This window comes from Panthera onca, chromosome X (assembly GCF_046562875.1).
Source record: "Panthera onca isolate mPanOnc1 chromosome X, mPanOnc1 haplotype 2, whole genome shotgun sequence".
In the NCBI taxonomy this organism is placed as follows: Eukaryota; Metazoa; Chordata; class Mammalia; order Carnivora; family Felidae; genus Panthera; species Panthera onca.
The window spans coordinates 86,251,579-86,381,793 of record NC_138357.1 but is presented as its reverse complement, the minus strand read 5'-3'; the positions used below and the strand labels follow the sequence as shown (position 1 = coordinate 86,381,793).

Genomic DNA, 130,215 nt, shown 5'->3' with positions numbered 1-130,215 from the left:
GGTTTTATCAGTCCTTTATATATTTTGGATAATAGCCCTTTATCAGACATGTCATTTGAAAATATCTTCTCTCATTCAGTAGGTTGTCTTTTAGTTTTGTTAGTTGTTTTCTTTGCTATGCAGAAGCTTTTTATTTTGATGTAGTCCCAATAGTTTATTCTAGCTTTTGTTTCCCTTGCCTCAGGAAACCTATTTAGAAAGATATTGTTATGACTGATGTCATAGAAATTAATGCCTATGCTCCCTTCTAGTATTTTTATGGCTTCACTTCTTACATTTAGGTTTTTAATCCATTTTGAGTTTATTTCTGTGTATGGAGAAAAGAAATGGTCCACTTTCATTGTTTTCCATGTAGCTGTATAGTTTTCCCAACACCTTTGGAAGAAGAGACTGTCTTTTTCCCATTGGATATTCTTTCCTGCTTTGTCAAAGATTTATTGACCACATAATTGTGGACTCATTTCTGGGTTTTCTATTTTGTTCAGTTGATCTCTGTGTCTTTTTTTTTTTTTTTTATGCCAATACCATACGGTTTTGATTACTATAGCTTTGTAATATAAATTGAAGTCCAGAATTGTGATACCTCCAGGTTTTCTTTCTTTAGTATTTTATTATTTTTAAAAGTTTTTTAATGTATTTATTTGTTTTTTTTAATTAAGTTTTTATTTAAATTCCAGATAGTTAACATAGAGTGTAATAATAGCATCAGGTGTAGAATGTGTGATTCTACACTTACATACAATACCTGGTGCTCATCACAATAAATGCCCTCCTTTATACCCAACAACTATTTAACCCATCTCCCCCACTTCCCCTCTGGTAACCATCAGTTTGTTCTCTATACTTAAGAGTCTGTTCCTTGGCTTGCCTCTCTTTTTCACCCACTATGTTCATTTGTTTTGTTTCTTAAATTCCACATATGAGTAAAACCATATGGTATTTTTCTTTCTCTGTTTGACCTATTTCACTTAGCATAATATCTTCTTAGCTCCATCCATGTCATTGCAAATGGCAATATTTCATTCTTTTTATGGCTGAGTAATATTCCATTGTGTATATATATATATATACCACTACTTCTTTATCCATACATCAGTTGATGGACATTTGTAGTCTTTCCATAATTTGGGTATTGTTGATAATGCTGCTGTAAACATCGGGGCGCATGCATCCCTTTGAATTTGTATTTTTGCATCTTTCAGGTAAATGCCTAGTAGGCAATTGCTGGATCATAGTGTAGGTTTAGTTTTAACTTTGTGAGGAACCTCCATAGTGTTTTCCAGAGTGGCTGCACTAGTTTGCATTGCTACTAACAATGTAAGAGTGTTTCCCTTTCTTTGCATCCTTGCTGACACCTGTTATTTTCTGTGTTGTTAATTTTAGACATTCTGATTGGTGTGAGGTGGTAAATCATTGTAGTTTTGATTTGTATTTCTCTGATGCTCAGTGATGTTGAGCATCTTTTCATGTGTCTATTGGCCATCTGTATGTCTTCTTTGGAAAAATGTCTATTATGTCTTTTGCCCATTTTTTTTAGCTGTATTAATTGTTTTTCAGGTGTTGAGGATTATTTGGTTTTTGGGTGTTGAGTTCTTTATATATTTTGTACACTAACCCTTTATCAGATATGTCATTTGGAAATTTATCTTCTCCCATTCCATAGGTTGCCTTTCAGTTTTGTTGATTGTTTCTTTCAGTGTGCAGAAGCTTATTATTTTGATGTAGTTCCAATAGTTTACTTTTGCTTTTGTTTCCCTTGCCTCAGGAGACATATATAGTAAGAAGTTGCTATCCCTGATGTCAAAGAGGTAGGATGTTAGCTTCGGATTTTTCATATAAGACCTTTATTATGTTAAGGCACGTTCCCTGTAAACCTGCTTTATTGAGTGTTTTTATCATGAATGGATGTTGTACTTTGTCACATGCTTTTTCTGCATATTTAAATGATCATATGGTTTTTATACTTTTTTATTGATGTGATGTATCACTTTGATTGATTTGCAAATATTGAACTACACTTGCATCCCAAGAATAAATCCCACTTGATCATGGTGAATGATTTTTTTAAATGAGTTGTTGGATTCTGTTTACTAACATTTTGTTGGGAATTTTTACATCTATGTTTCAGAGATTATTACCTGTAGTCCTCTTTTTTTGCAGTGTGTTTATCTGGTTTTGGTATTAGTATGATGCTGGCTTCATAGAATGAGTTAGGAAGTTTTCCATCCTCTTCTATTTTTGGGGAAATGTTGACAAGAATAGGTATTATATCTTCTTTTAATGCTTGGTAGAATACACTTGTGAAGACTTTTGGTCCTGGACTTTTGTTTCTTGGGTGTTTTTTGATTGCTGATTCAATATCATTGGTGCTAATCTGTTCAAATATTCTATTTCTTCCTGCTTCAGTTTTGGTAGGTTCCATGTTTCTAGGAATGTATCCATTTCTTCTAGGTTGTCCAATTTGTTGGCATATAATTTTCACTAATATTCTCTTACAATCATTTGTATTTCTGTGTTGTCAGTGGTTATTTCTCCTCTTTAATTTCTGATTTTGTTTATTTGAGTCCTCTCTCTTTTTTATAAGTCTGGCTAGAGATTTATCAATTTTGTTGATCTTTTCAAAGAACCAGCTCCTGGTTTCATTGATCTGTTATATTGTTTTTATAGTTTCTATACCTTTTATTTCTGCTCTAATATTTAGTATTTTCTTTCTTCTGCTGGTTTGGGGTTTTATTGGTTCTTCTTCAAAGCAGCTATTTTAAAGATGTTCAAGGAGCTAGTAGAAACCATATTTAAAGAATTACAGAAAAGTATGATGACAATGTATCATCAAATAAAGAATATCAATGAACAGGTAGAAATTATATACATATATGTGTATGAACCAATGGAAATTCTGGAGTTGAAAAGTAAAAAATTTGAAATGGAAGGTTCACTAGAGGGCCTCAAGGGTAGATGTGAGCTAGCAGAAAAAAGCATCAATGAATTTGAAGATAGACTGATAGAGATTATGCAATCTGAAGAACAAAGAAGATAACCCCCCAATATTCCCACTTCTGATGCAAACCTCTTTTATAGTCCTCTTTCCTTGAATACAAGCAGAACATGTGAACATGATAGGATATTACTCATATAATTAGGTTAGTTTATATGGCAAAGAATGAGAATTTTGCCACTGTAATTAAGGTCCCTATTAAGTTGACATTGGATTAATAAAAATGGAGTTTGTCTTGGGTTGGCCTGGTCTGATTAGATGAGTTATAAAAAAGATAATCCACTGTTGGCCTTGAAGAAGTAACCTGCTATTTTTGTGAGAGGGCCTGTGGAGGGGGCCACATGGCAAGAGAGCCTATTAAAGACGGCTCCTAAGAACTGAGAATAGTCCTTGGCAGACAGCTAGCAAGAAAACAGGAACATCAGCCCTACAATGGTGAGGAAGTATATTCTGCCAACAACCAGTGTCCTTGGAAGAAGATCCTGAACCTTAGATGAGATCATAGCTCCAACCCATGCATTGATTTCAGCTTGGTGGGACCCTGAGCAGAGACCCAGTTAACCTGTACTCAGAATCTTGACCCACAGAAATCATGACACAATATATAGGTGTTGTTTTGACCTGCTAAGTTTGTGGAAATTTGTTATAAAGGAATAGAAAATATAGCCTTGAACTTAGTTCTTTCTTATACTTGGTCCACACACTTGACCACTGCACTATACAGCAAAGTTCAGAACTAGCTATTCATGCGCCATGAAGGCCTATAGACATGCTTTTTGTTTGGCTCAGAAAGTATTTTAAAATATTTTCTAAAATTAGTTGCCAATGTTTAAGAATCAGAAGATTTCACATATAAGTTCACATTTCTGCCTTCCCTTGAAACGTTGGAAGACATGACATTATTGGGCCCATATTGCCACTTAGCAAGAAGTAGTTTGGAGGTGAAGAGCTCTTGCCTTGTTAAGTAAGGCAGGGCCTGAACCCGGAAGCTCAGCACAGGAGAGCTCTACCTAATTGGCATCATTCATTTAGGTAACCCACGTGGCCCCAAGTAGGTATTTGAGTATGTTAAGTCCTGATATACTACTTGAGAGTTGATAACTGTCTCAGTTTTGTTTCTAGTGTAGTCACTTTTTCCATTTGCTCTCTATCTGAAACAGCGCTACAAGAGTTTGGATTATGAATTCTTTAGGAATGAATGCCCAGATCAATACTATGTACATTTTATGGATTAAATTAAGTTTGGTAGAGACTGGGAAACTCATCTTTTCATCAAACTTATTAGTGTAAGATTTCAATTAAAAAAAATACATTCTTTTGGCCTTTTGGGGAATATAGTGTAAAATGAAGCAGTATATTTTGTTTTGTTTTTCTTGTCTACTGTGGGGCATGGGAGGGAAAAAAGTTCAGGGCCAGTAGGTAGAAAGGAAAGCTCCATTGAGATAGTGACATACAGGGAATAAATGTTTTAAGTTTTTGAGATTGTTGTAAATTAACACAAAATATAAAGCATATTTTGGATGATGGCATAAATCATGCCAATTGTGGCAACTCGTGATTTTATTTTTGCTTTATTTAGATTTCTATTAAAAATTTTTTTCTGGATTCTTTTTTTAAAATTTAATTTTTAATTTTTTTTAAATTTACATCCAAATTAGTTAGCATATAGTGAAACAATGATTTCAGGAGTAGATTCCTTAATGCCCCTTACCCATTTAGCCCATCCTTCCTCCCACAACTTCTCCAGCAACCCTCAGTTTGTTCTCCATATTTATGAGTCTCTTCTGTTTTGTCCCCCACCCCGTTTTTATATTATTGTTGTTTCCCTTCCCTTATGTTCATCTGTTTTAACACAGGGGTGCTTGGGTGGCTCAGTTGGTTAAGTGTCTGACTTTGGCTCAGGTCTTGATCTCACAGTTCATGGGTTTGAGCCCCACGTTGGGCTCTGGGCTGTCAGTGCAGAGCCTGCTTCAGATCCTCTATCTCTCTCTCTGCCCCTCCCCTGCTCACATGCTGTCTTTCTCAAAAATAAATAAACATTAAAAAATTAATACAAATGTCTTGCATTAAGTTTAACACATGATCTCTGGACCTAGTTGTAAGTAAGTTTTCCAGGAAAAAAAACATGTAAGTGATACAAAATATTTGTATGTGTATATAAAAACCATAGTTAAATTAGAATGGAATTCTATATATGTATTCTAAAACAAGTTTTAGAACTTTTTTTGAGTTTTAGAATTTATAAAATGTTGAAAATATTTTACTGCTTATATTAAATGTTTTACTGTGCTAGAAGTGATTCCTATAAATCAATAATAAAATACCAATATTCTAATGAAAAAAATGAACAGAAAATATGAATAAGAAATTCATGAAGTAGGAAATAAAAAATAACCAAAGGGGATATGAAAACATGTTCAGTTTTAATAGTGATTAGCAAAGTCAAAATAAAAACAATGATATTCCCCATTATATTTTCAATAAGACTGCTAATATCAAGTACTGCTGCTAAAGAGAAGTGGATATTATACATCGCTGGTGGATATGTAAATTGGAGCCACCCTGAAGTGCAACTTGGCAGAAACTACTAAATTTTATGAGAATGTATTTATGCATTACTTGTAGAAATAAGAACTTTTAAAATAAAGAACTGATTCTTCTCTGTTTCTTCAAACATTCCCTCTGGCCATACTGGTAGGCTCAGAAATATGATCTTAGCCCTGGTCTAAGTTAATTAACACCACACACTTGGCCAAAGTGATTGATTCAGGAATGGGGGTAGGACATGAACTGGTCCAAAATAGAACTTCTGCTAGGGATCCTGGGTGGGGCACAAACTCTCTCTTCTAGCCATGAAGAAGAAAACACAGATTTGGGAGCTGCAAACAGCTATCTTAGGACTATTAAGGAACAGCCTGCTTGAGAATGGGGCCAACGTTAAGGAAGAACTGACTTACCTAAGCTTATCTGAAACCAGCTCTATGCCTGTTACCATGAGCCATAGTTTCCTATTTTGTTTAAGCCAGTTTGAGTTTTGCTGTTACTTGCAATTGGAAGTATCTTGACTGATACAATAATCATTGACCAATTTCAGTTATGAGGGTCTGTGACAGACCCTGTGGATTGATTCACTCAACATCCATTTCAACCCCCTCATCATGTACTTTCCTATATTTCAGAGGCTTGGAAGCTCAAACCTTTATTTCTCACACTTCCTAGCAGCTGGGGTTCTGGATATGACTTCTATTGTGGATCTGCTAATCAGAGCTAGCTCAAGACTTGAATTTGGATGTGAGTTAAGTGGGGAGATAGGCAGGACTCCAGGTCAAACATTTACTGGTGCAGATCATAGCAGAGATGGTGCAATCTGGGAACAAGCTGCTATGGTGGTGGCTCCCCAGTTTGACAGGCAGCTTCCTGATCATAGCAGGAGTAATGGCCACATAGATGACCCAGTTCTGTGGTGTGCATTTGTGAGCATTCCTGGAAGCTCTACCTAGATTCTTTTTCTTCACCCCACCAATGATTCTATAAGCCATCACTTATAAAAAAATCTTTTTCTGTTGAAATTAGCTAGAAGGGATTCTGTTCTTTGAAAACAAACTCTAATCATATAGGACCCAGGGTTGTGAGAGTTGGCCTATGTAGCAGAAATAAACCAAAAAGCTAAAAAAAAAAAAAAAAAGTGTGCGTATTTCTAGATATTTGGTGTTATCTCTACTCAGCACTTTTTTTTTTTTTTTTTTTTTTTTACTCAGGACTTTTTATATCCTGTCTGAGGAAGTCCTAACTGGTCTGGCATCTTAGGAATAACCTCTGTATAGTTCCAATATCCCCCTCCCTTTGCTTGTACTTTTCTTTCAACCTCCACCCTCAATGGTATAACAGGCTCCTTGGTTGAGGAATATCCATCATAGTTATCAGCAAAGAGAATTATAGAGGAAGAGGGACACAGGAGGATGCCTCTGGAATCTGAATCTTCTCAAACATTGATCAGACTCAACAAATGTCAGCTCTGCTTGGCTAGAAAAGATGATGCTAAACAGTTATTTACAGGAAGCATCAGTGTAGAAGATTTAGTAAATGACTCACACAGACCAATTTTCCCTGCCAGAAACTCAGCATTTGATTATGCTTTCAATTTAGATTTTGTTTCTTTGTACTCCAGGTCAGACAACGCAGTGGGCAGTCAATACAACATATCTTAGATAAATGAATTTTATACCAGCTCTACATTCTAGGTTGGTGGGGCTGCTCAAAACATATGATTTCAGTCGGACAGAGCCAGCCCATGGATTTAGCCAATATAGTTAGTCTTATAAGGCAGTTGCAAGAACAAGGACATGAGGGAGGGATGACTTTGATAGCCCCAATAAAAGCCCATCATTCATTCAACAAATGTTTACCAAATGTCAACCACAAAGTACTGATGATGCAGAAACGCACAAGGCACTATTCTTTTCACAAGGAGTTCAATCCAATGTTGGGAGACACACAGTGAACACATAATTCCAATTCATTGTGATAAGCACTGAGACTCACAAAGTGCAGTGGAAAAGAACCATTAACTCTACCTGAAGGAGGGATAAAAGTCAAAAGACATGGGTTTGAGCCAGAAGGCCTGCCAATCTAGTAATGTGATGTCATTCACCTAGGGCAATAATGGGTTATCCATATAAACAGGTGCTTAGGACAACAGCAAAGCACAGGCATCACAAAAATTGAAATCAATTTTACATTGTATATAAAACATAGAAAAACCAGAAATTGTTTATATTTTATTCCATTTATTTAATGATTTAGTATCATTTTACTTTGAATTATATATAGGATGGGAAGTGAGGGGCATAACTTTTTCTAAAATATATGTATTAGGGCACCTGGATGGCTCAGTTGGTTAAGCATCTGACTCTTGATTTCAGCTCAGGTCATGATCTCACATGCTCCATGCTGGGCATGGAGTCTGCTTAAGAGTCCCTCTTCTTCTCTCTCTGCCCCTTCCCCACTCATGCATTCTCTCTCTCCCTCAAAAAAAATAAATTAAATAAATGTATCATAAAAACTAATAGATGCATATAAAAATCCATAAAACATACGTGTATAGCTAAAAGTCATTATAAAGTAAACATTATGGGACCACCATTCAGACAGGGAATAGAACATTGCCAGCAACATACCAGGAACACGACTTGGGATAGCCAACTGCCTGGTCTGCCTTGGAGTGTTCCATTTTTAGCACTGAAAATCCTGAATCCCAGAAAACCCCTCCCTCGATGTAAAAAGTCTCAGTTTTCAGTGATGGATGCAGAAGATTGGAGGGGGAGAGTACAAAATCCATATGATAACCCCCCCAAATAGGAGATGAAAACAACACAGTTTTTAGTGTGAGATGGATATATAATGGTGCAGATTATCTGCCTTCTGTAGTTGTGGCTGTTTTTTCTCCTGACTGCTGATGTGGACAAGCATGCTTTTTGGTTCACAGTAATGGATCATTCATTGTTGTATCACTTGGAATGATGCCACTTGATTATGTAATTTAAGTGTGTTGTAATTGTGAGCATCAACAGTCTTTGACTTTGCCTGTGTATCTATTGTGATTTGTATCAAAATAGCATTGGTTTTACTTTTAACATCATGAATATTGCCACCATATAGCTCAATCTGCTTGGGCTACCATAACAAAATACTACAGACTGAATGGCTTAAACAACAGAAATTTATTTTCTCACAGTTCTGGAGGCTGGAAAGTTGTAAGCATGTTTGGTCTCTTCTGAGGGTTTTCTCCTTGGCTTGTAAATGGCAGCCTTCTTGCTGTGTCCTCAAATGGCCTTTTCTTTGTGTGCACACATTCATGGTGTTCCCCTGGGTGTCCAAATGTCCTCTTCTTATAAGGACATAGTCATATTGGATTAGGCCCATCCTAACAGCCTCATTTTAACTTAATCACCTCTTTAAAGGCCCTATCTCCAAATACAGTCACATTCTGAGTTACTGGGAGTTAGGGCTTTGACATAGGAATTTTTGAGGGACACAGGTTGTCCGTAACACCATGTTTTGTGAGAATGCAGATACAGAAAATGAGAACCATTACAATACCAAGGCTAGAGTCACTGAAAAAGAAGGCTGAAGTACTGTGTTATTTTAATTACAGGTGAAGACGATGTACTACTAGATTAGGGAAGTAAATAACCCAAACAGAACCTACTGAATACCACAGAGAAAAGAATTTGTGATTAGGCATGGTAGAAAAGGATATGTGAAAACACATACAGAAACTGAATCTTGTAAACCTGGAATGACACTGGCAAGTTCTTCTAAATCAATCAAAAGTCTCCTCAAAGATGCCAACACTCAGTTGAAAATAGTGGCTGCTCATTTAGCTTGGGCATACCACCAATGAAGATACATTACCATGTTATTCCCCTTAACTACATCAAGAAACTGACTAAAGTTATATTTCTGATTGAGTGGTTGCAACTAAAATGTCCTGTAGGTGAACAAAAGGGGGAAATTTTGAAAACAGATGCTGGTCCCTTATAGCATATAGCTGATTCTGTCAGATGTTACCAATGATCATGCTTTCTACCGTATACCAGGTCATATGTCCGATTGCAGTGTGAAAAAAAAAATGTTCCCACTAGCTATTATGTACTTTGATTTTTTATAAAATGCAGTTTTATATTGTCTTCTTGATTTCATGAATGTATTAATGAAATTACAGAAAACATGAAACATGCATATTCAGCAGACAGTACAAATGTAATTTTGAAAATTCCAGTCAGTCTATAAACTTCACACTAATGAAAAGTAACAGCTCTTACCTGTGAAATGTCCTGCACACCTTGTACACAACACTGATTAAGAGGAGTGCATTTCAGGGGCACTTGGGTGGCTCAGTCGGTTAAGCATCTGACTCGATTTTGGCTCAGGTCATGATCTCACGGTTTGTGAAATTGAGTCCCGTATTGGGCTCTGTGCTGACAGCCTGGAGTCTGCCTAGGATTCCTCACGCATGTGCTCTCTCTCACACACACACCCAAAATAAATAATCATTTAAAAAAAAAGGTGTGTGTTTTGCTTGCCTGTAAAACTAAAGCTTTTATAATTAAAATTTTGGGTCATTTTCAATTTCTTTAAAACTTACAGATGCACAGGGGCACCTGGGTGGCTCAGTCGGTAAGCATCGGGTCAGATCATGATCTCATGGTTCGTGAGTTTGAGCCCGGCATCGGGCTCTGTGCTGACAGCTGGGAGCCTGGAGCCTGCTTCAGATTCTGTGTCTCCCTCTCTGCCCCTCCCCTGCTTGTGTGCACTCCCTCTCTCCTTCAAAAATAAATAAACCTTGAATTTTTTTAAACTTACAGCAGCAAATAATGAGATTTTTACTTCATAAGAATGGAAGTAGATCACCTCCTTAGATATGTGCCTACAAGATGCCTATCATTGTTGCTGGCCATGGAGAAAATGTTAAAATGTCACCCTGTTATAAAATCATAATTTCAAAGTACAGGACAAGAAGAATGTCCTTTCCTAACTTGGAAATACATGGAGAATGTGAATGGAGAAAAGGATTATAATGACACAGAGATGTATCTGCTGTTTCTCTGAAACTGTTTGAAGACCTTTGAACAGGTCATATGAAGCCTAGAAAAGGATGAACTGACTGCACCTTCACTGTTGGATGTTAAATGTACATTGTAACAAAATTTTACATGGCAAAATTGCCTCATTTTTTTGAAAGAAGACTACTTCAGAACTTAAAAAAAATGTTACCAGGAAAGCACAGCCACATTAAACAGGACTTTCTCCATTTCTTTTTTTGGCTGTTGGTTTTTGTTTTTGTTTAAAGAGAGAGAGAGTAGGGGAGAGCGGCAGAGGGAGAGAAAAAGAGAGAATCCCAAGCAGGCTTCATGCTCAGCATGGTGCCCAATGCGGGGTTTGATTCCACACCCTGGGATCATGACCTAAGCCGAAATCAGGGAGTTGGATGCTCAACCAACTGAGCTACCCAGGTGCCCCTCCATTTCTTTTTTTCAAATTGAAGTGTAATTAACATACAATGTTATATTAATTTCAGGTGTACGATATAGTGATTCAACAATTCTATACATTACTCAGTGCTCATCATGATAAGTGTAGTCACCATCTCTCACCATATAACATTATTACAATATTATTGACTGCATTTCCTATGCTGTCCATTTCATCTCCATGACTTAATTATTTTATAACTGGAAGTTTGTGCCTCTTAACTCCCTTCACCCTCTCTACTTCTTAAATGAAACTAACTTTTTTTGGAATCCAACTTCAATTTCACAAGTTCAAATTACCTTGTGCTTTAGAACCATTTTTCCTGTGAGAAAGAGGTTTAACTTATGACATCTAATCTGCCTCAGAGCTTTTAAAAATGATTGGCATGTTAAGACATGGATAGCTTATATATGAATTTAAAGATGGCAGAGACCCGATTGGCAAATAGCTGGTTTATCAAAACAAATGTTTTAGTCCTTATACTCTAGAAGTCTTAATTTGGTTTTGACCTAGAGTGTGACAGGTGGAGGGTGAAGTGTGTGTTGAAATTTTTCTGACTGGTAATCTCAGGAGGCAAGTTTATTCCTCTTTCTAGGGAAAGTCCTAGTTACAAGGGGAAAAACTTGGATCTGGGAATCAATATTCATAGCCTTGGCTTCTGCTACTCTTCTTCTGAGCTAACCTCTGAACTTCTGTGGATTCCATTCCTATATATTAGTCAAAGGCATATCCTTACTTCTGTCTGAGAGTAGTAGCAAGGGCTCAGAAATGTAGAAAAATATGGGGATGCAGTAACAGGGTCACCACTCTCCACTGATCTTGACCTCTTCCTCCTGGAATAATAATTCTTCTGCTTTGAGAATAACTGGACGTTTATTCAACAAGTCTGGAGTGGGGTGAGAGATTTTTTCCTCCTTAAAAATCAAAGTTCTCATTGGGCAAGGGGCCAAGTGTTTGTGTGTGTTTGCCTGCAAGTGGTGGGAAGGGTGAAGTGGTTGGAGTTGGTCATTAATGAGGACCTAGTTTATTTCTTCAATGAGTACTCAGGTTAAGCTAATAGGAGAGTAGGATAGTTTCCTGGGTTCTTCCCATAGGGCAGAAATAAATTCCAACATCAGGGGAAGCCCACAACTCTTTGGAACCAGGGGTCAAAACACAGCTCTGGATCCATGCAGGCCCTTCCTTGCCAACAGTTCTTTCCTCCAAGCTGTTGTACTTTGACTCCATAGAAAGGGGCAAATAGAATACTTTTGATATTCTGCTGCTCAGGAATTGTTCTTTCTTCAGCTCTCTGTTGCAGACTATGAAGTAGAGAGGGGCACTAGCTAAGAAATCAGGAGACTGGGCATTTTATTCACTGACTCCTCACCTAACCCCAACTCTTTTCCCTGCCTTGCTAAGAGATCTATCTGCAAAATGGGGCTGATGATACCTACTTCACTGGGTTGTCGGGAAGATTGCAAGTGTAAGTGAAGCGCCTCCACACCAGATGCCTGATGCCTGTTGGCTCTATGCGAATCAACAGTTGCCAGGCTCAGGTTCTTAAAACCAAGATGTTTGCTTCCCTTTTCATCCACAGTGTAAACAACAGTAAGCCTCGCTTTACTTATAGCAACACATTTTAACCCTTACAATGACTTCATGAATTAGGAACTATTATCCCCCTTTGTGAGGTACCTGTAATATGGAACCCAAGACACAGAGAGGTAAAGTAACTTTCCTAGAGTCACACAGCTAGTAAGTGATGGAGTCGCTATTTGTTTTTTTTTCAGTATATGAAGTTTCTTGTCAAATTGGTTTCCATACAACACCCAGTGCTCATCCCAAAAGGTGCCCTCCTCAATACCCATCACCCACCCTGCCCTCCCTCCCACCCCCCATCAACCCTCAGTTTGTTCTCAGTTTTTAAGAGTCTCTTATGCTTTGGCTCTCTCCCACTCTAACCTCCTTTTTTTTTTTTCCTTCCCCTCCCCCATGGGTTTCTGTTACGTTTCTCAGGATCCACATAAGAGTGAAACCATATGGTATCTGTCTTTCTCTGTATGGCTTATTTCACTTAGCATCACACACTTCAGTTCCATCCATGTTGCTACAAAGGGCCATATTTCATTCTATCTCATTGCCACGTAGTACTCCATTGTGTATATAAACCACAATTTTTTTACCCATTCATCAGTTGATGGACTTTTAGGCTCGTTCCATAATTTGGCTATTGTTGAGAGTGCTGCTATAAACATTGGGGTACAAGTGCCCCTATGCATCGGTACTCCTGTATCCCTTGGGTAAATTCCTAGCAGTGCTACTGCTGGGTCATAGGGTAGGTCTATTTTTAATTTTTTGAGGAACCTACACACTGTTTTCCAGAGTGGCAGCACCAATTTGCATTCCCACCAACAGTGCAAGAGGGTTCCCGTTTCTCCACATCCTCTCCAGCATCTATAGTCTCCTGATTTCTTCATTTTGGCCACTCTGACTGGCGTGAGGTGATATCTGAGTGTGGTTTTGATTTGTATTTCCCTGATGAGGAGTGACGTTGAGCATCTTTTCATGTGTCTGTTGGCCATCTGGATGTCTTCTTTAGAGAAGTGTCTATTCATGTTTTCTGCTCATTTCTTCACTGGGTTATTTGTTTTTCGGGTGTGGAGTTTGGTGAGCTCTTTATAGATTTTGGATACTAGCCCTTTGTCTGATATGTCACTTGCAAATATCTTTTCCCATTCCGTTGGTTGCCTTTTAGTTTTGTTGGTTGTTTCCTTTGCTGTGCAGAAGCTTTTTATCTTCATAAGGTCCCAGTAATTCATTTTTGCTTTTAATTCCCTTGCCTTTGGGGATGTGTCGAGTAAGAGATTGCTACGGCTGAGGTCAGAGAGGTCTTTTCCTGCTTTCTCCTCTAGGGTTTTGATGGTTTCCTGTCTCACATTCAGGTCCTGCATCCATTTTGAGTTTATTTTTGTGAATGGTGTGAGAAAGTGGTCCAGTTTCAACCTTCTGCATGTTGCTGTCCAGTTCTCCCAGCACCATTTGTTAAAGAGACTATCTTTTTTCCATTGGATATTCTTTCCTGCTTTGTCACAGATTAGTTGGCCATACGTTTGTGGGTCTAGTTTTGGGGTTTCTGTTCTATTCCATTGGTCTATGTGTCTGTTTTTGTGCCAATACCATGCTGTCTTGAGGATTCCAGCTTTGTAGTAGAGGCTAAAGTCTGGGATTGTGATGCCTCCTGCTTTGGTCTTCTTCAAAATTACTTTGGCTATTCGGGGCCTTTTGTGGTTCCATATGAATTTTAGGATGGCTTGTTCTAGTTTCGAGAAGAATGCTGGTGCAATTTTGATTGGGATTGCATTCAATGTGTAGATAGCTTTGGGTAGTATTGACATTTTAACAATATTTATTCTTCCAATCCATGAGCATGGAATGTTTTTCCATTACTTTATATCTTCTTCAATTTCCTTCATAAGCTTTCTATAGTTTTCAGCATACAGATCTTTTACATCTTTGGTTAGATTTATCCCTAGGTATTTTATGCTTCTTGGTGCAATTGTGAATGGGATCAGTTTCTTTATTTGTCTTTCTGTTGCTTCATTATTAGTGTATAAGAATGCAACTGATTTCTGTACATTGATTTTGTATCCTGCGACTTTGCTAAATTCATGTATCAGTTCCAGCAGACTTCTGGTGGAGTCTATTGGATTTTCCATGTATAATATCATGTCATCTGCAAAAAGTGAAAGCTTAACTTCATCTTTGCCAATTTTGATGCCTTTGATTTCCTTTTGTTGTCTGATTGCTGATGCTAGAACTTCCAACACTATGTGAAACAACAGCGGTGAGAGTGGACATCCCTGTCGTGTTCCTGATCTCAGGGAGAAAGCTCTCAGTTTTTCCCCATTGAGGATGATGTTAGCATTGGGCTTTTCATAAATGGCTTTTATGATGTTTAAGTATGTTCCTTCTATCCCGACTTTCTCAAGGGTTTTTATTAAGAAAGGGTGCTGGATTTTGTCAAAGGCCTTTTCTGCATCGATTGACAGGATCATATGGTTCTTATCTTTTCTTTTATTAATGTGATGAACCATGTTGATTGATTTGTGAATATTGAACCAGCCCTGCATCCCAGGAATGAATCCCACTTGATCATGGTGAATAATTCTTTTTATATGCCGTTGAATTCGATTTGCTAGTATCTTATTGAGAATTTTTGCATCCATATTCATCAGGGATATTGGCCTGTAGTTCTCTTTTTTTACTGGGTCTCTGTCTGGTTTAGGAATCAAAGGAATACTGGCTTCATAGAATGAGTCTGGAAGTTTTCCTTCCCTTTCTATTTCTTGGAATAGCTTGAGAAGGATAGGTATTATCTCTGCTTTAAACGTCTGGTAGAACTCCCCTGGGAAGCCATCTGGTCCTGGACTCTTATTGGTTGGGAGATTTTTGATAACCGATTCAATTTCTTCGCTGGTTATGGGTCTGTTCAAGCTTTCTATTTCCTCCTGATTGAGTTTTGGAAGAGTGTGGGTGTTTAGGAATTTGTCCATTTCTTCCAGGTTGTCCAATTTGTTGGCATATAATTTTTCATAGTATTCCCTGATAATTGTTTGTATCTCTGAGGGATTGGTTGTAATAATTCCATTTTCATTCATGATTTTATCGATTTGGGTCATCTCCCTTTTCTTTTTGAGAAGCCTGGCTAGAGGTTTGTCAATTTTGTTTATTTTTTCAAAAAACCAACTCTTGGTTTCGTTGATCTGCTCTACAGTTTTTTTAGATTCTATATTGTTTATTTCTGTTCTGATCTTTATTATTTCTCTTCTTCTGCTGGGTTTAGGCTGCCTTTGCTGTTCTGCTTCTATTTCCTTTAGGTATGCTGTTAGATTTTGTATTTGGAATTTTTCTTGTCTCTTGAGATAGGCCTGGATTGCAATGTATTTTCCTCTCAGGACTGCCTTCGCTGCATCCCAGAGCATTTGGATTGTTGTATTTTCATTTTCGTTTGTTTCCATATATTTTTTAATTTCTTCTCTAATTGCCTGGTTGACCCACTCATTCGTTAGTAAGGTGTTCTTTAACCTCCATGCTTTTGGAGGTTTTCCACACTTTTTCCTGTGGTTGATTTCAAGCTTCATAGCGTTGTGGTCTGAAAGTATGCATGGTATGATTTCAATTCTTGTATACTTATGAAGGGCTGTTTTGTGACCCAGTATGTGATCTATCTTGGAGAATGTTCCAATGGCACTCGAGAAGAAAGTATATTCTGTTGCTTTGGGATACAGAGTTCTAAATATATCTGTCAAGTCCATCTGATCCAATGTATCATTCAGGGCCCTTGTTTCTTTATTGACCGTGTGTCTAGATGATCTATCCATTTCTGTAAGTGGGGTGTTAAAGTCCCCTGCAATGACCACATTCTTATCAATAAGGTTGCTTATGTTTGTAATTGTTTTATATATTTGGGGGTCCGGTATTCGGCGCATAGACATTTATAATTGTTAGCTCTTCCTGATGGAGAGACCCTGTGATTATTATATAATGCCCTTCTTCATCCCTTGTTACAGCCTTTAATTTAAAGTCTAGTTTGTCTGATAGAAGTATGGCTACTCCAGCTTTCTTTTGACTTCCAGTGGCATGATAAATAGTTCTCCATCCCCTCACTCTCAATCTGAAGGTGTCCTCAGGTCTAAAATGAGTCTCTTGTAGACTGCAAATAGATGGGTCTTGTTTTTTTTTCCATTCTGATACCTTATGCCTTTTGGTTGGCGCATTTAGTCCATTTACATTCAGTGTTATTATAGAAAGATATGGGTTTAGAGTCATTGTAATGTCCGTAGGTTTCATGCTTGTATCGATGTCTCTGGTACTTTGTCTCACAGGATCCCCCTTAGGATCTCTTGTAGGGCTGGTTTAGTGGTGACGAATTCTTTCAGTTTTTGTTTGTTTGGGAAGACCTTTATCTCTCCTTCTATTCTAAATGACAGACTTGCTGGATAAAGGATTCTCGGCTGCATATTTTTTTCTGTTCTTCACATTGAAGATCTCCTGCCAATCCTTTCTGGCCTGCCAAGTTTCAGTAGAGAGATCAGTCACAAGTCTTATAGGTCTCCCTTTATATGTTAGAGCACGTTTATCTCTAGCTGCTTTTAGAATTTTCTCTTTATCCTTGTATTTTGCCAGTGTCACTATATGTCGTGCAGAAGATCGATTCAAATTACATCTGAAGGGAGTTCTCTGTGCCTCTTGGATTTCAATGCTTTTTTCCTTCCCCAGATCTGGGAAGTTCCCCGCTATTATTTCTTCAAGCACACCTTCAGCACCTTTCCCTCTCTCTTCCTCCTCTGGAATACCAATTATGCGTAGATTATTTCTCTTTAGTGCATCACTTAGTTCTCTAATTTTCCCCTCATACTCCTGGATTTTTTTCTCTTTTTCTCAGCTGCTTCTTTTTCCATAATTTTATCTTCTATTTCACCTATTCTCTCCTCTGCCTCTTCAATCCGAGGCGTAGTTGTCTCCATTTTATTTTGCAGTTCATTGATAGCATTTTTTAGCTCCCCCTGGCTGTTCCTTAGTCCCTTGATCTCTGGAGCAAGAGATTCTCTGCTGTCCTTTATACTGTTTTCAAGCCCAGCGATTAATTTTATGACTATTATTCTAAATTCACTTTCTGTTATATTGTTTAAGTCATTTTTGATCAGTTCGTTAGCTGTTGTTATTTCCTGGACGTTTTTCTGAGGGGAATTCTTCCGTTTCGTCATTTTGGATAGTCCCTGGAGTGGTGCGCGACTGCGGGGCACTTCCCCTGTGCTATCTTGAATAACTTGCGTTGGTGGGTGGGGCCGCAGTCAGACCTGATGTCTGCCTCCAGCCCACTGGTGGGGCCACAGTCAGACTGGTGTGTGCCTTCTCTTCCCCTCTCCTGGGGGGCAGGATTCACTGTGGGGTGGCGTGGCCCGTCTGGGCTACTTGCACACTGCCAGGCTTGTGGTGCTGGGGATGTGGCGTATTAGCTGGGGTGGATCGCCAAGGTGCACAGGGGCAGGAGGGGCAGGCTCAGCTAGCTTTTCCTTCAGAGATCCGCTTCGGGAGGGGCCCTGCGGCACCGGGAGGGAGTCAGACCCGCCGGAGGGATGGATCTGCAGAAGCACAGCGTTGGGTGTTTCTGTGGTGCAAGTTCCCTGGCAGGAACTGGTTCCCTTTGGGATTTTGGCTGGGGGATGGGCGAGGGAGATGGCGCTGGTGAGCGCCTTTGTTCCCCGCCAATCTGAGCTCTGTTGTCCGGGGCTCAACAACTCTCCCTCCCGTTGTCCTCCAGCTCACCTGTTCTCCGAGCAGAGCTGTTAGCTTATAACCTTCCAGATGTCAAGTCCCGCTTGCTGTCGGAACACACTCCGTCCGGCCCCTCCGCTTTTGCAAGCCAGACTCGGGGGCTCTGCTTGGCTGGTGGACCGCCCCTCTGCCCCGGCTCCCCCTCACCAGTACGCCTAGCGTGCACCGCCTCTCTGCCCTTCCTACCCTCTTCCGTGGGCCTCTTGTCTGCGCTTGGCCCCGGAGACTCCGTTCTGTTAGTCTTCTGGTGGTTTTCTGGGTTATTTAGGCGGTGTAGGTGGAATCTAAGTGATCAGCAGGACACTCGGTGAGCCCAGCGTCCTCCTACGCCGCCATCTTCCCAGGATCCTGGAATCGCTATTTGAACACAAGTAGTCCGGCTGCAGTGTGTGTTCTCTGGAAGGATCCTGTGCTGAATGTACCTCCTGATTTCACCCATGTCTGCACAATTCATTCCCAGGATGTGGCAGCACATAACATTCCCACCACGGGAGTGGGAGCATAAGGACTGCTCAGAGGCCCCCTTTTCCTGATGGTCCTTTCTGGGCAAGGCAAACATGCTTAGCGCCTTTCTACTGATATCCTTAGCTAGGCCACAGCTAAGACAAGGTCTGGGCCCTGGACGTTCCCAAATTCACATTTGGGTCATGGGGAGGGGTCCTCTGAAATCCAGGTCCTTTGGGAGGAAATCACATAAGGAGTTAGGTTATGCCTGGGGCTAATGAGCCTCAGGAATGCAAAGATTAACCTCTGCCTGTGCCAGACCCTCCTCAGGGCCTCCAGGGATCCACACTCCAGGACTCCCAGCCCCCTTTACCTAGAAAATAGATGTTGCAAAATAGATAAACAGGCAGGTAGCAAAGGCAACCTGCAGCACCAAAATAACTTTGGTCACTGAGGTGAATCCTATGGAATGGCACAACTTTGCCCTCCCTCCTCCACCAGGCCTCAAAGCTTCCTCTTCCTGGCCTTTGGCAGTATCCAGCTTGTAAGCAGATGAGTCTTTGCTGTGGGACCCATAATGTTTCTGGCAGTCAGCCACCATAGGGGGAAGTAGAGGCACACTGGCCAGGAGGGGGTTGTTGCCTAGCAACCCTAATATGGCACAGTAGACCCAAGGAGTATGTGTCCTCTCCGTTGGTCTACTCCTGACACAAAAGTAGAAAGGGAAAATGAAGGGGGTGGGGGAAGAAGACTGGTGACAGTCTCTCCTTGATCAATCTGTAGTCAGGCTCTTCTCAACTATCTTTTCAACTAGTTTCTGATTTTTGAGCTTGTGTTTGTCTCTGCATTGTACAATTTTAGCAAAAATTTAAGTCCACTTGGCCAGAATCCCCAATTTTTGCTGTCTCATCACCCTTGATATCTGATTGGGTTTCTCATCCTCCACCATCCCTCAGGTGATGTGTTATCATTCTGGCCTACCTTCAGGAAGAACACTGTTTCTAGTTTTAAAATAAATAAGTCATGAGGGTAAGATATATAGAATAAGAAATATAGTCAATAATATTATAATAACTTTTTATGATGATAAGCATTTTGTAATGTATAGAATCATCAAATCACTATGTTATACACCTGAAACTGATATAATATTGTATATCAACTGTACTTCAATTAAAAAAAAATTAAAGGATCCTGTTAGGCCAGTTTAGCCAGAATCTCCTCTTTACCCCTGATGTTTCCGTCACCACCACCACCCCACCAATCCCATTTCTGGGCTACAAATTCCCACTTTTCCTAATTGTATTACAAGTTGAACCCAATATCTTTCTTCTACTGTAAAACCCTATTGTAGCAGTCCCCCGCATAAAGTCTGCCTCACTGTCTTTAATAAGTGTCATGAATACTTTTTCTTCAACAGTGGCATGATTGTTTCAGGATGAAGAGCTGAAATTTCCAGGCACAAAGTGAGGCTTTCCTCACAAAGAACACCATTCAATAAAAGTTTATATATGGTAAAATAATTTTAACAACTACCTGGAGAAGCATTGCTGGCGAGCTAGCTACATAGAGCCAGCTCTCCTTGGAATCCTTCCATGGGCTGCCAGACTTCTTGAAAATCCAGAAACCAGGCTAGATCTTTTATCCACATATCCAGCTCTTACTCTTTGAGGCTCCTTTTTGGCCTATTACACCATCATCTTGAATGCAAGGTCCACCCTGTGTACTTTCCTACTAGATATGGATCCTAGTCAAATGATAAGGAAAATAATAAGGCATTTGTGTCTAGAAAATGTAAATAACTCTTTCAGCTCAATAATAATAAAAAATAACCCAATCAAAACAAGTGCAAAGAATTTGAATGTATAATTCCCTAAATGAGATACACAAATGGCCAATAAGCAAATGAAAAGATACTCAAACATCATTAATTATCAAGGAAATGCTACCAGTGAAATTCACAATGAGATACTACTTCACATCTACTAGGATGGCTAGAACCAAAAATTTAGATAACAATGTTGACATGGAAGATGTGGAGAAATAGGAACCCTCATACACTGCTGGTGGGAGCAGAAAATGGTACAGTCACTTTGGAAAATAGTCTGGTGGTTCCTCAAATGATTAAACATAGAATTACTATTATTAACCAGCAATTCCACTCCCAGGTATATATCCAAAAGAAATGAAAGCATGTGCCCATATAGAAACTTCTGTGTAAATATTTATAACAGCATTATTTACAATAGCATAGGTGGAAACAACCTAAATATCCATCAATAGACAAATGGATAAACAAAAGTGGCATATCCATACAATGGAATATTATTCAGCTGTAAAAAGGAACGAAGTACTGATATATATGCTACAACCAAGTGAAAGAAGCCAGTCACAGAAGACTGCATACTATATGGTTCCATTCATATGAAAGTTCATAAAATGGAAATTATATTGAGGCAGAAAATAGATTAATGGTTGCTTATGGCTGGATAAAGAGATGAGGGAATGGAGGGATGATAGTTAAATGGTTTCTCCTTGAGGTGATGAAAATGCTCTAAAATTGATTGCTATGGTTACCACAATTTTTTTTTTATTTGTTCAGCCAATAATGGACACTTAGTTTGCTTCCATATCTTGGCTATTGGAGATAATGCTACAATGAACATGGAGGGTGAATATATCTTTTTGAGTTAGTGTTTTCATTTTCTTCAGATAAATATCCAGAAGTGGAATTTCAGGATCATATGGTAGTTCTAATTTTAATTTTTGAAAATCTTTAAACAAATTTTAATTCTAGTATAGTTTACATACAGTGTTATATTAGTTTCAGGTGTAGAATATAGTGATTCAACAATTCTGTACATTACCAAGTGCTCATCATGACAAATGTACTCCTTGATCCCCCTCACCTATTTCACCCCTTCCCCCCACCCACCTCCCCTCTGGTAACCATCAATTTGTTCTCTATAGTTAAGAGTCTGTTTCTTAGCTTGTCTCCCCCCTCTCTCTTTTTCTTTGCTCATTTGTTGTTTCTTAAATTCCATGTATAAGTGAAATCATGGTATTTGTCTTTCTCTCTCTGATTAACTTATTTAACTTAGAATTATACTCTCTAGCTCCATTCATGTCATTGCAAATAGCAAGATTTCATTCTTTTTTAATGGCTGAATTTTCATTTTGGGTGGAAACTCCATACTGTTTTCCACAGTGGTATATACAATGGACTATTATTTAGCCATGTAAAAGAGTGAAATCTTGGGCCACCTGGGTGGCTCAGTCAGTTGAGTGTCCCACTCTTGATCTTAGCTCAGATCTTGATCTCAGGGTCATGAATTCAGGCCCTGCATTGGGCTCTGCACTAAGGCATGAAACCTACTTAAAAAAAAAGTGAAATCTACTTAAAAGAAAAGTGTAATCTTGCCATTTGCAACAACATGGATGGACATCAAGGGCATTATGCTAAGTGAAACAAGTCAGACAGAGAAAGACAAATACCATATGATCTCTCTTATATGTGGAATCTATAATTTTTTTAATGTTTATCTTAGAGAGAGACAGAGACAGACAGAGTGTGAACAGGGGAAGGGCAGAAAGAGAGGCAGACACAGAATCTGAAGCAGGCTCCAGGCTCTGAGCTGTCAGCACAGAGCCCTTAATGGGGCTCGAACCCATGAACTGCGAGATCATGACCTGAGCTGAAGTTAGATGCTTAACTGACTGAGCCATCCAGGTGCCCCAGGAATCTATAAAATACATAAATGCATGCATACATACATACATATGTAAAACCAAGCTCATAGATAGAGAAAAGATTGGTGGTTGCCAGAGGCAGGGGTTGGGGGATAGGAGAAATGAGTGAACTGGTTTTATTTATTTATTTTTAGTTTAAATAAATTTGATTTAAAAAAAATAAGGGGAAACTGGGTGAAGAGTATACATGAGTTCTTAGTACTATCTTTGCAACTTTTTTATAAATCTAAAATTATTCCAAAATAAAGAGTTTATTAAAAAATAAAAAGAGGGGGTACCTGGGTGACTCAGTTAAGCAGCCAGCTCTGGATTTTAGCTCAGGTCATGATCTTACAGTTTGTGAGATCAAGCCCCACATCAAGCTCCATGATGACAGCTCAGAGCCTGCTTGGGATTCTCTCTCTCCCTCTCTCTCTCTGCTTCTCTCTCTCTCTCTCTCAATAAGTAAACTTTAAAAAAATTAAAAAAAAGAGCAAAGGTGCCTGGCTGGCTCAGTCAGAGAAGCATGTGACTCAATCGTGGGGTCATGAGTATGACCATGTGGGGTATACAGATTACTTAAATAAATAAAACTTAAAAAAAATAAAAAATAAAAAGAATAGTCTTAAGATTCCTTGAACAGGATCTAAAGGATCTTAATTCAACCATCTATCCTGGACTTTTGTAGAGAGAGGCACTAGAGAATAATGCTTAAGAGTTGATTGGGTCCCAGTTGTGCAGCTTATTAGCTGTGTGACCATGAGTAAATACTTAACTCTTCTGTGCCTCAGAACAACAATAGCCAAACTATGCAGAAAGCTCAAATGTCCATCGACTGATGAATGGATAAAGAAGATGTGGTATACACACACACACACACACACACACACACACACACACACACACTGGAATATTACTCAGCCATCAAAAAGAATGAAATTTTTGCCATTTGCAATGACGTGAATGGAGCAAGAATGTATTATGCTAAGTGAAATAAGTCAATCAGAGAAAGACAAATACTATACGATTTCACTCATATGTGGAATTTAAGAAACAAAACAGATGAACATGTGAAGGGCAGGGGGGAGAGAAGAGAGGGAAACAAACCACAAGAGACTCTTAAATGGTAGAGAACACACTGAGGGTTGCTGGAGGGAGATGGGTTGGAGATAGGCTAGATGGGTGATGGGTATTAAGGAGGGCACTTGCTGGGATGAGCACTGGGTGTTGTACGTAAGTGATGAATCACTAAATTCTACTCCTGAGGCCAATATTGTGCTGTATGTTAACTAACAAAAATTTAAATTAAAAAAATAAAATAAGATAATAAAAAGGAGTTGATTGGGTCCCAGTTTGCTGCTTATTAGCTGTGTGACCATAAGTAAATTATTTAACTCCTCTGTGCCTCAGTTTACTCAGCTCTAAAATGAGGATAATAATACCACTTACCTCGTAGGTCATTTGTTAATGAGATTGGTATTTGTTACTGAGTTAATATTTTAAAGTCTTAACAATGCCCAGCACTAGTAAATGTTATTTAAGTGTTTGTTAAATAAAATATAAAGTAATATTGCTACAAAAAGTGCTGGATAGGCCCTACTTATGCAACAGCCCATCATATACCTCCATGAACATCCATTGGGTTCATATAATAAATACATCCAGAATATAATTTAGGGCTATTTATGAAACTGTCAACGTCCCAAAAAGGTGACCAGCAAAGCTGCTTTAGTATAACAGGCTGCTTTGGGGACACAAGAAGTAGACTATCAGCTAATTATAGATGATGGTATGTCAGGGAGCAACCTACTAGACACTGGTGTGCCCTGGGCAGCATATGTATTCCTTCCTCTTCATATTCGCTTGGATTGCTTACTTCTTCCAATGCTTTCCCCACTCACTCTCTGACTAATTAAGACCTTTATTTCTTTAACACCCAACTTAAATCCTACCTCAGCTATGAGGCCTCTTGCGCCTGCTGCAGTCTTTCCTCTGAACTCAGACACTGCTAGCTGGTTCCTTCATGTGGCCAAGAGAACATGCTGTCTTCTGCACTTTTTTTTTTAATCTCCTCTTTCATACCAGAAGTACTTCCAGGGCACACACTGCCCATGTACCCCACACAGGACAGCCTCTCCATGGGAAGTGAAGCAATAATCAGTGTTCAAGACAGAATAGAAAGTCCATTCCTCCCTTCATTCATCACAGATTTACTGAGGTGCATGCTTGGGGCAAAGGATCTGGAGGATGAAAGAGTAGAGTCATTGTCCTTAGGAAGCCAATCTTGGATACAAACTTTACACACCAAATTAACAATACTATTTGCCTCTGGTGGGGGTAAGGAAAATGGTACAGGGGGAGACAACAAAGGAGGCTTTGTTTGACCTTTGTCAGTAATGTTCTTTAATATGTAATTATCTGGAGAAAAAGGATAAAAGGCTCCCAATGGCATAAAATTGAGGCAAAAGTGAGGAGAGGGACAATTCTGATAGTAGAGAAAGAGGCATTTGGAGTGTGGGGAAAACATAGGACAGGATTCATAGGACTGGAAGAAAAGCAATATGGGAGAGATAGGAAAGCATGACCCTTCCCCCAGTCACTCCACATCCTCAGTAGATTCTACCCCCGGCCTCTAATTTTTTTAAATAAAATCTTTGATGTAAATTGGACTGTACATGGGAACCAGTGAAAACCCATGTAATACAAAATAAATGTGCCCCCACTGACCGGGGTTCAGCCACAGCAGTTTTGTGTCAATGACTTCTATCTCTGTGTAGGTGCCCAGATAGGGAAAAAGACGTATGGTGCCAGCCCTAGAGGCCCCCAGTCTGGGGCTGAGACAGATAACAACTAAGCAAACAAGTAAATCCATAATCGCAATTTGTGATAAATGCTAGGAAGAATACATACCAAGAAAAAGCAAGAGGGCAGAGGGTTTACTTTAGACTTGGTATACAAAGAAGCTTCTCTGAGGAGAGGATACTTAAGCTGACGCCTAAAGCCTATGTTGCCAGCAGTACTAAAACTGGGGTGACAGCTGGGGAGAGTGCGTCACGTGAGGGGAGCAATGAAAGAGAGAAAGCTTGAAAAGAAGAAGAAGAAAGCATGAGGGGAAATAGGCAATAGGAGATATTATGTTCACAGAGACTCAAGGTAAATTACTTGCGCAAGATTATACAGCTAGTCAGCGACAAAATGAGAGAAATAATGAGCTCCATCCTGAGAGAGAAAATTGAACAGAAGGCTTCTGGAGCTTCAAAGTAGCATCCAGCAAGAGACCCAGGGACAAAACAACAGAGACAGGGACTCAGAACTTTCTAAGATTCTGGAAATGTTGTCAATATCCCAGCGTTAGTGACTCTTGTTAATCCTTCTCTGTTTCCCCAAAGGGGCTGATAGCAAAGCCTTTGAAAGAAAAATATGGAAAGCACTAGATTAATAAAAATGTCCAGGTGCCAGGCCATGGCCCCTTGTCTTAGGGGGCAGCAAAGAAGGGGAGCCTGCCAGCCTGGATCCCACACCTCATTCAATCTTGGGGAAGCTGAACCCCAAGGCAAAGAGCAAAGGAGCAAAAGCAAGCTGAATACCTGGGTTTGCAGAAGAATTCAAAGCAGAGAGGCTAGATGGTTAGAGACATTGTGGGGAATTGAAGGGGTGAAGGGGACTTAACATTTTATTGGAAGGCTCAGACAGAGAAGGTATCTTGCTCAAGGTCACATGGCAAAGCTGAGTGTGGAACCCAGCTGTGACAGATCCCACAGCCTTTCTATTAAATTGCCTAAGATGATTTTTTCCCACAACTCCTCTTTAATGTTGCTGTTGTTTCTAGAATGTTTTTAAAAGCGTGAGTGTGTATGTGAGAGAGAAGAGTGTGAGTGTGTGTTGAGAGAACAAATTAGCATGGATATGCTTCTGTTCCTTTTTAAAAAATGCTTATTTATTTATTTTTGAGAGAGAGATTGAGAGAGAGGGAGACAGTGAGGCAGAGAATCCCAAGCAAGCTGTGTACTGCCAGCAGAGAGCCTGATGTGGGGCTCAAACTCACAAACCGTGAGTATGACCTGAGCTGAAATCAAGAGTCGGATGCTTAACCGACTGAGCCACCCAGGTGCCCCATATGCTTCTGTCCTTTTATTTGCATATTTCCTCCACATTTACCTATAACTTGGTGGGATTATTAGAAAAATGTATTACTTGCTGGTAAGGCAACCTAATTCAGGAAGTCCCTAAACCTGAAGAATCAGGAAGTCGCTAAACCTGAAGAGAGATCCTTGAGGAATACTGAGGATCCCCTGTTGGCCAGAGCCTTTGGACTCTTGGGACAGCTGAGCAAGGGTGAAGAGAAAGCATCCAATAGTGTCCAGAGGCAGTGGTCCTGAGTTGTAGGCTGATGCTTCATAATTGAGCTTTTATGGGAATATGAACCTGGAAGGAAGGTCAGACAGTGACAGAGGAAGACTGCTGTCTGCCAGTGTCAGAGAGAGACAAGTCAGCTGAATGTTGAAAGAGCAAGAACAGGATAAGAGGCCTGGGGAGCTTGCCATCTTTCCCTGAGTCATTATTTCACTGTGTGGATTCCTTCAGTTGAAAGTGTCATCAATTCCCAGCTTCTCGGACATAGTAGAGATGTTAACAGCATGAGCTCTGAAGCCCCAAGTAACCTTGGCAAATCACTTAACCTCTCTGAACCTCGGTTCTCCCATCTGTAAATAGGGATAACAATAGTATCCATCTCATAGGATTTGCTGATGAGATTAAGTAACAGAGAGCAATTGGAACAGAGCCCGGCATGTAGTAAGGCCAGCAGTGCATGGTATATATCATTTTCTCACATTGAAAGCAAAGGTAAATGACTGTTGGACTGTCCATGCCACTGTATGCTTCTCTGGGGCCAAATTATAGAACCACTGGCCTGGAAGGAATGCTAGGTTTTCTGTAGTTCTTTCTTAAGTTTACACATGAGGAACCTAAGACTCAAGGGAGACAAGTGCATTTGAGGAAAGGAAAAAGGTTGTGCACATGCAAAAGGTAAAAAGAGAATGCTAAGGGATTTAGAATGGCTACAGTGCCAGGTGAAGGAGTGTGTGTATGTATGTGTTGGGGGTGGTGGGGAGAATGGAGGAGTGGAGAGTAGATAAGGCTATGGAAGAAGCAGAGACACGAATATAATGTGCTTTCATGTGAAAATCAGGAGTTTGACTTTTACCTAGACCAGCACTGCCCATTGAAGATATAATGTGAGCCACATATGCAATTTTATTTTTATTTATTTATTTATTTTTTAGAGAGAGAGAAGGTGCAAGTGAGTGAGGGGCAGAGGGAGAGAGAGAGGGAGAGAGAGAATCCCAGGAGGGGCAGAGAGAGAGACAGAGAGAGAGAAGAAAAACAGGGCTCACCTGAATTGGGGCTCGTGCCCACCTGAAACAGGACTCCAACTCATGAACAGTGAGATCATGACCTGAGCTGAAGTCAGACGCTTAACCAACTGAGCCACCCAGACACCCCATATATGCAATTTTAAATAGTCTAGTAACTACATTAAAAAAAAAAAAAGAAATAGGGACACCTGGGTGGCTCATTTGGTTGAGCATCTAACTCTTGATTTCAGCTCAGGTCATGATCCCAGGGTCATGGGATGGAGCCCCACGTCAGGCTCCATGCTGGAGCCTGCTTAAGATTCTTTCTTTCTCTCTGTCTCCCTCTGCCCCTCTCCCTGACTCATGCTCTCTCTCTCTCTCACTCTCTCTCTCTCTCTCTCTCAAATAAAAAATAATAGGGGCACCTGGGTGGCTCAGTTGGTTAAGCATCCAACTCTTGGTTTCAGCTCATGTCATGCTCTCATGGTTTGTGAGTTTGAGCCCCACATTGGGCTCTGTGCTGACAGTGTGAAGACTGCTTGGGATTCTCTCTCTCTGTCCCTCCCCTGCTTGCACTCAATCTCGCTCTCAAAATAAATATTAAAAAATAATAATAAAACAGAAGGAAAACTGTTAAAAAAGAAAGGAACAGGTGAAATAAATTTTGTTATTAATACAATTATTAATGACATACTTCACATTATTTTCTGAATACAAAGTCATTGAAATGTCATGTATTTTACATATATAGCACATTTCAATTCAAACTAGTCACATCTCAGGTGCTCAAGAGCCACATGTGACTAGTAGCTACTGTATTTGTCAGTGCAGATCTAGGCAATAGGGAGCCACGGAGGGCTGTAAGCAGGGCAGTGCCAGGGGCTGGTGTGTGTCAGAGCAAGACCGCTGGTGGTTATGGGAAAGGTGGATTGGGACAGGGGCCACTTAGGATTGCTATGCATAGTAGTGCAGGTTGTATATGGTACAGGGAGCATGAATGCAGGCTAAAATCTAGCCCGCATTCCACTTATCAAGCCAAGCACTCTGGCCCAACACTGCCAGCTCAGGGAAAGGTGGGCCTTTCCCTAATTGGTCAGCTCAGAGGCAGTGCCTGTTTTTCTCATTTTCACAAAGATGCTCCAGGAGCCCTGGAGAATACCAGACCAGTGTGGGAGGTCTGAGCCTCAGTCCACAACTCAGATGGATAAGAACTATTGCATCTCTTTATAAATCAAAGTTAATTCCATCCAGAGTTAAGTCTGGAGAGAAACTCAATGTTAGTTATTTTGGAACTCCTCACTCAGAATTGTGCATGACTTCTGGTATTATATACACACCAGGGCATGCGCTTTGGAATGGTGGTCATCAAGCCTACCTCACTCTGGTTAATGCTGAGATATCTGTTGGCCCCTCTGCAGGGCCCTTCAGGTGTGGCAGCACTCTGATGCTTTTGTGGAAAACTTTTGCTTTTGGTCTCAACTTCCTAGATCCCTCACCGCCACCTCACTACTTCTCTTTGGGGCCTTCTCTGCACACTTCCCAGAAGCCAGGGCAGGCTCTGCCATTCTTTCTCTTCTCCCCTTGTATTAGGGGAATCTCTTTTTCAATCTGGGAAAATCTTTTTCACTTTGTTTCATCCAAGATTTTTTTTTCTTTAATGTCAAACGTTTTCCTCTCCCTGGGGTTCAAGGCAGTTGTAAGGAAATACATGATTACTTTTTTTCTCCTCATTTTTCTCATCCCTCTCACCCCTGCCACCAGGTAGGCCCACAGTGGGGATGACGGCAGGAGCAAAGAGCACCAAGGAATGGAAAATGGCAGGAGCCAAAACTCTGAATGCGAACCTTCCCCTCCGTTCAATGGATCTGCAGCAATGGGCCAAACCCATTGCTTTGTTTTTGTCTCTATCTCCTCCTTTCTTTGTCCCCTCTCACTTGGCCTGAGCTTTAGTGCAGTCTGGAACTTGGGTTATTACTAGCCCAGGGAATGAGGAAGTACTGGAAAAACAAGGGAGTGAGGAGCACAGGAAAGCCACCCGGTAAAGCTGTTTATGGACTGTAGGGCTTACCCTTGACCGCTGTGTGCGTTGAACTGATTCTAATTAGCATAACGAAGACTTAGAACTGAGAGAAACGGTCTTCCTCTGTCTCGCGAGACCCAACTGACACTCCTGGATGGCCAATGTTAGGCAAGATCCGCTTAACGGTGCAAAATGTTAAAAACCCTAGCTGATGTTGGAAACACAGCCCACAGAAGGCACAAAATTAAAATAGCAGCATTCTCTGTAGGTGGGGGAAGGAAATGGGGGTGGCTATAAAGGGATACCAAGAGGGAAGTCTTTTGGGGTGATGGACCTGTTCTGTATCCTGATTGCTGTGGTGGTTGCATGAATCCATACATGGGTCAAAATTCATAGAACTGTAAACCAAAAGAAAAAAGTCAATTTGATTGAATAATAATTTTAAAAAATATAATTGTTTTTGAAAAACAAGGGCTTTGGAGCCAGAACTGCCTGGGTTCAAATTCTGATGCCCCACTTACTAGCTGTGTGACCCTGAAAAAGTTAACCCCCCCCTCTGTTCACGGGAGACAAATTAGAGGTCAGAAGGAATCACCATGTGAGTCACTGCTGGATGGATTTCAATATTTGTAACCAGAGGAAGAATAGCTGCTGTGGACTTATATTTTTGAGCCATCCAACCTGCCCAGCCATCACCCTTCCTCGCTTTACTCCTGACCTCCTTCTAGTTTTTGTACAGCTCCTAACCATTTTGGCCTTAGGCCTGCCCTTCAGTTCATTACTGGGTATGACCTTTTAAAATTAAAGTACTCCATAAGCTGTTCTCAAATGTGGCTGTCAATCAAAGTCTCTCAGACATTCTGCAAAACTACTGAAAAAAAAAAAAAAACTACTAAAAAAATGTCAGTGACATGAAAGACCAGCAGAAAGGCTGAAGAACTGTTGTAGATTACAGGAGTCTAATGGATAACTAAACACAGTATATGAATTTTGGATAGGATTGAAGGGAATGTCTATAGAGGCCATTATTGGGATATTTAAGGGAAATTGAATAGGAATTGGATGTGGAAGAATGTTCTTGTTCCTAGGAGACACACACTGAAGTATGTGGGGGTGAGTATAATGATGTCTGCAACTAACTTCCAAATGGTTCAGCAAAGTAATGATTATTTTTTTAAAAATTTTAAATATTAAAACAATATTTTTAAAAATTTTAAAATAATAATTATATGCATGATTTTAGTTGTGTGCTAGGTAGGTAGATAAAGCAAGATGGAAAAATATTAATAATTGGTGAAACTGGATGAAGGGTATATGGGTACCTATTGTACTAATCTTACAACTTTTTGTAGGCTTTGATGTTTCCAAATGTAAAGGGTTAGTAATAGAACATCACTTAGAAAAGGTTTTTCAAAATACACATGCCCTTTATTGCAGCCCCAAACTAAGGAACCTCTCCTGGATGGGGCCTGGGGATCTGCATTTTAATAGCTCTAGGTTACCTCTCCCCCACCCCCAACAAAGAAGCATCACTGTGAGAGCTTCATCTCAGACCCACTTCTGCTTCCTCTGGTTCTTTGTTTCTCTCAGGACCCAAACCCTGGCACTGGCTCTTTCTGGAAATGTTGCAGCTGGGCCTTCCTCCAACCCTTTTCAAAGCAGATGCAGCTAGGGGTTGGGCTGGTAAGAAGAGCAGTGAGCTGAGGATAGATCCTGGGGGCCCTTCAACATTTATCAGATGGGCAAAGAAAGAATATTCCATGAGAGACTGAGAAGGAAGGGCCAAGGGAGTAGGATGGAAACCTCAAGAATATACTTGAAGGAGAATGGAGATAGATGATGAGTCATTCTAGGTGTGCCTGGTTTAGAGATTCCGTCAGGATGAGGAGAGCTAAGTTGCTGTATCAGTTCAGAAGGGGACCATTTGGTGCTGGAGGAGAGTTTCTTGGCCAGCCCTCTGTTCCCTCCAGCAGACAGTCTGTGCCACAGGGCTGGCTGACAAGGGCACCTGAAATCTCAGGAGAGATTTCTTTACCAAAAGCAAGGTCTCTGGGAGACAGATGCTATCAAACCCTTGAGAGGAAGGTCAGAAGGTCAGGGTGTTTACCTTTGCTTCTCCTGCTGAGTTCTGGGACAGGACTTATAGTTTCTGGGAGGTGTTGTGTGAAAACACTCCAGGGTCAGAGAAAATAAACCCATTTGTTATTTGGGGATGGAGGGAACATGGAGTCTGGTGTCCACTGCTCCTAGCATCTGATGGGAGTGAGAGTGTCAGTATAGGCTGTTGGACAAAGTGCAGCCTTAGGGAAGGGAAGTAGAAACCTGCATTCTCTCCTTCACCAGGTGGCCCCACCACAGCTGGGGTGTCCAGTCAGTCATAAGGGGTACCCATTACCTCCCCGTGTCCCCCAGAGATATGTTGGCCCAGATGTGGATAAATCCTTTCTTTTTTTTTTTTAAGTTTATTTATTGAGAGAGAGAGAGAGAGAGAGAGAGCAGGGAAGGGGCAGAGAGAGAGGGAAGACAGAATCCCAAGCTCAGTCCCATGAAACATGAGATCACGACCTGAGCCAAAAACCAAGTGTTGGACACTCAACCGACTGAGCCACCCAGGTGTCCCCTAAATATTTTCACCCTTCAGTAAAGTCCAGTGAGATGGGCATTTTAAAAATGGAAAATGAAGGGGAAAACTAAATAAACAATGGAAATAAACAACAGTTGAGCAGCAGAACACTCCCTCCAATTTATCCTTCCCACAATGGACTGATAGAGCATTCCAGAATATACATCTCACCTAAAACTGCCAGGCTCAAACCTTGAAATGGTTTTTTGCTGACCTTAGAAATGAGTCCAAAATTTTAAATATGATGCATAAGGCCCTTCACAATCTGATGCCAGTTGACTTTTCTAGCTTTGTCACCCATGAATTTCCTTTTACACAGTCTACACTCCAGCTACCGTATGTCTCTCAAAGTTCCTAAACAAGTCATGCTTTATTCATCTCTGAACTTTTGCACATGTATGGCCACCCACCAGCCGCTTAAATCAAGCATAGTATTTCAGAGTACAGACTCCAGAATCCTGCTGCCAGCACTTAATCCCTGCTATGGGCAAGTTTCTGATCCTCTCTGCCTTTGTTTCTTCAGTTGAAAAATGGGGCAACCGATAGGGGTGAAGCAAGGATCAAGTGGGAGGCCTGGCACAAAGTGAGCCCATAGTACATGTTAGCTATTATTCAACAAACATTGATTAGCTGGCTGCCCAGTAGGTGGGAGGCCCTTTATATCCAACTGCTTCATGCTACTTACAGTGTAGAGGGAAGGGAGATACAGAAATAGGATATTGTCATACAGTGTGATCAAAGCAAGGATAGAGCTGTGTGAGCCGTGAGGAGCAACTTGTGGGTTCCCTCACTTCCACCTTTTCCTCAGCCAGATTCACCTCAGATTTGTTACCTCAAATTCAATTTTTAGCCAGACCCTGAGGTTCTAGGAAGATAGGAAAAAGTAGAGAATTTCCAACCTAGGGCTGGTATTCAGACTTTAGGCACTGGTATAGGGCTACTGGCTGTTAAAATGTTGAAATACTTTGATACTGATTGGCAAGTGCCCTGAGTACCCCCAAGTGGTCCTTAACCTCTCTCCCACCCTCCCTGTGCCTTGTGTAGTTTGGCTCTCAGGAGCACTGATTGGATACCATCAGGGGCTGCCCTTGTTCCCTGCCAGAGCTCACATGTGCTAGCTTGTCTGGCATTGTTCTTTGGCTCTGGTTGCCCAGCCAATGGTAGAGGCCCTGGGCACCATGAGCAAATGTGAATTACCATGTTGCTCCACGAGGATGCATTTTAAGTACCACCTCTGCTTGCACTTGGGGATATGGCCTGCTCCATGAGTCCCAGGAGCTGTCCCAGCTGCCTGCTGCCTTGGGGTAGTTTTTGGCCTTCGGGGCAGGTTGTGGCCTATGCCAACAATGACCTTTGGAAACCTGTGCCTATCCTCCAGCCTGGATTCCTTCCAGGAAACCATCCACATCACTCCAGAGGTTCCTGTTGCCTCTGAGACATGCCTACTCAACTCTATCAGTATTATCTGCACTGTGCCAGGTCTTATCCTGACATGACATTATGGACAAAGTCTGGGTGTTCTATGAAGCAGTACAAAATGGAACTTTCAGATCCAGGACTATCTGTGTTTGATTCCCAACTCTACTACTTCCTAATTGTGTGAATTTGAGAAAGTTACTCTGCCTCTCTGGGCCTCAATTGCCTCATCTGCAAAATGGGATACTAATAGTACCTACCTCGGAGGTACTGGGAGGAATAGAGGACATAGTAGTGGAAAGCACTTAAAAGAATGCCTGACACATAGTAAAAGCTCAGGAAAAATTATTATTTTTTAATTTAATTAAAAATTAATTTAATTAATCTTATTTTAATTAGTCTTTTGCTTTGAATATTTAATGGGCACCATTAGGCATATTTTCAGACATTTTTACCTTGTTTTCTTCTTTGATCTGCACAACACCTCCAGAGAAGTAGATACGAAAGGTATTGATCAGCATCCCGATTTTTAAGGTGAGAAAACTGACGCTTGGCTATATCAAGGGATTAAGTGATATTAAATGGCCATGGTAAATGATGAATTCTCTGACTCCCCATTTAATGTTATCTTTTCTGACCAGGGAAAACCGAAGTAGGTGGATCACTATTCATTCAATAAACATTTATTGAATGGCTACTATGTATCAGGCACTGTGCTGGGTACTGAGGATATAATAGTGAACAAGACAGGTCCCTGTGCTCCTGGGAAAAGTGGGAAAAGATAGTTAATAAGCAAGTACATAATAACACAAAGGATGCATCATTAATAAGCAAGTACATAATAACACAAAGGATGCATCAGTTTTGGTGATGAAAATAACGCAGGGTGATGTGATAAAGAGTAACTGTAGGAGATAGGGTGGTGAAGGAAGGTTTTTCTGAGGAGGGGACTTTCTTAACACAGAGGAGCTGACCTTGAAACCTTCTCACCTTGAATACATAACTGGGATCTGGGAGGAAAATTCTCCTAAAAAGGGAGCTTCCAAGCCCTGCTCAGAGATGGGGGGACACCACAGACAAGTGGAAGGAGCAGGAGGGAGGGCTGTAAGTTAACGGTGACTCAGCCCAAAGTCAGAAAGACTTACTAAATGGGAGACTTTCTGGGGGCCCCTGGGTGGCTCAGTTGGTTAAACGTTAGACATCAGCTCAGGTCATGATTTCATGGCTTGTGAGTTTGAGCCCCACATCAGGCTGTCTGCTGTCAGCACAGAACCTACTTTGGAGCCTCTGTCCCTCATTATCTCTGCCCTTTCCCAGCTTGTGCTCTCTCTCTCAAAATAATAAAACATTAAAAAAATAAATTGGAGACTTTCTGGAAAGAGGCAGAAGAGCAGTAAACTTGTGAACAGTGGAAGGGGATATTATCCTTATAGGTATGACATTTAAATATATTTAAAAATAAAGTTTATTGAAATATAATTTAGATAAAATAACATTCACTAGCTTTAAGTGATGAGTCTTGAGAAATGTATACACATACCCATGTTAAACATCTTTCCTATCAAGGTATACAGTTAACATTTCCATAACCCTAAAATGTTTTCTTGTGATCCTTTGCAGTCAGTTCTGGTCAGGTATTTACAAAGGTCCCTCAGTTTGGGTTTATCTGATGGTTTCTCATGAGTAGACTGGGGTTAGGGGTTTTTGGCAAGAATGGCACAGAGGTATGCATCCTTCTCATGACATCTTATCAGGAGGTACACGATATCAATATATCTTTACTGATGATGTCAACTTTGATCACCTAATTAAGGTGTCACTGATGGCCTCATCTGTTGTAAAGTTACGATTTTTGCCTTTGCAATAAATAAATATCTTGGGGGAGGTGCTTTGAGACTATCCCATGAAGATTTAAATTGGCCTTATAGGAGACTTATATGTTGAATTAAAGAGTGATGCTTTATTTAGTTTTTTTACTAGTCAGGAGCGTGGTCTATTTTCCTATTTATCTGTTTTCCATTAGTTTTTCTCATTCATGTTTTATAGTTTGTTTTTTAGTAAACATGGACTCTGAGAGTGTGATAGAATGGAAACAACATTGTATTTTACATGAGGCAAGCCTGGATTTGAATCCCAACTCTCTCACTTACTGGTCATATGGCCTAGAAGGAGGGCTTTAAACCTGAGTCCCTAATTTCTCATCTGTAAAAACGTCTAATAGGAAACCGTCTTATGAGGTGTTTGAACAAATTAAAGCACTAGGCCTGTCTGGCACTCAGTAAGTGCTCTGTAAATGTCATTTCTTGCCTTCCTTAATTACCAAGTGTTTAATATTATTGTCACGGTGGCAATTAGACTCTCCCCTTTTCGGCTGGGTGGCTCTAGGATATAGAAATTTGACAGATTCTTTCAGATTTTTTTTCATGTTCTGACAACACAGACACTTTATTGCTGGGGAACATGTCTCTAAGTGCCTGGGGAGAAAGCAGCTGGAATTATTTTAGTTGATAGCAGATTCTTACAACTCACAAGTATCTTTTATCCTATACCTTTGCAAAACTCATTCATTACCTCTGGTATTTGGGAATATGCTTTTCATGGATGAATAAATATATCTTATGGAGAAGTGGCATTTTTATTTCTCCCTCTCTTATATTTGTACTTTTTACTTATTTTTCTTCCTTCATTATAGAACTATTTTATAGAATTTTAACAGGGAAAATCTTATGTGATTCCTGTCTTTAACCAGAATTAAAATAATACGAGCTTTTGTTTGCAACAATGTACTCTCAGGTTAAGCAAGGGAGAAAACCCTGAAACACCCCTCTCCTCACCCCTGAATTTTTTAAGGTTTAAGTGAAACTTTGTTTTCTTTGTTTAGTCCTCCTTGATCCAAATTTTATTTCTCTTTTCCCAAACTTGTTTGATCTGTTGTTTGTTCTCTTCCTGAGTTTTTAAAGCAGGGACTTAATTCCTTGTTGCTTTTTTGTACTGATACGGGTTTTGGGGCAATACATTCTCTATTGCCTTGGAAATCTCCCAGGAAGTGTTACTCCCGTAAAGTCAGTCTTACCAATTTTTCCTTTTACCTCATGCTCCATTATCGTTTGGTATGGCACTGTTACTGATCCTCCCTGTTACAATTTTTGATATTTTGTTCAGCATGGATTTGGGGGTCATTAATTTCAATTTTTCAAAATAGTGCATTAAAACGTTTATTTTGATTACTGAGATTTTGGTTTCCCCCTTAAATTTTGTCCCTGAGGCAAGTGCCTCGCTCACCTCACCTCAACCTAGTCTTGGCCCTGCTATAACTTTCCGGATGATGTTTGCTCACAACTTCCATTTGAAATGAAAGCCTGATGTTCAGAGACACTACAACTGTCAGATATTTCAAGCCAGTTCATCACCCACCAGGAGATGCTCAGGTAATCCTCCTTCTGCTTCTATCATCCCTTTACTACTACATGTGGGGCTCTCTGCTCAGCCAAAGTCCTTGTCTATTTTCAACTGCTGCCATTGAGCATGGCCACATTGCCAATAGGGTGCCTGGGATCACTTCTCCATTTAGAGGTGAAAGGCCAGGGCCTCACCCTCCAGGAATAAATCCCAAGGACTGTTGAGCTCCTCCAGACCCTTGTCAGGGCCCTCTGTGGTCCAAAGCATTTCTTTCTGCTGGAATCTGTCAGCTCTGGCAAAAATCAAGTTTCCTCACCCTAATCTTACCTCATCCACACAAGTTTCCTTGAGAAATTATGGAAGAGAAACACTTTCTTAGAATCCTCAAATGTCAGAACTGGAAGGGTCCTTAGAGACTGTTTGCCCCAACTCCCCTCATTTAGCAGAACATATAACTTCCTTTGCTCTATTTCCATGTTCCAAGGAATCCCCAAGGCCGGCTCATAATAAAAATCAGGAGCAAGTGAAGAGCCAAGCTAATCAAGGAAGTAAACTACTATAGGACCCAGCTGTGCTCAAGGAGGATTGAGTCATCAGAAATCCAGCCCTGGTCCCAGGATTTGTTTATTAAGGATTTTCTTCAAGGAGAAGGAGAAGGATCTGTGGTAGCTCAACTCCAAAGCTTTTTCATGGGGCGGGTGTGACTGGAAAAGGTTTGATTAGCTTTCGTATGAATTGGGGAGTTTCAAAAGTCCTGCTTTGAAGAGGCCTGTCTTTACTTCTAACTGGTCCAGACATTGTGGAGAAGTTGGCAATGTTTGCCTCTGTGCCTCTTACCTCCCCTAAAAAGTGCCTCTGTGGGTCCCCTACTCAGAGAACCTTGCTTTCAGTTTGAAAGCATATCAATAGCACTTGAAACCGTGTTAGATGGGCTTTGCAGGGTACAACTTCCTTCATATAGCTACACTTGTAACAAGATTCTCCTGTGCAAAGCATCTTCCCATCCATTTCTCTACTTGAACCTCTAAACAGTGAAGGTAATTTTTAGCTATACTTTACAGATAAACAAGCTGGGTCTAGGTGACTCTATAAAGCCATGTGACTAGTAAGAGGCAAAAGTATTGACTTCTGAATCCGAAGGATGTCACATCCTGCACTTGTAAGTAAGCCACAGCATCTCAAAGGCACCAGAGCATGCCACAGCAAACTAGCTAACAGAGGACCACAGAACCGAAACCCCAGTCTTGATGTTACTTGTAATGAATTCTAGCATTATGATTGACCTCTGAGAAGCATGCAGCCAATCTGAGGATTTAGCGCTGGTCTCAAAAGAGACGTTGGGATTCACATAGGGTGGCTATGAATTTACCATCCTGTAGCTTTATTCTCAGAAAGATTTTCTCTCAGACTGATGGAAGACCAGGAAATCTCATCAATTGAAGTAAATGACTTCTAAGAAAGCTTTATTCACATGTAAGGGAGGATCAGATCCCATTGTAGTTCTGGATAGTATCTATCCATGTGCAGTAAACAGTGAGGGTGTGTGTGAGGCAAGGGGGAGCAATGTCCATGGGTAATATACTTTCTTTCTTCAGTTAGATTTCATGTAAGATAGCCCATCTTCAAAATCTTAACAAAACCCAAGAAGGTTGCATCCTTGGGATTAGAAGAGGAATTATCAAGTTAGTTATGAAATTCTGAGAGAAATAGGGAGACCACAGGTGAAGAAACTCTAAAGAGATTGTATACTGAGATTTGGACAAACCAGGTTGCTTGGGGACTTGGGACATATGTTATAGCCCTGGGTCTTGGGTGCTCAGAAAAGAAGCCAGGGTGAGAACTGGACACATGTCCAACACTGTATCACCAGGTCCTTGGAATTAAACCCATTCTCTACCTTGCGTCAGGTCTATCTGATCAAGAAAACAATTACACGTTTTTTTAAATTTTTTTTATTCATGTTATTGCCCAGCTTTTGGACACCCTGTATTTGCACAGTCCAACTGCTCAGATGTATTAGGAAATACAATCATGTGGTGTGCAGTTCACTGGCCTGATGGTGGAGATGTTCAGGCTGGGATGGAATGCTGCTAGGGGAGTAAAGGAGAGGAGTCAAAGGAGTTGTTAGCTCACAGGTTAGTGAGCAACCAGTCTAGCAGTTGTTTCTTAGCCATGTTTCCCACGGCTTCATCCAGTTGTCGTTCCTTGGCAAACTTCATGACCTCGTGAAGAAGATCTCCTACACTGTACCCCTTCTCTGCTGCCTTAGCTGAAACTTCGGGAAGCTGTGGAGAGAGCAGAGGTAGCTTGAGTCACATGATGCTTTTGGAGAAGGGACCTAGATGGATAAAGTGAGCCATGATTCTAGGATTAAAGTCTGACACAGATGCAGGACTGGAGGCTTCTGACATGGCTTTCCTTTTACCTCAGCCCTCCTCTAATGACATAGATCAAAATGCCACAGGACTTTCTTTTTGAGCTTCAGAAAACAAACTCTGGAATCAATTGTGTTCACCAAATACTTCTGATAGGTGCTAGATCCTTCAATTAGTCTGTGATGATTGCTAGGTCAGTGTTAGGGGTTGCCATTCCCCAGCTTCCCTGAAAAAGTATGTGATTGGAAGTAGAGACAATCTCCTGGTCTTGGACTGAAAATAATTTTGGTTCAGTGTTTTATTTCTCTTGAACCCATCTAATGTAGGAAACACAGCTGTGAGATGTGTGTGTGTGTGTGTGTGTGTGTGTGAGAGAGAGAGAGAGAGAGAGAGAGAGAGAAAGAGAGAGAGAGAGAGAGGAGAGAGAAGCAGTATGTGTATGAATGCTGGTATGAGACTGGAAGGCAAGACCAAGACTAGGATGAAGTAAGTGAGGTGCGTAGGGCAAAAAATTTAAGGAGGCAAGTACTCTTGGGACACATGCAGGACCCGTGAGTTTGGGAAGGAGCTCCGTAGCTCCCTTTTTCTTTTTTTTTCTGTCTCTAATCCTTTGAGGGCCTTCAAACTCAAAACATGACTCAAAAATTGTTCCCCAATGTGTTACCAAATAGTTTGTTGAAAGGATCACTGATAAAATGAGCTAATTTTACTCTCCTCCTCTTGTAGAAGTGCACAGGCCTTGAGATATCCAGAGCCCCACTTAATGATTCACCACTTCTGTCTTTTTACAAAATGAAAGTAATTCATGAAGTGCACAGTAAAGAACAGGCTTGGAAAAAAATTGGGCTGCTCTTGGGTTCTAAGTACAATGCTGCCTCCCTGCCCCTGCCAATCCCAACCCTCTTTTCTTCTTGTGTCTATTGCATTGCTTACCTTCTCCAGTTGTCCATCATCATCTCCCATGAAGTACAACATGGGCACGTTAAATTGGGAGGCTGCGATCCACTGCAGGACAGCCTGGAGCTGTTTCTGCAAGTTACTGGTTGAGCACTGATTATTAACTATGACTTCAGGCCCAGTTGAGTGTTGATGGGTCTGTGGCATCGCACCATCATGACTGTATCTGGAGCCACCAACCTGGTAATTGGGGTTGTTTGCCAAGGCTGCTTGTTCTTCCAACTCAGCAAGGGCTGCCCTGTTATTACTATACTTAGCCATGATAAGGCACAGCTTCATCACAGATTCTACCAGTTGATCTATAAATTGGCGGTTCACTTGCTTCATGCCAGTGGTAGAGTCAAGTTCTTGATTGTCCTGGTATTTTTCTTCCCGTCTGTCAGGTCTCTTAGACATGGAAACTGCTTTGCTTGTTCTGGGCTCAGAAGGCTTGTTCTCACCTTCACATGGGTCATCACAGTTGAAGGGGCTTTCACTAAGCAGTTTCTGGATCAGCGTTAAAACAATGTTTGACATATCGAGCTTCTGGGAGTCCAGCTGTTGATTTTCCTTTAGAGAGGTGGATGGTCCAGGAGCTTCACGAGATTCTAGACGTTTCATTGGAAGTGCCTTGGCGCTTTGGCCACTTGCACACTTTTCATATTGGGCACTCTGAGTCATATAGCCCATGGTGGAACTAGGACACTCGTCTTCTAATGCATCTTTGCCTTTGGCCTGCTGGGTCAGATGGTACTGGATCAACATAAGGGCAGACACAATCAAGTCCTTTGCCAGCGAATCTGTGGAAGGGCTGATCTTTTCTCTATTTTCCTCCATATTGGCACATGCTTTGCCAGGCATCTTGCCTTGGTTTCCTTGCTTTTGGTTCCACATGGTCAGGCCCTCCTTGAGGATGTGTTCACCGACTTTCTCGGCACTGGTCAATGACTTGCACTGCTCTGGTTTCATCTTGCCTTTGTCCTTCCCCTTCATCTCAGCTTTCATAGCTGAGAATTCAAGACTTTGGTTTTTGCATTTGGGATCATGGGACCCAGCTTTCAAGGATGCATATGACAGACTCTGTGATTTAGTCTCCTTCTTCTCCCCAAGAAGAGCACTGACCAGACGCTTCAGCATGGCTTCCATGATATCTGCAGCATTTTGTTTTCCGTGGTTGAACAGATTCCTCTTGACCGCTGAGACAAAGTCTGAGTCAGTCATCAGGACCCCAGTGATATTATGCAGGTTCTTCATGCAGGAATCAATCAAATCAGACACAATTTCTTTGGTGTGTTTTAACAACACCCTCTTCAGGACCACACAGGCTGGAACTTGCTTCCCAGAGCTATGTATTTTCAAGGTCTTCATAACAGAGACAATCATGTCAGATGCCACCTGATTTGCATAAACCATGAGCCCTTTGCTGATAGAATCTGCAAATTCTTTGCTGTCTCTTTGACACATCTGTTTGTCACCACCCTTGTTCTTGTTGGACAATTCACTATACAGAAAGGTTTTCTGGCCACCTTCCCTGCACTCCTCCCCAGTGCCCCGCATTTCTTCAGAGGTCAGTTCCACAGCATCATGGGCCATTTCAGAAGCGATCTTCCTCACAGCACTTCGAGGGCTGTTTTTACCCTTTTCCCCGGGGGATGAATAGATAGAATGATGAAGGCACTTGCTTCCACCTTCCAACTTCTCCTTGATTTCCTTACGAGCCATCTGGATTACCAGAGAAGATAGTTGGTTGACATAGAAGGAAAGGTCATCCATAGAACATTCGCCATCAGGGGAAATAACTGCCCTCTGATTGCTAGGAGATTTGGCTGGAGGAGTGGAAGGACTCTGGTTATTGTTGGTGTTTTTGGCTGCTGTAGTTTCTAGACATAGCCGTTGAGGTCCGTTGGCCAAATAATCTATGTTTAGTTGGTCGGCATAGACGCTGTAGCAGTTCTCAGAGGGTAATTTGTGATTTTTGTCTTCTGTGTCTCCTACTTTGTGTTTACAGCTAGAGGCTGAGGGGCTCAGTGCATGCTGGAAGCCCAAGGCATACTTCTGGAGGTCATTCAGAAGCCAATTGAGGACACTTATGGGATCAGAGGGAGCTTGTTTGAAAAGACACACAGATCCCTCCGTCTAAAAAAAGAAGAACACCTATCCATAAGAGTTTGGGTAGGGTACTTCTTTCGCTCATTTTATTTAGAAGATATATCTTCTAAACCACACAGATTAGGGATTTGGCCTTTAGAATTTGCATGGGAACTTAACATACAATTATAACCATTAATACATGTTCAAACACAAGTGGCAGCCACAAAAGATCAGAGTATATACATTGGTACACTTAACTACACCTGATTGTTAGCAATATATTTGCCAATTTCATCTGTGTATGTGTGCTTATCTCAATATGTGTCAAAAATGTATCCATGTATCCATTGTGTGCATATGCATATTAATATAGCAATTCATAAGTGTGAACATTTCAATAGATGTGAGAATGTGTCAGACTGTATTGTGTGTGAAGATGTGCGTGTGTATATGTGTGTGTATATGTGTATGTCAGTGCACATGTTTGAGTAGGTATAAGGATGTGTAATATGTTGACATCGATACCCACTGCCACATGTGCATGTTACTGTGTATATGTTGTACATGTGTGGGAATGTAAACATGAGAGTGTGTATGTCAGTGTATCTGAGAATATGTAAATAAGCAAGTGCCAATTTGAATGATATGCATATATTTATGATATAAATCCAGTAGCATGTATCATGCAGCCATAAATGCATTTGTGTATATTACTGCATACATTCACATAGTAACATACACACTCATTAATATATTCATGTATAATTAATGCATACTATATTAATATGTGTATGTTAAAATATGACTGTGTGGAAATAGGTGATTGAATAATGACTATGTAGTCTGTCAATAAATTGGGTATCACTTATGCTCTATTTATATGCTAGGTCAGTGCGTGAGAGTGTGTATTAGTACACACACCTTCGCATTTGCGTTTGTGTGAATACATGAGAGGGGATGTTATTGCATTTGTATGGATGTGTGTATCAATGCATTCAAAGAGAGTTAGTGACTATGTATCATTTTGTTTAAGTTTGTATGGGTGTGTATCAACATGAAGTATATTTATAGGTGTGTATGCTTATACCTGAGTCTTTATGGTCACCAATGTTTTGATCAAGGGTTATGGGTGTTAATGTGTGTGAGTATATGTTTATGCATAGTGTGCATGGATATATATATATGTGGATGTTTATGTGTGTCACATGTGGGCGTGCCAAGGTATCTGACTCTGTATGACTGTATATCACTGTTTATGAATAGGTCAAATACATAAATTTGTTAGATTAGTGCTTATGTGTGTTTGTCAATGTCACAGGTAGCCAGGCATGAGTATGTCATTGCTTGTATAAATTCCTTTTTGTTAATGTATATAGATGTATGTATCAATGTATATGTCACTTTGTGTAGATTTATATGCTTGTGACTGTGTATGCCCATGTCTGGGTATGTGTATATGTATTATATACTTTTTCTACTCAGTGCTAAGTGCCATGGCCCTCTTTGCCCCTTTGATTGCTTCATCTCCTGTCTTTTCATGGAATTCCTGGAAACGTGAGGTCATGATAAGTTCAATTTTTGCAAATGGGCTTGATACAATCAAGGGTATCTGCCTTGTGTGTAGGAAATATGGGCTGCTCTTTTAAAAATAAACACCAGGTATAATTTATCCCTTTCTTGAGGCTCCAAAATTGAGTTGGCCACCCCCAACTGAACTCAAAACTATTTAGAGAATATTTTGCAACTGGCTTTTCCTTCCTTAGGGGTTACACTCATCATTCAAAAGGTGCCTGGGGGGCCAGAAATGATGTTTCTCATTATAACATGAGCCTAGGAACATAGAACAAGAAACATTTGACTGTTTTGCACTAAAGCCAAATATCCTGTGCCAATACCAGCCGCTCTGAGCTTGTAGGACTGTGGGGATGACTTGTCATGTACTCTAATGCCTACCCCAAACCAGAGGCCCAACAGATATAATCCTTACACAAAAACAAAAGGATTCTATATGTGACAGGGGCATACAATTCTAATTGTTTCTAACTTTATGCTATCCAATAGCCTAGGTAATCTCTTGGACAACAGGGTAGGAACAAGGCAACTACAGTTCTTGGTTGTTGTGGATTCTCTCTGCTCCATATCCTCATTCTTCCTTCTTGGTCTCTGGGCAATGTGGGGCACACAAGTCTATTACAAGCCAGCAAAGAATAATGCAAAGGATCTTGCTTATAAGCCCACATCCTAATTAGGATAAGAATAGCAAAGTTATGTTTGGAGTACGTACCTGAAATCAGGAAAGGGCATTATGAGCCTTTGTGATTAGTGCCATTGTTAGATACCTGAGCATTGAACTTACCGTTACTCTGAACTTAGGACTGTGTTCTCTAGAATGTCATAGTATTCAAATTTATGGGCATGTTTGACAATAATTATCTTACTATCTGTGAACCAGAGTCCTCAGACTCAGCATTCAGGTCTAAGAATTAGACCTAAGAATTAGAAAGGGTGAGCTCAGAGACTAAGTATACCTTAGACTGGTCTTGCTTCTCAGTATCCTTGATGACAATAATCTCTTTTTCTTCTAGATTCCCCAGGTTTAAGTCACCTTCTGAACTGGAACCAGCAGTATCCTATGGAATTAAGGGATAAGATTTTTATGAACAGTTGGTTTTTGAGACCTCTCTAGGCTGCCCTCCTAGGCTACCACTTCAAAGTATGAATGTTATGTCTCCTATTATGCTTTTCTTTCTGAAGGAGAGGTAGGACTGTAGTGCTCTCTAGTCTTTGAAGAATGATAAAGTTCCCTCCACAAATTACTACTCCCCTTTCCCAAGCCCCACAGAAGGTATTCACAAAGCTGTCAGTCTCAGGAATCATATTCTGTTAATCATCAAACTTTTGGACAGGTTTTTTTTTAATTTCGCTTCTGACATGCTATTTTCTATGTGTTAATTCTTTCAGCCCTACCAACAACTTAAGTGGCTTCTAAAATGAGATTTGGTATCTAGAGTGACAGTAAATTCTGAACCAGGGATCCTGAGCTCACAAGAACAATGACCTTCCATTTGAATCTCCTCCACCTTTCCATGCTCTGCTACAGCCTTTCGCTTTTCTCATGCTGTGGCTGATAAAACCCACTCAGCAGTTTCCCACCCATTCCAAGGGAGGGGAGCAGAGAATACCCACCTTAGGATCTTTACCTTCCACATTCAAGGTAGACACATCGACAAAGCATATCTGTATCAAATTAGGAGGGTGAATTTAGAAAAACTCTAAAGACTGTAATTTCTTTCTGAGAGATGACAATAGCACTTACCTTATAGGATTCTTGTGAGGACTAATTAAGATACTGAATGTAAAGCTTTTAGCAGAGTGCCGGTACACAGTAAGTACTCAATAGATGTTAATATGATTATTACTAGGCAGACAGAATCTAAGCATTCCTGTAGTTCATAAATGAGAATACCTACCTGTCAGACAGAAGCCCAAAATATAATATCCACATTTATTAAGAAAACTGAGAAGAGAGGTGGCTTGCCCAACCGACACAAACTCAAAGGTGGAACTTTCATTAGAAGTTGATTCTAATTGATTCCCAGTTTACAGCACTTTCTGCTATAGTGTTCCCCAAATGTGGTATTTTTACTACTGATGATATAGAATATTTTAGGTGGTACGTAAATAGATGTTTGTATGTAATAGGTGTACTTGCTGTTGTTTATTTGGAAAATACATACTAAAACATCGAACCTGTGGTATTACAGACAATAATGCTTAGGGTGATGGTAATTTTTAAATGTATTTGAATTTTAAATTAATTTTTAAAAAAATAGCAGAAATATGTATTAAGTAAATAATAGTATGAGTGGTGCTGGAACAAGATAAAAAAAATGTGAAGTACTATGCAAATCACTTGAAGTTTGGGAAACAGAGCATGAAGTATTTTGCCCTCCTGAGGGAGTCCCACTTTAGTGTAACTGACTGGTAGCTAGATGACATTGTGACTTCAGAAGTGTTAGGTAATAAGGGCTGGTAACTAGGCAACCACCACTTCTCCCTCCCCCTCAGACTCCCCCCTAACCTTCCAGCCCCAGGTCCTTTACATCACTCCTGGTCCTGACTCTCCCTTTGTCCTTGTGTCGTTGAGCTTGGTTGCTTGGAGACATCACAGTATCACTGTCCATTAGTCTATCCTGGGCTCCAATATATCTATATTCCTACACTGATCCTTTCCACTCCTTGGTAGGGGTAATTTTATACTTACGACTTTCCGGTCCTGATCTTGCTGTCCTTTTGGGCTGTAGAGATCAACCTTGCACACGCCCCTGCGGCTATGTAACCAGTCAATATCATCAGACATCTGTAAAGAGAAGGGAAAGAAATCTGAATATATAAATATATAACTATATAGCTATATAGCTATATATATATATATATAGTTATATATATATATATACATATATATATAACTATATATATATATATACATATATATATAACTATATATATATATATATATACTCAGCCAGTTTCTAAAAGCCATATATAACTATATAACTATCTAAGCTATATAACTATATAACTATATATATGCTTTTAGAAACTGGCTGAGTTTGGGTAAGAATCTCTGAAGGGCTTCCTGAAACCCATCTGTATGTTTCAATTAGGTTTAGACTAGGAACTGGAAGGGTGAGCAATGGGGGAAGGAACTATGAAATGTTTGAACTTGATAATCAGTATCATTTAGCACAGTCCATAGTCTCCTTTAATTTAGACTTCCTACATCAAGTATTTGGAATCATGGGAGTATCATATTAATTTGTGAGAAACAAGTCAGGAAAAATGGCAGTCTGAGAAGCAAATTTAAAGGAGGTCTAGGGACTTTAGGAATTAAATTTAATGATTTACTTCTACCCAACTCTACTAGATCTCATGTGTCTCCACTTCTGTTTACCCACTCTAGGTTACCTCAAAGAATAAAGCTCATCTCATCCTCTTTAACTGAATTTTAGCTAACTCCAGTTCAACCAGAGTCTTTCTCATTACATCAAAGAAAATGAAATTAGGTAAATAGCTGTAATACTTATTACATAGGGCCATTGGAAAAGATTAGGGTCAACACCAGTAGAGTAAATAAATAGCCCTTTTAATCAAAACAACATAGAAGATTCCAACATAAAACAAGTTTATGAATGCTGAGAAAACTTCCTAATAGCTGTAAGTATAACCAAAAGACAGATGTCTGAGGGAAGACCAGACCCTGATCCCATAGGCCAAGTTTAATTTTATTTTTGAAAGAAAAAAGAATCTCTGCCAACTTCTTCCAACCCCCCACCTCCCACCACCTCCCACCCTGGCCTGGAACTAAAAGTAAAAAGGAAATGGCAGAGGCCACTGATTGATTTTTGCTATGTAAGACCTCAGATCTATGTTCAGGAAGACACAGTTAAGAGCTCAGTAGAATTGTTTTGGTTTCTGGAGCTTGAATTTGATTTCTTTTTAAAATTTAACAAGAGAAGCCTTTTTGCCAAGTTATTAGAGGGCAGTTGAATTCCTTTTCCCCAACTCCCTTAAAAACTTAGAACCTTTTAACCTCTACCTCCCTCCCCTCCCTCTCTTTACTCTTCTTCCCCCCCTCCCTTCTTCCTTTCCTCTCCCTCCTTCCCTACTTATCTTCCTCTCTTTCTCCATCCTTCCCTCCCTCACCCCTGCCCTCCTCTCTCCTCCTTCCTTCCCCTCCCTTACCTCCCCTTCTCTCTCCTTCCCTCCCCTTCTCTCTTTCCCTCCCCTCCTTTGTCCTTCCCTCCCCTCCCTTCCTCTCTCCTTCCCTCCTCTCTTCTCTCCTTCCCTCCCTCCCTCCCTCCCCTGCCATCCCCTCTCTTCCCTCCCTCCCCTCTCTCCCCTGCCCTCCTCTCTCCTTCTTCCCTCCCTCCCTTGCCCTCCTCTTTCCTCCTTCCTTCCCTCTCCCTCTCTCTCAACATTTTTATAACAGCTATCCTCTGATGGTTATCTTTTCACACGATACTGCATTTCTACCCTTTGCCATTCCCAACTGCCCACCCCCAGATCTTTTCGGGCTCTCACTTCAAGAATGTCTACACACCCCTGAAAAAGTTTTAGGAAAGGGCTTCCCACACCCACTCATAAGAGGGAGTTTCTTTTCTAAAAAAACTAGAGATGACTAGCATAGGAAAAAAGAAGGAAAGTCATAGAGGTCCCTCATATGATTTGGATATAGCCTTAGTCCAAATCCAAAAGAATTGTAAAAAAATAAAATTTGTGAACTCATTACCTTGATAATGAAGTTATTTTAGGCTTTTCGCTGAAACTGTGCCACCCAGAAGGGAGATGTGCCCCTTTAGATGGAAGTGGGCAGTGCCAAGTTCTTGGGCACTTGCGGCTGGCTGCCACCCCAGTCAGCTGTTGGATGAGACTGATGGGCCAGGCTTTTCCCTGCTGCCTTTGACCCGGGAGTGTGACAACATAATTGGTTGGGTCACAATGCCTGAGACTAGCAACCTCAGCAAAGGTGTGGCAATCTGGCAAACTCAGTAGCCCTTCACATCAAAAGCACATGAGGCTGTCTGCTGTACAACAACCCTTTTCTGTTCTCTCTAGGAAGGTACACATATTTATTTCACATTTTGTCCAGCTCACAATCCCTTGAGACTTCCATTCTCTTTCCTCTTCTTGTTTCCAGAACAATCTAATCATATTAGTTACCTGTTTGGTGGGGGTCTGTATTTTTCACATAGAGAATTACCACCAGCCTTAATGAATAAAAAACTATTAATTTTCACATCTTAGCTTATTTCTCTTTGGGTTTCCCACTAGAGATTCAGAGTTATGTGGCAAGAGATCTTTGGATTTATGTAGAAACAAAAAATGTTGAAGTCCTTTCTGGATATCCTGAATAAAAGTATAAAAATAGAAAGTTGGAGGCTGCCTTAATAGCTTCTGTGATTTCACCTCACCACGAAGACACCCCCTTAGCTAGTCAAAAAGAAGTCAGAGGGAAAAATGGGTGATGGGCATTGAGGATGGCACTTGTTGGGATGAGTGCTAGGTGTTGTATGTAAGCGATGAACCACAAGAATCTACCCCAAAAGCCAAGAGCACACTGTATACACTGTATGTTAGCCAATTTGACAATAAATTATATTAAAACAAGGAGAAGTTAGAAAATGCCCCTACCTTGGTAGTACTAGAGTAGGCTGTTTCACAGGACCTTGGGATGATTTTTTTCTTGTTAATTTGGATGCTGTGATGACCCTTCTAGTCTGACACAGGATGTTGCTTCTTTCCTCAACCCTCCATACTCTCCTAAAGCCTTCCCCACCAGCTGGCCCCAGAACTCCTACTTAATGACATCACTGTTTCTATGGAGAACAGTGACAGCACAAAAATGGGAGCTTTATTCTTAGGAGTATGCATGCCTAGCAAACTCTAACCTTCATCATGAGACATAATTTTCTAAGAAAAAAAGGCTAGTCTACTTAGGACAGGGTCAGCCTTGCACAGACTTTTTAAGTTATGAAAGGACCTGAGCCCCACTTACTCTTTTTCATTATATGGCTCGTGCTGGATTTCTGGCTACCATATTCTTTAAAGGATTATCCATTAGACTTTGAGGTGCCTTTAGGTTAGCCTCAGTTTCACAACATTAGTCCATAACCAAATGGCTCACACTGTGCCCAAGTCTCATCTTTTTTCCTCTCCTTCCTCCATATGTTTCCACTTTAACCTCATACATGTGAATAAATGCATCTGAACTAATTATAAGTCGAGATGATCCCCTAAATAATAGAGTTTTGTATTCTTGATTCTACTTCAATTTCTTCTTGTTACCCCTGAGACTGCATGTCTTGCCTAACCCTGATGTACAATTTCAATCTTGTTAGTTTATGACATCAAAAAGAAACAGAACTGGACATTTGTTAAGAGTGGCAAGACAGATTTTATTCAGACTACTGCAGTAAGGAATAGAATCTTCCAGTGAACAGAGCTCAACTCCACTGAAACAAGAGGCAGAAGGCTTTTTAAATGTTGGGGTGTGCTAAAGGAAAAAATGCTGAGGGAAACGTGTGTGTGTGTGTGTGTGGGGGGGGGTGATCAATGTGATTAGGGCAACTGTGTTTGCTAACTGGTACTTATCGAAGTTAGGCTCCTATCCTTTCACAGAGATTAGGAGACAGGGGTCCTATCTTTCTTGATAATTACCTTTCAAAGGGATGGCTCCTAGGTCCTTGAGAAAAATATTTCTGGGTTGTAGAAGATATATCTCAAAGTAACAGAGAAAGGATTTACAATGATAGGTTTTCTAAAGAAATGCTCTAAGAAAAGGGAGGTCAGGGGCCTATAATCAGGTTTTGGCTGAAACAAACAGTAAATTCTTCTGGCAGTGTTGAACTTCCGTAGGCAGGTCTTTTAAGGATGCTGGGGTCATCATCCTAGGGATATGGCCTTGAGCTGATAGAAACTATGTTAGTGTTTGTTCAAATCTCTTAATGTATGGAATGGATGATACTGTTTGTACCCAAAGTTGCAGTTCTTATCAGCTATGGTTGAGGCCTAGTTGAGAAGAAATTTCCTGGGGCCTGAGTATATCAAGTCATCATGTTGTATACTTTAAATATATACAATTTTTATTAAAAATACATTTTGGTCAAGGAGGGAGTCTTTGTAAGTCAGTGGTGATGAATTAAATCCACAGTACAAGACTTGTTTTCCCTGTATCATTTTTTTTTTGTCAAGACTTTTGATTAAAGAAAAAGTTGGAGCTCCTGTGTCTGGCTCATGTCTGTGGAATAAGAAGCAAAGAATAAAACTGTGTATTTATTCTCCAAGCACAAGAATGTATATCCCTAAGATTAAAAAAACAAAAAAACCCTCGCCCCCAACCTCTATGTTTATCAGCCCAGAAGGGAACAACTGTGATCTGGGCCTGGAAAATGTCTTACTAAATCTCCTGAATGACAAAAAGAGAACTATTATGGATGATTAGAGCCCTGTCTCACAGCGCCCCAATCCTGTCATCCTGGAGGCTACCCAGGAGCAAACAAGAGCAGCATTTGGATGGGAAACCAACAACAAAAATGTAAGGAGGCTCAGTCATAGGTTATGGTATGTCCTCTGCCTCTTCTTTCTCTTAAGCTCCTGAGATTCTCAGACCAGCGTATACTGACTAGAGATGGCAACAGATGGGTGGGGTAGGAGGGATGTTCAAAGAGTCAGAAGAAGGAATATGGTGTGTCAGTGTGTGAATATTTGTAAGGTACAAGGCATGTACTTAGATCAGCCTTTAGGAGCCGAACATAGAGATGTTAAACAAAGAAGCTTTGATTGTCTTTTTTTTTTTAAACCATCATCATCCATTTTCTAACTTTGTTTATTCTAACCAAACATCTCTTCCATACAAACTTGTGAATAATTGTAGAAATCAACACCTTAAATATGCTTTCAGTCTACATTTCTTTTGAAACAGCTATTAAGATAGTAAAAACGGGACCTGTGTTTGTCACTGTTCTGAATAATGGCAAAATGAAATTTAAATGAGCTGAACTATTAGCCTTCATGAAATCACTGTCTGCCTGTTAGCCTAAGTATCTTCCAGTCTCAGATTAGGCTACCTAATTTAGTTTATGAGATGGCACTGTGACCATTTGGAAAATGTGCAGTGATACCAGTGATTTACAGACATTATTTATTGTGGAGCAATATAAATGTAACTCCTGTTCTCCTGAATTATTTTTCAGACATGAGAATACACACTGTCATTCACAGCAGCTTCTCACAACCATGCTAAAGTGAAATATTAGATAGCTATTCTGAACATCTCAGCACCGGTGCTGCATAATTACTTCCATCAAGTATTTATGTTATATCTGTACTGGGTATACCTGGCCTTTCCTATTTGTGATTGAAGTAGTGGAGGGAGAAAATAAAGGACTTTAAAATGCTATAAATATTCTCTCTCTCTCTCTCTTTTTTTATTCCAGAGGGAAGCTGTTAAAGAAAAGAAGGTTCTTAGATATGTTGGGGTTTCCTTTTAGGCAGAGGCTTAATTAGGCAGCTAAGGTCTGTTCTGTGGCCTTGTTGTAGATAATGACTTAATAGCTATTTGTGAAAGGTGGGCTTGGCTTGACAGTTGCCATTTCTGGTCAGGCTCCTCCCTCTTATAATTGGGAAATTTCCTTCCTCTGATTTCCTAGAACATTTGCTTCTTGTCTGTATAATTCATCTGACATTTACTAGATCTGGCCTTGTAGAGTTAATTAACTTTTTCTATTCCTGGATCACCTGCTTCAAAAGCCGGGCAGGCAGCCAGTTTTTCCCATCTCTCATTGTATTCGCTGCAATACAGCCCACGGCTGGGCTCAGGGAACAAATGATGGTGTTAGAATTTCAGGTAGCAAACAATTCAGAAGCCACGGAGTCCTGGGAATCTGTAATAATATTTCAGTGGGCAGTATACTTCTTAGAGAAGTAACTCTCAGACTTTAGTGCGGCTCAGAATCACCTGTAGGACTTGTGAAGCTAGTTGGGCTCTGTCCCAGAGGTTTTAATTCTGCAGGTCTGGAGTGGGGCCTGAAAATTTGCCCGGTACTGTGTTTTACATGCATCATCTCATTTAATTGTCACACAGCCTTAAGAAACGGGTACTATTTTAATCCCGATTTCATCTCAATGGGGGGCTGGATCAATGGGGGAAGCCATTTGGCTGGGTGGAAGGCTAGGTGAGGCACTATCCATTACATCATTTAACGGTTGGGTGGGTGTATGTGTGTGCGCGCCCAGAGTGGTACGCCTTTTCTTTCTTTGAAGGGTCTGAAAACGCCCAAGAGAGATTTCTTGAGGAAAAGAAAAGTATAAGGGGGTATGTCCTCTGATCTTTTGGCCCCATCTGGTGGTTTCAAGTCTGAACAAAGTGCTCATCTGTTACCCCCCCCAACCCCTGCTGGTGAGAATGGTGGGGTCGGACCGCCTGCCTCCGCGATCCATTTTCTGAGACGACTTTTTCTGGAGGGGGTTGCTCTGAGGCGATTGCTCTGAGGAAGTTATTCTGAGGTGGTTAGTCCCTTTTGACCCCATCCGTGTTTTGTTTTGTTTGTTTCCGTTTCCTACTACTTGGGGAGTCCATTTTCAATACGTAGCGTTTGTTCCAGCCCGTCTATGGCTTGTTAAAAGTAAAACTTGTTTTTCTAGGCATTAAACGGGTCTTTTGCCTTATATGTGTAAATATATAAACATATATTTTGTGTCAGAGCTGGAGATTTAGGTGAGGGAGCTAGGCTGTGAATAGGATTTTTTTTTCTTGTCAAACCGACAAACTTGTCTCCAATGTCTGATGGAAAGTACTTAAATATAGCATTAACTGGCAATAACGTTTTTACTACCCCCCCCCCCCCCCCCCCAGTATCTTTGTCAGTGAATGAACGTTTTAAACAAAGACCCTTGGAGGAGAGGAAGGGGATCTGGAAGCGTGAAGCTTTTCGGTTCCCTCGAGGCATTGGTGGGCACCCCCTCCCGTCCCCCACCCCCAGACTCTCTTAAGGTTCTCCTTGATTTGAAGAATGTTAAAATGGGGTGAAGACTGGCCTAGTCTTCCTTCCGCTTTGTTTTGTACTTGCCCTGTGGGGGTGTCAGGCTGAGACCGTGCCTGTTGCTCTCAAATCAAGAGGGTAAAATGGGGGTAATGAGTTCATGTGGCCACTAGGAGGTCGCAGCAACTTGGAAAACATGTTTCCACACAGTGTGAGATCATCCCTTAGAGAAACCTGTTTTGCCAAGGCATTCCTCAAATTAAAGGTGAAATTGGCGATCCTGCCCTCATAGAATCACTCTCCATCCTAAAAACCTCACTTTTTGTGTATATTTATTGATGCATCTCCTTCAAAAAAGTTGTTTATAGGTTCCAGGAAATCAGGGATTATTGTATTTCATCATGAGCTTTATCTTTCCAGACGGGGTAATGCTTGAGGAGAATGACTGTGTTTTACTGATTTTCATTTACCCTGCAAGGGATAGCACTAGATTCGTATATGCTTAAGGATATGCTTAAGGATATTTACATAACTGAAAAATCAGTATGTACACCTGAAACTAATATGTTATCTACCAATTATATATCAGTTAAAAAATAACGAAAATTAGTGGTAACAGTTCAAGAATTGCCATGGCCAAGAATGTTGAGCCACCTTTGTCCAAATTGCCTGGCTTGTTGCAGTAAGTTCCTAACTGGTTCTGAGTCTTTCCTTGCTACTCTTAAACAGAATTTTTTGAAAGAATCAATATATTTTATTAGCTAGTTATTTTTAAAACAGCTTTATTGAAATCTAACTCACATACCACATAATTCACCTATTTAAAGTGTACAAATCAATGATTCTTAGTATATTCAGAGTTGTGGAACCATCACCATAATCAATTTGAGAACTTTTTCATCACCAAAAAAGAAGTCATACCCCATCTCCCCTAACCCTATGCTTTAAAATTTTTTTTCTTTAATGTTTACTTATTTTTGAGAGCGACAGAGCATGAGCAGAGGAGGGACAGAGACAGAGGGAAGTGAGCAGAGGAGGGACAGAGAGAATTACAGAATTCAAAGAGGCTCCAGGCTCTGAGCTGTCAGCACAGAGCCCAAAGCAGGGCTTGAACTCACAAACAGGGAGATCATGCCCTTAGCCAAGGTCAGAGGCTTAACCAACTGAGCCACCCAGGTGCTCTTCCCCTAAATCTATACTTACCCAGGCTTAGGCAATCACTAATTTACTTTCTGTATAGATTTGCCTGTTTTGGACATTGCATATAAATGGAATCATGTAGTAGGTGGGTCTTTTGTGACTGACTTCTTTCACTTAGCATAAGTTTCCCCAGTATGGAATTGTGACAGCATGTGTGAAATGTTTACGAGTGACTCTCTTTTAACACTCAGTGCCAAGGATTTTTTCTGGAGGTTGGTGGTGCAGGCACCCTCTACCTAGTACCTACTGGAACTCTAAAGTCCCAGGAGGAAATCTGGTGATCACTGTAAGCCATATTGTTTGCACAGTTAAAGTACAGTGACTTTTATCCATTAGGGTGGTGGGAACCCTTCCCAAATCCAAGTTTCCAGATCCTAGCCAAGGGCCAACCTTGCCAGCAGGATTTTTGGATGATAACACTCTCTGGTCAGCTATGTTAACTCTTTTCTACACAGATGTTGATAGGGATTTCGTTGATTCTGTAGATCAATTTGAGGGGCATGCCATCTTAACAATTTTAAGTATTTCAATCGATGAACATGGGATGTATTTACATATAGTTAAGTCTTTAGTTTTTCTTAATTATGTTTTGTGGTTTTCAGTGTACAAGTCTTGTACTTCTTTTGTTAAATTTATTTTTAAGTATTTTATTCCTTTTGATGCCATTATAAGTGGAATTGTTTTCTTAATTTTATTTTCAGATTGTTCCTTGCAAGTGTATAGAAATACAATTGAGTCTTGTATATTGATTTTGTATGTTACAGCGTTGAGCTCATTTATTAGCTCTAATAGCTTTCTTATTTTTTTTGTGGATTCCTTAGCCTGTTAATATGGTAGATTACATGGATTGATTTTTTGAACCAGCCTTGCATCCTTGGAACAAACCCCACTTGGTCATGGTAAATAATACTTTTTATATATTGCTAAATTCTGTTTGCTAATATCTTACCAAAGATTTTGCATCTCTTTTATGAGAGAAGATTAGTATGTGGTTTTCTTTTTCTGTACTTTCTTTTTATGGTTTTGGTATCAAGGTAGAAGTGTTTTCATATGAGTTGGGAAGTGTTCCCTCTTCTTCTATTTTCTGGAAGAGATGGTGTAGAATTAGTGTGAACTTTTCTTTAAACATTTAGTTTCATTCCCCAGTGAAATAATCTGGGCCTAGAGACTTCTTTTTTTGAGAATTTTAAAATCATAAATTAAATTTTTTTAAAGGTATGGAGCTATTCAAATGATGTATTTCATATTGTGTGCATTGTGGTAGTTTGTGATTCAATTAATTTGTCAAATTTATGTGTATAGAGCTCATAGTATACTCTTAGTATCCTTTGGATGTCAGTAGGGTCTGTAGTGATATCCTCTGTTTTATTTCTGATATTGTTAATTTGTGTATTTTTTCTGGTCAGTCTTACTAGAAATTTGTTAATTTTATTGATATTTTCAAAGAACCCACTTTTTGTTTCATTGATTTTCACTATTGGCTTTTCTGTTTTAAATCTCACCAATTTCTGCTTTTATCTTTATTATTTCATACTTTATACTTGCTTTGGTTTTATTTTACTCTTCTTTTTTTAGTCTTGAGGTGGAGCTTAAATTATTGACTTTTAGATTTTTCCTCTAATATAAGCAGTTAGTGCTATAAATTTCCCTTTCAGCACTGCTTTAGCTGTATCCCACAAATCTTGATACATTGAATTTTCGTTTGCATTCAATTCAGTGTATTTATTGATTTGCCTTAAGACTTACTCTTTGATTGGTGTGGTGTATTGCTTAGTTTCTAAGTGTTTAGGAATTTTCCTGTTATTTTTGTTATTGATTCCATTGTGGTTAGAGAACACAGTTGTGATTTCAATTCTTTTATAGTTGCTGAGGTTTGTTTTATGATTGAGGGCATGGTCATTGGCTTATGTTCCATGAGAGCTTGAAAGGAATGTGTATTCTGCTGATATTGGGTGAGAGGTGCTCTATAAATGTCGACTGGATATGTTTGTTGATGGTGTTGTTAAGTACTTCTATATCCCTGGTGATTTTTTAATATAGTTCTTTATCAATTATTGAGATGAGGTGTTAAAGTCTCCCACTATAAATGTGGATTTGTCTACTTCTCCTTTCAGTTCTATCAGATTTTGCTTCATGTATTTTGTAGTTCTGTTGGTTGGTGCACACACATTTAGGGTTGCTGTATCTTCTTCTTGGATTGATCCTTTTATCATTATGTAATATTCCACTCTGTCCCTACTGATTTACTTTGTTCTGAAGTTTATTTTATCTGATATTAATATAGCTACTCTTGCCTTTTTCTTTTTAAAAATTTATGTATATCTTTTTCCATTTTTAAATTATCAACCTACTTATATCATTATATTTGAAGTGCATTTCTTGTTGACAGTGTATCATTGGATCAGTTTTTTTATTGAAATGTAGTTAACATAAAATATTATATTGGTTTCAGGTGTAAAACATAGTGCTTTAACATTTATATAGATTTCAAAGTGATCACCATGATAAATCTAGCTACCATCTGTCAATGTACGAAGTTGTTACAATATTGTTAATTATATTCCCTATGCTGTACATTGCATCTCCATGTCTTATTTGATAACTGAAAGTTTGTACCTTTTAATTCTTTTCCTCTATTTCAACCATCCCTCTTCCCACCTCTGGAAACTACCAGATTGTTTTCTGTATCTATGAATCTGCTTGTGTTTTGCTTTGTTTGTTGATTTGTTTTATTTTTGAGATTCCATGTATATGTGAAATCATGTGATATTTGTCTTTCTCTGACTTATTTCACTTAGCATAATACCCTTTAGATCCATTCTTGTCATGAATGGCAAGATTTTATTCTTTTTTATGGCTGAGTAATATTTCACTGTATTCACACTGTAAAAATGTATATACCACATTTTCTTTATCCATTCATTTGTTGATGGACACTTTGGTTGCTTCCATATCTTGGCTATTGTAAATAATGCTGCAGTGAATGAACATAGTGGTGTATATATCTTTTCGAATTAGTGTTTTTATTTTCTTTGGATAAATAACCAGAAGTGGACTTATGGGTCATATGGTATTCCTATGTTTAATTTTTTTTTTGAGAGAGAGTGAGCAAGGGGGAGAGAGGGGCAGAGAGAGAGAGAGAGAGAGAGGGAGAGAGAGAATCTCACACAGGATCCACACTCAGCATGGAGCCCCACATGGGGCTTGATATCATAACCATGAGATCATTATGTGAGGCCAAAATCAAGAGTCAGATGCTCAACTGACTGAGGCACCCAGGTACCCCCCCCCCCTTTTTAATTTTTTGAGGAACTTCCATACTATTTTCCACAGTGATTGATGGCATATGAGGGTTCCCTTTTCTCCACTTCCTTACCAACACTTGTTATTTCTTGTCTTTTTGATACTGGCCATTCTGACATGTGTGAGGTGTTATCTCATTGTGGTTTTGATTTGCATTTCCCTAATGATTAGTGATGTTGAGCATCTTTTTGTGGGTCTGTTGACCATTTGTTTGGAACCACAAAAGACCCCAAATTGCCAAAGCAGTCTTGAGAAAGAATAAAGCTGGAGGTATCATGCTCCCTGATTTTAAACTATACTACAAAGCTATAGTCATCAAAACAATATGGTACTGACACAAAAATAGATCAATGGAACAAAGTAGAGAATTAAAAAATAAACCCACACTTATGTGGTCAATTAATCTATGACAAAGGAAGCAAGAATATACAGTGGGGAAGAAAAGACAGTCTCTTCAATAGATGGTCTTGGGAAAACTGAACAGCTACATACATGCAAAAGAATGAAACAGGAGCACTTTCTTACACCATATACAAAAATAAACATAAAATGGATTAAAGACTTAAAGACATAAAACTCCTAGAAGAAATAGGCAGTGAACTCTTGGACATCGGTGTGAGCGGTATTTTTTTGGATCTGTTCCTTAGGCAAGGGCAACTAAAGCAAAAATAAACAAATGGAACTACACCAAAATAAAAACTTCTGTACAGTGAAACAATCAACAAAATGAAAAGGCAACGTGCTGAATGGGAGAAGATATTTACAAATGATATGATTGATAAGGGGTTAATTTCCAAAATATATAAAGAACTCAAATAACTCAATATAAAAAAAAACCCAAATAATTCAATTAAAAAATGACCCTAGGACCTGAATAGGATCATGTTTTTTTAATCTGTGAATCTCTGTTTTTTAATTCCTCTAAACAATTTATATTTTAATGTAATAATTGATCTGTTTGGGTTTAAATCCATCAATTTATTTTTTGTTTTCTGATTATTGCTTCTCTTTCTCATTTATGTATTTACTTTTACCTGCCACCCAGTCAGTTACTTGAACATTCTTTTGAATTCAGTTTTGATGTATCTATAGTGTTTTTAGTGCATGTTTGAGGTATTACAATATATATGTAAAATTATCACAGTTGACATTTTACCAATTTGAAGGAGGTGTAGAAACTGTGCATTCTTTTACCATCCTCTATCTATATTGTTTTTTTAAACATTTCCTTCACATACATTGAGAACAGAGAGCATCAGGAGAGTACATTATGTCCACCTATATTTTTGCTCTTTTCACTATTCTTTCTCCTTAATGTTACAAGATTCCTTTTATTACTATTTTTTCTACTTTGTGAATTTTCTGTTCTTTTAAGGTGAGCATTTGAGAATGACTTGATTTCCCCCTCACTCCTGAAAGATATTTTCCTTGGATATAGAATTCTGAGTTGGGGCACCTAGGTGGTTCAGTCAGTTGGGTGTCCAACTTCAGCTCAGGTCATGATCTTGCGGTTTGTGAGTTTGAGCCCTGCATTGGGCTCTGTGCGGACAGCTTGGAGCCTGGAGCCTGGAGCCTGCTTTGGATTCTGTGTCTTCCTCTCTCTCTCTGCCCTTGCCCTGCTCGTGCTCTGTCTCTCTCTCTCAAAAATAAATAAACATTAAAAAAAATAATTCTGAGTTTACAGATGTTTTTCTTTTAGTACTTGGAAAATATTGTGTCACATCTTTCTGGCCACCATGGTTTCTGTTGAGAAATCCAATGTCATTCAAAAACATTTTGCCCAATTAGAAAGGTGTCATTTCTCTCTTGCTGATTTCAAGGTTCTTTTGTCTTTTAGTTTTCAGGAGTTTGATTATGATGTGTCTTTGTTTGAATTTCCCTGGGTATATCCTATTTGGAGTTTGCTTAGCTTCTTGAATATGTAGGTTTATGTCTCTCTCAAATTTGGGAAAAATTTGAGCCTTATTACTTGGAATAAGTATTTTTGTAGGCAAGCGTACTAGAAGTACAATCTCTGGGTAAAAGGATTCAAGCGTTTAAAATTTGATTGGTATTTTCAAATAACTCTCCCAAAGTTTATAGCAATTTTTACCCCTGCTGACAGTGAATTAAAGTGTCTGTTTACCCATCCCTTTATCAACAGAAGTTATTGTTAAGTTACTAAACCTTTGCCAATGTCCTAAACAAAAACAATGCATTGCTGTTTTAATTTGTATTTATTTTTAGTAAAATTAAGCATATTTTTATGTTGATCATTTGTATTTCTTCCTAATTGTTCATTTTCTTGACAGCTTTTTTGCTGCATGGCTCATCTTTTTCTTGTTGATCATGAAATTCTGTTTGTATATTTTGGAAATTATTCTTTTATCATTTGTATTGCCAATGTTTTTTTGCTAGTTTGTTTTTAGGTTTTTAAGCTTGTTTTTGTTTTTTGTTTGATTTGCCAAATAAATTTTCAGTTTTTACCTATTAAAATTTTTGGAGTCTTTTGCTATCTTTAAATTTTTGTCCTGTTTAGAAAACAAGATTATAAAAATATCCTTTTGTATTTTGTCTAGTATTTCCATGGTTTCATTTTCACAATTAAATCTTGGATCCATTTGGAATGTATTTTCATGTAAAAGTAAAGTAGGCAATAACAGATATTTTCTATCAAGTTTTAATACAGGGATGTATTAATACAGGGGGAGGAGAAAGAGTTTATGAGAATGTTATATGCCTAAGAGTAGGAAAATATTGGAAAATGGAAGACTCAAAGGGCTATCTCCTCTTTTGTCTGTGTTCTCTCTGAGTGCAATGTAAAGGAAAGGTTAAGTCAACTGGAGGTGTGAAGGGTGAGAGAAAAACAAATTTAAAAAGTTTGGAAATGTCATAATTTTGGTCAATAACTTTTTGTTTTTGTGAAAAGCTGGGAAGAAATAGGAAAAATGAAATGGCTTCTTTTGTAATTTTTATATTGCTATTATTTTAGTGGATGGAAATTTTCCTCTCTTAACTAAAGAAGGACTTACAATTTTTTATTTAACATAGTACTTGAAGTCTTAGCTATAGAAATCAGACAAGATATGTTCAACATCACTGATCATCAGGGAAAAGAAAATCAAAGCCACACTGAGATCTCACTTCACAACCAGTCAGAATGGCTAGTGTCAAAAAAATGACAAGTGTTGGTAAGAATGTGGAGAAAGGGGAACCCTCATGTGCCATTTGTGGGAATGTAAATTGGTACAGCCACTGAGGTTCATCAAAAACTTAAAAATATTATATTATCCAATAATTCCACTACTGAGTATTTACCCAAAGTATATGAATACACTGATTTATACCCCTATGTTTATTGCAGCATTATTTACAATAGCCAAGATATGGAAGCAACCTAAGTGTCCATCTATAGATAAATAAAGAAGATCTCGTATACACACACACACACACACACACAAAACAGAATATTAGTTAGCCATAAAAAAGAATGAGGTCTTGCCATTTATGACAACATGAATGGACCTAGAGGGTACAATGCTAAGTGAAATAAGTCAAAGACAAATACCATATCATTTCATTTATATGTGGAATATTAAAAACAATACAAATGAGCAAATGAAAAAACAGAAATAGACTCATAAAGAGAAAAAATTGGTGGTTGCTGGAGGGATGGGCTGGGTGAAATAGTTGAAGGGGATTAAGAAGTACAAAATTCCAGTTTTAAAATAAAAAAGTCAGGGAAATCAAAAGTACAGTACAGGGAATATAGTCAATAATATAACCGTGTTGTGTATTGACAGAGGGTAGCTACAGTTATTATGGTGATCATTGTGTGATGTATGCAATTGTTGAATCACTATATTGTACACCTGAAGTTAATATCACATTGTATGCCACCTATACTTTAATAATAAAAATTAAAGAAAATAAGACAGTGACTTGGGTTAATACTGTATTTCTTCCTTAGTGCATCCCAGCGAGGCACTTGTTCACAGTGATTACCCTTAAAAGAAGATACTAATTTGCTTAGTTAACAAATATTTTTAAATCATTTGTCAAGGAGGCAGGTATAGGGTAATGATTATGTGTTTGCCTCTGGAATCATATTGCTTGAATTTAAACCCCAGTCCAGTAACTTACTAGCTGTGTGATCTTGGGAAAGTTACTAAACTTCTCTGTACTCCAAGTTTCTCTTCTGCAAAATGGGGATTTTAACACCTCATTGTATTATTGTGAGTCTCAGAACAGCATCAATCTTATAGTAAGCAATTGATAGATATGAACTATTCTCAATGCTAATGACTGGAGATAGAGCACAGTGGATATGATCCTTATAGTTATGGGCCTTGCATTCATTTTGTTTTGTTTATTATACATTTTAATTTTTGATTTTTTGGAATTTTTAAAATTGCAATTAAAGTATAGTTGACATATATTAGTTTCAGGTGCATGACATAGTTATTTGGCAGTTATATATATCACAAAGTGCTTATCACAATAAGTGTAGTTACCATCTGCCACCATACAAAGTTATTACAATATTATTGACTATATTCCCTATGCTGTACTTTTCATCCTCATGACTTATTTATTTTATAACTGGAAACTTTTACTTCTTAAAATCCCTTCATTTATTTTCCCATTCCCCTCAACCCCCCACAACTATCAGTTCATTCTATTTATGAATCTGTTTGTTTTTTTTATTTGTTCATTTATGGTTTTTAGATTCCACATATAAGTGAAATCATATGGTATTTGTCTTTCTCTTTAAGACTTATTTCACTTAGTGTAATAGTCTTTAAATAAGGACCTTGCATTCTTGAGTGAGGAGATAGGTTAAAAAATTACAAATAGTAGTACTTAGTCTAAAATAAATGTAAGGGGCTGGGATAGTATAAAGGAGTGGGAGGAGAATCCTACTTTAGATAACATGGTCAGGGGAGGCCTCTCTGAAGAGGGGGCATTTAAGTTGAGACTTGAAGCATCAGAAAAAAACAATTTAAAGAATGGAGGGAAGAATGTTCTAGGCAGTGGGAACATCATGTGCAAAGACCCTGAGAAGAGGGATTTTATTATATGCAAATTTTTGAAAGACATATATGGCTATCACGTAGTGAACAAGAAAGAGTGGTATGAGATGAGGTTAATGGTATAGGCAGGACCTTGTAGACCAGAGTAAGGAGTTTGGATTTTATGTTCTGTGGGAAACCACTAAAGCATGAGAGAAAGGGGATATAATTTTTCTTTTTAAAAACGAGTGGTCTTGTAATCTCTAATTCACATTAAAGGAGATCAATATTGTAAAGGGGGAGAGCAGCTTGGAGGCTCATGGCAGTGGTCCAAATGAGAGACCGTGGTGGCAGTGGAGATGAAAAGAAGTGGATGGATGTAAGGTACAGTTTTAAGGTAGAATCAATAGGACTTGCTGAAGGATTGGATGCGGGAAGGTAAGGTTATGGAAGAGAGTTTGAATCAAGGATGATACCCAGGTTTCTGGCTTGATTAACAGTTTTGACGTGGTACCATTTTTTGGCATGGACCCATTCCATTGGAATGGACCCATCAGAAGAAGGGTCAGGTTTGGTAAGTGTTGTGAACATGTTGAATTTGAGGTATCTATCAGACATCCAAGTACAGATGTGGAGTAGTCAGTTGGATTTATGAATCTGGAGTTCAGGATCAGCTTTTAGATGATGTTTAAAGTCGTGGATCTGGATGAAATAAACTAGGAGATTAAAAAGAGAAGAAGGCCTGGGATCATGTGAATAATCCACCTTTAATGTAGAAGCTGTGAGATACTAAAAGGAGAATGGGCTGATAATAAAGGCAGGGATGTAGTTTAGTGGTATCTGCTGTATATGCAGGAAGTCCTGGATTTTATCTTTGGTATCTCCATTTACTCTTTGCATCCTTAGAGGATAGGGCAGGGCTATCAATTTTTCAAGTCTTTTGTCAATTACTCATCTATAGTTTTTCTAGCTCCTGGAACAAAGCAGGTGCTCAATAACGAATGAATGAATGAATGAATGAGTAAAATGACTAAGAATATCTGAGTTGTAATACCTGCTTTGCCACAATGTAGGTTTGTGACATTGAGCAGTTAGCAAGTTACAATTTTGTTATCTGTAAAATGGCAATAATAAAGGTAACTCTTTTTGGACAGGATTTAAAACAAAAATTTGTAGCAGTTAGCACAGAGCTCTTGGTAAATTAATGCTAACTACTATTAGCTCTCTGCACTTTGGGTGCTTATTCATAAAATAGGGGCAATAATTACTGCCCTTCCCTCACAAGGCCATTTGTGAAGCCAGCAGGAGTTAACATTTGACTCTACAAAGGGTTATTAGTATTAATGTTTTAGTTGGTCTGAATCTGCACTATGCAGCCACTCCCTCCCATCCTAGAAGCAGGATTGTTTAAAGAAAACGTCTCTTTAAAGAGCCCAGTACTCCGCTGGTCAGGCCTAACTAGTTCAACCAATTGTATTTGAAACCACGCCCCAATGCGAAGTCTATTAGCTGCAGAGTTCAATTTAAAAATACCCAGCCCCGCCTCTCCTGGCTGGGGGAGCACGCGTCCCAACTGTGCACGCTGATTGGCTCCTTCTGGCCAATCACCACTGCGCTTCCTTCTGGTGCTGTAATTTTCAAAATTCGCTACTGGGCGGATTGGAGCCGGCACAGTCCAGGTTGAGAAGGACACGGGTCGCTACAACACGGAGCTCCGTTCATTTCCCGGGCCTCTCCTGGTCTAGGAGTGCGTCCATGATCTTTCCTGTTCTGCCCTCAGTCTCGATGTGAGGTAGGCGCCTTTGGGCTTGTACTGTCCGCTCGAATGTCCGGCCCAGTCGCACGCGGGTTGATGCCTCAGCACCACTCCTGTTCCTGGTTAACACGCTTTCTTCTCTCGCCCGCAAGCGCGGCATCCTTGTCTTGAAACCTTTGTTTTGTTCTGATGTCAGCAGTCTGAGCGAAGTTGGGCAGGAGTGTGTTTTAGAGGATGAGATGGCAAAACGAGTGAGACTAGGTCCTAGCTTTTAGATAGAGTGACCAGTACTCTAGAGGCAGTACACATGCCTGAATCAGAGTACATTTACAGAACGTCTTTTCACAAGTGGAAGTGTGGAGGATTAGTTTCATTGACCCTTATTTAAGTCAGAGAATGCTACTTGCAGGATGTCTTTTGAACTACAGGTGGTAGGATATGAAGGAGGATGGAAATGTGTGCTCTCTACCTTGTTCTCCCTTTGATCTCCACTGGCTGTCTTCTATCCCCTACTCCAACCGCTGCAGCTGGCTTTCCCACTGCTCTCCGCTTTGGTCCACTTAGGATCCTAGAATGTCAGAAGTCAAAGGACCCAGAACAGTGCTTCTTAAACTTTGAAGTGCATGCAACTCACCTAGGGATATTGTTAACTTGCACTTTCAGATTTGGTAGGTCTAGTTTGGGACCTGGGATTTTAAATTGCTAATAAGCTCGCAGGTGATGCTAATGTTGCTGGTCTGTTCAAACCATGGTGAATAGCTAGGAGGTTCTGGTCCCATTGCCTCATTTTTTAAGGTGGGGAGACAAGGCCTAAAGAAAAGAGACTTGCGTAGTGTCATCCAGCCAGCTAGGGGCAAGGTCAGAGTTCTACCCTAGGCATCCTTCACAGCCTGGTACTGCTTTCATGCACACCATGCTGCATTGTCTCCCCAGTGTCTTGCTGTCTATAACCTGCATTTATATATAAAATGAAGTTGCTGTTGTTTTCTATAGATTGTCTTGATCTACAGTTTTGGAGTCTAAGCATCTGGGTTTCTAAATGAGCCAATTTGCCCCTGTTTGGGTTTTATCATCAGCCCTGGGATGCTCAGGGGATCTCCAACACTTATCAGTGTGTATGTAGAGAATATGGAAAGTCTGGAAAGTGGAAAGGATTCTGATTTTCTTGTCCAAGCAAGGCTCCATTCTGTAGGTGGTAGAAGTCGAGAATGTTCTGCAGAATGTCCTTTAATGAAAGCTGTTTTTGGTGGTGCCAAGTCCCTACCCCCTCTTAATGGCAAAGAAATTACTTAAGTCAGTGTGTGTGTCCCCCAAAGCAAGTGATTAGTGTTCAGGAAAATGAAGGTGGTGTGTGATTATGATTATCATCTGAATAAACTTATTCTCTCAGGCTTAGTTACTCTGTGATGTAATCAACTGAAAGCTTTCTATCCTGTTGAATCCAGTCTATTTTTTTATTTCCCCCTTGAAAGATAAAAGTTTCGGAATATGAATCTTTGGTCAGCCATTAAAAAAAATTGTATGAGGTGTGAATAATAATAATAGTGAGGTAAGTGGTTTTCAGACAGTGTGGTTAAGGGTGGGTGCACCCAATTTAGCTTTATTCCTGCTTGGCTGAATTTTGAGAGATGAGATAGAAAATAGGTTTGGATTTTGGGGGATGAAAAGGAAAATAAGATGCACCACTTACTTTGAGGGCTTACCATGTGTTAGGCTTTGCACATACAAATTTCCTTTTGAGCCATATGATGCTTCTACAAATAAATGGTGGTATTGCTCTATTGCAAGTGAGAAAATTAAGGCTCGAAGATGCTAAGTTGGCTGGTTTAAAAACCCAGTGGCTTCTTTAAAAAATCTGTAGGCTCATTCTGTCTCCTTACACTTCCACATTAAAGCCTTTTGCTTTGGACCAGGGACTGCTTTAGAGTGCTTTTGAGTATGATTGGAGAGACTTCATGGTATTTTAAAAAGAGCCCTAGAAAGAGCTGGGTGATCTATGCTGCTTAATAGTTTTGTCCTGGGTGGTAAGTTACTTAACACATCTGGGGCTCTACAGTGGAAAGAATTGTATCTGTACTGTGTACCCTTACTGCTTTGTTGTGAGACGAACTGAGGTAATAAATGCGGAGGCACATACTTGTACTGATTTTTCCTGACAAAATGTTTAATACTTCTCTATCCAAAGCAAAACCCAAATCAGCCTTTCTCCTTTCTTAAACCTTCCTCTCAAGCTGCAGTCTTTTCTGCTTCCCTTTCTTAGCAGGCTGGGCCTAGCCTAGTATTCGGCCCCTTTCTGACTCTTCCCCAATACACTCTTTGTATCCATGCTCCAGACAACTGGGAAGTCCCTGCACCTGCTGTGCTTGCCATGTGCAAGCCTCTGCCTGCGCTCAGGCTTTCTTTGCCTGCAAAGCTCCCCAGTCTGCTTGGGATCCCCTTTGTCACTTAAGTCTAGATCATATATAACTTCCTCTGTGAAGGCTTCTTCCACCCCTTTATCCCCCCTACAAGATTACTGACTTTCTATTATGTTGCTGTAGTACTTTGTATTTACTCTTATTAAATCATTGCCACATTTTTATGTTACTGTTAGAGCTGTGCATGTGAATACTTACAGGATAAGATGAATGATTTGTGTTTGTATCTCCATTGCCTGAAATACTAGGTACAGAGTGGCGGGTAAGTTTGTTGCATTGCCTTTAGGGTCTCTCTTAGAGGAGCCTATTATTTGTCAAATGCAGTTGAACTTGGAGATTGAATGTGGGTGAGGTTGGAAGGGCAGTTGCATCTGAGTGGGAAAGGTCTCCTGTATATCCAAAAACTGGTTCCTCCTGACAATGCATTTGCTTGTGAGTCACCTAAGTGTATCCCAACTATTGAGGACTCACAAAGAACTTTAAGGAATGTAGAATGGGGTCCACCACTGAGATGGGACAAAGATAGGACTCTCCCAAGGGCTGTAATGACAGTTAAATTTTTATGTCAAGTGATTTTTCAATAAGTTAGTTCCTTCTATCATTATCTCATCTTGAATTTTTTTCTTGCCAGGTGTCTGGAACTGGATTACAGTTTCTTCTGATGGAATGCAGTGTTTGAATACTTTGGCCTATCATGTATATGTGTGTATAGTATATTCTTGTGTCTTCTCTGTAGCATCATTATAATTGCTGTGCCAAGGCCCTGTGCCTTTTAAAGAACATTAACCCTTCCAACTGGCTTCCATACTATGTGATCTGTCATGTTCTTGATTGTTTTTAATGCAAAACATTCATGTGATTTGTTCCCAGTATTCCCAGGCCTAAACTAGGAGGTAGGCCATAGTTCCAGTGCCCACACAGGATGGCAGGCACTGTGCTGGGCTTTTAGACTGCCCAAGGTTAATTATGGTAAAACCAGTATTTGAACCCAGATTTGCCTACCTCAAAGTATGTTTTCTTCTAGAGATACTAGAGAGAGCTTGGGTATTCTCACAGGTTTTCAGAGAATGCTGTGATGTTTCTGGTGAATGATGTTTTAAAGAGTCGCTTTCTGCTTGCAGCCCTATCTTGGATAGACACTGCTGAATCTGTAAGAGATGCCACTGCCACTACCATCCCGAGGCTCTAAACCTGAGATGAAGAAATCTCAGTCCAGCAACGTTGTGCCCAGCGATCATGGCCAATATGGAAAGGTTAGAGCAAGCCGTCTCTCCCAACAGTGTCTCGAGTAGCTTCTTCCTGTGTTGGCTCAGGCCCTATCCCCACCCCTAATCTTTCTGAATATGTGTTGTTTAATCTGAGAAATTGGGAAGGCGTGGTAGCCCTTGTAGTTGAAGAAGACCAGCAAATTAGAACTTGGGTTCTAAGCATGAATTCTACTTTTCCATAAATGCATAGCTAAAATGAAGGACACCCTTCACAACCTTCAAAAGTAAACAGTACTGAGCTCTCATTAATGATCACATCTATACTCTTGGTTTCTGGGAGATGTTCAAAGCACCTTGCCAGGAGGCTGCTTGGTACCTCCTGGGGAGAATATGAAGATTAGATCAACAAATGGATTATCGTGCTTTTTACAGCTATTAAATTTGAATAATGCATCCATTTTGCTTTTGCTGTTTTGACCTTGTGGATAGTTTGACAGTGTCATTCCAACCCTGTGATGTTCTTTGTTCCTCATCATACATATTTTAATCAGAGTTTTACTAACACTGATGAATTGTCATTAAGGGAGTATTTCCTAGAGCAAACATCATTAGGCCAATTTAATTTCCTTGATTGGTTTTCTCGCAGTACAGATAAACATTTTCCAATCATTTTCATTTTTTGGTTTACTAAAATGATTTTCATGGAGGGGCTAAATGTTTTTTTTTCCTATGTATATTTGGTAAGAAGTATTTGATACATTGATCAGATTTTTGTCAATATTAGACATTAGAGCTCTGCCATAATGAGTTTTCTTTTGTGGTGGTTATTTTTCCAAATCCAACTTTCTTGGGGCACATTTTGTAAATCTACATTTTATTGAGTTCAGTTTCACTTGTGAATTTTATTTGGGGCTGATTGTTTCTACTGGTAATATTAAATGGGAATTGGGACAGTTTATTTCTTAGCTAATTTGTGAGATTTGTGTAACCACGAAATATTTTAGTTTTGCTAATTATTTCCACTAGGATTATTTATCAAGAACTAGATAAAAGACTAATAGTTTTCTGATTTCCAAGCTTAATCAATTAGAAAGCAGAAGTAATTCTTCTCTTTCAGGATTGCTTTGCTGTACTAGGTGGGTCTATATTGTTTATCCAATTCTTTAAACTTCTGATCACTTATTGTGTCATGTACTAACTTTTCATGGCCTAGATGAGGAACAGAGCAAATAAATGGCACTACCCTAATGTTCTGCTTCCCATTATAACAGCTCTCTGATATAAGTAGGGCAGGGTTCTCATTTCATAAAGGAAATTTGAGACTTAGGAGACTTTTACCAAATAAAAATTGTTAGGGAGCAGAAGAGTCCTATGGTATAATTCATCCTAACCTCTAGCCCCATGGAGATGGCCTTATTCACATGGGAGTTGAGTAAGGCATGGTAAACAATAGCTAGAAAGAAAGCCACCTCTGCTCCAAAATATCCACCTCTCCTTCCTTCTACTAACCCTCATTCATATACACTAACAAATTAGAGGTTAATATGGATTATCAAACTCCTTTCTCAAAATACAAAATTTGGAGTGCTTGGTCTGCTCAGCTGGTAGGGTATCTGACTCTTGATCTCAGGGTTGTGAGTTTGAAACCCATGTTGAGTACAGAGATTACTTAAAAAATAACAAAATTAAATCATGAAAATGTATACTTAAAAAATTCAGAATTTTCTTTATGAGGCTTAAAATCATATTGGGCTATATTATTTAAAAATATGATTTATGTACACTTAAGTTTATACAGACTTTTTAAAACATGTATTTTCTTATTTGATCTTCAAATAAGGAAGTTTATCATTCCAGTTATACTGATAAGAAAACTGAGGCTGAGAGATTACATGAGTTGTCCAATGTCAATAGCTAGTAGAGAGGCGATCCTGGACCAGGATCTAGAGATAATGTGTTATTGTCTGTATTGGGAATGTCTTAAGTACTTAACATAAGAGACACTTATTTGTTAAACTATTGAACTAATTTGCTTGAGAGCATCCATATTAAAGGAAAGACTGGGAGTAGCTGGGTGCTGGTGGTGATTGATAATCTTAGGTTGGATAACCATAAAGATCAGAGAACTAAGAGGGAAAACTAGCTTTACTAAGCTATTTTACTCATTCTAAGAGTTACACTAAAGGTCATCATAATAGCCTTGTCCCTATCATCAGTGATTACCTCCTTCAGGGACTCTAAGCATCAGCGAGTGCCAAAATTTCATTTTGTGTAGTTCATTTTGTTGTAGTTTATTCTATATATCCTTGGTTGCTTGGAGATTCTGGAGCTTCCCCCTGAGCTCTAAAGATGATCCAAAGTCCCTGAAAAGTGTTCATGATTGGATATACTTATTTGTCTCTTTTACTTTTTTAGAGAAGGGAGAATTACCAAGCAAAGATATCTTCATTTTCACCTAAGAGACCACGCAAAAAGAGATCAGCTTTTGAAGATCTCACCAACGTGAGTATGCTAGTTCAATCCTCTGCTGTGGTTTGCTAAGGCTTAGATAACCTCTTCCTTAAGGGACCTTTTTGGTTTGCCAGACCCTGACCTTCTCTAGAGTGTCGAGAGCCAATTTTATTTGGAATGGATGACCCAATTTCAGAAACTTCAGGAGCTCTTCTGTTGATGCATACCATCTGGATTAATTGGTTGAGCTGTCTGGAAGCAGCAGACAGTGATTATCAGATGTGAAATTGTAGATAAATATAAGAACTATGGGATCTTACATTTAGATAAAATCCAGAGGTGGCTCAGCTAGCTGCCTAGGCCTTGGAAGTAAGTATCTTGATGGAGTCATTGTCGTTCGGGGAAGTATTTATCAATTCAAATACTATGGGCAGTTAGTACAGTAGTTTTTTTCTGTTGTGTAGAACTGTTCTCAGCCGTAACATCTTTGGCTCCTGGCATTAAATTCCAGCAGCAGCCCATTCATAGTGACCACAAAAAAATGTGCCCCGATGTACGGAACCATTGAGGACTGCAGTTCCATGATCTATCTGGTCTTCAACTATGGAGATTGAGAAACTCAATTTTGATGAGAATTGTTGAGTTCACTTCCAAGTTACCTCCCTCCTGGTGTTATTAAGTTACCAGCAAAACCCAGAATTGATAATTAAGATGTTACTAATTGAATGTAGAATTGGGCCCAAAATGAAGAAATCAGGAGACTATAGATGCTGGAGAGGATGTGGAGAAACAGGAACCCTCTTGCACTGTTGGTGGGAATGCAAATTGGTGCAGCCGCTCTGGAAAGCAGTGTGGAGGTTCCTCAGAAAATTAAAAATAGACCTACCCTATGACCCAGCAATAGCACTGCTAGGAATTTATCCAAGGGATACAGGAGTACTGATGCATAGGGGCACCTGTACCCCAATGTTTATAGCGGCACTCTCAACAATAGCCAAATTATGGAAAGAGCCTAAATGTCCATCAACTGATGAATGGATAAAGAAATTGTGGTTTATATACACAATGGAATACTACGTGGCAATGAGAAAAAATGAAATATGGCCTTTTGTAGCAACATGGATGGAACTGGAGAGTGATGCTAAGTGAAATAAGCCATACAGAGAAAGACAGATACCATATGGTTTCACTCTTATGTGGATCCTGAGAAACATAACAGAAACCCATGGGGGAGGGGAAGGAAAAAAAAAAAAAGAGGTTAGAGTGGGAGAGAGCCAAAGCATTAGAGACTGTTAAAAACTGAGAACAAACTGAGGGTTGATGGGGGGTGGGAGGGAGGGCAGGGTGGGTGATGGGTATTGAGGAGGGCACCTTTTGGGATGAGCACTGGGTGTTGTATGGAAACCAATTTGACAGTAAATTTCATATATTAAAAAAAAAAAAATGAATGTAGAATTGGGCCAAAGGTAATCTTTGGTCTTAGAAAATAATAACTGATGACAAGTGAGTGCTTACCATGTGCCAGGCACTAGTCTAAGCACTTTTTCCAGTATCAACTCACTTAATCCTCATTTATTTCTATGAGGTAGATACCATAATTATGTATGCAGATTAGGATTTGCCCAATGTTGCTTTTGAAGCCTGTTTTATCTAGGATACAGAGAACCCTGCCCTCCATAATAGAGTGTCCTTCTGTGACTACCAGAATACATCTACTAGACAATATTTTACTCCCTTGAGCAAGATTGGATAAGTATTGGCAAAGTTCTCTCTTTTGGATCTCTCCTCTTTAGGTATTATGTGACCACCTTTGTACTAGTATAGTCTTTTTCCCATGCAGATTGCAACATATATAATTAGGTTATGGCTTTCTGAATAATTTCAGATTGACTGTTGATTGGTTGAAAGAGACCCTTCCCACACAGACCTATAGGGTTAGATTTGTTTCCTGACTTATTTAGCCATAGATCTAGAAACTTAGCTGAAATAAGATAGCTACACAAATAGGAAGCGGATGCAGCCCATGTTAGTGTGGCTTCTCTTGACCCCCAGAGTCTCTGATGGGAGAGCAATTATGACACTGTGCAAAGCAAGGTCTCACAGCATATGGGAAAATTTCTGGCTGTGTGTAAGTCGTTTTTTTTTCCCTCCATGAAGTTTATACTACAATTCATAAAGAACAAACACAAATAAATAGAAAAGAAATCATGCAGAATCCTTCTGGTTCTCCAACTGAATGCACTATCTATTAGGCCACATCCTTATATAGGGTTGGAGTGGGAGAAGCAAGGCATCTCTCAGCAGTAGCTCTACCCCTAGCTTTCCAGAAACTCAGAAACCAGAATTCCCCTTTGCATATAAGTTCTGAAGATTCAATTTGGTCCCCCTGAATAGTCTTTGGTACTTGCCAGAGAAAGTTCCATCATTACAATGTGCCTAAATCATTCCTATGTCTGAGCTCATCTATTTTAGGGGTGAGGGCTCCTTTCTCTCAGAATTTTGGGGATTCCCTATATGATTATTTGCTTCTTTCTGTCTGTATTACTAAGTCTCCATGTCCACACATCTATCTTTTCCTCAGCATTCACCAGTGAGGTCCTGGCCTGCCAAAGGAATCTATCTGTTGTAATTAATCTGCTGTATTTTTCTTTTCCTCTTTATCATTCAAGCATGGGAAGGACTTTTGATATGTAAGAACTGATCCTAAGCTAGTAGACAAGGAGATAGGGTCTGTATCCACATTTACCTAAATGATTTTGTGTCAGTAGGACACAATTTTCATATTTTTTTTTAATGAAACAATTGTAAGGAAGTGCAGATTAAGGTCCCCTTGAGCTGAAATCTGAGAATATTAGTGCTTTTAACTTTCACATATGGCAAGTAGAGAGTTTCACCCTAAGTGTTGGGGTCTCCACCTCTCTTCTGCCAAGAATACATTTCTTTTCCAATACTGAATCTCGGTTGCACATATAGGGAGTTTGTAAAACTTTAGGTAAGAAGTTAAAATGAAAATAGTGCCAAGCTATTTGAGGAGCAGAGTTGGATGACTTGGGGACCTAGGAAAGAATTCCCTATTGAATTGTGGTTGCTTATTATGATCTGATGATACAAAGGCATATTTTTTAATATTTCATTTGGAAATAAGTTCAAGTTTACAAAAAGTTGCAAAAATACAAAGTAGTACAAATAATATACATATACCCTTCACCTGGTTTAACCTATAGTTAACATTTTATCCCATTTGCTTATATACATCATGGTCCTTTACCCCTAAGTACTTTAGTATATAGTTCCTCAGAGAAATTGTATTGTATAACCACAGTACTATTAACAACTTTATAGATTTACATTGATATATTTTTATGTCACCTATTATCCATATTCCAATTTTTTCAGTTGACCTTATAAGGTCAATGTTATAAGTATTTTTACCCTCCTGTAAAAGATCCAGTGTAGTATCATTTACTTGTTGTGTCTCTAGCTGTTTTTAATCTGGAATATTTCCATAGCCTTTCTTTGTTTTTCATCGACATTTTTTGAAGAATACAGTCCCACCTAGACACCTTTTTAAAAATAGAACATTCCTCATTTTGTGTTTGTCTGATGCTTCTATGTGACTAGATTGATATTATACATACTTGGCTGGGGTACTGTGTAGGTGATGTTCTGTCCTTAGGATATCACATCTGGAGGCATATGATGTCCATCTGTCCCTCACTGGTGATAGTCAAGATGTTGTCTGGGGAAATTTATTTAACATGGGGCTTTGGGGAGCTCCAGTCAAGATGTTGTCTGGCTTCCCACTGTGTAATTACTATTTATAATTTTTCCTCTTGCAACTAATATGTGGTCTGTGGGACACACTCTTAAGAGCCTGCAAATAATCTGCTCTACATAAAAATTTTCCCCTAGATTTAACATCCATTGATGATTTTTGTCTAAACCAAATCTTTATGATGATTTTTCCAGCTATAGCACTCACTTCACATTTACCAGTCTGCCCTTGGTATTCTATTAAAGTGTGAGCCTTCTCTCCTTCCCTGTTTATTTATTATTAGTGTGGACTTATAAATTCCCATTTTTTCAGTGGTTTATTGTTCGTTATTGTACTTAATTATTTTGGTGCTCAAATTGTCCCAGATTTGGCCAGTAGAGTTCCCCTCAATCTGACTGCTGTGTCTTTGTGACATATTCTCATAAATTTTTAAAAAATTTTCTTAATGTTTATGTTTGAGAGAGAGAATGAGAATGAGTGGGGGAGGGGCAGAGAGAGAGGGGGAGAGAGAGAGAGAATACCAAGTAGGCTTCATGCTGCCAGCACAGAGCCCAATGCAAGGCTCAAACTCACAAACCATGAGATCATGGCCTGAGCTCAAATCAAGAGTTAGATGATTAACTGACTGAGCCATCCAGGCACCCCATCTCAGAAATTTTTTGAGCCTCTTCTTTCCACCATAGCAAGATGTTCTAGGTTCCTCTTGCATCTGTTTTTTCTCAGCCCTGGAGTCAACCATTTCTCCAAAGAACTCTGGTTCCTTTTAGTGGGGAATGGTATTAGAGACCAAGATCTCAGTGCTAAGTGTGCTACTGGAGCACCTACTTTTTCTGCCCTTTCAGCAGACAGAACTAGGAAATATCTGCATATGCCTATGCATGCACACATATGTGTACTTAAACATACATATACATATATCTGTATACACAGATGCACACACATGTATACATATACCTATATACTCAGATGTATATACATACACCTATTTAAGAAATCATGGATTTGGACAGTTCCTATTCCAATACACAGGGATTTTTCAGGGATTTTTCTTGCATTCCCTAATCCATATTTGTATTTTCTTTCTCCTACAGTGAGAACTCTTGTAACCAAGGACATCAACACATTTACTCAATACTATAACCCATCTAAAAGGGTTTCAAAATTACTTCATTCATACCACCATAATAAACCTGTTAAAAATAGTTCCAGCTTTATTTGCAATGTTCTTTGCCACCCCACAAACCCATCCTGACTGAAGATGTGTATCTTAAGGGTATATAGTCTAATTCTGTGTTTATTTGGATTAGTTGTTGTATTTTCTTCTGTTTTCTTTTTTCTTTTTCCCTTAATGTGGTTATGGCATTTATTTGGAATACAATTATGTTCAGTTTGTTTCATTTTAAAGGCACAACTTTTAAATTTATTTTTACTGAAAATATTCACAGTCTCATGATCTCTTTTGTTTAATACAATTAGTCATGATTAGAGTTTATGGTAGAGCTCCCCAAAGCCCCATGTTAAATAAATTTCCCCTCAATGAGATGGGATAGATGTATTGCAGGTAGTGTTGTGGCAGAGGTCTACCTGAAAAGCTAGTTGATTTTGGTATACCCAGGCAGCCAAGCCAGTTATATTACCTTTTTCTCCCTCTGAATATCTTATAGAGTCAAAGTGGAATGTGAGATTAACAAAACATCTTTCTGGGAATTTGCCAGCCAGTATACCTGACATGGAGATTAGAACTACATTTTTTTTGTATCTTGGAATCATTTAAGGCTGCTATTTAGCTAATATTTAGCAGTACTATTGTACTGCTAGCTTCTGCTGTGATTAGTTGGCACCAGTACCACACTGGTTGTGAGATGTTTCTATTATTACTCTTGGGAATACCCAAACAAGGTGGGGATGTGAGTCAAAATTTTCCTATAAGAGCTACCTATTAGATAATTTGTGGTTCTCTAGATTTCCTTGCTTCCTTCTTCCCCTGCCCACCCCCACCTCATTTTTTTCACAGGCTTCTCAAATTCAACCTGCCCAGATCAAGAAAGAAGCCAGTAAGGAGTTTGTTAAAGATGTTTCCAAGAAGATAAAAGGGAACACACCTGCTCTTGGGTTGACCAAAAACAATGAGATGAACATGGAAAGGTGAGTAAGAAGTGACTCTGATGGCATTGTTTTAGATGGTAAAGGAGAGTATGTGACATCATTTGACCTCCTTTTGTCCCCCATTGAGACATGTTTAGTGTGCCACAGTGGTGATTATACATTAACCCCTGGGTGCTGAGGTAGGCCCAGCTGTGGTTGCTGAAGTGTTATAGGCCTCTTCTCTCCTTCCGTGGTGTGTGCGTATTGAAAGAGCTGTTGTCATTGGGAAGTTTGCCAAAAGATCTTGGGCTCATCTTTTCTCTCTTTTAGTGATTCAGTCCCTGTTTGAGCTAGTCTATTATTGAGAATATGGTGGCAACTTTTCAGGGGATACTCAGCCGCTGGTTGATAGTTTGCCAATCTGCTTATCTCATTAGAAGCTTTTGGGAGAGGCTTGTTCCTTGTTACTGGAGAGAAATTGCTCTCTCTCTAGGCCCAAAACATTTGTATTCCAGATGTTACAGGGAACTGTTCATAGGTTTTGCAAGTAGGTATGAGTATTCTTATTTGGGTTAGAAAAAGGATTTACCCCTAGAAAAACTTTTATTAGAAGAAGAGTTAGAAAGTGGAGTGAGGCCTTTTTATAACCTCTCCTCATCCCAGTGGGAATTACTTTCAGGAAAGAAGAGAATAAATTAGCTGAACAGATACAGCAGGCCTAAGCATGAGTTCCAAAGGGTAAGAGAAAAAGCTTGGGTAACTCTAGACAATTAACATGTTAGGTCCATGCGTCACTTTTTCTAATTACCTAGCAGAAAGAAATCAAACCAGATTAGTATTTATCCCTACTTAGTTTCTTGCTGAAATGAATTCCTGGGATTTCTATGTGTATTTTGACTTTAATTCCCTGCATTATTTTCTCCTGAATTTCTTTTATAATTCTAACTTTAGCAGAGAAATCCTGACAAAATACCGTAAACATTCTTGCCTTCACTTAGGATTCAGTGGAATGGACCTTAATAATAGCACTAGAGCTAGTAGCTGACATTTATTGAGAGCTCACTATAATCACATTTTATTCTAAGTGAGGTTTTTTTTTTTTGCTAACTTCTATATTGAGATATAATTTACATACTATACAGTTCACCCATTTAATGTATATGGTTCAAAAGCTTTCAGTATATTTGAAATTATGCAGCCATCACTGCAGTGAATTTTAGAACATTTTAATCAATCCAAAAAAAACACCCCAAAACCCTGTATCTTTAGCTGTCACTTCTCAGTTCCCCCATCCTCCCCAGATCTAGGTAATCACTAATCTACTTTCCATTTCCATAGATTTGTTTATTCTGGAAATTTTGTATAAATGGAATTATACAACGTGTGGTATTATGTGTCTACCTTTTTTCATTTAGCATAGTGTTTTCAAGGTTTATCCATGTTGTTTTGGGTGTCAGTACTTCATTCCTTTTATGGACCAGCAATATTCCATTGTATGAATATACTGTACTTTTCTTATCCATTCTTCAGTTGATGGGCATTGGGTTGCTTTGACCTTTTGGTTATTGTGAATAGTGTGGTTATGAGCATTTGTATACAAGTTTTTGTTTGAACACCTATTTTCAGTTATTTTGTGTATATACCTAGGAATGTAATTGTTGGGTCATATGGTAATTCTATGGTGAACTCAGTGAGGAACTGCCAAACTGTATTCCATTGTGGTTGCATTAGTTTACATTCCTACCAGCACTGTATGAGGGTTTCCAATTTTCCACATCTTTGCCAACCCTTACTATTTTTTTTAATTATGGCTGTCCTAGTAGGTGTGAAGTGATACCTCACTGTGGTTTAGATTTGCATTTTTCTGATGATGATTGATGTTGAGCATCTTTCATGTACTTATTGGCCACTTGTATACTTTTTTGGAGGATTGTCTATTCAGATCCTCTGCCCATTTATTTTTTTTAGATTTTTTTAATGTTTATTTTTGAGAGAGAGACACACACACAGAGCACGAGTGGGGGAGGGGCAGAGAGTGAGGGAGACACAGAATCTGAAGCAGGCTCCAGGCTCTGAGCTGACAGCACAGAGCCCGATGTGGGACTCGAACCCATGAACCATGAAATCATGACATGAACTGAAATCGGACACTTAACCGACTGAGCCATACAGGTGCCCCTGATTCTTTGCCCATTAAAAAAAAATTGGTTGTTGAGCTTTTCGTTATTGAGTTGTAAGAGTTCTTTATATTTTCTAGATGCAAGTCCCTGATGAGATACGTAATTTACAAATATTTTCATTTATTCTATGGGTTGTCTTTTTACTTTCTTGTTCATATCCTTTGATGCACAAAAATTTTTAATTTTGATGAAGCCCAGTTTATTTTCTCCTTTGTTACTTATGCTTTTGGTGTCCTATCTAAGAGCTCATTGCCAAATCTGAGGTTACAAAGATTTAAGATTATCTTTTCAGAGTTTTCAAGCTTTAGCTCTTAGGATTTTTATTCCTTTTTGAGTTAATTTTTGTTGGTAGTGTATGTTAGGGATCTAACTTTATTTTTTTGCATGTGGATGTCCAGTTGTCCCAGCACTGTTTGTTAAAAAGACTACTCTTTCTTCACCTAATTATCTTGGCATCCTTGTCAAAAATCAAATGACTGTAAATATTAGTGTTTATTTCTGAACTCTGTTTTATTCCATCGATCTACATGTCTATCATTATGCCAGTATCACACTGTCTTGATTCTTGTTGTTCTGTAGTACGTTTTGAAATTGGGAAGTGTGATTCCTCTAACTTTGTTCTTCTTTTTCAAGATTGTTTTATTATTCTGGGTTCCTTGCAATTACTTATAAATTTTAGAATCAGCTTGTCCATTTCCACTAATAAGCCAGCTGGGATTCTAATAGAAGTTGCCTTGAACTTGTAAATCAATTTGGGGAGTATTACCATCTTAATAATACTAAGTCCTCCAACCCACAAACATGGGATGTGTTTTCACTTATTTAGATCTTTAATTTCTTTCAACATTTTTGTAGTGTTCAGAGTATAAGTTTTGTACTTCTTTTGTTAAATTTATTTGTAAGCATTTTATTCTTCTTGACATTATTGCAAATAGAATTATTTTCCTAATTTCATTTTCATATTGTTCATTGCAAGGATATAGATATATGTATGATTTTGGTATATTGATCTTGTATCATGGAACCTTGCTGAACTTATATATTAGTTCTAATAGTTTTTATGTGGATTCCTAGGATTTTCTCTGTATAAATCATGTCATCTGCTAATATAGTTTTACTTCTTCCTTTCCAATCTGGTTGCCTTTTATTTTCTTGCCCTGACTAGGACCTCTAGTACTTTGTTGAATAGAAATGTCAATAGTGGACATTCTTGTCTTCTAATAATTGGGTGACCAACTTATTCTGGTTTTCATAGGATTTGCCCAATTTTAATACTGAAAGTCTTGCATCCCAGGAACCCTCTCAGTCACAAAGACCATTGTTCACTCTATCAAGAAAGCCTACTCTGATCACCCCTACTCTGATCACCCTACTCTGATCTACGATATCGTAGATACTCAATATTTATTTCCCATGCCAATGTTTCTTAAGAAATGGACTTGGAGAGGCAGATAAGAGCCAGGTCACCAGGACCTTGCAGATCATGGCAAAGAGTTTGGAATTTATTCAGAGAATAGAGGGGTTTAGTCCTAAAGTGTCAGCAGTGCTATATGAGTTATCTACTGCTACCTGACCAATCCCCCATCCCCTAAAGAAGAGTTGGATATCCTTGTCTTTTGCTTGATCTTAAGGGGAAAGCATCAGTCTCTCACCATTAAGTCTGATGTTAGCTTTGGGTTTTTCGTAGATGCCCTTTATCAAGTTGAGGAATCTCCTTTATATTCCTAGTCTGTTCAGTACTTTTATCATGAAAGGGTGTTGTATTTTGTAAAATGATTTTTCTGGATCTATTGAGATTATCATGTGGCTTTTGTTTTTTATTCTGTTAATATGGCTTAATCCATGAATTGATTTCTGGATGTTAAACTAATATTGCACTCCTGGGACAAATCCGATTTGGTGTATAATCCTTTTACGTGTTGCTGGATTTAGTTTGCTAGTATTTTGTGGATGTTTTTGCACCTATATTTATAAAAGATATCAGACTATACTTTTCTTGAGATGTCTTTGTTTTTGGTATCAGAGTAATATTAGCTTCCTAGAATGAGTTGGGAACTGTTCTCATATCTTCTATTTCTTGGGGTTGTTCATGAAGAACTGGTATTCTTCTTTAGATGTTTGGTAGAATTCACCAGTGAAACCATCTGGGTCTGGACTTTACTTTGTGGGTAGTTTTCAATTATTAATTCAGTGTTTTTTTAAAAAAAAATTTAATGTTTTATTCTTGAGAGAAATAGAGAGTGAGCGAGCGAGTATGAGCCAGGGAAGTGAGAGACTGAGAGAGGGACACAGAATCCGAAGCAGGCTCCAGGCTCTGAGCTGTCAGCACAGAGCCCCATGCGGGGCTCAAAATCACAAACCATGAGATCATGACCTGAGACAAAGTTGGACACTTAACTGACTGAGCCACCCAGGCACCCCTATTAATTCAGTGTTTTTACTTGTTATAGGTCTATTCATACTTCCTATTTTCTTTTTAAGCCAGTTTTGCTGGTTTGTGTCTTCTTAGGAATTTGTCCATTTCATCTAAACTACCTGATTTGTTGGCATACAGTTGTTTCAAACAGTTTTTTGTTTTACATGTTTTTATTGCATATTAAGTAGATCTTCACAGCAACCCTACAAAGGAGGTAATATGATTCTCATGGTATGGGTTAAAAAAGTGAAGCACAGACAATCAGCTTGCCCAAGGTCACCCAGCTAGTAAGTGGAGGAGCCAGGATTTGAATTCAGGCAGTCTAGCCAGAATGCATACTTTTAATCATAACTAGATTATCTGAAGACTACATTTAAAAATTCTCATCAGGAGGGACCTGGAATCTATCTGGCCATGTGGAACCTCTCAAAACACTTTCTTTTTTAAAACAATATAGTGGTTTTTAAATTATAAGCATAGAGTTGTACAGCCATCACCACTATCTAATTTTAGAACTTTTCAACACCCCCACCCCAAAGAAACTTGAACCCATTAGCAGTCCCTTTCCTTTGCCAGTCCCCCTTTCTAGTCTCCTCTCTACCCCTTTCCAGCCATAGTCAACCACAAATATGCTTTCTTTTATGGATATACCTCTATGGGTATGTCTATTCTGGACATTTCATATAAGTGGAATCATATGGTACCTAGTCTTTTGGAGAGACTTATTTTTGTTCAGATTGATGATTGCATTCTGCAATTCTCTTTTATTCTGATTTCGAGTCTTCCAGTGATTTGGTCATGAAATCCTGTTTAGAACAAAGCTTTGAGTCTGACACATGTGAACAAATGTCTATTTTGGTTTTTTTATTATCTCCACTGGGAAAGTATCTCATGAATAGCCTAGGTTGAAGGGGATGTGGTTAAATACCACCAATGTTAGTTAATGGACATTTGGGCTCTTTCCATAATTTGGCTATTGTTGATAGTGCTTCTGTAAAAATTGGGGTGCATTTGCCCCTGTGAATCAGCATTTTTGTATCCTTTGGATAAATTCCTAGTAGTACAATCACTGGCTTCTGCTCCTGAAGTGAAGACAACACTGTATGTTAACTAACTTGAAAAAAATTAATAAAAACATAATGTAAAATAAAATATTCTGTAGTTCAAACTTAAAAAAAAAAGACACCACCAATATTAAGTGCCAGCCCACCTTTCTCTTATAAGCCTTCATAAACCTCTCATAAGCTTCTCTCTTATAATTCTCTCATAAGCCTTCAAACAATATTAATTTCAGCCTACATTTTGCCAGATGCCTGATGCTGATAGACAAAAATAAATGCAGCTAGTGAGGGAGACTGATACTATATAGCATATAACTCGTACAATGTGGTAGTATTATAATAAAGACTTTGTATATAAATAAAGTAAATAAGTCATATATAGGAAAACATAACATGGATTTTCGGAGAAATTTTTCAGAAAAGTGTGAGAACCTAGGCCATAGAACTATACAATATGCTACCTAGTTGGTTCAGTATGGTACCCATTGATTTTTACCTTTTAATCTGTCTCTTGATGTTGAAGCCCTTTCCCCTTCTATACCTTTTGTAACTGCAGCAACAAAATGAGATGGTAGGTGAAGATTCTAGGAACTACATTCTTCTTACCCAGACATTGTGTCTTTTACAGTTATAAGCTGGAACCTTTGCCAGTAGTGGTCTCTACTACCTTGGTACCAAATGTGGAGATATCGACCATCTCCAAAACAACCACTACTGAAGAGGCATCATTTTTCAAAAAGCAAATAATTTTAGAAGAGGAACCCAGTACTGAGGACACAACCCTCATCAAGAGGTCATTATCTTTAAAGAAGTCCACAAATCAGGGGGAGGTATCCCTCATGAAGAAGCCACCATCTTTACAGGAGGAGGCTGATAGTAGTGATGAATTTGCTGTAGAGCTAATGAATTTTGGGAAGAAGAATAAAACTGAGGAGGAAGCCATCACCAAAGGAACATTATCCTTAAAGAAGATGTGCATATATCAGGGGGACTTGGTTTTGCAGGACATCGGTGTTGAAGAGGATTCCTTCTTTATGGAGCCAATGAACTTTAGAAAGAAGCCTAGAACAGAGGAGGCAACCCCCACCAAGAAGGTGATATCTTCAAGGAAGAAGAAGTATACCACTCAGGGGAAGATGTCCCATATGAAGAAACCACTAGTATTGCAGGAGACCAACTCTGAAGAGGAGTCACTCATTAAGGAGACACTGGCTTTCAAGAAGAAACCTGTCAAGGAGGCATTCCTCACCTTGAGGCCATTATCTTTAAAGAAGAAGTGTACTACTTTGGGGAAGATGACTCACTCGAAAAAGCCACTAGAATTGCAGAAGGCCACCTCTGGAGAGAAGGCACTCATTAAGGAGCCATTGTATTTTAAAGAGAAACCTACCAGTAGGGAGGAGTCTCTCTTCCAGGAGCCCTTTGTATTGCAAGAGAAGCACACCACTGATGAGAAAGACGTCCTCTTGAAAAAGCCACAAGCATTGCAGGAGAAAAAAGACAGTAAGGATACACTTCTTATGGAGCCAATGTCTCTTAGGAAGAAACATACTACTGAGGAGGCAAACTCCACTAAGAAGCCATTACCTGTAAAGAAGTGCACCATTCAGAGGAAGATGTACCACTTGAGGAAGCCACTAAAATCGCAAAAGACCACCTCTGGAGAAAAGTCATTTATTAAAGAGCCACTGTCTTTCAAGAAGAAGCCTACCACTGATAAGTCCCTTTTCCAAGACCCGTCCATGTTGCAAGAGAAGCACACCTCTCAGGAGGAGATGTCCATCTTGAAGAAGCCATTGACCTTGCAAAAGACTCCAACTGAGGAGGAGTCACTTTTAAAGGAGACTTTGGCTTTTAGGAAGAAATGTACCATCAAGGAGGCAACCCCCACCAAGAAGCTATTTTCTTTAAAGAAGAAAAAATGTACTACTCAGGTTAAGATGTCCTGCTTGAAGAAGCCACTAGTATTGCAGACCACCTCTGGAGAGAAGTCACTGATTAAGGAGCCATTGCCCTTTAAAAAGAAGCCTACCACTGAGGAGGAGTCTCCCTTCAAGGAATCCTCTGTCTTGCGAGAGAAGCACACCACTCAGGGGGAGGTGGCTCTCTTGAAGAAGCCATGGTCATTGCAGGAGAATATCGATGGTGAAGATGAATTTCTTATGCAACCAGTTTCCTTTAGGAAGAAACATAGCATAAATGAGGCAGTCTCCACCAAGGAGCCTTTATCTTTAAAGAAGAAAAAGTGTGCCACTCCTATAACGATGTCCATGTGCAAAGAACTGTTGGACTTGCCGAATATGATTGGCAAAGATAAAGATTCCTTCTGTATGGGGCCAGTGTCATTTAGGAATAAGTCTTCAACTGAGGAGGCAGTCCTTACCAAGACACCTTTATCTTTAAAGAAAAAGCAAATCACTCAGGGGAAGGTGTTCCTCTTAAAGAAGCCACTGGTCTCAGAGAATACCACCTCTGAAGAAGAGTCATCCTTTAAGAATCTATTGACCTTTCATAGAAAGTCTATAACTGAAGAGGAGTTCCTCTTCCAGGATCCATCTGCACTGAAAGAGAAGCACACCACTCTGCAGGAGGTGTTGCTCTCAACTAAGCCATTGGCCTTGGCAGAAAAGACCACCACTGAAGAAGAATCCTATATTAATGAACCATTGGCCTTAGAGGAGAAGCCTACAACTGAGGGGGAATTCCTCTCTCAGGATCCATTTTCACTGCATGTTAAACCTACCAACAAAGATGAGTCCCTCTTCTGGAAGGCTTTGGGCTTGCAGAAGAAGACTGATACCAAAGATTACTCTTTGAAGAAGCTGTTTGCTTTGCAGGAGAAAAGCACTACTGAAGAGGCATCCCTTTTAAATAAAACATTGGTTCTGAAGAAGGAGCTCTCTACTGAGGTGGCAACAATAAGCATTGAGAAGCAATTATCTTTAAAGAAGAAACTCACTGCTCAGGGGGAGGTGTTCCTCTTGAAGAAGGAGTTGGCCTTGCAAGAGAATATCACCAATGAAGAATCCCTTATTAAGCATCCACTGGATTTTCAGGAGCCCAGAATTGAGGAGACCATCCTAAGGGAGTCCTTGGCCTTGCAGGATAATCCCACAATTGAGGAAGAAGCTACCCTGAGGGAGCCCTCGGCCTTGCAGGAGAAGCCCAGCATTGAGAAGAAGACCATCCTAAGGGAGTCCTTGGCCATACAGGAGAAGCCTACTCTCAATGAGACATTCCATTTCAAGGATATATGTGCCTTGAATGAGAAATCCACCACTGATAAGGAGTTGTCCCTGAAGGAGCCACTGGCCTTGCAAGAGAATCCCATCCACAAGGAAGACACCTTTCTTGAAGATTTCTTGATCCTCCAAGTTGAAACCAGCTCACATGTGTCCAGCACTGCCCCCGAATCCAGAATAGGCATGTCCAGCAATGCTACCATGTCCAGTGTGGGCAAGTTCAGTACTACAAACAAGTCCAGTGCTTGTCAATCCAGTTCTAATAGACCTTTCTCACCTTGGAGCAAGAGTTCACAGAAGGAGGTATTGTGTTCTCTTCCTTCTTAAATTAGATAATGTGTTCTTTGTTATCCTGTAGGTGGCTGTCAGTAAAGAGATTTTTTTTTGCCTTCCTAAGCAATTGATCTGTATATAGTAAGCTATAGTAAATAAAGTTAGCCTTGTGGGATCTCTTGACTTTCCAACTGACATAGAAATACACCCAAACAGAAAGTATTTATTCCAAGAATACCCACAAGGATCTGGAATGTATGTGTGTGTGTATGTATAAAATTGGTCTTTACAGTAGTGGTTAGCCAATTTCCTTCAGGAAATTGCCTTTCTTAGTAATTGCAATCTGCATTTGTAGTGGGCTCCAGTCAAAGATGGGTAAAGTCCACAGAGGTATTTCCCAAGGAAAATGGTATTTAAGTTGTAAATTGGAAGGATGAAGGGATGAGATTTGGCAAGCAGGAGGAGAAATACCTTTCTTGTAGGCAAAACAACCTGGGTAAATGTGTAGATGGGAGGAAAAGGCTACCAAGAAAATGAATTGGGTTAGATCAAAGCATTGGGACAAAACAAGTGACCTAAGAAGACAGGCAACATAAGTTGAAATAGTAAAATAAAAGTGTTTTTCTTGGAGAGTCTTGAACTTACCATTTTATAAAAATGGTGTCTATTTGCTAGGGCAGAGCAGACATGTACAAGGAGGACTAAACATTTCTTGGTCAGTTAGCAGTATGAGTATTGAAGGACCAAGCAGTGCTCTGTTATGGCCCAGGATATATAAGGCTTTAGGAAACTTAGCAGAAGACAGTGGGAAGAAAGGAGTGTATCATTTATGTGTATGTGCTAAGCCTTCCTTGGAATCTTTCTCCTCCTAATGTCTTTTTGGTGATTTCCAAGCAGATGACCCCATTGGAGGATATTGACAAGAACCATAATGATCCATTTTTCAACTCAATATATGCCAAGGATATCTTCAGTTACATGAAGGAGAGAGAGGTATGTAGGTGGCTGTTGGAGAAGAATGATTTCTAGGTCTCATTTTCTCATCACTCCATCCTTAAAATGCAAGTTGAAGGGGAAGTAATGATGATTAAAATAACAACAACAGCAACTGACATTTACTAGTAATTTATTATAAGTTAGACATTATGCTAAGGGATTTATACACATTATCTTGTTTAATTGTCCCAGTAACTCCATGATAGTAGGTATTATTACCCCCTTTTTGTAGATTGTAGAAACTGCTCAGAATCACATAACTAGTATATGGTAGAGCTGGGATATGGGCTAAAGTCTGATTACTTTGAAGACCATAAGCCTGCACCTGTAATTGTTGAGGAGACAGTCTCAGACACAGAAATAGTAGTCTCTTTCTGGGCGGCTGCTCTTAGCAATCTTTTCCCTTCTCTATCCAAGTTTCTGGCATCATATGTAAAATCACTCTCCAGCCTGGTGAAGTTTTCTTCCTCCTTTGAAATCTGCCAGTCTCCTTGACCACTAAAATTCATTGATTTCCCAATTTTCTTCTCTCTCTCTCTCAATGGAACAGATGGGGCCAAGATTATCTACCAACCAGCTAACAATTTTAGCAGGCCATACATAAAAGGGAGGATGAATATCTTGTCTTTTCTCTAGAGACGTAATGTTTGATTAACTGACTCCAGATCCTTCACTTTTTCTAGTATATCTTGGAGGAAGTAAGAGATAACTTTGTTATACTACAAGTGTGGGCCTTAGCTCAGCACTGTCAGTTTCACTTGGGATCTTGTTAGAAATGCAGAAACCTAGCCCCACCCCAGACCTTCTAAATTGGCATGGGAATTTTAAAGATCCCAAATGGTACACATGTTAAAGTTTGAGAAGCACTGCTCTACATAGTGTGGGATTGTGCATTGGATTGAATTGCAAAGAAGGGGCAAAACCTCTTTGGTATTTTTCTATAGTCATAGGCCTATTCCTGCTCATATTCCATATACATCCTGGACTCCTCATTGTCCACCCTGACACTTGAATATAATGTGCATCCATTTCCCAAGGATAACTAGAACTCATCTGGAAAAAGATACTTTGATCTTCCCCTATCTGATACCAGCTGAAAATAATGAGGTAGAACTGTGAAGAAATTAATTATGTTATTATAATTTATTTTTCTGAGAAATTAGTTGCAGTATTTTTTTCTAAGTTACCATTTTTGAACAGAAGAAGTGCTTATTTGTTAATATTTCTTTTTTATTGCTGCCAGGAAAAGTTCATACTTACAAAATACATGCACAGGCAGACTGACATCAGCAGTTGCATGAGGGCCATTCTTGTGGACTGGTTGGTAGAGGTGCAGGTAAGCCTGACAACTGCTGCTTTAAGGGGCTGCTCTTCTCTTTATTGATCATTCAACATCACCAGATGCCAAGCATGGTAAAACTTTTCTGGGTGTACAGAGCTGAGTAAACCATGGTTCCTGCCTTCAGGGAGCTTATGATCTAGGGGACAAGATAAGATATGCAGACAGATAAGTATGATAAAAAGTAGAATACCCTAAGTACTATAAGAATGTTATATATAAGATACTGTGAGAACCCAGTAGAAGGAGAGACTATTTCTAGAAAAGGCAATGATGGTATGGTAGTTTAATCATTCTCAAAATTTTGTAAAAGTCTATCTAGTAATTTGGGTAGAGGTCAGTGAGAAAGCCTTTCAAGCTTCGGGTGGGATCAGGAAGGACAGTGTGGCAGACATGGCAGAACTAGACATGGCAGGTAGCTGTTTGTGCAGGGTTGGATGTTGAGGCAATACTGCCATGAATACTTAATTACCACTTTAAGGAAGGATAGTCCAGAGAAGTACCTGGCACATAGTGGAATATCAGTAAGTATTTCTTGAATTAATGGAAATGAATGACTTGCTATGGAGTTTGTGAGGAATTACAAGGTATAGGTTATTCCCAGAAGAGTCTTGACTATGTAATTGGGTAATATGAAAAGGTAATATAGTTTAATATCCTTTATTGAGTACCAGAGGAGTGGTTCAGGGTCACTTCAAAGTAACAGACCAGGAAAATGTGGATGACGTGGTATATTTAGATATCAGCAGAGCACGAAAATACCTCTCGTCTTATGGAAATGATGAAGAATAGTAAATTAGGTAAAAGTAGAATTTGGGTAGATCTTATGTAAGTAAAAGTGATCCCAAAGGTTGCTGATCGTTATTAAGGTAGAAGGACTGCCAGTGGACTTTGTTCTAATTGATATTTAGTCGTGATGTAGATGAGAACAGAAAAGATCTACTCATCAGATATTGCATGCAATGAAACTGGGAATAGAGATAGCACATAAATGGATATCAGAGATAAAATATCTATACTAGCTGGAATGATGAACTGAATCTTTTTTTTTTTTTAAAAGCTTTTGTTGTGGGGCGCCTGGGTGGCTCAGTCGGTTGAGCAACCAACTTTGGCTTAGGTCATGATCTCACGGTTTGTGAGTTCAAGCCCTGCGTCGGGGTCCGCGCTGACAGCTTGGAGCCTGGAGCCTGCTTCGGATTCTGTGTCTCCATCTCTCTCTCGGCTCCTCCCCCACTCATGCTCTGTCTCTGTCTGTCTCAGAAATAAATAAACATTAAAAAAAATTTTAAAAAGCTTTTGTTGTTATTTTAATTGCACAAAAATTCACATTTGTTATAGCAAAGTAATAAATTATAATTACCTGTGATCACACAACTCACAGCTACTGTTCATATTTGTGTGTGTATATTATCCTTCCACTTTTAATTTTTTTAATGTTTATTTTTGAGAGAGAGACAAGAGTGCAAGTCGGGGGAGGGGTAGAGAGAGAGGGAGACACAGAATCCGAAGCAGACTCCAGGCTCTGAGCTTTCGGCACAGAGCCTGAGGAGGGGCTTGAACCCATGAACCGTGTGATCATGACCTGAGCTGAAGTCAGACGCTTAACCGACTGAGCCACCCAGGCGACCCTATCCCTCCACTTTTAAAGTGGTGGTCATCCACTTTAGGGGTGTACCTCTAGTGCACGAATCATATAATCATAGATGCCCAAGTCCCATATACTGTCAAATCAGAATTGAATTGTGGGGGTGTGGCTCAGGCATGTATATGTGTGTGTGTGTACACACACACACACACACACACACACACACACACACACAGGGTATATGTATTCCTTTGAATTAGTGTTTTTGTATGTTTTGGGTAAAGGGGCACATATATTTTTATAAAGCTCCGCAAGTGATATTAATGTACACCTTTTGATAGAGAATCACAGTTGTAGAAAATATACGTAGTGTTTTTATAACTTTAATTTTTGCATTTTTAAGTAAACAGTAAAGTGGACTTTTAGGTATATAGTTATATGAAAATTTAACATTTGATATGAAATAAGATTCGCAAGAAGTTGTTAAAAACCATATAGGGAGGTTCTGTGTACCCTTCACCTACTTTTTCTCAATGATAACATTTTGCAGAACTATAATACAGTGTCATAATTAAATTTATTTAAATTTCATCAATTTTGCCTGTACTTATTTGTTGTGTGTGTTTAGTCTATATAGTTTTATCGCACATGTAAATTTTGTAAGCATGACCGCCACAGTTGAGATATAGAACTGTTCCATTACCACAAAGATCTTTCATGTTACCCTTTTATATCAATACCCATCATCCTCCCCTCACCTTCCTGTCCCTGGAAACTCCTAATTTGTTCGTGTCTATAATTTGTAGTTTCATAAATGTTATATGGATGGAATCATACAGTACATAACTTTCTGAGATTGACTTTTGTTATTCACCATAATTCCCTTGAGATCCATCTGTAGTGTGTAAGAGTTCTACACAAGGATATCTACAGATATCCTTGTCAGCACTTGGTATTAGTATTTTTTTTTATTTTAGCCATGTAACAGATGGGTAGAGGAATCTCACCATAGTTTTATTTTTAATTTTGTTTGTTGACTTTTTAAAAAATTAAATTCAAGTTAGTTAACAGATAGCATAGTATTGGTTTCAGGAGTAGAATTTAGTGATCCATCACTTATATATAACACCCAGTGCTCATCCCAACAAGTGCCCTCCTTAATGCCTATCGCCCTTTTGCCCATCCCCCCATCTCCCTCCCCTCCAGCAACCCTCAGTTTATTCTCTGTATTTAAGAGTCTCTTATAGTTTGCCTCCCTGTTTTTATCTTATTTTGTTTTTCCTTCCCTTCCCCTATATTCATCTGTTTTGTTTCTTAAATTCCACGTATGGGTGAAATAATATATTTGAAATCATATGATATTTGTCTTTCTCTGACTGACTTATTTTGCTTAGCATAATACTCTCTAGTTCCATCTTCATTGTTTCAAAAGGCAAGATTTCATTATTTTCCATCACTGAGTAATATTGCATTGTGTGTGTGTGTGTACATACTATGTTTTCTTTATCCATTCATCCATCGATGGACATTTGGGCTCTTTCCATACTTTGGCTGTTGTTGATAGTGCTTCTATAAACATTGGGGTGCATATACCCCTTCAAATCAGCATTCCTATATCCTTTGGATAAATACCTAGTAGTCCAATTGCTGGATTGTAGGGTAGTTCTGTTTTTAATTTTTTGAGGAAACTCCATAATGTTTTCCAAAGTGGCTGCACCAGTTTGCGTTCCCACCAACAGTGCAAAAGTGTTTCCCTTTCTCCACATCCTCTCCAACATCTGTTGTTTCCTGAGTTGTTAATTTTAGCCATTCTACCAAGTGTGAGGTGGTATCTCATTGTGGTTTTGATGATGAGTGATGATAAGTATCTTTTCATGTGTCTGTTACCATCTGGATGTCTTCTTTGGAAAAGTGTCTGTTCATGTCTTCTCATTTCTTCACTGGATTATTTTGTTTTTGGGTGTTGAGTTTGATAAGTTCTTTATAGATTTTGGATACTAACCCTTTATCTGATGTCATTTGCAAATATCTTCTCCCATTCCATCAGTTGCCTTTTAGTTTTGTTGATTGTTTCCTTTGTTGTGCAGATACATTTTATCTTGATGAGGTCCCAGTAGTTCACTTTTGCTTTTGTTTCCCTTGCTTCTAGAGACAGTCTAGCGAGAAGTTACTGTGGCTGAGGTTGTTGCCTGTTTTCTCCTCTAGGGTTTTGATGGTTTTCTGTCTCTATTTATGTCTTTCATCCATTTGGAATTTATTTTTGTGTATGGTGTAAGAAAGTGGCCCAGTTTCATTCTCCTGCCTGTCACTATCCAGTTTTCCCAACATCATTTGCTGAAGAGACTGTCATTTTTCCATTGGACATTCTTTCCTGCTTTGTCAAAAATTAGTTGGCCATTTCTGGGTCCATTTCTGGGTTTTCTATTCTGTTCCATTGATCTATTTGTCTGTTTTTGTGCCAGTACCATGTTGTCTTGATTATTACAGCTTTGTAATACAGCTTGAAGTCCAGAATTGTGATCCCTCTAGCTTCAGTTTTCTTTTTCAACATTACTTTGGCTATTTGGGGTCTTTTCTGGTCCCATACAAATTTTAGGATTGTTTGTTCTAGCTCTGTGAAGAATACTGGTGTTATTTTGATAGGGATTGCATTGAACGTGTAGATTGCTTTGGGTAGTAGTATAGACATTTTAACAATGTTCTTCCATTCCATGAACATGGAATGTTCTTCCATTTCTTTGTGTCATCTTCAGTTTCTTTCATAAGCATTGTATAATTTTAAGCCAATAGATCTTTTACCTCTTTGGTTAGGTTTATTCCTAGGTATCTTATGGTCTTTTGTGCAATTGTAAATGGGATTGATTCCTTGATTTCTCTTTCTGCTACTTCGTTATTGGTGTATAGAAATGCAACCAATTTCTGTATGTTAATTTTATATCCTGTGATTTTGATGAATTCATTTATCAGTTCTAGCAGTTTTTTTGGTGGAGTCTTTTAAGTTTTCCATGTAGAGTATCATGTCATCTGTAAAGCATGAAAGTTTGACTTCTTCCTTGACAATTTGTATGCCTTTTATTTTCTTTTTGTTGTCTGATTGCTGAGGCTAGGATATCCAGTACTATGTTGAACAACAGTAGTGAGAGTGGACATTCCTGTCATGTTCCTAACATTAGGGCGAATGGTTCCAGTTTCCCCCCTTGAGGATGATATTAGCTGTGGGCCTTTTGTATATGGCTTCTATGATGATAAGGTATGTTCCTTCTATCCCTACTTTCTTGAGGGTTTTTATCAAGAAAGGATGTTGTATTTTGTCAAATGCTTTTTCTGCATCTATTGAGAGGATCATGTGGTTCTCATCTGTTGTTTTATTAACATGGTATATCATGTTGATTGAGTTGTGGATATTGAACCACCCCTGCTGCTCAGGAATAAATCCCACTTGATTGTGGTGAATAATTTTTTTTAATGTATTGTTGGATTCGATTTGCTAGTATCTTGTTGAGAATTTTTGCACCCATGTTCATCAGGGAAATTGGTCTGTATTTCTTTTTAGTGGGGTCTTTGCCTGATTTTGGAATCAAGGTAATAATGCTGGCCTCATAGAATGAGTTTGGAAGTTTTCCTGCCATTTCTATTGCTTTCAACAGTTTCAAAACAATAGGTATTAACTCTTCTTTAAATGTTTGGCAGAACTCCCCCCAGGAAGCCATCTAGCCCTGGACTCTTATTTATTTGGAGATTTGTGATTACCCATTCAATTTGTTTACTGGTTATGGGTGTGTTCAAATTTTTTATTTCTTCATGTTTCAGTTTTTGTAGTTTATATGTTTCTAGGAATTTAATGATTTCTTCCAGATTGCCCAATTTGTTGGCATATAATTGCTCATAATATTCTCTTATAATTATATTTCTGCAGTGTTGGTTATGATCATTCCTCATTCATTTGTGATTTTATTTGTTTGGGTCCTTTTTCTTTTTGATATGTCTGGTTAGAGGTTTATCAATTTCATTTAGTCTTTCAAGGAACCTGCTTGTATTTTCAGTGATCTGTTCTACTGTTGTTATTTATTTCGATGTCATTGATTTCTGCTGTAGTCTTTATTATTTCCCTTTTTCTGCTGGTTTTCGGCTTTATTTGCTGTTCTTTTTCCAGTTCCTTAGGTGTAAGGTTAGGTTGTATATTTGAGATATTTCTTCCTTCTTTAGGAAGGCCTGGATTGCTATATACTTCCCACTTATGACTACCTTTGCCACATCCCAAAGGGTTTGGACTGTCGTGTTTTCATTTTCATTGGCTTCCATGTACTGTTTTATTTCCTCTTTTAATTTCTTGGTTAACCCAATCATTCCTTAGTAGGATGTTCTTTATAAGTGTTTGTGGTCTTTCCAAATTTTTTCTTATGGTTTGACTTCAAGTTTTATAGTGTTGTGGTCTGAAACTATGCAAGGTATACTCTCAATCTTTTTGTACTTGTTGAGGGCTGATTTGTGACTCACTATGTGATCTGTTCTGGAGAGTGTTCCATGTGCACTCAAAAAAATGTGTATTTTCCTGTTTTAGAATGAAATGTTCTGAATATATCTGTTAAGTCCATCTGGTCCAGCGTGTCATTCAAAGCCATTGTTTCCTTGTTGATTTTCTCCTTAGATGATCTGTCCGTTGCTGTAAGTGGGTTATTAAAGTTTCCTACTATTATTGTATTATTATCAATGAGTTCCTTTGTTTTTGTTATAATTGATTTATATATTTGGGTGCTCTCATGTTGGGTGCATAAATATTTACAGTTGTTAGATCTTCTTTGTGGATAGACTCCTTCATTATGATATAATGCCCTTCTTCATCCCTAGTTAACCGTCTTTGTTTTAAAATCTAGTTTGTTGGATATACATATGGCTTCTCCAGCTTTAATTTGATATCCATTAGCATGATAGATGGTTCTCCATCCCCTCACTTTCAACCTGCATGTGTCTTTAGATCTAAAATGAGTCTCTTGTAGGCAGCGTATAGATGGATCTTGTTTTTTTAATCCATTCTGATACCCTGTGTCTTTTGATTGGAGCATTTAGTCAATTGACATTTAGAGTGAGTACTGAAAGATATGAACTTTTTACCATTGTGTTGCCTGTAGAGTTGGAGATTCTGGTGATGTTCTCTGGTCCTTTCTGGTCTTTGTTGCTTTTGGTCATTTTTTGTTTTGTTTTTCTTACACTCAAAGAGTCTCCCTTAAAATTTCTTGCAGGGCTGCTTTAGTGGTCACAAATTCCTTTTGTTTTTGTTTGTCTGGGAAGCTCTTTATCTCTCCTTTTTTTATTTAAAAATTTTAAAAACGTTTATTCATTTTTGAAAGACAGACCACAAGTGGGGGATGGGCAGAGAGAGAGGGAGACACAGAAACCAAAAGCAGGCTCCAGGCTCTGAACTATCAGCACAGAGCCCAATGCAGGGCTCAAACTCATGAATCGTGTGATCATGACCTGAGCCAAAGTCCGATGCTTAACTGACTGAGCCACCCAGGCTCCCTTCTCCTTCTATTCTGAATGACAGACTTGCTGGATAAAAAATTCTTGGCTGCGTATTTTTCCCATTCATCATGTTGAATATATCCTGCCATTCCTTTCTGGCATGCCAAGTTTCTGTGGACAGAAATGCTACAAACCTGATCTGTCTTCCCTTGTAGGTGAAGGACTGTTTTTCCTTACTGCTCTCATGATTCTTTCCTTGTCTGTGCATTTTGTGAATTTGACTATGATATGCTTTGGTGATGGTCGGTTTTTGTTGAATTTAATGGGAGTTCTCTGTGATTCTTGGATTTTGATATCTGTGTCCTTCCCCAGATTAGTGATGTTTTTAGCTATAGTTTGCTCACATAAACCTTCTGCCCCTTTTTCTCTCTCTTCAACTTCTGGGACTCCTGCGATAGGAATGTTATTACTCTTAATAAGTCACAAAGTTTTGTATCGTAATCTTTTGCCTTTGTTTCCCTCTTTTTTGCAGCCTCATTATTTTCCATAATTTTATCTTCTATATCACCTATTCGCTTCTCTGCTTGGTCCATCCTCACCATCATGGCATCCATTTGAGATTGCATCTCAGTTATAGCATTTTTAATTTTGGCCTGACTAGATTTTAGTTCTTTTATCTCTGCAGAAAGGGACTCTCTGGTGTCTTCCATGCTTTTTTCAACCCTGGCTAGTATTGTATCTGTATTGATTAAATCTCTGGCTGTCTTTCCTTCCTGTTCTTTCTTTTGGGGTGAATTCCTCCATCTTGTCATTTTGTTGGATGAAAAAAAATTAATAAAATAAAATAAATAAAAATGAAAAATGGAAAACAAAACAAAAAATTAGAATGAGGGAATCTAGATCCTAGGTGTGTTTTGGTCTGCTTATTAAGAGAAGCTTGATAGAAAAGAGAAAACAGAGAAAAGAAAAAAACACTTAAAAAAACCAAAAATTAAAAAATTTTTAAATAAAATAGGATGAAATAAAAAATTTGAGCTTTCTATATTCAAGAATGAAAAGAAAGAAAAAAAACAACATAAAAAGAGAAGCAAAGAAAATGAGCAAACAAGCAAACAAAAACGCAAATGAAGCTAGATCTAGTTTCCCCTGGAACTGAATCTGGGTAGCACACTATGATCTATAGACTAAGTGGGTGGAAGGGATTTGTGTTGGTCTTCTGGGGGATGTGTCTGGATGGCACAGGTGGGCGGGGCATAATGTAACAGCTCCATTTTCCCCTTGGTGCTATGCTTAGCTCACTGGGGTCGACCAGTATGGGCGTGCTAGAGATGAAAATTGCTTCACCCCACCCTCTAGTCTCTGGAGTGGGAATTTCACACCCTCACAGATGCATGATCAATCACGCCTCCTTTGTCTCAGGGTTCCATCTGCTCCCTGCCTTTACCCTGTGTCCAAGCTGTCTGCCTCCCAGGCAGTGCCTTCTTCCAGAGTTTTATCTCAGATGGCACTGTGTTTCAAAACTCCACACTTCAGAAACCCCCTTGATCCCCACCTCAGACCTGTGCTGATCCTCTGGGAGAGAGTCTCTCCAAGCAATGGAGAGACTCTGGTTTGTTCCAGAAAGCATACACAAGACCGTGGAGTGGCAGAGGCTCAGAGTTTATGGTAAATTGCAACACAGCCAGCATCAGGTTTTGTTGCCCTCAGCAGGTGTCTTTGTTCCTATACCAGTAAAAGTGGCAACTCTCTGGGTCCCACTGAGACTTCTGCCTGTGGAGAGGCAATCTCTCCTATACCAAATGCACTCTAAGCAGGGGAACTGCTTCTCCCCCTGTGGCAAACAGGCCCCCTCAGACTGTGCTACCTGTTCCTGGGGATTCACTCTGCCCCCTCATTAGAGCACTGCCAGGCACTGAGCTCCAAAACTTCAGACTCTGTGCTCCGCTATTTATATAAAACTGACAGTATTGAACCCTCTTCTTTTTTCCCCTTCAGTGGTTTTGGGGAATAGATTTCTTGTTTTCAAGTGTTTTCACTCTTTCTTTCTTTCTCTCTAGCTTTCTGGGAGAGTGCTTTTCTTGCACATTCCTGACTCGCCATACTCTGTCCCCCTTTCTCTTTCTCTCTCTATCCTCTCTCCCACAAAAACAGCTCCCTACCTGTTGCAGAATTTGAGTCTGGAGTTCTCTCTTGTCCAGCAAGAGAGCAGATGCAGAATTAAATGCTAGAGAGGCTAATGTCTGGGAGGAGACAAGAGCCCTGAGTAAGGGTCCTTGTTCTTAGCATCAGAAGGCTTACAAACGTGATACATTTGCAGAGACAATGAAACAGGGAACATTAATTCATGTGTGTGAGAAAAAGGGAGTTTTGAAGATATGCAGTATTAGGGGTTTGGGTCAATACAAAACAAAATCATGGGTCTGTTTATCTTAACTTGCCTAGGGGATAAGGCAGATAGAGCATGGTACCTCAGGGTCAACAAGGCACCTTTCTTTTGCTAATTAGCTCTGCTTTGGGCAATTTCATCCTGCTGTGGTAGCCTATAGCCCTATTTACCTATTTACCTTTTCTGGACCTTCATCCTGTGAAAGCAGTGTTCTGCTTTTGTACTTTGCTAGGGGCATTTTCACCCTGTTTACCTAATCTTGGATGCTTTCATCCTAAGCCTTGTTAACCCATTGGTGCAAGCTCAGGGAATTCCTGAACTTATTCCCCACACCTACCCTTACCTGGCACTGAAACTTCTCTCCCTCAATTCATCTCTCTGCATTTCATACTTGTCAAGATCTGTAGCTCAAATTATGCAGATTGTTGCATTAATCCTCCGTTCTATTTCCTAGGTGTTCAAAATGGTTTCATGTTTATCTAGCTGTGTTTTAGGGATGATACAAGTACAGGGTCCCTATACTATTCTGCCATCTTAACTCCTCTCCTCTCATCATAGTTTTAATTCGCATTTATTTCCTCAAGGGCTAATAATGTTGAATATAATACTTGTTATCTAGATATTCTCTTTGGTGAAGTATTTTAAGTCTTACTTACTTTTTAAATTTAGTAGTTTATTTTCATTGTGTCAAGTTATGAGAGTTCTTTACGTATTCTGGATACAAATCTTGTGTTGGATGTTATTTAAAAATACATCCTACCAGTCTCTAGCCTTTTTATTCTCTTATTTGAGTCTTAAGGAGAGCAAAAGTTTTCGATTTTGATAAAGTCTAGTTTTTCAATGTTTTCTATTGTGGTTTGTGCTTTTTAAGAATTCTCTACCTAAATGTAGGTCATGAATATTTTCTTATATTTTATCTAAAAGTTTAATAGGCTTAACATTAAAGTTGTAATCCATTTTGAGTGAATTTTTGTATAGTATGAGGTTTTTGAGGTCAAAGTTCATATTTTTGCATATGGATGTTCAATTGTTCTAACACCATTTGTGGGAAAATAGGGTTTTTCCATTAAATTGCTTTTGCGCCTTTGTCAAAAATCTATTGACTTTATTTGTGAGGATCTATTTCTATTCTTCTATACTTTATTCTTTTTTATTGATTTCCATGTCACTTTGCCAATATTACACTGTCTTTATTCCTGTAGTTTTATAGTTAAGTCTTAAAACTAGGTAGTATGATCCTTCCAACTCTGTTCTTTTTTTTCAAAATTGTTTTAGCTATTATAGTTCCTTAATCTTTATATATTTTAGAATCACTTTGTTTCTACAAAAAAAAATCGTGCTGAATGTTTGATTAGAAGTGACTTATATCTTGTGCAGAAAAGAGTTAACAGGCCAAATACTGCTCTCCTTAAAAAGTCCTGTTTGCAGAGTTGGCCCTTGTCTGGGCATCTGAGAACTTGAGTGGTAAAAAGTTCCCTACACTGCTATAAAACCCTCCCTTAATGATAACTGTGCCTAAACTCTTTATATAAACAATGTGATTTATTGTGAACACCTTACCTTTTGTGAGTCTGAAACTTTGGCATATGCTAGGCAGAGAGTGCTTATGTGACTAGCTCCCAATAAAATCTTAGGCATTGGGTCATTAATGAGCTTCCCTGATAGACAATACTTTACATGTATTGTCACATCTCATTCCTGGAGGAATTAAGTGCATCCTGAGTGACTCTATTGGGATAAGACTCTTAGAAGCTTATTTCTGGCTTTTGGCAAGCTTTGTATATGTTCCTTTAACCTTTTTTGATTTTACTTTCTGTCTTTTGTTATAATGAATCATAGCCATGAGTATGACTATATGCCAAGTCCTGTGGCTAGGAATCACTTTACCATGGGGTGGTCTTGAGGACCACTGATACACATCTGTAGGTTGATTTGAAAAGAATTGACTCTTTTCTGTGTTGAATCTTCCAATCCATGAATGTGGTATGTGTCTCATTTATTTAGGTTTTCTTTCATCTCTGTCTTTTTACCATATAGATCCATACATGTTTTGTTAGATTTATGCCAAAATATTTTCTTTTCTTATAGCTATTATAAATGATATTTTTAAAAATTTAGTTTTCCATTTGTATACTGCCAGTATGAAATATTGGTATTTATATGTTGACTTTGTATTCTATGACCTTGCTACAATTCACTTGTTAATTCTTTTTATTTATTTATTTATTTTCTTATTTATTTATATTATGATGATAATGATTGTTATTTTAACTTACATCCAAGTTAGTTAGCATATAGTGCAATAATGATTTCAGGAGTAAAATACAGTGATTCATCCCCTGCATATAACATTCAGTGCTCATCCCAACAGGTGTCCTCCTTAATGCTTCTTGCCCATTTAGCCCATCCCCCCACCGAAAGTGCCTCCAGCAACCCTCAGGTTGTTGTTTATATTTAAGAGTCTCTTATGTTTTCTCCCTCTCTGTTTTTATATTATTTTTGCTTCCCTTCCCTTATGTTCATCTCTTTTGTATTTTAAATTCCACACATGAGTGAAGTCATATGATATTTGTCTTTCTCTGACTAATTTCACTCAGCATAATACACTCTAGTTCTATCCACGTTGCAAATGACAATATTTCCTTCTTTTTTTTTTTTTTTTTTTTTTCCCAACGTTTTTTATTTATTTTTGGGACAGAGAGAGACAGAGCATGAACGGGGGAGGGGCAGAGAGAGAGGGAGACACAGAATCTGAAACAGGCTCCAGGCTCTGAGCCATCAGCCCAGAGCCCGACGCGGGGCTCGAACTCACAGACCGCGAGATCGTGACCTGGCTGAAGTCGGACGCTTAACCGACTGCGCCACCCAGGCGCCCCTATTTCCTTCTTTTTGATTGCCGAGTAATACTCCATTGTGTGTGTGTGTGTGTGTGTGTGTGTGTGTGTGTGTGTGTACCACATCTTCTTTATCCATTCGTCCATTGATGGACATTTTGGGCTCTTTCCATACTTTGGCTATTATCAATAGTGCTATTATAAACATTGGGGTTTATGTGCCCCTTTGAAGCAGCACATCTTTATCCTTTGGATAAATACCTAGCAGTGCAATTGCTGGGTCATAGAGTAATTCTATTTTTAATTTTTTGAGGAACCTCCATACTGTTTTCCAGAGTGGCTGCACCAGTTTGTGTTCGCACCAGCAGTGCAAAAGTTTCCTCTTTCTCTGTATTCTCGCCAACATCTATTGCCTGAGTTGTTAATTTTAGCCATTCTGACAGGTGTGAGGTGATATCTCATTGTGGTTTTGATTTGTATTTCCATGATTATGAGTAATGTTAAACATTTTTTCACGTGTCTGTTAACCATATGGATGTCTTCTTTGGAAAGTTGTCTATTCATGTCTTTTGCCCATTTCTTCACTAGATTATTTGCTTTTGGGTGTTGACTTTGATAAGTTCTTTATAGATTTTGGATACTAACCCTTTATCTAGTAATGTCATTTGCAAATATCTTCTCCTATCCTGTCAGTCGCCTTTTAGTTTTGTTGATTTTTCCTTCACCATGCAGAAGCTTTTTATCTTGATGAGGTCCCAATAGTTCATTTTTGCTTTTGTTTCCCTTGCCTCTTGAGATGTGTTGAGTAAAAAGTTGCGGCAGCCAAGGTCAAAGAGGTTTTTGCCTGCTTTCTCCTTAAGGATTTTGATGGCTTCCTGTCTTATGTTTAGCTATTTCATCCATTTTGAGTATTTTTGTGTATGGTGTAAGAACAGTGACATGCAGAAGATCGAACCTGGACCACTTGTTAATTCTTAGGAGCTCTTTTTTTTTTTTATAGATTTCTTGAAATTAGCTACATAGATGATCATGTAATTTGCAATTGGGACAGATTTATTTCTTCCTTTCCAATATTCATGCTTTCAATTTCATTTTTGGATTTTATTGCATTGCATAGGACTTCCATTATAATGTTGAATAGGAGCAGTAAGAGTGGACAACCTTACCTTGTTCCTGATCTTAGGAAGAAAGCAGGTAGTCTTTCACCACTAGTATGATCTTAACTATAGAGTGTTTGTAGACACCCTTGACCAGGTTGAGAAATTGACTTTCCATTCCTAGTCTGCTGATGTATATTTATCATTAATAGATGTTGAATTTTGTCAAATGTTTTTTTCCGATATCTACTGATATAATTTTATTTGTTTTAGACTATTAATATGGTAGATTACATTGATTGATTTTCAAATATTGAAGCAGTCTTATTCCTGGGATAAACCCCATTTGGTCCTGGTATGTTATTCTTTTTATATATTGCTGGATTTTATTTTCTAATATTTTGTTGAGGATATTTGTATCTATGTTTATGATGGACATTTCTCTCTAGTGTTCTCTTTTTGTACTGTCTTTGTCTGGTTTGGTATGAGAATGATACTTCATAAAATAATTTGAGAGTATCCCCCTCTTCTATTTTCTGGAAGAGATGTGTAGAATTGATGTTATTTATTCTCTAAATGTTCTGTAGAATTCACAAGTGAAGCTATTTGGGACTGAAGTTTTCTATTTTCATTTTCCTGAAAGATTTTAACTAGGAATATAATTTCTTTAATGGTTATAAGATGATTCAAGTTACCTATTTTGTTTCAGGTGACTTTTGGTAGTTTGTGGGTGTCAAGGAATTGTTCTATTTCATCTAAGTCGAATTTATATGCATAGAGTTCTTCATGTGTTCTATTATTATTCACTATTTCATTCCTGATATGTGGTAATTTGTGTCTTCTCTCTTTTTGTTTATCAATCTTGCTAGAAGTTTATCAATTTTATTGATCTCAATGAACCAGGTTTTCATTCCATTCGTTTTCTTACTGTTTTTCTGTTTTTAGTTTTTTAAATTTTTAAAAAATGTTTATTTACTTTTGAGAGAGAGAGAGCACAAATTGGGGAAGCTTAGAGGGAGGGAGGGATACACAGAATCCGAAGCAGACTTCATCTAGGCTGTGAGCTGTCAGCACAGAGCCCGACTTGGGGTCGAACTCATGAAGGGTGAGATCATTCCCTGAGCCAAAGTCAGACACTTAACCAACTGAACCACGCAGGTGCCCCTCTGTTTTCAGTTTTGTTGGCATCTGCTCCAATTTATATAGTTTCCTTTTCTCTTACTTTGGGTTTAGTTTGTACTTCTTTTTCTAGTTTCTGAGTGGAAGTTTCTTGTTTCTAAGTGGAAGCTTAGGTTATTGATTTAAGACTTTTCTTCTTTTTAAATAGAAGCAGTTAATGCTATAAATTTCTCCTACTAAGCACTGCTTTAGCTGCATGCCACAAAATTTGGGAGACATCCTCTTTTTTTGTTTTGTTAAGGAAATTTTATTATCTTTTGTTTAAATTTATTTGTTTTGAGAGAGAGAGAGAGAGAGAGAGAGAGAGAGCGCACAAGTGGGGGAGGGACAGGGAGAGAAGGGAGAGAGAGCGAATCCCAAGCAGGTTCTGCACTGTCAGTGCAGAGTCTGATGTGGAGCTCCAACTCACGAACTGCGAGATCATGACCTGAGCCAAAGTCAGATGCTTAGCCAACTGAGCCACCCAGGCACCCTGGGAGACATCCTCTTTGATCCTTGGACTATTTAGAAGTGTTTTTTTTTTTTTTTTTTTAATTTCCAAGTGTTTGGAGGGTTCACTGTTATTTTTCTGTTATCAGTTCTAGTTTAATTCCATTGTGATCAAGGAAAATACTATGATTTTAATTCTTTAAAAAATTTCAAGGGTTATCACCCAGGATATGATCTGTCTTGGTGATTGTTCCACGTGCACTTGAGAAAATGCGTATGCTGTTGATGTTGGAAGTGTTCTATAAATGTCAGTTGGGTCCAGCTGGTTAATGTTGTTAGTTTCATAATTATCCTTGTTGTTTTTCTGTGTACTAATTCTGTTGCTGAGAATAGTACTGAAATTTTCAATTGTAATTGTGAACTTGTATATTTCTTTTTCCAGTTCTGTCATTGGTTGGTTTGTGTATTTTGAAAATACATTAGGAACATACACATTGAAGATTGTTATATCCTCTTTATAGTGTTTTGTGACTTGCTTTTTTTCTCATGTAACAGTGTTCATGTAATTGTGACATCTTTCCAGTTAAATTGATGTATTTTTATATCAGTTTTGTTGACTATATAGTATTCTGTTCTTCAACTGTCATTATTTATCCAACCCCCTATTAATGGACATTTAGGTTATTTCTAAAATTTGCTCTTAGAAATAACCCTGTAGTGAACATGCATATGCTTACATTGTAGACAATTGTACTGTTGTTTTTCTGTAATAAATTACTTGGAATAGAAGTATTAGGCCAAAGCAGTACACATTTAGAGTTTTATACATATAGGCACTGTCCTTCTGAAATATCATGCCCATAGTACTTTTACTGAATGAAAGTGATTGTTTTCTCACAATCTTACCAACATAGGGTGTTATGTTTTTTTGCCATCTGATGAATGAAAAATTTTAGTGTTTCTTTTTTTTGTTATTTTTTTTAAATATATGAAATTTATTGTCAAATTGGTTTCCATACAATACCCAGTGCTCATCCCAAAAGATGCCCTCTTTAATACCCATCACCCACCTTCCCCTCACTTAGTGTGTTTCTTTAGGTTGATGCATTGGCATTTTAAGTAGTCAGGCCCATCAGTTTTTTTTTTTTTTTATGGTTTTAAGATTTGTTTCTTGCCTAGAAAAGTCTTATCCAGTCACAATTATATAAATATTTCTCTGAATTTTTTTCTAGAACATTTATAGTTTCATGTTCACATTTAAATCTTTAATTGGAATTTATTTTGGTTTTGGTGTTAGCACCTATACACTTCCCCCCAGTGATTATCCGGTCATTCTAACACCATTTATTTGTTTTCATTATCTAGCAGTTTGAAATGATATATTTTTTATTATTGAAGTACAGTTGGCAAACAATGTTATATTAGTTTCATGTGTACAACACAGTGATTCAACAATTCTGTACATTACTCTGCACTCACTACAATGAGTGTACTCACCATCTCTTACCATACAGCATTATTACAATATTATTGACTATATTCCCTATGCTGTACTTCTCATCTCTGTAACTTAACTTATTTTATAACTGGAAGTTTGGACCTCTTAATGTTTAATCACATATACTTGGGTTTGTTTATGGTGTTTCCATTTCTATTCTTTGGTACATTTGTCTATGCTAATATCAGTAGTATGCTGTTTTTATTATTATGGCTTTGTAATACATTTATTACCTCTTTACTTACTTTACAAAATATTCATCATTGTTCTTACACATTAATTCTTCCAGGTGGGCTGTAGAGTAGTTTTGTCAACTTTTCAGAAATAGCCTGTTCAGATTAATTTACATAGAATTCACAAATTTTACGGTACCAAATTTTCCAAGTCAGTTATGTTGTGTCTGTTTAGTTACCAGGTCTTCTTTTACAATTTTAAGTTTTAAAAAAGTCGTCTTCGTATTGGTCTCACTGATGTGAAAAGGTTTTTCTTGGGTACTGAGGAATTTTTTTAATGTTATGCGTGCTATCCTTTTAATTTTTAAATTTATTCATATATTGGGAAAGCAGTATGTTTTCTGTATTTATTTTGCATTCATCTACTTTTCTGAACTTGGTCATGGTTTATTGACTTTACTCTTGGATTGGATATGCTTTTACTTTATTTAGAATTTTTGCTTCTATATTCACAAATAAGATTCCTTTGTAAATGTTTGATCAAGGGTGCTGTGTTTGTTAAGTTGTGGTGCCAGACCTACTCTAGCTTAACATAATTGGAGAAATTTTCCTACAGTACTAAGTTTAACATGATAATTATTTTCCTTTATGAACTTGCCCATGAATTTATTGATGCAAGGTACCGTTTAGTCATTCTCGGATAATAGTCATTCTCGGATAACCCTTTCTTTCTAATAACACCGATGGTTATTGGCCTACTAAGGTTTTTTTCTGTAAATTTTTTTTAATGTTTATTCTTAGGGAGAGAGAGAGCGAGCACATGCAGGGTAAGGACAGAGAGAGGGAGACATAGAATCTAAAGCAGACTCCAGGCTCAGAGCTGTCAGCACAGAGCCTGACATGGGGCTTGAACTCATGAACCGCGAGATCATGACCTGAGCCCAAGTAGGACACTTAACCAACTGAGCCACCCAGGTGCCCCTGGCCTATTAAGGTTTTATTATTCCTCATGAGTCATTTTTGTACTTTATATTTTCTTTAAAAAATCATCTATTTTTGAAAAAAAAGTTTTAAGTTTATTTAGAGAGAGAGAGAGTTGGGGAGGCAGAGAGAGAGAGAAGGAGATAGAGAGAATCCCAAGCAGGCTCCACGCTGTCAGTGCAGAGCCCAGTGTAGGGCTTGAACCCACAAACCACGAGATCATGACCTGAGCTGAAATCAAGAGTTGGATGCTTAACTGACTAAGCCACCAGGTACCCCCCAAAATAATCTATTTTCTAGATATTTTGACAGTCATTATCATAGTCTATCTATGGTATTTTTAATTAATCCTTTGTAATTATTTCTTTTCTCATTAAAAATGTGCGTTGTGTTAGCTTGCTTTCATGTGTTTGCATGCATGTGCATGCTGTCTTTAGTGTTCCTGCAAAAGTTTCATTCAGTTTTCTGGTCAAAGAACCAGCTCATGGATATATGTATAACTTCTCCTTTTTAAAAATTTTTGACATTTGCTTTCATCTTTATTTTACTCTTAGTTTATTAAAATTTATGTTTTCCCTATCTTCTTGAAATGAGTGCTTAGTCTGTTGTAATTGTTTCTGACTTCATGATAAAAGCTTTAAAGGCATACGTTTTCTTCTGAGTAGCAGTTCTGATTACATTCCATTAATTTTGAAAAGTAGCATTGTAGCTATCTTAGTTTTTTTCCCTCAATAATCTGCAAGTGCAATTTTTATTTCTTTGTTGACCTAGGATTTGTTTCTTTCTATATTGTCAAAAATAGTTCTTACCATTTTTTTCAAATGCTTTGCTTTTCTTTATTTGGTTTATTCTTTTATTGCCAATTTCTAGATTTATTGTATTGTATATTGAGAAAGTGACTTGAATAATTTCTGTTTTTCTTAATGAGATTTTCTTCATGGATTTAAATATAATGGGTTTTTATAAATGATTCACTGATGTTTGTAGAAAATAGGATTCTCTTTAGAATACATAGATCATTGTATCAATTATTTTTGACTTTATTATATAATTTATATGCTAACTTATTTTTCTGCTTATATTATCAAAGTCTAAGGGAAGTGTGATAACCATTGACAATCATTGTTTGGTTCATTTCTCCTGACATTTCTTCAACCCCTCCTTCTCACTTTAAACTCTGCCCTATACAATTTTTTAACTGCAAAATTAATAAATGTTTATAATATGTGTGTATGTTTTCATATATATTTGTGTATATATATATATGAATAAAATCAACAACGCTTTTATTCCTCAGAGGTAACAACAATAAATTAGTGTGTATCATTCCAGATATTTTTTATTTTTTGTATTATTATATTTTTTTAAATATGAAATTTATTGTCAAATTGGTTTCCATACAACACCCAGTGCTCATCCCAAAAGGTGCCCTCCTCAATACCCATCACCCACCCTCACCTCCCTCCCACCCCCCATCAACCCTCAGTTTGTTTTCAGTTTTTTAAGCATCTCTTATGTTTTGGCTCCCTCCATCTCTAACCTCTTTTTTTTTTCCTTCCCCTCCCCCATGGTCTTCTGTTAAGTTTCTCAGGATCCTCATAAGAGTGAAAGCATATGGTATCTGTCTTTCTCTGTATGACTTACTTCACTTAGCATAACACTCTCCAGTTCCAGTCATGTTGCTACAAAAGGCCATGTTTCATTCTTTCTCTTTGCCATGTAGTATTCCATTGTGCATATAAACCACAATTTCTTCACAGATTCATCAGTTGATGGACATTTAGGCTCCTTCCATAATTTGGCTATTGTTGAAAGTGCTGCTATAAATAATGTGGTACAAGTGCCCCTCTACATCAGCACTCCTGCATCCCTTGGGTAAATTCCTAACAGTGCTATTGCTGGGTCATAGGTTAGATCTACTTTTAATTTTTTGAGGAACCTCCACACTGTTTTCCAGAGTGGCTGCACCAGTTTGCATTCCCACCAACAGTGCAAGAGGGTTCCCGTTTCTCCACATCCTCTCCAGCACCTGTAGTCTCCTGATTTGTTCATTTTAGCCACGCTGACTGGCATGAGGTGATATCTGAGTGTGGTTTAGATTTGTATTTCCCTGATGAGGAGTGACATTGAGCATCTTTTCATGTGCCTGTTGGCCATCTGGATGTCTTCTTTAGAGAAGAGTCTATTCATGTTTTCTGCCCATTTCTTCACTGGATTATTTGTTTTTCAGGTGTGGAGTTTGGTGAGCTCTTTAGATTTTGGATACTAGCCCTTTGTCTGATATGTCATTTGCAAATATCTTTTCCCATTCAGTTGGTTGCCTTTTAGTTCTGTTGATTGTTTCCTTTACAGTGCAGCAGGTTTTATCTTCACGAGGTCCCAATAGGTCATTTTTGCTTTTAATTCCCTTGCCTTTGGGGATGTGTCAAGTAAGAAATTGCTGAGGCTGAGGTCAGAGAGGTTTTTTCCTGCTTTCTCCTCTAGGGTTTTGGTGGTTTCCTGTCTCACATTCAGGTCCTTTATCCATTTTGAGTTTATTTTTGTGAATGGTGTTAGAGAGTGGTCTAGTTTCATCCTTCTGCATGTTGCTGTCCAGTTCTCCCAGCACCGTTTGTTAAAGAAACTGTCTTTTTTTCCATTGGATATTCTTTCCTGCTTTGTCAAAGATTAGTTGGCCATACTTTTGTGGGTCTAGTTCTGGGGTTTCTATTCTATTCCATCGGTCTATGTGTCTGTTTTTGTGCCAATATCATGCTGTCTTGATGATGACAGCTTTGTAGTAGAGGCTAAAGTCTGGGATTGTGATGCGTCCTGCTTTGGACTTCTTCTTCAAAATTACTTTGGCTATTTGGGGCCTTTTGTGGTTTCATACAAATTTTAGGATTGCTTGTTCTAGCTTCGAGAAGAATGCTGGTGCAATTTTGATTGGGATTGCATTGAATGTGTAGATAGCTTTGGGTAGTATTGACATTTTAACAATATTTATTCTTCCAATCCATGAGCATGGAATGTTTTTCCATTTCTTTATATCTTCTTCAATTTCTTTCATAAGATTTCTATAGTTTTCAGCATACAGATCTTTTACATCTTTGGTTAATTTATTCCTAGGTATTTCATGCTTCTTGGTGCAATGGTGAATGGGATCAGTTTCTTTATTTGTCTTTCTGTTGCTTCATTATTAAGTGTATAAGAATGCAACTGATTTCTGTACATTGATTTTGTATCCTGCAACTTTGCTGAATTCATGTATCAGTTCTAGCAGACTTTTGGTGGAGTCTATCGGGTTTTCCGTGTATAAGATCATGTCATCTGCAAAAAGTGAAAGCTTGACTTCATCTTTGCCAATTTGGATGCCTTTGATTTCCTTTTGTTGTCCTGATTGCTGATGCTAGAACTTCCAACACTGTGTGAAACAACAGCGGTGAGAGTGGACATCCCTGTCGTGTTCCTGATCTCAGGGAGAAAGCTCTCAGTTTTTCCCCATTGAGGATGATATTAGCTGTGGGCTTTTCATAAGTGGCTTTGATGATGTTTAAGTATGTTCCTTCTATCCCAACTTTCTCGAGGGTTTTTATTAAGAAAGGATGCTGAATTTTGTCAAATGCTTTCTTTGCATCGATTGACAGGATCATATGGTTCTTATATTTTCTTTTATTAATGTGATGTATCACATTGATTTGTGAATGTTGAATCAGCCCTCCAGCCCAGGAATGAATCCCACTTGATCATGGTGTATAATTCTTTTTATATGCTGTTGAATTTGATTTGCTAGTATCTTATTGAGAATTTTTGCATCCATATTCATCAGGGATATTGGCCTGTAGTTTTCTTTTTTTGCTGGGTCTCTGTCTGGTTTAGGAATCAAAGTAATACTGGCTTTATAGAATGAGTCTGGAGGTTTTCCTTCCCTTTCTATTTTTTGGAACAGCTTGAGAAGGATAAGTATTATCTCTGATTTAAATGTCTGGTAGAATTCCCCAGGGAAGCCATGTGGTCCTGAACTCTTATTTGTTGGGAGATTTTTGATAACTGATTCAATTTCTTCCCTGGTTATGGGTCTGTTCAAGTTTTCTGTTTCTTCCTGTTTGAGTTTTGGAAGTGTGTGGGTGCTTAGGAATTTGTCCATTTCTTCCAGGTTGTCCATTTTGTTGGCATACAATTTTTCATAGTATTCCCTGATAATTTCTTGTATTTCTGAGAGATTGGTTGTAATAATTCCATTTTCATTCATGATTTTATCTGTTTGGGTCATCTCCCTTTTCTTTTTGAGAAGCCTGGCTAGAGGTTTATCACTTTTGTTTATTTTTTCAAAAAACCAACTCTTGGTTTCATTGATCTGCTCTCCAATATTTTTAGATTCTATATTGTTTATTTCTTCTCTGATCTTTATTATTTCTCTTCTGCTGGGTTTGGGGTGTCTTTGCTGTTCTGCTTCTATTTCCTTAAGTGTGCTGTTAGATTTTGTATTTGGGATTTTTCTTGTTTCTTGAGATAGGCCTGGATTGCAATGAATTTTCCTCTGAGGACTGCCTTTGCTGCATCCCAAAGCGTTTGGATTGTTGTATTTTCATTTTCATTTTCCATATATTTTTAAGTTTCTTCTCTAATTGCCTGGTTGACCCATTCATTCTTTAGTAGGGTGTTCTTTAACCTCCATGCTTTTGGAGGTTTTCTATACTTTTTCCTGTGGTTGAGTTCAAGCTTCATAGCACTGTGGTCTGCAAGTGTGCATGGTATGATCTCAATTCTTTTATACTTATGAAGGGCTGTTTTGTGACCCAGTATGTGATCGATCTTGGAGAATGTTCCATGTGCACTCGAGAAGAAAGTATATTCTGTTGCTTTTTGATGCAGAGTTGTAAATATATCTGTCAGGTCCATCTGATCCAATGTATCATTCAGGGCCCTTGTTTCTTTATTGATCCTGTGTCTGGATGATCTATCCTTTGCTGTAAGTGGAGTATTAAAGTCCCTTGCAATTACCACATTCTTATCAATAAGATTGCTTATGTTTGTGATTAATTGTTTTATACATTTGGGGGCTCCCGTATTCGGCACATAGACATTTATAATTGTTAGCTCTTCCTGATAGATAGACCCTGTGATTATTATATAATGCCCTTCTTCACCTCTTGTTACGGCTTTTAATTGAAAGTCTAGTTTGTCTGATATAAGTATGGCTACTCCAGCTTTCTTTTGACTTCCAATAGCATGATAGATAGTTCTCCATCCCCTCATTTTCAATCTGAAGGTATCCTCAGGTCTAAAATGAGTGTCTTGTAGACAGAAAATAGATGGGTCTTGTTTTTTTATCCATTCTGACACCCTATGTCTTTTGGTTGGAGCATTTAGTCCATTTACATTCAATGTTATTATAGAAAGATATAGGTTTAGAGTCATTGTGATGTCTGTAGGTTTCATGCTTGTAGTGATGTCTCTGGTACTTTGTGGTCCTTGCAACATTTCACTCACAGAATCCCCCTTAGGATCTCTTGTAGGGCTGGTTTAGTGGTGATGAATTCTTTCAGTTTTTGTTTGTTTGGGAAGACATTTATCTCTCCTATTCTGATTGACAGACTTGGTGGATAAAGGATTCTCGGCTGCATATTTTTTCTGTTCAACACATTGAAGATTTCCTGTGGTTCCTTTCTGGCCTGCCAAGTTTCAGTAGATAGATCTGCCACTAGACTTATTGGTCTCCCCTTACACGTTAGAGCGTGCTTATCCCTAGCTGCCTTCAGAATTTTCTCTTTATCCTTGTATTTTGCCAGTTTCGCTATGATATGTTGTGCAGAAGATTGATTCAAGTTATATCTGAAGGGAGTTCTCTGTGCCTCTTAGATTTCAATGCCTTTTTCCTTCCCCAGATCAGGGAACTTCTCAGCTATGATTTGTTGAAGTATACCTTCAGCCCCTTTCTCTCTTTCTTCCTTTTCTGGAATTCCTATGATACAGCTATTGTTCCGTTTCATTGCATCACTTAGTTCTCTAATTCTCCCCTCATGCTCCTGGATTTTTTTTATCTCTCTTTTTCTTAGCTTCCTCTGTTTCCATAATTTTATCTTCTAATTCACCTATTCTCTCCTCTGCCTCTTCAATCCGAGCTGTGCTCCTTTCTATTTTATTTTGCACCTCATTTATAGCATTTTTTAGCTCCTCATGACTGTTTCTTAGTCCCCTAATCTCTGTAGCAATGGATTCTCTGCTGTCCTGTATACTTTTTTCAAGCCTAGTGATTAATTTTATGACTATTATTCTAAATTCTTGTTCCATTATATTGCTTAAATCGTTTTTGATCAATTCGTTAGCTGTTGCTACTTCCTGGGGTTTCTTTTGAGAAGAATTCTTCCGTTTCATCATTTTGGATAGTCCCTGGGGTGGCGTGGAACTGCAGGGCACTTCCCCTGTGCTATCTGGAGTAACTTGTGTTGGTGGGCGGGGCTGCAGTCAGACCGGATGTCTGCCCCCAGCCCACCGCTGGGGCCACAGTCAGACTGGTGTGTAGCTTATCTCCCCTCTCCCAGGGGCAGGACTGACTGTGGAGTGGTGTGGCCCCTGTCTGGGCTACTTGCACACTGCCAGGCTTGTGGTGCTGCTTTGATGGGTTCTGGCATATTAGCCGGGGTGGATGGGTGGATCCGCAAGGTGCACAGGGGCGGGAGGGGCAGGCTTAGCTCACTTTGCCATCATTGGACAGCTTCGGGAGGGTCCCTGCAGCCCTGGGAGGGAGGCAGACCCGTCAGAGGGATGGATCCACAGAATCACAGCATTGGGAGTTTGCACGGTGCAAGCAAGTTCGGTGATGGGAACTGGTTCCGTTTGGGATTTTGGCTGGGGGATGGGAGAGGGAGATGGCGCTGGCCAGCGCCTTTATTCCCCGCCGAACTGAGCTCTGTCTTCTGGGGCTCAACAACTTTCCGTCCTGGTATCCTCCCGCCCTCCCTGCTCTCTGAGAGCAGAGCTGTTGACTTTTAATATTCCAGATGTTAAGTCCTGCTGGCTGTCAGAACTCACTACGTCTGGCTCCTCCGCTTTTGCAAGTCAGACTCGGGGGTTCTGCCTCGCCCATTGGGCTGCCCCTCCACTGCCCCAGCTCCCTCCTGCCAGTCCCTGTAGCATGCGCCCCCTCTCCACTCTTCCTACCCTCTTCCCTGGGCCCCTTGTCTACACTTGGCTCTGGAGAGTCCATTCTGCTAGTATTCTGGCGGTTTTCTGGGTTATTTAGGCAGATGTGGGTGGAATCTAAGCGATCAGCAGGACGAGGTGAGCCAAGCGTCCTCCTATGCCACCATCTTCTCTGCAAACTGAAGCGGGGCTTGTGCTTACTAGCAGAGAGGCTCAAGCTGCCCAGATGGGGGGCTCGAGCTCACCCTATCTTTCTTTAAAAATCTTACATTTTATGAGGAATACATGAATGCACACATATATAGACATATGTATACATATAAAAATACCATTTTGAAATTTATTTAAATTTTTATCTTAAAATTTTTTTTAAATGTTTATTTATTTTTGATAGAGACAGAGTGTAAGTGGGGGAGGGACAGAGAGAGAGGGAGACACAGAATTTGAAGCAGAATCCAAGCTCTGAGCTGTCAGCAGAGCCCACCACGGGGCTTGAACCCACAATCTGTGAGATCATGACCTGAGATGAAGTCGGACACTTAACCAACTGAGCCACCCAGGCGTCCCTAAAAATACCACTTTTTAATGAGTGTGGGTTTTGTGATATTTTTGTTACATGAATAGGTCATGCTGTACACATTGTTCTGCAACTTGCTCTTTTAGAACGTCTTAGCAATTTTTCCAGCTGTTGCATAATATTCTATTATACGGATAGAGTCTATTATTTAATCAACTCTTTAGGGTGCTTGGGTGGCTCAGTCAGTTAAGCAGCCGATTTCAGCTCAGGTCATGACCTCTTGGCCTGTGAGTTCAAGCCCCGGGTCAGGCTGTGTGCTGACAGCTCAGAGCCTGGAGCCTGGTTCTGATTTTGTCTCCCTATTTGTCTGCTCCTCTCCTGTTCACTCTCTCTCTCTTTCTCTCTCAGAAATTGATAAACATTAAAAAAAATCAACTCCTTTAGTGAACCTGATCTGTTAATTGCCTCTCAAGTAAGATAATTTGCACACTTGTAGTTTATTTTTGCTTCTATGTGTAGTCAATATAATTGAGACTTAGATCCATATTATTGTTGTTTAATGCATCACCTTCCCTACAAAGAATTATTTTTGACATTTCTGTTTTCCTTAACTTTGTCCATTATATTGTGAGTCCTTTCAGTCTGAAGAATAAATCTGTCTTTGCTTCAGAGAAATTTTCTTTGAAAAAGAGTTTTTTTCATTACTTTGATGTACATAAAATTCATTACTTTGACATAATAGAATTTTCATTACTTTGGTGTACATAAAATTCAACAGCATACACTTAGCCAGTGTAGTGGCCAGTTCTTTAGCCTTTGCCTTTTCCAGCTTGGCAATGCAGCCACCAACTTTGAACCCAGGATGTTCCTCCCCAGCGTCGACGGATCCCATCGTATCTGTCATTGTGATTGGTCCTAATTACTTCCACCAGCTTAGTCAGAGCTCCTTTGTCTTTGGAGTTAACTTGTGTGAAGGCGACAGTGGTGCAGGTCTTCCTGTGGACCAGACGCCCAGCCTGGCCTTCTCTTTGATGCAGTAGGGAACCCTCATCTTATAACACAGGGCAGGCAGGAAAACAACCATCTCAATCGGAGCCACATCATGCTGAGCCTTCTTGTTTTCCACCAAGGTGGTGACAGTATTAACCCCAGCTCAAAGGACAGGTGGCCTCTTAGTGGGGACATCCCCTTTGCTGGCAGCTTTCTTCTGAGCCTGGGCCAACAATCTCTGCTGCTTCTCTTGCTTTGTCTCTGGTCTATATTTGTTGGGCCAGCTTAACCAGTTGAGTAGCTGTTTGGTGGTGCAAGGCCTAGGTGAACTGGTAAATCGCAGGAGGTACTTTTAGATATTTATATAGAGAGAATAGCCCTTTCCTGCTGCAGCCGGATGTAGCAGGGCTATTAGACAAGTGAATGAGGTCCCTTTTGGGATGGGTGTCCTATCTGATGCCAAAATTCTTGGGCCTTTTCTCAAACGGGATTGACCATCTTCTTGACCTCCTGCTGTTTTGCCACAGCAGGGGACAGGGCCACCTTCTTCCCCTTAGTCTTCTTGCCTTTTGGCATCTTGGATGGGTAGAGGAGAGACTGGCTCAGAGAAATTTGTATCTATCTATCTATCTATCTATCTATCTGTTACTTATTATTTCTCTTCTGCCTCTTCTCTCATTCTGTGTGTGTATGTGCATGTGTGCATGTGTAATTCCATAATTTGTTTTTGTAGCTCAACTTTTCTTTCATATTTTCAACTCTCTCGTCTCTCATTTCTAGGAGAATTTCTTAAAGCAGCCTTTAGAATAATTGATTTGATTTTTGTCATAACTGAATGTACTGTTCGCTTTCTCTATTACATTTTTTTTTAATTAAGTGATTTTTCATCAGAAACTAGTCTTTCCGGATCCCAGAGTGTTCTCTTCTTAGATTCAGTGTCCTCTCAGATCTTGTCGAGGATATGCTTTTAAAAAGTTTATTTCAGTTCTTTGCAATGAAAAGGCTTCATAAATAGACACTTGCTCTGGTTTTCTCAGAACATTTCCCCTTGAAAAATTAGTTGGTCTTTTTCATATATTTGGGCAATTTTCTCCATTTATTTATCTTTGCAGAGGATGGTCTTTGAGTTTTGGAATTTGTGATAAATTTTGTCAGATTTGTCTCCTAGTTTGAGACTAAGAGTAATCTTTATATTTTTTATAGGTTTTTTAATTTATTACTTCCCTCTTGTTTCTTGCTTATCCCCAGATAAGGAGCATAATCATTTATGAACAATTAATTAGAAGGGTGTGCTAGCCAAAGGCAGTTGTGAGGGAGAACCTTGCTATAGGCTTCTTGTCTTTGTTTATTGTAGCTACTTGAATTATCCAAAGCACTGCCACTTTTCTCTAACTGGCACAAAGTTAGGCTCCTCATTTTGAGCCTGATGCTGAGGGACAGAAAACCATATCATGTGAAGAATAGAGGAAATCAAGTTATTTGGTCTAGAATGGAAATTTATAGGAGACGTGATAAGTTTCTTCAGTAGCTGAAGGGCTGTCACAAGAACAATTAGACTTGTTCTATGTAGTCCCAGGTGGTAGAATTATTTTAGAAGAGTACTGTCTTACATTCAAGGAAGGAGGATTACTATAACTGACACTGCTGCTCATTTGAATATTTGACTCCAAATTTCAACCATTCATTCAGATATTACCTACACTTTAGATGTTACCATGTTGTAACAGTGTGCCACATGGGTAACCATGTGCCTATGTGAGGTACTGGAAAGAGGCTATGCACCCATTGGCTTTGTCATTTACTCACAGAGGTAACTCAAGGCCAGCAATGGCCAGAAGAGTCTTTCTCAAACTGCATTACTCTCTCCTGCCTCTTCCACTTTTAAGAGCCCTTGTGATTTCATTGGGTCCATGCAGATGATCCAGGATAATCACCCTATTTTAAATTTGGTTGACTACAATCTTAATTCCATATTCTATTTTAATTTCCCTTTGCCATGTAAAGTAACATATTCATAGGTCCTGGGGATTAGAATGTGAACATTTTATTCTGCCTACCACATTTTCCAAAGCAATGTCATAAGAAAGAGATGGACAGAGTTCATGCAAATGAAGTAGGTAATGACTACCACCTTAAGTATTAAGAAATTGAGGTCAAATAATTACTGAAAGAAAAAAAGGTAATAATGGAAAGTAGCAGTTCTCTGAGGATGATACCTCTGTGAGGTAAGCCATATGGGCCAGCACTAACACTGGGTCTAGAGTTATAGGAGGTGGTTTCCTCGAGCTGGTGAAGGCAAGACAAGGATAGATAAGAGAAAAAGGGAAAGGAGGATTATAGTACTAATGTTTTAATCTCATCTTGGCTTCTCTAGTCCCTCAGCTCACTTCCAAATGGTGCTATTGGTACTTGTTCCCAATTCATATATTCTAATAGTATATCTAATTGGGAAGAAACACTAATGAACGAATAATAAACAGGTCTCTGTATTTTAGAGCTAAATAAACATGATCTCTTTGGGGGAGTTCACCATATAATGTAGTAGCAAGTGGGGAAAGCAAGACTCTAGGTATTGGAGACCAAGGCAAGAGGGTGTGTTCACTCGAGGTGCTCATAGAGAAGACAGAGCATCTCTTTTGTAAGACTGATCATCTACCTCATTGTGTAAGGCGAGAATTATCCAGGTCCTCAAAGGCACAGGAGATATGGCCAGGCACCTAGCTGAAGGAATGCCCACATTCATAGCAGAGTGTAGGCTGGCCAGGCCTGGTAGCTCCACTGTCCACCATGCTGCAGACCAGGTGGTTAGATCTGCTGGGTGTGGCTTTGGGGTGGGACAATATGCAGATTCCTGTTTGTGTATTACTCCAGATGACCTTTGAGATGAGTCATGAGACCCTGTACTTGGCAGTGAAACTGGTGGATCACTACCTTATGGAGGTAATATGCAAGAGGGACAAGCTCCAACTCCTTGGTTCCACTGCGTTTCTGATTGCAGCAAAATTTGAGGTGAGCCCGAGTTCATAGAGCCTGGAGAAAATTAATCAAGTTTCTGTCTGAGTCAGATGTGTATGTACGTGTATGTTTACAAAAATCAGTATGTATGTATGCATATGTGTGCATGTATCATATACATGTATGTGCACACAAACACATACATGTTTATACTTGCATATACGTGTGCCTGTGTGTGTGTGTGTGTGTGTGTGTGTGTGTGTGTGTGTACAGATACATACATACAAACACAAATAATATTGCCTACCTTTTTTGGTCTCTTTCTTAGCAATGAAGCTTGTGTTAGGTGGCAGTCGCGGTGTGTTTGTTTCCTGGTGTCCGCAGAGTTCTTTCATTTCCTCTTTGAAGACGTGTGTATGTGGTTATGTGCCTAGGTAAATAGGTTGTTCTTTGTAAATCTTCCTGTTGATCCATAATTCTGTGCCCTCCTACCACACCCTTTTTTTCTTCTGCCAACTCCATCTCTACCTAGTGGAGTCTTGAACTTCATATATAAGAAAGCAGTTCCAAACCTGAGTGCTGGAGACATTTAAGAGAAAATGACCTCGTGTAGATGGTAATGAGTCCAGGTGAAATAGTTATTTTTGAAGTAGCATTATAAAAGCAAGCAGCAGGCCTTTCCTTTATAACCATAATCCATCTCATTTATCTGGTTCTTTCCTCTTCTTTAGATGCTAAATGATCTTGTTCAACTTATTTTTCTATAGATAGGCTAGTTGTGTGAAACCTTGGGTTTAGAAGCAGAGAGATAGTGACTTTTACTGCATTCAAAGAGCTTTAGAGCTGTAGGTTTGTTTTTGTGATCCCTCGCTCACTCCCTCTCCAACTTTATCCCTAACTTGCTTCATGCTTCCCTCCCTCCTTCACTCCTTCACTCCCTACCGTGATCACGGACCTCCCTCCCTCATTTCAGTCCTCCCTTTTTTGCTCCTTGCTTCCTCTCTCCTTCCCTTTCTTACAGCTCTTGCTTCACTTCCCTCCTTGCTTCACTTCTGCCCTTGCTCTCTAGCTCCCTTCCTTTTTCCAGCCTTCTGTCTATCCCTCCCTCATTCCTCCATCCCTGCCTTATGCACTCATCCACTCCAAACTGGGTTTCCTTCCTGCATCACTTCTTCTATCACTGTTTCTCTCCTTCCCTAGTTCCCTCTCTCCCCTCCTCCCAACCTAATTCCATCCATCCCTCCTTCTGTGTCTCTCTTTCTGCCATAACCCCTTACTCTGTTCCACTCAATCTTCTTCCCACCCTCCCTTACTTCTTCCCTCCTTTTCTTTTCCCTTCCCTTGCTCTCTTCCCCTGTCCCATTTCTCCTTAGTCCCCACCTCATTCCTTTCAGGCTTCCTCCCTCCTCCTCTTTTGCTTCCCCCTCCCATCCTCCCTTCCTCCCTTTTCTGTAAATGCCTTCTCTCCCTTCCTTGAGGGCTCCTTCCCACCCTATCTCCCACCCTTGCTCCCTGGTACTCTGGCACCATGACTGTCTCTAATTCTAGCTATTTCCCATCCTCCTCCCATCTTCTTCCCTTGCTTCTCCGCTCTTTTCTCCTGCCCTCCCTTACTCTTTTCCTACTTCCCTCTCTGGTTCACTTCCTTCCCTACTCACTTGCTCCCTGGTTCTCTTGTTCCCCCTCACTGTCTGCTCCCTCTAAGCTCTACCTCTTGATAGCTCCCTCTAACATGTTCACTTCCTCCCACCCATGCTCCCTTCATCCTCTTTCCCTCCCTCTCTAGGTCTCTCCTTCCTTCCCACCTTCTCTGACTCACTTCCTCCCTCCATCCCTTCCTTTATCCCTAGCCTTCTTTCCCTTCTCCCTCTCTCCTTTTTTCCTCCCTCACTGTGTCTCTTTCTTTCTCGTTTATTGCTTCCCTGTGTGGCTTATTTCCTTCCCTGTTCACTCACTCCCTGGTTCATTCTTTGCTCTCCTTCCCTCTCTCCTTCCCTCCTCACCCTCCTCCTTCCTTCCCCTACCTAGGGCCATCTTTATGGCTTAGCAAGTGCTCCATGCCTCAGCCCCAAGGGGGTTAAAAAGAAGTTGGGAGTCACTGGCCAACAGCAGAAGGAGGAGCAGAGTGCAAAGAGGCACTACTTAGCAAATCTTGGAACCAGGAGCACTCCTCTTCTGGTTATCAGGACGAAGGTCCCCACTATGTTTTTGGAGAAGGGGTGTGTTCCCCTCCTGTGGGGGGTAGGGAAATACAGAAAGACTTTTGCAAGGGGAGGTGTGGAAATGGTATGAGAAGAGAAGAAAGGAAGGAACCACTGGTGAGTAGAGCAAAGAAAGGGAGAGTTTCTTGCCCTGGTGTTGGTGCTAGGTGCTGTGTTAACTTGAGCTATTTGCATACTCTTTCTGTGCCTCAATTTCCTTGTCTGCAGACTAGAGGCTTGGTCTAGTCTGAGATCTAAAAATAGAGAAAGATGTGGGAAGAACACTGGGGTGGGCAGTTAGGTGTAGCTGCATAAAAGATTCAGGGGGTCTTCCTGCCTCCTAGTCTTCTCCCCACAACCAAGTTTCAACGTGCAGAGGGCAGAACATGTTAAGGTGCTCCTGGATCTGGGTTCTTCTCACCCTTGGCCTGGTCTGGATCTTCCCAGTCTAGCCCCCAAGCACATCCTCTCACCCCCTGCAGTCCTTCCTCAGTCTCTGTTTAGGCTCTCTCTGTGGCTGCCTGCCTCTCACTGCCTACTACCCTAGTAGTGCCCCTCCCAAATAGCCATGTTAATTTCTTAGACTAGGAAACAAAGTATGGGCTTATTTTCTCTCTCTAGCTCCACTTTCCATGGTCTCCTTTCCTCCCTTCCCTCCCTTCCCCCAGAGCAAGTCTTAGATTTCCATTCCAGGTTTTCACTCATTAATAGAGAGATCATTGCTCCCAGTTCCTGTGTCATATTATACCACTTCTAACAGTAAGAATATACCCCAAGAGGCCCTGTTCTCTCTCCAGTAGTACAGTTTGGGGGCAGACTTCTCCTATGTCTCTGATTTTGTTTTTCAGATGGGCTACTGAAGTCAACAGAAGTTTGCTCTCAGAGCTACCCTGAAGGTTTATGCTGGGACATGTTATTGCCTCCTCTCCTTCACTTCTCTCCCCCACTGCCTTTTACCTCAAAGCAGAGAGGAGTGAGCTGTCTTTGCCTGGTTATGACTGTCTCTCCTCTCCACCCATAGGAATCTTGCCCACCTTGTGTGGATGACTTCCTGTACATCTGTGATGATATTTATCAGCGAGATGAGATGCTCACCATGGAAATCAGCATCCTGCAGACCCTCAAATTTGATATCAACATTCCCATTGCCTATCATTTTCTGCGAAGATATGCTAGGGTAAGAGGGAGGGGGCACATCTGCATTCTCCCCACTACTGGGTTAGTCTTTTCCATACCCAGAGTGGCCGCCTGAGTGGCAGGAAAAGGGAAAGGGGCTGTGGTGGTGGGGGGGTGCTAGGGAATTTCTTCTTCAATCTGTCCTCCTAGATTGGCAATCTTTATGAAGTTTGGGGGTAACAAAATTGCAGATTTTCGTGGCGTGCCCTTAAGTTTAGGTAAAGGCAGCGTAGGGGAGGGGAAGAAGATTCCTTGATCAGGAAGGAATATGTGGGATATTTGGGGGAGATGCTGGTAAAGCTCTCTTCATCTGAGTATTAGTTACAGGGGAGGCCACTTTGTAATTATTTATTGTATTATACAAGTACACGTGTGTACTTTTGTCTGTGTGTTATTGGTTATATATATTTTTAAAAAGAGTCAAACAAGAAAAGAGAAGTTCTTTTGAGGCATGGAATATTTCTAGGGTGGAGCCAGGTGCAGAGTTACAGTTGGATAAATTGATAAATTGGCTAAAAACCCTAAAGGGAGCCAATCCCATTGCCAATTTCAGAATCCCACCCCTACTAAAGATTCTGTACTTTGGGAGGTAGGGTCCTTCATATAAGTCATGGTAGCAGGAGAGGTAACTTGTTCAGGCAGAGAGCCATTTAGGCCTGAGTTCGGATAACTAGAGAGAATGGGTACAGGGGGTCTTCTGCTTGGTGCTGGTTTTCTGAATTGGTTGCTGAGCCAGTGTTCTTGCTGCCTTTAGTGCCTCCATGCCAGCATGAAGACGCTGACTTTGTCCCGCTTCATCTGTGAGTTGACTCTGCAGGAATACGACTATATCCAGGAGAGGGCTTCCAAGCTAGCTGCTGGCTCCTTCCTCCTGGCCCTCTACATGAAGAAGCTCGGACATTGGGTAAACAAACACTTGCTGGGGGCAAGGGGTTGAGATTTAAAAGCACAGAGTCAGCAACCTAAGTGCCCTTTGATGGATGAATGAATAAAGAAGATGTGGTGTGTACACACACACACACACACACACACACACACACTGGAATGTTACTTAGCTGTAAAAAAGAATAAAATCTTCCCATTTGTGACAACATGGATACACCTAGAGGATATTATACTAAGTGAATTAAGAGAAAGACAAATACTGTATTATTTCACTTATATGTGGGATCTAAAAAAAATGAAACAAACATTCATAAATATGGAGAACAAACTGGTGAGGGGAGAGGGGTGAGGGGATGGATGAAATAGGTGAGGGGTATTAAAAGGTACAAATTTCCAGTTACAAAATAAATAAGTCATAGGATGTATAGTACAGCATAGGGAATATTGTCAGTAATATTGTAATAATGTTGTATGGGGGCAGATGGTAGCTACACTTATCCTGGTGAACATTTCATAATGTATGTAAATGTTGAATCACTATGTTATACACCTGAAACTAATGTAGTATTGTATGTTGCCTGTACTTCAATTAAAAAGAAAAAAAAAACACAGGGTCCATTCAGGAGGAAGGTGTAAATTAGGGTCATGGGAAACTCAGTGACAAAACCGCTGCATACCCATGGTTATAAATTCTTTGACATCTCAATGTGTTAGGAGCTTGCTGCCTAAAGGGCTTTTACAGCAATGGTTTTAAATTTTTATTTTATTTTCTTAGTCACAGTACCCCTTGTTCCAAAGAAAGCCCAATTTCACAAAACAGACTCGTTTGAAGTTATTCTGGTTGCAGCAGAGGGTAGGATGGGCCCCCTTCTCACCTAGCCCCGTTTTATCCCTGCCCCATGCAGTCCCCTCAGCAAGGTTGCTCTCCACTTCCCTGAGGGAGCTTATTCGAACAGAATTTGAGAGGCACAGACCCAGAAAACAGAGTTGTGAAAGCAACTGTCCATGTGTCTAATGGGGGACTCAGAGGTACAGTATGGTGCTCTTCTCTGAAGAGGAAGGTGCCTAAAGCCTTCTTCCCCAGTACAAAATGAAACTCCTAAGCTCTTCCAACCTAGAAATCCTGGAACTACTACACAGAACTATGTGTACTGAGAAAGAATCTTATAAACAGTTGTGTGAACTCGACAAGTCATACTGAAATTTCTTGGGACAGAGAAAGCATTCAACAAATGGCAGTGATGTTGATGAAAAAGAAAAAAATGGCTAGCATTTATTGAGTGCTTACACAGTGATGTGAGTACTTTGTTTATTAATGTTTAATCCTCACAAAATCAGTACAATTATCCCTACTTTACAGATAAGAAATAACTTCCCAGATTTTGCTAATGAGGGGCAGAGCTAGTCTTTGGGGATTAGGAGCAGTGTTCACATTGTATACCTACTGTGTAATCAGAGGTGATGTGGCCATAGCTTTGGAACTGTGGCCCCAGATGCCCCATGCTATGCCAGGCTTTGACCTTTGGATCCTGGGAAAATGTGATAGGTGCTGAGGGAGACAGTTGAGGGGCTCAGGGAAGCAAACTGCTTGCTAACCACTACAGAAATATATCAGTGTTTTAATACTTGGCATGTCTGTACCAGTGAGTATTGGCTAAATGTCAACCCTGATCTGAATCCAGGTAGTATGGCTCCACAGTCCTCTGTGCTGTGTATACTGCTTCTATAGATAAGAAAGGCTTCACAGAGGAGGGTACTTTTAAGTTGGGTCTTGAAAGATTCGTAGGAACGTGTGAGAGAAGACATTCTTGGTAGAGGGAATGAGAATTGAAAAGATGTGAAGGCAATAAGAAAAAAGTATGATGTTTTCAGGGTAGAATAAGGCACTTTCTATAGATAGAGCAGAGGGTATATTAATAGGGAATAGTGAGAGATGAGACCAGAATAATAGGGTGTCATCAGATTGTGAGAGACCTTTGATACCAAGCTGAGACCCACTCTATACTAAGGCGTTGGAAAGTTTTTATGCAGAGGAGTGACCTACTCCTGTTTCTGTGTTTTGGAAACAGCACCGGTATAGCAGTATAGAAAGTGAATTAAATGAGAGAGTGCAAAAGTGGGAACACTAGTGAGTAGGCTTTCATAATAGTCAAGATGAAGCATTGGGGTCTGAGCCTGTGCAGTGACAATGGGGCCATTGATCTTATTTGACACACTCAATATAATGTGTTACCCCTATGTGTTACTACCCTGCTCAGCATGCCAATGATTCCCCTTTCCCTGTGGCAGTTGTTTCTAAACAGTATTCAGCAGAGCCCTGGGATTCCTTTAGAAGTGTCTCAGGGGCCATGTAAAAGGTAAAGGGATACAAACTGGTGGGTTTGTCAGCTCCCACCCCTAATTGCAGGTAAGATATTTGGGCTTCCAGATAAGATGTTTGAAAAAAAAGGAGTTCAGGGAAAATAATTTAAGACATTTTTTAGAAAACCACTGCCTTACAGAATAAACCTTTTTTTCTCTACCTGTGGAGGTCCCACTTGACTTTCAACACCCATTGCAGGTGTGCCTTCCTCCACAAAGCTTTCTGTGACTCCTGGAGAAAGTTCATGGGTCCTGCTGCTCTGCTCCTCCAGTGTCCCATTCTCACTTCCATTATAGCCTTTCCCACATGTTCTGTAATTCTCTGCATGCATGTCTGTCTCCCCCACTACAGGTTCCTTAGGGGCAGGAACCTGGGTTATCTTTGCATTCACAGCAGCCTATGCAGGACTTGGTAATATTAATCCTAGCTAGCATGTCTCAGGCACTTACGATGTGCTAGACTCTGTTCCGTATGCACTGTGTATATTAACTCATTTAATCCTATGATGTAATTACTGTAATGATCACCATTTGGCATGGTGGGAAACTGGGGCGCCAAGAAATTAATAACTGGCTCAAGTTCCTGCTGTTGGTAGAGCTAGAATTTGAACCCAAGCAGTTTGCCTCTGGAACCTTTGCTCTCAAATGCTCTGCTATATTACTTCTGCCACATAATGGGAAGCCTTAAAATTGAATGAGAAAATAAATGCATGGAATGATAGCTCTTAGAGCCAGGGAAGAGGAGCTGCCTTAAATTCCTGTGGTCTGTTGATTTGGGACCTTAAGTTTATTCTGAGGTTTGCCTGGCCACCCGCTCTTCACCTGAGAGCAAGTACATTACAAAGCCAGTCATGTTCCTTAGATTCTTTAGTGGACTTTGACTTACATGAATACCTACCACGGGGCTAATGTTCAACTGGTAAGTATAGGTATATGGTACATACGTACTATGGATAGCCATACCACTAGTTCACAGCTGGAACCTAGTCTTCTAGGAAGTACTCTATAATTGTTGGTCAGTGTCTGCACTGTATGCATTTTTGAAATGTTTGACTATCTTCCCTACCTATACCATGTATAGGAAGTTTGGACTTGGTGTAGTAGAGAGAGAGGAAGGGTCTACTTCCTGTGGTAAAAGTCACTGTTCATGTTGCTTCTTCCAGGCTCCTGCCCTGGAGTATTGCAGTGGCTACAAGACCTCTGATCTTCACCCCTTGGTCAAGCAGCTAAACATCCTGCTGACTTTGCATCCTTGCAGTAGGCTCAAGACTGTGCATTCCAAGTATTCTCACCGGTAAGTACCAAGCTCCAGTGAGGATGGGTTTGTGCTTAGCCATTGGGAGGCAGGCTAGCCTCACTTAAGGAAAAAGATTTAGTACTGTTCACTTTACTTTTTGGTTTAGGGTTAAAGCAAGATAGGGAACCAAGAGCCCTATGTCCCACTTAGTCCATGGACCCTGTTTGCTTTGGCCCATTTTACACTGAGCAGGCCCCTCTTCCTTTTGCAGGGTCTTCTTTGAAGTCACCCAAATCCCCCCCTTGGACACATTGAACCTGGAGGATATTTTGAACTACTGCTAATTCTGAGGCTGAGGATCTGGCACTCTGGCAGCAGCCAGGGCCAGGCAGGCATTTAAGTAAGCTGTTATTTATTCTGTCTTGGAATTTGTCTTTTAATCACTTTTCTTTCTTTTTACTCTTTTGTTTATCTTTTCCCAAATTGGTAATGTTGTAAATAGTTGTTTTTTTAATGAAGGAAAAGAAATTATTATTGTATTTGATTAGAAATGTAATAAAAAATTAATGTTTATCATTAAAATGGCTCACCTCCTCTCTTACTGCTCAGGAGCTCCATGCATAGTCCAGGGATGTGTTTTCCCTGTGCCTAAAGGATCTAGCTTATCCAATTTCCTTCTCTGTTGGAGACTTGCTCTTTATGGGAAGAAGAATTGAACCTAGGGTATGAATTGAAGGATGAGTCTGTGGAAGGAGGATCCTAGGGGGGTTAGCGCCCAGTCCAAGGAGAGAGAGCCCTACTGGACACACAGGTCTCAGTGTTCAGATCTGGGGAAGCTGGGAGTGTGGGCCAGTAATCTTTGGTCCCCATCTCAAGTTGCTTGCTTTGTTTCTTCCTAGATGATGAAAAGGTGGGGAACAGATTTTTAACCCAAATATAACCCTACTTTCTTTTTTTTTTTTTTTTTAATTTTTTTTTTTCAACGTTTTTTATTTATTTTTGGGACAGAGAGAGACAGAGCATGAACGGGGGAGGGGCAGAGAGAGAGGGAGACACAGAATCGGAAACAGGCTCCAGGCTCCGAGCCATCAGCCCAGAGCCTGACGCGGGGCTTGAACTCACGGACCGCGAGATCGTGACCTGGCTGAAGTCGGACGCTTAACCGACTGAGCCACCCAGGCGCCCCAGCCCTACTTTCATAGTTAAGCAGCTTTCTCGAGTCTAAATTTGAAAAGCTGCTTGGAGTGGCACACCAGAACCTCTTTTGGACCTTATCTTCTGTCAAGAGGGAAAATTTCCACCTGTTCAATCAGTGAGATGTCCTATGAATGCAAGCATCAACTGTTTGCACAACGTTAATTTATAAAGCCTTAAGGAGGTCCACCTCTCTCTCCCTATCCATCCTACCTTTGGGGTGATGTGTATTAGTACAGCTATCTTAGTTGTTAGCAGAGGAGTTGAATCTACTTCATGCCAGATGACAAAGAGCCACTGCCTTAATCCTGCCTCTAAGACCTCTGGGACCTCCCCACAATCTGGTGACTGCAGTTAAGTAATGTGTGTCACAGCGGAAGACCTCTAGGACCCTATTCTAGTACTATGACTGGCATTTGCCAGTCTTGGTCTGTGCTCATTTGTTACCACTTGTCAAATGTTTGAATATCAGTCCTGAGGGTAGGAATCTGGTAGAGGGGACAATCAGTGGAGAAATTTGGGGGGAAATACCACACCAATTCTAGCCCCAGATGCCCCATGCTATTCTGGTCGCATCACCTTTTGTGGTTGGGGACAGGAGGGAGGGCATTCGGAGCCCTTAGATGTCTTAGTGCTTTCTTTTCTCTTTGTGTCAGTTTTCCATTCCCCCTCTAAACCTGCTTTTCCCTGGCAACCAGACATCACTGGGTTCCCACCTGCCCTGTTCCACTTGTATTCAAGGTGACTACAGGGCACAGCTAGAGATCTAAGCAGCTTGGCAGTGATTCAGCTTGCATAGCCAACTTGGCATAAACATGCTGAAAGCACTAGGCTGGAATCCCTCTTGCAAATTCCAGCCTCACTAAAAGGAAGTGTCTTATACCTGCTTTTTAATGCTGGAGCTTCATCAGAGGAAAACATGAACTGGTTTGATTATTCTGCCCTCCACCCCCCACCCTGCCCCACACCTGTTTTCAACTCTGTTCTTTAGAGGTGATAATGAAACCATCAATCATTTGTGGTGTTGTCCTTGCACATGTCTCAAAATTTATACTTATTACATCAAAATGAAGATAGCTATGAGACCTGGATCTTGTTATTTAGTTCTTTTTTAAAGAAGCACATCTAATTCTTTATCAAGAATTTGTCTTTTTAAATTTTTTAATGTTTATTTTTGAGAGAGAGAGCAAGTGAGCACTCACACGTGAGTGGGAGAGGGGCAGAGAGAGAAGGAGACACAGAATCCAAAGCAAGCTCCAGGTTCTGAGCTGTCAGCACAGAGCCCAATGTGGGGCTTGAACTTACGAACTGCAAGGTCATGACCTGAGCCAAAGTCAGACGCTCAACCAACTGAGCCACCCAGGCACCCCAAGAATTTTGTTTTTAATTTTGATGAACCTACATCTGTGTAACTAGTTTTCTTTGTAACCTTAGGTATTTGTAAAAGTTTTATTGAGATACGATTCACATGCTGCACAATTCACCCATTTAAAGTATGCAATTCAATAGTTTTCAGCATATTCAGAGTTGTACATCTATAGCCATAATCTAATTTTGGAACACTTTCATCACCCCCCCAAAAATAACCCATACCTACTTGGAGTTAATCCCAGTCCCCCCCACCCCCGACTCCCCCAGTCCCAGCACCAAGCAACCACTAATTTTTCTGTCTCTATTGATTTGCCTATTCTGGACATTTCATATAAACTAAATACAATGTGTAGCCCTTTGTGTCTGGCTTCTTTCTCTTAGCATGTTTTCAAAGTTCATCTGTGTTGCAGCAGGTGTTAGTATTTCACTTCTTTGTATTGCTGAGTGATATTCCATTGTATGAATATACCACATTTTGTTTTATCTTGTCCCACACTTTTGGCTATTATGAGTAATTCTATGAGCACTCATGAACAAGTTTTTGTGTGGATGTACGTTTTCATTTCTCTTGTCAATATATTTAGAAGTGGAATTGCTGGATTATGCACTATTTTACATCCCCATGAGCGGTATATGAGGGTTTCAATTTCTCTACATTCTTTTGAACACTTGTTGTTTGTCTTTTTAATTATAGCTATCCTACTGGGTGTAAAGTGGTATGTGATTATGGTTTTGATTTGCATTTCCCTGACAGCTAATGATGTTGAGCATTTTTTTTTTCATGTGCTTATTTGCCATTTGTTTATCCTCTTTGGAGAGATGTCTATTCAAATTCTTCACTGATCTTTACTTGGGTTATTTGTCTATTACTGAGTGGTAAGAATTCTTTATATATTCTGGATCATATAGATGATTTGCAAATATTTTCTCTGATTGTGTGGATTGTCTTTTCACAATTGATATTGTCTTGATATTGTCATTATCAAGACAGTCTTGAGAGTTCTATTTGAAACGTAAAAGTTTTTGGGGCACCTGGGTGGCTCAGTCAGTTAAGCGTCTGACTTTGGCTCAGGTCATGATCTCACAGCTCGTGAGTTTGAGCCCTGAGTCGGGCTCTGTGCTGAGAGCTCAGGCCCTAGAGCCTGCTTCAGAATCCGTCTCCCTGTTTCTCTGTCCCTCCCCTGGCTCGTACTCTGTCTCTCTCAAAAAAATGAACATTAAAAAATTTAAAAAATGAAACGTAAAAGTTTTTTATTTTGGTGGTCAAATTTATCCATTTTTTTTTTATATTTTGGCTTTTGTGTCACATCTCAGAAACCATTGCCTAGTCCAAGACCATGAAGATTTATCCCCATGTTTTCTTCTAGGAGTTTTACAGTTTTACTCTTACATTTAATTCTTAAATCTATTTTGAATTAATTTTTCTATATGTTGTAATGTAGGTAGCCAACTTCATTTTCTTACATGTAGATATTCAGTTGTTCTAGCACCATTTCTTTAAAAGACTAATATTTTCTCCACTTTTTTCTGGGCTCTTGATTCTATCCTGTTTGCCTATATGTTTATACTTATACCAGTACCATACCATCTTGATTATTGTAGC

At 39.4% G+C, this 130,215-nt stretch overlaps 2 protein-coding genes and 1 pseudogene across 5 annotated transcripts; 1 reads left to right on the top strand and 2 right to left on the bottom strand.

Annotated features, from left to right (window-relative positions):
* Positions 1 to 39,281: 39,281 nt before the first annotated feature.
* On the bottom strand, positions 39,282 to 50,074 carry AKAP4 (A-kinase anchoring protein 4). Of its 3 annotated transcripts, none has more exons than XM_081794338.1 (6): positions 49,934 to 50,074; positions 47,004 to 47,099; positions 45,926 to 45,976; positions 45,268 to 45,369; positions 40,646 to 42,784; positions 39,282 to 39,622 (listed from the first exon to the last, which is right to left on the bottom strand). In XM_081794338.1, exons 2-6 carry the CDS (start codon positions 47,097 to 47,099, stop codon positions 39,467 to 39,469), a joined length of 2,544 nt encoding a protein of 847 aa, XP_081650464.1. In that variant the 5' UTR covers positions 49,934 to 50,074; the 3' UTR covers positions 39,282 to 39,466. The 3 variants fall into 3 exon arrangements, with proteins under 3 accessions (XP_081650464.1, XP_081650463.1, XP_081650465.1); XM_081794337.1 differs by lacking the exon at positions 49,934 to 50,074 and adding an exon at positions 49,032 to 49,183; XM_081794339.1 differs by lacking the exons at positions 45,926 to 45,976; positions 49,934 to 50,074 and adding an exon at positions 49,032 to 49,183.
* Positions 50,075 to 65,435: 15,361 nt separating this feature from the next.
* On the top strand, positions 65,436 to 126,561 carry CCNB3 (cyclin B3). 2 transcript variants are annotated; one of them, XM_081794275.1, is made up of 12 exons: positions 65,436 to 65,568; positions 69,071 to 69,202; positions 71,573 to 71,659; positions 77,398 to 77,528; positions 83,754 to 86,670; positions 87,538 to 87,633; positions 88,880 to 88,972; positions 118,104 to 118,241; positions 121,410 to 121,565; positions 122,319 to 122,468; positions 125,974 to 126,104; positions 126,319 to 126,561. In XM_081794275.1, the coding sequence occupies exons 2-12, from the start codon at positions 69,107 to 69,109 to the stop codon at positions 126,389 to 126,391; spliced, it is 4,068 nt and encodes a 1,355-aa protein (XP_081650401.1). In that variant the 5' UTR covers positions 65,436 to 65,568; positions 69,071 to 69,106; the 3' UTR covers positions 126,392 to 126,561. The 2 variants fall into 2 exon arrangements, with proteins under 2 accessions (XP_081650401.1, XP_081650403.1); XM_081794277.1 differs by lacking the exons at positions 118,104 to 118,241; positions 121,410 to 121,565; positions 122,319 to 122,468; positions 125,974 to 126,104; positions 126,319 to 126,561 and adding an exon at positions 90,036 to 90,201.
* On the bottom strand, positions 114,880 to 115,808 carry LOC145714414 (large ribosomal subunit protein eL8 pseudogene; annotated as a pseudogene).
* Positions 126,562 to 130,215: the final 3,654 nt, after the last annotated feature.

What these genes read in the sequence shown, in the direction of transcription:
- AKAP4 (XM_081794338.1), bottom strand. Translation starts at nt 47,099, where the DNA reads ATGTCTGATGATATTGACTGGTTACATAGCCGCAGGGGCGTGTGCAAG. An exon ending in TGGAAGGTAAAGATCCTAAG is followed by an intron (nt 45,370 to 45,925) that starts GTGGGTATTCTC and finishes TTAATTCCATAG; the next exon opens with GATACTGCTGGTTCCAGTTC. An exon ending in AGAAGCAAGACCAGTCTAAG is followed by an intron (nt 42,785 to 45,267) that starts GTATACTTAGTC and finishes TTCTTTTTTTAG; the next exon opens with ACGGAGGGATCTGTGTGTCT.
- CCNB3 (XM_081794275.1), top strand. Translation starts at nt 69,107, where the DNA reads ATGCCACTGCCACTACCATCCCGAGGCTCTAAACCTGAGATGAAGAAA. An exon ending in GCAAGAGTTCACAGAAGGAG is followed by an intron (nt 86,671 to 87,537) that starts GTATTGTGTTCT and finishes ATTTCCAAGCAG; the next exon opens with ATGACCCCATTGGAGGATAT. An exon ending in TGAAGAAGCTCGGACATTGG is followed by an intron (nt 122,469 to 125,973) that starts GTAAACAAACAC and finishes TGCTTCTTCCAG; the next exon opens with GCTCCTGCCCTGGAGTATTG.